The following is a 144179-nucleotide window of genomic DNA, read 5'->3' as shown; positions in this document are numbered from 1 at the left end:
GCTTATCCATTTGCATGTTGGCCTGAGCCTCCCTTGCTCGTAGCAAGGTCAGTTGCATCTTGTCCTCAGTCTGAACAACTTGAGAGAGCAACTCAACTGGAGCTGTCTCGCTGACAGACTTAACAATGGGAGAGTTTCTTCTGCCTCTTTCTCCTCATTGCTATCCTCTGCAAGAACACACTTTTCCACCCGAGTCATCTGAGCTGACACCTTCTCCGTCTTTGGATTAGGTTTCGACAGCTTTTTAGATCCCTGATTATTTTCATCTAGCAAGGTTTCTTCTTCCCTAACTTCTTTCACCAGCTCAATGTAGGTAAGCACCACACTTGCATTCTGTTAAGTAACAGTCTCCGTACCATCCGGTGATTAGATCCAGCACCCTGCAGAATTTGTTCCAAATGGCCTTTGCATCACGGGGCTCAATCCCATTCTTCAGAATGATCTGGTTGAGAATCTTATCCACTCTGGTAATGTAATCGGAAAGTCTCACCTTTACATTGATAGGTGTGCTTGAATTTGTACATCAGATTTGGGAGCTTTTTCACTCTGCCATATACCGCATGCAGAGCTTCAATGTAATCTCTAGCCATGCAGTCTTGTTTGCCCATCTGCAGACTGAAGGACAATTCATCTGCTGCTCTTCTGAGACTTTTACTTAGCCTCTGTCTTTTTACTACCTCTGGGACACTCCACTCTTCCACCCCTTGTATGGCTTAATTCATCCAACTTTCTAAATTCTTCCTATCCAGCAGGGGTTGGACTCTTCTTTGAGAAGAACCGAAGCTTCCTGTATCCTTGATGGACCCAACCTGTGTTATTCTTCACCAAACTCTCAACCAGCTTCCTCATGTCTGTATAGAAGGTGGCAGACTGGCTGCAGGTACAGTTTATTAGCTTCCACAGACGCTGGGCTTATTGAACAGACCTGTGAATGATCCTCCTCTAGGTCCCCAACCGGCACCAACGGTATTACTTGAGCCTCAACCCCTTCTGCCAAACTCACAACGTCCTTCTGAAAACAAGCTGATATAGCCACAGTCCACTCCAACAAGGCATAGGTGCAATTTAGACTGAACTTGGTTTTCGTATCAAGGGGATAGACTCCTTGCTCTGGAACTGCTTTGCTTAACAGCTAACATACTTCCCTTTCGGTCCATTCACTTCCAGATTTTTTACACCACTGTACACAACTTGCTCTTAACCCCAAGCAGCTGCAGCGACTGAGCTCATTCATTCTTTATCTCTTGGCTCATCGCACTGCTTTCTGGGGCCAACCATGAGGAGTATAGCGGATGAGCTAACACCCCCCCCCCCCCCCCCCCGTGTGGGCTGCTGGAAGATGACTGACCCCAAATGTTGCCCTGACCTTGCAAGCCTCCTGACACCCTGGATTCAGACATTTTTCAAAGTGATAATGCAATTACACAAACACCAGCCTGTAGCAAAGTAAAACAGTATTTTACTTAAGAGGGATAGACTCCTTGCTCTGGTACTGCTTTGCTTAACAGCAAACACACTTCCCTTTCGGTCCATTCACTTCCAGATTTTTACACCACTGTACACAACTTGCTCCTAACCCCAAGCAGCTGCAGCGACTGAGCCCATTCATTCTTTATCTCTTGGCTCATCGCACTGCTTTCTGGGGCCAACCATGAGGAGTATAGCGGATGAGCTAGACACCCCCCCCCCCCCCCCCCCCCCCCCGTGTGGGCTGCTGGAAGATGACTGACCCCAAATGTTGCCCTGACCTTGCAAGCCTCCTGACACCCTGGATTCAGACATTTTTCAAAGTGATAATGCAATTACACAGACACCAGCCTGTAGCAGAGTAAAACAGTATTTTACTTAAGATTCTTGAAGCACATAAGAACAAGAATAACTTTCAATGTTAAACTCTTACTCTTGGTAAATATGCAAAGGGTATGCAATGCAAAGAAAATCACAATAAGTCAAACAGCAGTAACCAGTAGGTCCTAAAAGAACCTATGACCCAGGCCCAGGTATAAAAGGGAAGAGAATGACCTTTTAAGTCAAACTGCTTCTTTCAGATTCTGATGCCATAGGTTGCCAAACTGCGGCACATTTATAAAAGAACAAGTTAAAAGAAGTGCAATACCTTATCTAAATAGAGTTCCCCTTAAAGTGTGCAGATATTATGCGCTACTGAGTCTGTTAAATGGGGGGAGAAGAGTGGAGGAGTCCTTGTGATATAGATGTTCAGTGTCTTCAGCTAGCTCAACAAGGGCCCAGAAGGATTGCTGTGCAATGGCCACCAGCAAAAGAAAATAGCATGTGCAAAGGCTTTTTTTTTTTTTTTTTTGAGGCTTTAGCCCCGGTTCACACTATAGCGATGACAGACATTGCATGTGATTGAAAGCGCACTGTTCTGAAAAATCACATGTGATGTCTATGCGATGCAAATTCGGCCATACAGATTGTATGGCTGAATTTGCATCTGATTCGGAAAGAACACGCATAGGACCTTTTTTGGGGTCCGGAGCAAAATCGGATTGCATGGTGGTTCACACCAATGCGATCCGATTCATGTCCGAACTGACAGTTCGCACTGTGATATGCGAAGTGATCTGGGGCTGTCCAAACTTTGTATTGACACCCCCAGTGATTTGCATATGGCAGTGTGAACTGACTGCGATTTGAATGCGATGCGGGAACCTGGAGTGGATTTGCAGGGTTCCCGCATTGCATATATGTGAACCGAGCCTCAATGTAAAAAAGATGGAATAAAGGTGTATGCTAGGGATGGGCCGAACAACCCCCTGTTCGGTTCACAGCAGAGCTCTCGAAACAGGGGAAATGTTCTAACCCGAACAGCGAACCCCATTGAAGTCTAAGTGAGTCGAACAGAAAAAAAAAATCAAAACTGCCCATTTTGAAGGCTTGTATGCAAGTAATTGGCCATAAAAGGGGTGTGGTTTTTTTTTCAGGAGCAGTGATTTTAATTCTACTTAAAGTGCAACAAAAACAAAAAAAAATAAAAAATTCCTTTAAATATAGTTCCGGGGGGGGGGGGGGGATGTCCCCATAATATGTCTGTAAAGTGGCGCAGCTGTAGCATGCATAAAACATTCTACAGCAAAAATTACATTTTTAAAGAAAAGGAAAGAAAAGTAAAATCCCATTTAAAATGATTCATGGTTACAATTGCCAACACCCGGCTAAAAAGAAAATAAAGGAAAAAACGGCATAGGCCCCTCCACAGTTTATGCCAGATTCCTTGGGTCTGGTATGGATTTAAAAAAAAAAAAAAAAAAGGCATGCCTCCCCCCCAAATCCATATCAGACCCTTATCTGTGCATGCAGCCTGGCAGGTCAGGAAAGGGGGGGAAGCCATATGCCCTCAACATTGGAGGGGGGGGGAAGCTTTGGGGCGGCTTCCCCAATGCACTTTGTCCCAATGTTGATGGGGACAAGGGCCTCTTCCCGACAACCCTGGGCTGTGGTTGTCTGGGTCTTGAAGCCCCCTTTAACGAGGCAGCCCCCAGATCATGGCTCCCCCATGTGAATGGGTGTCAGGTACATAGTACCCCTACTCATTCACCATACAGTTTTTGACAAATCCTTTGTTAAAAAATAAAAATAGTATCCCTCGATGTAAATCCATTGTCAATCACAACGACCTAAAGAAATAGAAAAAAAATAAAAACGCTCTAGCCTCCTGGGAGGCCTCCTGCCATATTCCCACTCCGTGCTTTGACATTCCTTTAATAGGCAAGGGGCGGGGCCACCTGGTTACGTCACCCAGTGCCCCACTCCCTTCTGACGGCATGTGATGCTAGAAGGGGGGCGGGGCAACCGGTGACATAACCAGGTGGCCTCGCCCCTTTCCCATATAAGAAATGTCAAAGCACAGAGTGGCATATCGCGGGAGGTCTCCCAGGAGGCGAGAGCATTTTTATTTTTTTTCTATTTTTTAGGTCGACAGGGGGCGTGATTGACGATGGATTTACATCAAGGGACGCTATTTTTTTTAATAATGGATTTGTCAAAAACTGTATGGTGTGGTTAGTACCCCTACCCATTCACCAAAAAAGTGTACAAAAGTAATGTGTACACGATACCCATTCAGGTGGGGGGTGAGATTCCAGATTCCGATAAACCCACAGACCCTGACAACCACAGCCCAGGGTTGTCAGAAAGAGGCCTTTGCCCCCATCAACATGGTGACAAAGTGCATTGTGGCAGCTTCCCCAAAGCCCCCCCCCCATGTTTTTGGGCATGTGGCCCGTTATGGTTCAGAAAGGGGTGCCGAGGCGCCTGTCCCCCCCCCCCCCTTTCCTGACCTGCCAGGCTGCATGCCCAGATAGGGGTCTAATATGGATTTTGGGGGGAGGGGGGGCCTGCTAAATTTTTTTTTTTTTTTTTTTTTTTTTGGGCATGGGTTTCCCCTTAAACCCATACGAGACCCGAAGGGCCTGGTATGGACTGGGGGGGGGGGGACCCTATGCTGTTTTTGCTGGCATTTTTTTTTTTTTTTTTTTTTTTTTTAAATTCAGCTGTCAGTGGGGTACCCATTGACTGCTAAAGACTTAACGCTTGTTAAGGGGACCCCAGCTGACTTCCCTGCCCCACTCCTTAACAACCAGCTTACACTGCACCCTGATTGGGCAAAGCGTTGCCCAATCAGGGCGCAGAATTCTCAGTGTATTGCAGGGTGTTTGTCGGGGTGAACACCCTGTGAATTTGAGTTTTCAGCGAACAGCTAAACAGGTAAATGTTCGGCTCGAACCGTTCGCCCATCCCTAGTGTCTGCATGCAGTGTCTTTGTGGGGTGTACACAGGGTGGTCTTCTGCCTGCTCACCAGTCCTGATGATATCAAGGCTCAAGGGAATAGGATTTCCCGGAACAGGCTCCTGAAGTATCTGCATCCAGTGAAGGGTACTTGGTCGTGCACCCAGTGACGCTGGGATTCTGCTGTAATTGTTCTGGTGATGATGAGAGTGACCCGCGACAGTCACTCGGCCGACAGGGAGCTGGCAATGATGGATCTGCTCGCTCACTCGCTGGAGACTCTCTATGCTGTCTAGGCCGTGGTGCCTACCCTCAGCTGAAGGCCCTTGTCCCAAGAGAAAGACTCCTCCAGAGACCAGGCTATTTATGTCTTCACCCACCATTCTTGTCTCTCTCCCAGCTGGCTGAAAGTTGTAGTCTGCAGCACTCTGGCTCCAATGCAAATCCTGGCTCCTCAGACCATATATCTCAGGACCCCTTGCTCTCAGCTGTGGTTTCTGCTTGCTCTGCATTCAGGAGATGATGACACAGTGTCCAGGCTGAGCACTAGAGGGGGAACTGGCTCACTGCAGCTGACACATGTAACTGCATCCAGTTCTCAGAATACAATATTGTTTGGGATGTTAGTACTTTTTGGTCTTCATTATTGGAGTGACACAAATAGGGGATCTCTATGAAAGAGGGGATTTGCTTTCCCACTCAGCCTAAACATACAAGACACCTGTCAAGGAAAAGTGCAATATAACTTGTGGCACTGAAGAAGTACATTCATTCATACAACTATTGCAGCACTGCAGAAGTACAACTTATGGCAATGCAGGAATGCAATTAATAGACAATTGTGGCAATACAGGAGTGCAACTACCAGGCACCTGTAGCAATGGAAGAGCGCATCTACCGGCCACAAGCAGCAATGAAAGAGTACATCAAATGGACACTTGGAGTATGGTTATAAATGATGAAAGAAATTTATGAATGTCCTATATACATTGCACTTGAAACAGTTCCATTTATCCTTTAGATGTTTGGGTCTGAAGAGAAATCTAATGTAGAACCACCACTGGTGGGTCCTTTATGTCAGTGAATATGACAAGGGTGGGGAGAGGTGTTAAGAGAAGTATGGGATTGTTTTTTTTTTCTTTTTTTAAATCATACTTACCTTAGCTGGATGCAGCATTGGTCCAATTCTACATGCAGCTTTAACACTGAGAACTGAGCAATCAAACACCATCGATTGCTTGGTTCTCACAGCTCTGTGAGCAGAGAGCCGGTGACTGTTTCTGCTCTGTCCTCCCCCGCTTGCTTGAGCGCTGGGCTGTGGAGGGGGGCGGGAACGGCTCAGGTTCTCAGCAGCTCACTTAAAGGCTGACCCGGGTGGCAGTTGAGGCATGTGGGTGGGTTCCAACCATATGATCACGATCTTTTCTAAGCCTGGACCGGCTCTGTGATATCAGCTGACAGCAGGCTTCAGCCCGCTGTCTGCTGAAAATGGGTCAGAGGAGTGCAGAACGAACTGCATTCCTGTGATCCATAGGAGAAGTACAGCCAAACGAGCTCCGCCGGATCCGCGCTCCCACTGTGATTAGACACAGCGGGAGGCAGACCACGGGGGAGCAGGCTCGATCGCCGCTGGCCTCTCGCAATCTTCGGCAATACTGACAGGAGAGCCATTTGGAATGTTAACAATGCAAGACGGCTCACCTGTCAGAGGCAGGGAAAGATTGTGTTCTTCAGCTAAGCTGAATTACAGATCTCTCTCTGCCTCTGTTCACTCAACTTCCCCCCCATCCCCCACAGTTAGAAAGCACATATAGGGAACACATTTAATCCCTTCCCTGCTAGTGTCATTTATACAGTAACAGTGCATATTGTTTAGCACTGGTCACTGTAATAATGTCACTGGTCCCCAAAAAGTGTCACTTAGTGTCGGATTTGTCCGCCGCAATGTAGCAGTCACGATATAAATCGCTGATCACCACCATTTCTAATAAAGAAAATAAAAACTCCATAAATCTGTCCCGTAGTTTGTAAATGCTTTTTGGGATTTTTTTTACCAAAAATATGTAGCAAAATACAAATTGGCCTAAACTGATAAAAAAATAAGATTTTAAAATGTTTTTTTTTTTTTTTTTTTTACAGTATTGGGAATGTTTTATAGCAGAAAGTAGAAAATATTGGTGTTTTTTCAAAATTGACGCTTTTTTTCTTTATAGCGCGAAAATGAAAAAAAACACAGAGGTGATCAAATACCACCAAAAGAAAGCTCCATTTGTGGGAAAAAAGGACATCAATTGTATTTGTGTACGGTGTTGCACAACCGCGCAATTGCCAGTTAAAGCAACGCAGTGCCGAATCGCAAAAAATGGCTTGTTCATTAAGGGGGTAAAACCTTCCGGGGGGTTAGGTGGTTAATCAAATAAGGCATTGCATTCAGAGAATGCAAATCAATGTCATCCAACCTGCGCAGCCAATCTCTGGTATTCTCAATGCATCTTGCTGGCTTCAGTATGGCACCTAAAAGCAAGTGAAGATCACTGAAGTAGCAATGTCTAGCTTCCAGGGGGGGATTAGACAGAAATGGTCCAAGCTGCATCAATGTAACTTTGTATAACATGCTGGTGAATTAGGGGGGTAAAACCTTCCGAGGCTGAAGTGGTTAAACAGAATCTTCATAGTTACATAGGTTGAAAAAAAAGTCCATCTGGCTCAACCAATAAAAAACAAAAAAAAAAAACACAACCATACAATCCCATATACACAATCCTATATCCGCAGTTGATCCAGAGGAAGGCAAAAAACCCCAGCAAAGCATGACCCAATTTGTTACAGCGGGGGAAAAAATTCCTTCCTGATCCCCTGAGAGGCAATTGGATATTCCCTGGATCAACTTATAAATATTAGTACCCAGTTAGATTATGTACACCTAGGAAAGAATGCAGGCCTTTTTTAAAGAAATCTACGGAGCTGGCCAGAACCACCTCTGGAGTCTACAATCTTTAGATCAGGAGTTCCCAAACTGTGGGTCGGGACCTGCATTTGAGTGGGTGGCGCTGAGCCGGAAATCACGTGAGAGCGGGCCCGCGCAAATTACAGAGAGCCAGAGCAGTCAAATCCCGATGGATTCAGGACCCCGCCCACGCAGTTTACGGAGGCTGGTCTACGGAGGAGGATACTTGCATCAGTAAGTACGTATGTGGGCTGTTATGTAGGATATGTTCATGGGGTGCAGAGCCAGCTCCTCGGTCCTGCTGGCAGCAGCGGTGGTGACTAGACTGGCGGCTGGATTCTCTCAGCTATAGCGGGCAGAGACGGCAGCCTCGGTGTCATAGGAGGACCAGGTGGCCCGGCGGTGTCAGGAGTTCATGGCAGCTTTTGAGACCCCAGTAGAGGATCTGAAGGAGAAGAGCCAGGACACCAAGACCAGCATAGAGCTCCTCATCATGGAGATTCTGGGTGAGGTGTGCTGGGTCCTGGGAAGGGCAAACAGGGGCTTAATCTTCACTGTGGACCGCTGGGAGAGGAAGGAGGGGGAGTGCCATATAGCCTGCTGATCACTGTCCTGGGATGGTTGATTTCTGTCCTCTGCCTGCCTTATACTGTCTATGAGGGTGCTGATTACTTACAACTCCGCTTATATGCCACAGGTTTCTGACCCCTCACTTAGAACATCTGTCAAGTGTATTCAATAATAAATAGAAAAGTAGTAAATTGATATTTCTCTTACGTCCTCCGACAGTCGCCGCCTCTTCATATTCGTCACATATGGGGTATTAGACTTTGCTCCGAAGGAGTAGCTAGGCAACAGAATATGTTAACAATAAAGCTTTAACATATCCCACCCTCAAGGGGTGGTCCCCTCAGTCAATACCCTCCTACTTCCTGCAACCATATCTCAGTTTTAATGTCTAGCTTGTCAGGAGTGGCTGGCTCTCTCTGTGCTGGGACTTTTTGTCCCAGACTCTTTCTTCTTTTTAATATTTTGTTTGAGTTTTTTCTCTACCTTTACTTAGCTGTTATTTTTGTCAGCATTAGTTAGTTCTTCGGACGAAGAGGATCATGCGGACTGGGTCTCGGGCTGATCCCCCTGATCGCAGGTCGTGGGTCAGTGGCTTCCCAGTCTGCCATCGAGCGTTCAGCCAGGTAACGCTCCTGGCACAGTGAACGACCCATCCCTGTTCGGTGCAGGGATGATTGGTGAGGTGGCTACCTCACCGGACGCTGTGCGGTTTCTTAACCGCCATTGTGTGCGTCTTGAATTGCGACTCTCCCTGCCTCATGTGCAGCGGCTTGTTCGCCTGTGCGGGTTCCCCACGCCATGTGAGGTAAGTGTATCTATGTGGGGACCTGTCTGTCTGGGGGGGGTCTCAGTCTGGGACTGTGTAACCTGCCTTTAATCACACTGCTTGTCTCCCTATCTCTCGGCTGCATGCTGTGGGCTGCAGGGGGGGGGGGGAGCTGTATGACACTGAGTATGTCAGGCTGGGCAGTGTGAGGAGCTGTGTGCTGTGGGGCATGTTTTTAATGGCATGTTGGGGCATATACAGCGATCGCTGCGGCGATCTAACATGTATCCATATAATGGGTTAATATTGTGTGTGATTTTATGCACTGTGGAGCGGCGATTTCGGCGCCAAACGACGCCATTTTACCGGCGCCCGCTCCGGCCGCATGGTTTACATGCACGGCGGCCATTTTCTTGTAGCCTCCATAGGCTTACATAGAGCGCCCTGGCAGCATCACTTCCTCTCTCCTGGAAGCACCGATCGAGGCAGCAGCAGCAGCGGAGTCTCCTCAGGTTTTATCCTTCTATTCCTGTGTTCCATTGCCTGTATTCAGTCTGTATATTCCCTGTGGGGGTCTCATTGTGCCTGAGTGTGGTGCGGTGGGCTGCGCTTGCCGCGCTTGCTGTAAGGGGGCAGTTAACCCTTGGTTGTCTGGCATACAGGGGCAATGGATTCTCAGGAGGGCAAGTTTCCCACAGTATTGGTGGAAAGCCAGGGGACCGCTGTTTCCCCCCCAGGGGGGGATTTAGCCACTATTGTGGCTGGCCTTGCTGCACAGGTGCAAATGCTGGTGGCTGCTCAATCTACTAAACGGCCCAGAGTTGCTCTGTCCTCTGATTCTGAGGGTGAAGGTGATGGGGCTGTTCTGGCGGGGACCTCCCTATCGGGGTCCCGCTCCTCTCTTGATCTAGTGGGGTCTGAGGTAGAGGCTGAAGTTGAGGGGGTTGATAATTCTCCCCCTGGCTCGCCTGAAGAGCTTGCAATCATGGATGAGTTGATTGCTTCCATTAAGCAGACGCTACGTTTGCAGGACGAGGTGTGTCCCCCAGCTGCCTTGGCGGCTTATGGGACGCAGAGAAAACGCAGGACGCCGCAGGTTTTTCCCTGCAATGCTGATTTTCAGCGCGCTGTTAAGGACCAATGGCGCGATTTGCGCAAGCCTTTTGCGGTGCCAAGTAAATTTAAGCTGCGTTATCCTTTCTCGCCTGCCACTGATGAACGGTGGTGTGTGCCTCCGCCGGTGGATCATGCTATTGCGGTTTTGAACAAAGCCACTGCGATCCCTGCAGAGGGATCCCCTGTTTTCCGTGATGCCACGGATAGGAGACTGGAGTCTCTTGCCCGTCATACTTATTCTGTTACGGGTTCTATGCTTAAGGCTCTGTTTGCTTCTCTCATGGCGGCCCAGGCGATCGCAAGTTGGACGCAGATGCTTAGGCGCGTCCTAGTGGCCGATTCGGCCTCGGCGGCGACCCTGGATATGGTGGATCAGATCCACCAGGGTGTCATGTATCTGTGTGATGCGGACCTGGACCTGATTCCGTTGGCCGCGCGTGTGCACAGCGTGGCGGTGTTGTCTCGCCGCCTGGTTTGGTTGAAATGTTGGTCGGTGGACCAATCTTCACGTAAAACCTTAGCCAATCTGCCTTATGATGGGTCTCGCCTTTTTGGGGAGTCCCTGGATGTGTTGATTAAGGGGATTACCGGGGGTAAGAGCACTCTCTTGCCCCATTTCCCCAAGGCTAAGGGGGCTTCTGGGAAGAAGCATGCTCAGTTTCGGCCCCCTCAGGGGTCCTTTCGTGCCTTTCGGCCGCACTACAAGGGCAAACCGTTCAAGGGCCAAGGCTCTCAGAAGAAGCCCTGGTCTGGGAAACAGAAGTCCGGTCAATCCGGACCTGCGGCCCATAACAGTTCGGCCTGAAGGGGCGCCCTCACCCAGTTTTGGGGTGGGGGGACGCTTGCTCGGTTTTCTTCAGCCCTGGTTGGCCCGTGTGAGGGACAGATGGGTTCTGGAAATCGTTCGATCTGGTTACAAGATCGAGTTTCTCTCTCGGCCGGAGAGCAGATTTTTTCCCTCAAATCTTCAACTGTCTCCAGAGCGCCTGCGGGATCTGCACCTGGCGGTGCGGGACCTGAGGGCTCAGGGAGTGGTGGTTCCGGTGCCTCATCGGGACAGATTTCGGGGGTTTTATTCCAATCTGTTCACCGTGCCCAGAAAGGAGGGCAAGGTTCGTCCGATTCTGGACTTGAAAGCTCTGAACCGCTCTGTGCGAGTTCGCAAGTTCCGCATGGAATCCCTGCGCTCGGTGGTGGCTGCCCTGGTTCCGGGGGAATTCATGGCCTCCATCGATTTGAAGGATGCGTACCTTCACATCCCCATATTCGAGGGTCATCAGAAGTACCTTCGATTTGCCATTGCGGAGGATCACTACCAGTTTGTGGCGTTGCCCTTTGGGCTCGCCTCGGCTCCGCGGGTCTTCACCAAGGTGCTTGCACCGGTTCTGGCATTATTGAGAGCCCAGGGCATTTCTGTCCTGGGGTATCTGGACGACATTCTGGTTCGGTCTGCGACCAGACAGGGTCTGGAGAAGGACCTGTCTGTCACAATGCAAACTCTGCAGGAGTTCGGTTGGACGATAAATGTTCCAAAGTCGACACTGAGTCCGTCGGTTCGTCTCCCCTATCTGGGAATGATACTGGACTCGGTGCAGGCGAAGGTCTTCCTGCCGGAAGACAAACTCAGGACTCTTCAGGAGGAAGTCAGGTCCCTCAGGGACGTTCCACACTCGTCTCTGCGGACGGGTATGAGATGTCTGGGATTGATGGTCTCGGCCTTCGAGGCGATTCCTTTCGCGCAGTTTCACACGCGGGGTCTCCAAGCGGAGATCCTGTCCAGGTGGGACGGGCGACCTCAATCTCTGGATCTTCAGATCTCGTTGAGTCATCGCACCAGGGAAAACCTTCTGTGGTGGCTCCAGTCCCCGTTGGTGTCCGGGGGCAAGTCTTTTCGTCCGATCTCGTGGACGATAATCACCACGGATGCCAGCCTGTCGGGCTGGGGTGGTGTTCTGGGCGTTCTGTCCGCCCAGGGGACCTGGTCGGAGGGGGAGTCTTCCCTTCCGATCAACATTCTGGAATTGCGTGCGATAAGGCTCTGTCTTCATCGCTGGACGGACCGGCTGCAGGGCTGCCCGGTTCGGGTGCAGACGGACAATGCCACGGCGGTGGCCTACATCAACCACCAAGGGGGCACCAGGAGTGCCCGAGCGGCTCGAGAAGTGGCCGACATTCTGTCTTGGGCCGAGACTCATGTCCCGGCGATAACGGCGGTTCACATTCCGGGAGTGGAGAACTGGCAGGCGGACTATCTGAGTCGCCAGACCCTGGATCAGGGGGAATGGTCTCTCCACCCGGCTGTCTTCCAGATGTTGTGCGCGAAGTGGGGTCTTCCAGATGTGGACCTGTTCACGTCTCGTCTCAACTACAAGGTGAAGAGGTTCGTGGCAAGGACGCGCGACCCTCGGGCAGACGCGTCGGACGCGTTAGTGGCCCCGTGGCATCAGTACAGGCTGATGTACGCGTTTCCACCGATTCAGTTGCTGTCCAGGTTCCTTCGCAGGTTGCACTCGGAACGCAGCACGGTGATTCTTGTGGCACCGGACTGGCCTCGCCGGTCCTGGTACGCAGACCTCGTGAATCTGGCGGTCGACGCTCCTTGGCGTCTGCCTCTTCGAGACGATCTACTGTCTCAAGGACCGATTTACCATCCTGCTTTACAGTCGCTGGCTTTGACGGCCTGGCTGTTGAGACCGAGGTCCTGAAGGAGAAGGGTCTCTCTCCAGAGGTCGTTCATACTTTGATCAACGCGAGGAAGTCTTCCTCGGGGAAGGTTTATTACCGTACTTGGAAGGCCTATTTTGCCTGGTGTGAGTCCAGGGGGTTTTCACCCCGCACGTACTCGGTTTCCCGTGTGCTGTCTTTCCTTCAGACGGGTGTCGATCAGCGTTTGGCGCTGGCTACGATTAAGGGTCAGGTGTCGGCGCTGGCCGTTCTATTTCAACGTCCCGTGGCTTCCAACTCCTTGGTTGGCACTTTTATTCAGGGTGTGCGGCATCTGGTTCCTCCTAGGAGGGATCCTTTGCCCCCTTGGGACTTGAATCTAGTTCTGTCTGTGTTACAACGTGCTCCTTTTGAACAGATCAGGGAGATCTCGTTGTCTATGTTGTCCAAAAAGGTCGCCTTTTTGGTGGCGATCACTTCGGCTCGCAGAGTGTCGGAACTGGCGGCTTTGTCCTGCAAGTCTCCGTACCTGGTTGTTCATTTGGATAAGGTGGTCTTGCGACCTAATCCTTCTTTTCTGCCGAAACGAGTTTCGGAATTCCATCTTAACGAGGATATTGTTTTGCCTTCGTTGTGCACGAAGCCTAAACATCCAAAGGAGGTGAGATTGCACTCTCTGGATGTTGTTCGGGCGATAAGGGTTTACCTTAAATCGACTGAGTCTTTTCGTAAGACTGACTCCTTGTTTGTTCTTCCAGAGGGTCCTCGGAAGGGCATGGCGGCTTCCGCCTCTACCATTGCCAAATGGATCAGGCAGACCATTGAACAGGCCTATGCCTTGCAGGGGAAGGTTCCCCCTGTGCCTGTGAAGGCGCACTCTACTAGATCACTGAGTACGTCTTGGGCCTGCCGTCATGGGGCTTCTGTAGCCCAGGTGTGTAAGGCGGCGACTTGGTCGACCGTACACACTTTCACAAAATTCTACAAAGTAGATGTTCAGGCATCGGCGGATGCTTCCTTTGGCCGCAAGGTTCTTAGTGCGGCTGTTCCATAGGGTCCCTTATTGGGGACTCCTGGCTGTTGGGATAGCTTTTTTGTATCCCCTGGTTTTTTTGTCTTTTCCTGGGTTGTTGCTCCTGTTGAGCACTTATTTTTGCTGTTGCCCAGCTGGTTTCCTTCCTTTGGTAAGGTTCCTTTCTTTGATGTGGAGACTGCGTTGCCTTTCGGCGCGGATGCGTTTCCCACCCCTCATGTTTGCACTGCTTTGGGACGTCCCCATATGTGACGAATATGAAGAGGCGGCGACTGTCGGAGGACGTAAGAGAAAACGGAATTTTTGTAAAATCTTACCTGTAAAATTCCTTTCTCTGAGTCCTCCGACAGTCGCCGCCCCCGCCCCTCTTTTGGGGTTTGAATGTATACTCTACTGCTATTCCACTAAAACTGAGATATGGTTGCAGGAAGTAGGAGGGTATTGACTGAGGGGACCACCCCTTGAGGGTGGGATATGTTAAAGCTTTATTGTTAACATATTCTGTTGCCTAGCTACTCCTTCGGAGCAAAGTCTAATACCCCATATGTGACGAATATGAAGAGGCGGCGACTGTCGGAGGACTCAGAGAAAGGAATTTTACAGGTAAGATTTTACAAAAATTCCGTTTTTTTAATTTAACATCCCCCTCCCTTTAAAATATGCATTACAGGCATACCCCACTTTTAAGTACACAATGGGACCAGAGCATGTATGTAAAACGAAAATGTACTTAAAATGAAGCAATACCATTTTTCATTTCTCAATGCATGGAAATACACTAACTCCATAGGAAATCTTGGTCAGCTTGACATGGCACTGCTCCCAAACCTTAAGTGATAAGGACACCAAGCTTGGGGAGCATGTTAAGGGGATCCAGGTCTATGACATGGTAGAATACCTAGGCAAGCTGGCTGGATATGCTATAGTCCTGGGTCCCCTCTCGGGGCTCCCTAAGTTTGGTATCCCTGTCACTTATGGTTTGGGAGCAGTGCCATGTCAAGCTGACCAAGATTTCCCATAGACACCAATGTTAAAAACCGGGAGCAGTGCCATGCCAAGCTGACCAGGCTGTGTCCGTACTCGCGAGTGTACGTAAAGTGAGTGTACTTAAAACGGGGTATGCCTTTATTATTATTATTGGCATTTATATAGCGCCAACAAATTCTGTAGCGCTTTACAATATTCAATTACAAGCAAGTGGGTACCGAAAAATAACTGTATTCAGAAGTGGGTCTGGGCCCGAAAAAGTTTGGGAAGCCCTGCACTAGATATTTGTGGCAGTGGAAGAGTAAAAATCTATTTTTAGACACTGGTATTAGTGAAAGGGGCTGCATGGAGGCTTGTAGAGGTGAAGGGGCTACTCAGCATCTTTAGACCTTCCTAGCAGCGAAAGGGTTAAATGGAACTTCAAAAACTTTGTGGCAGTGAAAGGGTCACAGAGACTTTCGAGACCGCCCCCAGGGGAATGTAACTTTGTTTCACTTTCGTTTCCAGGAAAAATAAACTGCGTAGAAGTGGGAGGAGTAGGAACAACGCCTTCTAAAAGGCATCAGGTCAGAAGTCTGTCCTCGTTCTGTACTGGGAGCTGTCCAGAGCGGTGAGTACCAGTCTCACATAGGTAGTGCACTGTAACAGGTGTACAGTCCGTGTTTAGTAATGTTGCTTTGGTATGATGACAGCTAGGACATATTATTTATTGGGACAGTGGAGAGAGCAACGATGATTTGCAAAGTGCGGTAGCAATTAACCACTTTACCACCGGAGGATTTTGCTGTCTTACGTCCAGGCCACTTTTTGCGATTCGGCGCTGTGTGACTTTAACTGACAATTGCGCGGTCGTGCGACGCTGTACCTAAACGAATTTGACGTCCTTTTTTTCCCACAAACAGAGCTTTCTTTTGGTGGTATTTGATCACCTGTGCGATATTTACTTTTTGCGCTATAAACAAAAAAAGAGCGTTTATTTTGAAAAAATAACAATATTTTTAACATTTTTTTATATGAAATTCCCCCCCAAAAAAATGTAAAAATCAAAATTTTTTTTAAATTTTTGGCCAATTTGTTTTCTGCTACCTATGTTTGGTAAAAAAAATCACAATAAGCGTATTTTGATTGGTTTGCGCAAAAGTTATCGCGTTTACTAACTAAGGGAAAGATTTCTGTCATTTTTGGTGTTTTTTTTTAACGCGTAATGGCGGCGATCTGCGATTTTTTTTTTTTATGCGGGACTGCGACATTGCGGCGGACAGATCAGACCCTTGACTGACATTTTTGACACTTTTGGGGGTACCAGTGACATTTCTACAGTAATCAGTGCTATAAATATTCACTGTTACTGTAAAAATGACACTGGCAGGGAAGGGGTTAATTTTATTGGAGAGGCAGGGGTTAATGTATGCCTGATGCTTACTGACGTGTGTGGGAAGAGGTTACTGAGTGACACACGGACAGATCGGATGTTCAGCTATGCTGAACACTGCAATCTGTCACTCCTTGTCACTTAGGAGATCCGCCCGCTCTGTTTACACAAGCGGACGGATCTCCAAACTCTATTTCCCGACGATCGGGGAAGAGCAGCAGCGATCGCCGCCACTCCTCCCCTGGCCCGATTCCCGCTGTGACTGAAAACAGCGGGAGCGCTCCTCCGGCGGCGCGCGAGCGCCGCCTACAGGGGGTGGAGTCCAGCGACGTAGGTCTACGTCGCTGGACGGAATCGGGCCACTTTGCCGCAGTACGGTCAACATGACCGGTCGGCAAGTGGTTAAAGTAGTAGTATACTCCGCTTTTTAACTTTTACCTACAGGTAAGCCTATAATGAGGCCTATGATATGGCTTACCTGTAGGTAAAATTGATATCTTCTAAACCTGCACGGTTTAGGAGATATTCACCTTGAATGCAGCCGCGGACGCCAGCGGCGCATGCGCTCTGAAGGTCCGGCAGACCTTCAGAGCTCCTTGCCGGAAAGTGAACTCCCGGGCGAATGCGCAGGAGTGACGTCATTGTGGCTCCGGCCACTCACAGCGCCGGAGCCGCCGAACCCGGAAGAGATGCCAAGGGAACATGTCAGCTCCCTTAGCGGTGTCCGGGCGACCGTGTTGGGGCTTTGTTCTAAGGTAGATATCTCATAATGTGCTAGTATGCTATGCATACTAGCACATTATGCCATTGTCTTGCAGGGTTTTTTTTTTTTTTGTACTCAGGGGATACTACCGCTTTAATCACATTTCTCTTCTTTTCAGTCCAGAGCAGTAACAACTATTAAAGTGTTACTAAACCCACAACAGTAAAATCAGTCTGTATATGCAGTAAAGCATGCTTGTTATACTCACTGTATCTGCTGATAGAACAGAGCCTAGGGCTGCACATGCTCAGTTTTGTGTGTATTGCTAGAGTTGTTTTTTCCTTGGGAGAGTGCATGTGATCAGCACAGGGCCAATCAGCACTGTCCAGACAGAGGGTCAGGGGTCCTGCATCCTGATAGGACAGTCAGAGAAGAATGAAAACTCCTCCTACCCGCTTTAACCAGATACTGATAGAAGTCACAAGACTGCTATATACAGCTGATGAGAGTTTTTAGCAGTTTATATTTACTAAAACTATTGCTTTTCGATGTTGTGTGTACTGTAGGAGACCGAATATAGTGACTGCAGGCTCCTGGGTTTAGTAACACTTCAAAGATTTTGTTTTTCTGATTGGCTGCTAAGGATTGCCCCACCTGAGGCTCTTTTGCCCACTACTTAGTGGGCCAGAATATAGTGAAGGAAAAAAGTATTTGATCCCCCGCTGATTTTGTACATTTGCCCACTAACAAAGAAATAATCAGTCTAAAATTTTAATGATAGGTTTATTTTTACAGTGAGCGACAGAATAACAGCAAAAAAATCTAGAAAAACGCATTTTAAAAAAGTTATAAATTGCATTTAAAATTTTAAACATAAAATGCAAACAAAATTTTCATTTTAATGAGTGAAATAAGTATTTGACCCCTTCACAAAACAGGACTTAGTACTTGGTGGCAAAACTCTTGTTGGCAATCACAGAGGGCAGACGTTTCTTGTAGTTGGCCACCAGGTTTTCACACCTCTCAGAAGGGATTTTGTCCCTCTCCTCTTTGCAGATCCTTTCCAAGTCATTTAGTCTTCGGTGCTGACGTTTGGTAATTCAAACCTTCAGCTCTCTCCAAATATTTTCTCCACATGTCTTGAGACTAGGCCACTCCAGGACCTTAATGTGCTTTTTCTTGAGCCACTCTTTTGTTGCCTTGGCCATGTGTTTTAGGTCATTGTCATGCTGGAATACCCATCCACAACCCATTTCCATTGCCCTGGGTGAGGGAAGGAGGTTCTCACCCAAGATTTTACGGTACATGGCCCAGTCCATCGTCCCTGTCCATCGTCCCTTTGATGTGGTGAAGTTGTCATAACCCCTTAGGAGAAAAACACCCCCAAAGCATAATGTTTCCACCTCCATGTTTGATGGTGGGGATGGTGTTCTTGGGGTCATAGGCAGCATTCCTCTTCCTCCAAACACAGCGAGTTGATGCCAAAGAGCTCGGTTTTGGTCTCATCTGACCACAACACTTTCACCCATTTCTCCTGTGAGTCATTCAGATGTTCATTAGCAAACTTCAGACGGGCCTGTACATGTGCTCTCAGCAGGGGGACCTTGTGGGTGCTGCAGGATTTCAGTCCTTCATGGCGTAGTGAGTTACCAATTGTTTTCTTGGTGACTATGGTCCCAGGTGCCTTGAGATCATTGACAAGATTCTCCCGTATAGTTCTGGGCTGATTGCTCACCGTTCTCATGATCATTGAAACTCCACCAGGTGAAATTTGCATGGAGCCCCAGGCTGAGGGAGATTGACAGTTATTTTGTGTTTCTTCCATTTGCCAATAATCGCACCAACTGTTGTCACCCTCTTATCAAGCTGCTTGTCGATGGTCTTGTAGCCAATTCCAGCCTTGTGTAGGTCTACAATCTTGTCCCTGACATCCTTGGACAGCTCTTTGGTATTGACCCTGGTGGAGAGGTTAAAATCTGATTGATTGATTGATTGATTGATTGATTGATTGATTGCTTCCGTGGATGGGTGTATTTTATACAGGTAACAAACTGAGATTAGGAGCACTCCTTTTAAGAGAGTGCTCCTAATCTCAGCTCTGTACCTGTATAGAAGACACCTGGGAGCCAGAAATCTTGCTGACTGATAGGGGATCAAAAACTTATTTCACTTATTAAAATGCAAATCAATTTAACCTTTTTTGAAATGCGTTTTTCTGAAAATTTTAGTTGTTGTTCAGTCTCTCACTGTTAAAAATAAACCTACCAAATTTTAGACTGATCATTTCTTTGTCAGTGGGCAAATGCACAAAATCATCAGGGGATCAAATACTTTTTTCCCTCCCTGTAAGTGTATATGGTTAATTCCAGTCAAATTTCCTGTTTTTCTTTGCTCTTCAAGGTCCCATGGGGTGATCTCCCTAAAAAGGACACAGACAGCAATCAAATCTTAACAGAGGTTCCAACCCTTCCCAACACTATCCATAATTTTAAGTGGTATTAACATATCATTTTTTTTTTTTTTTTACCTAACCCAGGTATAAATAATATAACTCACATATTTTTTTTTTTTAATTTACCCTAATGGGGTGACACGGGTGTTCCGTGCATCCCTATGCGGGCAGTGTCAATGATGTCAATTGGGAAGCACTGGCTGCATTGACACAGTCTCTGCTACCAATTTGACATCTGTGCAGGTGCGGGTGCATGTGCCCTCACGCTGTGTGAATTCAGAGACATGCACCCAGAACCACACGGATGTCAATGCGGGAGCCACAGCTGTGTCTGCACAGCTGCTGCATCCCATTTGACATCACTGAAACTGCCTGCATGGGGATGCATGGAACACCTGTGCATTCCCATGTTGGTAAACACTTTCTACAGGCACATGCTTTAGTACGCCCCTTGTGTGAATGAGGCCTAAGTGTTTCACAATTATAAAAACTTTGCACATGCTAGTCCTCTGGAATATATTTGCTTGTACCTCTTTTACCATGCTCTAATTCCTCTCCAGGCTCAGATCATGATGTGTATTCCTCCTGAGATGTGGAGTTATGCTGAGAAGCTTTCCTCAGCCTCTCCTGTGTATTAGGCTGTGGGTTCCATCTTCGGCTGTGCAGAATGAAAGCTCAGCTTTTTAGACACTTTACTTACCACTGCCAGTGTGTGTCCCAGTAGTGTGATACACAGTATCTCACATAAGTGAGTACACCCCTCACATTTTTGTAAATATTTTATTATATCTTTTCATGTGACAACACTGAAGAAATGACACTTTGCTACAATGTAAAGTAGTGAGTGTACAGCTTGTATAACAGTGTAAATGTGCTGTCCCCTAAGTAAATAAAGTCAACACACAGCCATTAATGTCTAAATCGCTGGCAACAAAAATGAGTACACCCCTAAGTGAAAATGTCCAAATTGGGCCCAATTAGCCATTTTCCCTCCCCGTTGTCATGCAACTCCTTAGTGTTACAAGGTGTGAATGTGGAGCAGGTGTGTTAAATTTGGTGTTATCGCTCTCACTCTCTCATACTGGTCACTGGAAGTTCAACATGGCACCTCATGGCAAAAAAGGCTCTGAGGATCTGAAAAAAAAAATAATCGTTGCTCTACATAAAGATGGCCTAGGCTATAGTAAGATTGCCAAGACCCTAAAACTGAGCTGCAGCATGGTGGCCAAGACCATACATCGGTTTACCAGAACAGGCTTCATCATGGTCCACCAAAGGAGTTGAGTGCACGTGCTCAGCGTCATATGGGTTGTCTTTGGGAAATAGGCGTATGAGTGCTGTCAGCATTGCTGCAGAGGTTGAAGGGGTTGGGGGGGATCAGCCTGTCAGTGCTCAGACCATATGCCACACACTGCATCAAATTGGTCTGCATGGCTGTCGTCCCAGAAGGAAGCCTCTTCTAAAGATGATACACAAGAAAGCCTGCAAATAGTTTGCTAAACACAAGCAGACTAAGGACATGGATTACTGGAACCATGTCCTGTGATCTATTGAGATAAGATCAGATAAACTTATTTGGTTCAGATGGTGTCAAGCATGTGTGGCGGCAACCAGGTGAGGAGTACAAAGACAAGTGTGTCTTGCATACAGTCAAGCATGGTGGTAGGAGTGTCATGGTCTGGGGCTGCATGAGTGCTGCTGGCACTGGGGAGCTACAGTTCATTGAGGGAACCATGAATGCCAACATGTACTGTGACATACTGAAGCAGAGCATGATCCCCTCCCTTCGGAGACTGGGCCGCAGGGTAGCTAATGACCCCAAACACACCTCCAAGATGACCACTGCCTTGCCAAAGAAGCTGAGGGTAAAGGTGATGGACTGGCCAAGCATGTCTCTAGACCTAAACCCTATTAAGCATCAGTGGGATATCCTCAAACGGAAGGTGGAGGAGCACAAGGTCTCTGACATCCACCAGCTCTGTGATGTCATCATGGAGAAGTGAAGGAGGACTCCAGTGGCAACCTGTGTAGCTCTGGTGAACTCCATGCCCAAGAGGGTTAAGGCAATGCTGGAAAAAATGGTGGCCACACAAAATATTGACACTTTGGACCCAATTTGGACATTTTCACTTAGGGGTGTACTGACTGCACTGTAGTCCTCTTCCATTCCTCCATGATGACATCACGGAGCTGGTGAATGTTAGAGACCTTGCGCTCCTCTACCTTCCATTTGAGGATGCCCCACAGATGCTCAATAGGGTTTAGGTCTGCAGACATGCTTGGCCAGTCCATCGCCTTTACCCTCAGCTTCTTTAGCAAAGAAAGTGGTTGTCTTGGAGGTGTGTTTGAGGTCAATATCATGTTGGAATTCTGCCCTGCGGCCCAGTCTCTGAAGGGAGGGGATTATGCTCTGCTTCAGTATGTCACAGTACATGTTGGCATTCATGGTTCCCTCAATGAACTGTAATTCCCCAGTGGAATAAGGGAATAATAACCGCGCTAAAGGAACAAATAAATTGGGACAGCAGCAACTTCAAGTGTGACCACACCCTAATAAATATTATACATATAAGTCGCGCTAAATATATTAGATGGAGATGTGAAGTCCATAAAAGTCCAAAAATATAATTATTGATAAATTCCAGGACCAGGCTCCCTTGAGGGTATGTGCTTACCAGATGAAGGTAAGAGAAAGGCAGTCTCGCTGCGTGGAAACTTGTCACCTTGACAGTAGATCCAAGCTTCTATGATCGATCAACTCAGTGGACATAGGATCATGAAAAGCAAAAAAGTAACGCAATAGCGTAAAACCCAACAAACAAATTGTGACTATCACCACAGGTGTGGATAAATAAAGATTGTGATGTGAAATGACCTCCACCACAATAAATGAAATAAATAAGTCATGCAAAAATTAGGGAACTTAGGGTAAATAACCCTTACCAGAAAGGTTAAGGGTTGACGCCTTAAGTGATTAAATGTGTATCGGTTGGAGTAGCCTCTTACCAAACATAAAAATAATGACACAGTGAAGAAAACGTTGAAAAAAAGGTAATCGTGCTGAACCACCACCAGCTGAATTCGCCTCTTACCCTGGATAGGTATAGATTAGCCAAAGTGTACTAAACAAATCCAGTGTACCACTCAGGAGCCCGCAATATCACACCTGTGAGAGTTGCCTCTTACCACATATGAAGTTGTATCAAGCCTGTAGGGTAAACCAAGTGGCCAAAGGCCGACCCCAAATTGCATGTAATCCAAGCCTGTATGTATACGAGTAACCAGGGGATCCGACCAGAGGTGTAGGTAACTGGGTCTCAGAAGTTTCAGCAATATAGGATATCACCACCATAAGAAGAAAGAAAGGGCTCCCATAGCGTAAAACCATAAAAGCATTTTATTCCATAAAAGCATTTTATTCCATAAAAGCAAAAAAACTTACAAAAACCAGGAATGGGTGAGCAATGGAAGTTGCCGCCGGCCGGACGGCTCCGCTCGTCCGCACTCGTGGGTCGCAGTCAGATGACGTCAGTACGCCGTTGCCCTGACGACGTTTCGTCACAGATGACGTTTTCAAAGGTGCGGACGGCGTACTGACGCCATCTATTTATAAGAAGAGAAGACTGGATGCCCGGAAGTGAGTGAAGACCGTTCCGCCATCATTAAAGAGGTAATCAGAACTGTTACGATCATACATCCACCATCGGGCAAACACTTTAAGCTAAGCTGTTGTACGCAGCACAAGTAACACCCATAAGGTTGTCAACCCGTGCAAACAATACATTGGTGCAATACATATATAATAAATAATAATGTCAATCACCTAGAGGGGGCTGATAGCAACGCCATCTAGTGGATATTTGATATATTAGATATGAAAGGTCCATATATATGATCTTATTCACATAGACCCCATCAAGACAACAACAATATTAACCTATTGAATATAATCAAAGGTTGCTGATATATGAAATAAGGTTAATCCTGACAAACCGCTCTCAGTCATTGTGTATATTGGGTCAAGAACCGAAACCAACTCAAAAAAATTTTTTTTTTTTTTGCCCCACCCTACATCAATAAATGTCACATATACCAGTTATATATTGGTGTTGTCCTGTTACAATCTCAAATGAAATTTGAATAATGTACATAATTAAAATTTGTAAAATTATATAAAATACAATATTTGGTCAAGTAAACTTAATCCAAAATGCATGGGTGACATCATGCATCTCCATCAAAATAATGAAAAATATATTAGTATCAATGGAAAAAAGGGCTTATAAAAAATGGAAAAAAGGGCATATTTCAAGCCTTTATCCAGTGCCGTCCGGCCGGCGGCAACTTCCATTGCTCACCCATTCCTGGTTTTTGTAAGTTTTTTTGCTTTTATGGAATAAAATGCTTTTATGGTTTTACGCTATGGGAGCCCTTTCTTTCTTCTTATGGTGGTGATATCCTATATTGCTGAAACTTCTGAGACCCAGTTACCTACACCTCTGGTCGGATCCCCTGGTTACTCGTATACATACAGGCTTGGATTACATGCAATTTGGGGTCGGTCTTTGGCCACTTGGTTTACCCTACAGGCTTGATACAACTTCATATGTGGTAAGAGGCAACTCTCACAGGTGTGATATTGCGGGCTCCTGAGTGGTACACTGGATTTGTTTAGTACACTTTGGCTAATCTATACCTATCCAGGGTAAGAGGCGAATTCAGCTGGTGGTGGTTCAGCACGATTACCTTTTTTTCAACGTTTTCTTCACTGTGTCATTATTTTTATGTTTGGTAAGAGGCTACTCCAACCGATACACATTTAATCACTTAAGGCGTCAACCCTTAACCTTTCTGGTAAGGGCTATTTACCCTAAGTTCCCTAATTTTTTGCATGACTTATTTATTTCATTTATTGTGGTGGAGGTCATTTCACATCACAATCTTTATTTATCCACACCTGTGGTGATAGTCACAATTTGTTTGTTGGGTTTTACGCTATTGCGTTACTTTTTTGCTTTTCATGATCCTATGTCCACTGAGTTGATCGATCATAGAAGCTTGGATCTACTGTCAAGGTGACAAGTTTCCACGCAGCGAGACTGCCTTTCTCTTACCTTCATCTGGTAAGCACATACCCTCAAGGGAGCCTGGTCCTGGAATTTATCAATAATTATATTTTTGGACTTTTATGGACTTCACATCTCCATCTAATATATTTAGCGCGACTTATATGTGTAATTCCCCAGTGCCTGCAGCACACTTGTCTTTGTACTCTTCACCTGGTTGCTGCCACACACGCTTGACACCATTTGAACCAAATAAGTTTATCTTGGTCTCATCAGACCACTGGACATGGTTGCAGTAATCCATATCCTTAGTCTGATTGTCCTCAGCAAACTGTTTGCAGGCTTTCTTGTGCATCATCTTTAGGCTTCCTTCTGGGATGAAAGCCATGCAGAACAATTTGATGCAGTGTGTGGCATATGGTCTGAGCACTGACAGGCTGACCCCCCCACCCCTTCAACTTTTGTAGCAATGCTGGCAGTACTCATACGTCTATTTCCCAAAGACAACCTCTGGATATGATGCTGGGCACGTGCATTCAACTTCTTTGGTTGACTATGGCGAGGCCTGTTCTGAGTGGAACCTGTCCTGTTAAGCTGCTGTATGGTCTTGGCCACTGTGCTGCAGCTTCTTATAGCCTAGGCCATCTTTATGTAGAGCAACAATTATTTTTTTCAGATCCTCAGAGAGTTCTTTGCCATCAGGCGCCATGTTGAACTTCCAGTGACCAGTATGAGAGAGTGAGAGCGATAACACCAAATTTAACACACCTGCTCCCCATTCACACCTGAGACCTTGTAACACTAACGAGTCACATGACATCAGACCCAATTTGGAGATTTTCACTTGGGGGTGTACTCACTTTTGTTACCAGCAGTTTAGACATTAATGGCTGTGTGTTGAGTTATTTTGAGGGGACAGCAAATTTACTGTGTTATACAAGCTGTACACTCACTACTTTACATTGTAGCCAAGTGTCATTTCTTTAGTGTTGTTGTCACATGAAAAGATATAATTAAATATTTAGAAAAATGTGAGGGGTGTACTCACTTTTGTGAGATACAATGGCATCTGCAAATTTGTGGGATATACAGTAACAAGATATTCCCTTTACCTGTCAGTGGTCATAATGTTATGGCTGATCAGTGTATATGGCACATCTCCTCCTGCTCTTGAACAAGTTTTCAACTCATTATTAAATCATGCCCTGTCAAAATCATTCTGTTTCAATCTTCACACATTTTCTTTTTATCAGGTCTGCCTACTCCAAAATGAAAACTTGTGCGTCAGATGTAGCGGAAGGTAAGGTACTCAATGCGTCAGGGTTTTGCTTGGAAGGTCCTCTGTGCAGGATCCCAAGAACTAAAATGTAATGTCTTGGAGCTTGTCAGTCCCTAGTTATGGTGGCTTCATTAGTTTTACTTTAGTTTTACCTGGCAATTCTGCCAGTAACACACTTCCTGTCCTAGGGTGACAACACTCACTCACCGTACTACCCGAGTACCCAACCTGCTACATGAGGGCCACATACTCTCACCGGCCACTACATTAGGTACTAGGGCTGCAACTAACGATTAATTTGTCTGTCGACTAATCTATGGATCATTTTTACGATTAGTCGACTAATCTAATGATTATTTTTATTTTATTTTTTTTTTGCTTAATTGAGTGTTTTTTTGATTAGCTAATTAATCCTGTAATTAATACAGACCCCTCAGTAAGCCTCCTCCCAGTACAGACCCCACAGTAAGCCTTCCCACCTAGTACAGACCACTTAGTAAGCCCCCCTCCCAGTGCAGACCCCTCAGTAAGCCCTCCCACTTAGTAAGCCCCCCTCCCAGTACAGACCCCTCAGTAAGCCCTCCCACCTAGTACAGACCACTTAGTAAGCCCCCCTCCCAGTACAGATCCCTCAGTAAGCCCTCCCACCTAGTACAGACCACTTAGTAAGCCCCCCCTCCCAGTGCAGACCCCTCAGTAAGCCCTCCCACCTAGTACAGTCCACTTAGTAAGCCCCCCTCCCAGTACAGACCCCTCAGTAAGCCCTCCCACCTAGTACAGTCCACTTAGTAAGCCCCCCTCCCAGTGCAGACCCCTCAGTAAGCCCTCCCACCTAGTACAGTCCACTTAATAAGCCCCCCTCCCAGTACAGACCCCTCAGTAAGCCCTCCCACCTAGTACAGACCACTTAGTAAGCCCCCCTCCCAGTACAGACCCCTCAGTAAGCCCTCCCACCTAGTACAGACCACTTAGTAAGCCCCCCTCCCAGTACAGACCCCTCAGTAAGCCCTCCCACCTAGTACAGACCACTTAGTAAGCCCCCCTCCCAGTACAGACCCCTCAGTAAGCCCTCCCACCTAGTACAGACCACTTAGTAAGCCCCCCCCCCCAGTGCAGACCCCTCAGTAAGCCCTCCCACCTAGTATAGACCACTTAGTAAGCCCCCCCCCCAGTGCAGACCCCTCAGTAAGCCCTCCCACCTAGTACAGTCCACTTAGTAAGCCTCCCACCTAGTACAGACTACTTAGTAAGCCCCCCTCCCAGTACAGACCCCTCAGTAAGCCCTCCCACCTAGTACAGATCACTTAGTAAGCCCCCCTCCCAGTACAGACCCCTCAGTAAGCCCTCCCACCTAGTACAGATCACTTAGTAAGCCCCCTCTCCCAGTACAGACCCCTCAGTAAGCCCTCCCAGCTAGTACAGTCCACTTAGTAAGCCCCCCTCCCAGTACAGACCCCTCAGTAAGCCCTCCCACCTAGTACAGACCACTTAGTAAGCCCCCCCCCTCCCAGTGCAGACCCCTCAGTAAGCCCTCCCACCTAGTACAGTCCACTTAGTAAGCCCCCCTCCCAGTACAGACCCCTCAGTAAGCCCTCCCACCTAGTACAGACCACTTAGTAAGCCCCCCTCCCAGTACAGACTCCTCAGTAAGCCCTCCCACCTAGTACAGACCACTTAGTAAGCCCTCCTCCCAGTACAGACCCCTCAGTAAGCCCTCCCACCTAGTACAGACCACTTAGTAAGCCCCCCTCCCAGTACAGACTCCTCAGTAAGCCCTCCCACCTAGTACAGTCCACTTAGTAAGCCCCCCTCCCAGTACAGACCCCTCAGTAAGCCCTCCCACCTAGTACAGACCACTTAGTAAGCCCCCCTCCCAGTACAGATCCCTCAGTAAGCCCTCCCACCTAGTACAGACCACTTAGTAAGCCCCCCTCCCAGTACAGATCCCTCAGTAAGCCCTCCCACCTAGTACAGACCACTTAGTAAGCCCCCCTCCCAGTGCAGACCTCTCAGTAAGCCCTCCCACCTAGTACAGTCCACTTAGTAAGCCTCCCTCCCAGTACAGACCCCTCAGTAAGCCCTCCCACCTAGTATAGACCACTTAGTAAGCCCCCCTCCCAGTGCAGACCCCTCAGTAAGCCCTCCCACCTAGTACAGTCCACTTAGTAAGCCTCCCACCTAGTACAGACCACTTAGTAAGCCCCCCTCCCAGTACAGACCCCTCAGTAAGCCCTCCCACCTAGTACAGATCACTTAGTAAGCCCCCTCTCCCAGTGCAGACCCCTCAGTAAGCCCTCCCACCTAGTACAGTCCACTTAGTAAGCCCCCCTCCCAGTGCAGACCCCTCAGTAAGCCCTCCCACCTAGTACAGACCACTTAGTAAGCCCCCCCTCCCAGTACAGACCCCTCAGTAAGCCCTCCCACCTAGTACAGACCACTTAGTAAGCCCTCCCACCTAGTACAGACCACTTAGTAAGCCCCCTCTCCCAGTGCAGACCCCTCAGTAAGCCCTCCCACCTAGTACAGATCACTTAGTAAGCCCCCTCTCCCAGTGCAGACCCCTCAGTAAGCCCTCCCACCTAGTACAGTCCACTTAGTAAGCCCCCCTCCCAGTGCAGACCCCTCAGTAAGCCCTCCCACCTAGTACAGACCACTTAGTAAGCCCCCCCTCCCAGTACAGACCCCTCAGTAAGCCCTCCCACCTAGTACAGACCACTTAGTAAGCCCTCCCACCTAGTACAGACCACTTAGTAAGCCCCCCTCCCAGTACAGACCCCTCAGTAAGCCCTCCCACCTAGTATAGACCACTTAGTAAGCCCCCCTCCCAGTGCAGACCCCTCAGTAAGCCCTCCCACCTAGTATAGACCACTTAGTAAGCCCCCCCCCCCAGTGCAGACCCCTCAGTAAGCCCTCCCACCTAGTACAGATCACTTAGTAAGCCCCCTCTCCCAGTGCAGACCCCTCAGTAAGCCCTCCCACCTAGTACAGTCCACTTAGTAAGCCCCCCTCCCAGTGCAGACCCCTCAGTAAGCCCTCCCACCTAGTACAGACCACTTAGTAAGCCCCCCCTCCCAGTACAGACCCCTCAGTAAGCCCTCCCACCTAGTACAGACCACTTAGTAAGCCCTCCCACCTAGTACAGACCACTTAGTAAGCCCCCTCTCCCAGTGCAGACCCCTCAGTAAGCCCTCCCACCTAGTACAGATCACTTAGTAAGCCCCCTCTCCCAGTGCAGACCCCTCAGTAAGCCCTCCCACCTAGTACAGTCCACTTAGTAAGCCCCCCTCACATTGCAGACCCCTCAGTAAGCCCTCCCACCTAGTACAGACCACTTAGTAAGCCCCCCTCCCAGTACAGACCCCTCAGTAAGCCCTCCCACCTAGTACAGATCACTTAGTAAGCCCCCCTCCCAGTACAGACCCCTCAGTAAGCCCTCCCACCTAGTACAGATCACTTAGTAAGCCCCCTCTCCCAGTACAGACCCCTCAGTAAGCCCTCCCAGCTAGTACAGTCCACTTAGTAAGCCCCCCTCCCAGTACAGACCCCTCAGTAAGCCCTCCCACCTAGTACAGACCACTTAGTAAGCCCCCCCCCCCTCCCAGTGCAGACCCCTCAGTAAGCCCTCCCACCTAGTACAGTCCACTTAGTAAGCCCCCCTCCCAGTACAGACCCCTCAGTAAGCCCTCCCACCTAGTACAGACCACTTAGTAAGCCCCCCTCCCAGTACAGACTCCTCAGTAAGCCCTCCCACCTAGTACAGACCACTTAGTAAGCCCTCCCACCTAGTACAGACCACTTAGTAAGCCCCCCTCCCAGTACAGACTCCTCAGTAAGCCCTCCCACCTAGTACAGTCCACTTAGTAAGCCCCCCTCCCAGTACAGACCCCTCAGTAAGCCCTCCCACCTAGTACAGACCACTTAGTAAGCCCCCCTCCCAGTACAGATCCCTCAGTAAGCCCTCCCACCTAGTACAGACCACTTAGTAAGCCCCCCTCCCAGTGCAGCCTCTCAGTAAGCCCTCCCACCTAGTACAGTCCACTTAGTAAGCCTCCCTCCCAGTACAGACCCCTCAGTAAGCCCTCCCACCTAGTATAGACCACTTAGTAAGCCCCCCTCCCAGTGCAGACCCCTCAGTAAGCCCTCCCACCTAGTACAGTCCACTTAGTAAGCCTCCCACCTAGTACAGACCACTTAGTAAGCCCCCCTCCCAGTACAGACCCCTCAGTAAGCCCTCCCACCTAGTACAGACCACTTAGTAAGCCCCCCTCCCAGTACAGACTCCTCAGTAAGCCCTCCCACCTAGTACAGACCACTTAGTAAGCCCTCCCACCTAGTACAGACCACTTAGTAAGCCCCCCTCCCAGTACAGACTCCTCAGTAAGCCCTCCCACCTAGTACAGTCCACTTAGTAAGCCCCCCTCCCAGTACAGACCCCTCAGTAAGCCCTCCCACCTAGTACAGACCACTTAGTAAGCCCCCCTCCCAGTACAGATCCCTCAGTAAGCCCTCCCACCTAGTACAGACCACTTAGTAAGCCCCCCTCCCAGTGCAGCCTCTCAGTAAGCCCTCCCACCTAGTACAGTCCACTTAGTAAGCCTCCCTCCCAGTACAGACCCCTCAGTAAGCCCTCCCAGCTAGTACAGTCCACTTAGTAAGCCCCCCTCCCAGTACAGACCCCTCAGTAAGCCCTCCCACCTAGTACAGACCACTTAGTAAGCCCCCCCCCTCCCAGTGCAGACCCCTCAGTAAGCCCTCCCACCTAGTACAGTCCACTTAGTAAGCCCCCCTCCCAGTACAGACCCCTCAGTAAGCCCTCCCACCTAGTACAGACCACTTAGTAAGCCCCCCTCCCAGTACAGACTCCTCAGTAAGCCCTCCCACCTAGTACAGACCACTTAGTAAGCCCTCCCACCTAGTACAGACCACTTAGTAAGCCCCCCTCCCAGTACAGACTCCTCAGTAAGCCCTCCCACCTAGTACAGTCCACTTAGTAAGCCCCCCTCCCAGTACAGACCCCTCAGTAAGCCCTCCCACCTAGTACAGACCACTTAGTAAGCCCCCCTCCCAGTACAGATCCCTCAGTAAGCCCTCCCACCTAGTACAGACCACTTAGTAAGCCCCCCTCCCAGTGCAGCCTCTCAGTAAGCCCTCCCACCTAGTACAGTCCACTTAGTAAGCCTCCCTCCCAGTACAGACCCCTCAGTAAGCCCTCCCACCTAGTATAGACCACTTAGTAAGCCCCCCTCCCAGTGCAGACCCCTCAGTAAGCCCTCCCACCTAGTACAGTCCACTTAGTAAGCCTCCCACCTAGTACAGACCACTTAGTAAGCCCCCCTCCCAGTACAGACCCCTCAGTAAGCCCTCCCACCTAGTACAGATCACTTAGTAAGCCCCCTCTCCCAGTGCAGACCCCTCAGTAAGCCCTCCCACCTAGTACAGTCCACTTAGTAAGCCCCCCTCCCAGTGCAGACCCCTCAGTAAGCCCTCCCACCTAGTACAGACCACTTAGTAAGCCCCCCTTCCCAGTACAGACCCCTCAGTAAGCCCTCCCACCTAGTACAGACCACTTAGTAAGCCCTCCCACCTAGTACAGACCACTTAGTAAGCCCCCCTCCCAGTACAGACCCCTCAGTAAGCCCTCCCACCTAGTATAGACCACTTAGTAAGCCCCCCTCCCAGTGCAGACCCCTCAGTAAGCCCTCCCACCTAGTACAGTGCACTTAGTAAGCCTCCCACCTAGTACAGACCACTTAGTAAGCCCCCCTCCCAGTACAGACCCCTCAGTAAGCCCTCCCACCTAGTACAGATCACTTAGTAAGCCCCCTCTCCCAGTGCAGACCCCTCAGTAAGCCCTCCCACCTAGTACAATCCACTTAGTAAGCCCCCCTCCCAGTACAGACCCCTCAGTAAGCCCTCCCACCTAGTACAGACCACTTAGTAAGCCCCCCTCCCAGTACAGACCCCTCAGTAAGCCCTCCCACCTAGTACAGACCACTTAGTAAGCCCCCCTCCCAGTACAGACCCCTCAGTAAGCCCTCCCACCTAGTACAGTCCACTTAGTAAGCCCCCCTCCCAGTACAGACCCCTCAGTAAGCCCTCCCACCTAGTACAGACCACTTAGTAAGCCCCCCTCCCAGTACAGACTCCTCAGTAAGCCCTCCCAGCTAGTACAGACCACTTAGTAAGCCCTCCTCCCAGTACAGACCCCTCAGTAAGCCCTCCCACCTAGTACAGACCACTTAGTAAGCCCCCCTCCCAGTACAGACTCCTCAGTAAGCTCTCCCACCTAGTACAGTCCACTTAGTAAGCCCCCTCCCAGTACAGACCCCTCAGTAAGCCCTCCCACCTAGTACAGACCACTTAGTAAGCCCCCCTCCCAGTACAGATCCCTCAGTAAGCCCTCCCACCTAGTACAGACCACTTAGTAAGCCCCCCTCCCAGTGCAGACCCCTCAGTAAGCCCTCCCACCTAGTACAGTCCACTTAGTAAGCCTCCCTCCCAGTACAGACCCCTCAGTAAGCCCTCCCACCTAGTATAGACCACTTAGTAAGCCCCCCTCCCAGTGCAGACCCCTCAGTAAGCCCTCCGACCTAGTACAGTCCACTTAGTAAGCCCCCCTCCCAGTACAGACCCCTCAGTAAGCCCTCCCACCTAGTACAGACCACTTAGTAAGCCCCCCTCCCAGTACAGACCCCTCAGTAAGCCCTCCCACCTAGTACAGACCACTTAGTAAGCCCCCCTCCCAGTACAGACCCCTCAGTAAGCTGTGGCGGAGTATGGGGGTACTGGAGACGGTCAGCACTCACCTCTTGTCTCCGACGCGTCGTGGCAGCCCTATTAGGTACACCTTGCTAGTACTGGGATGAACCCCCTTTTGCCTTCAGAACTGCCTTAATGCTTCGTGGTATAGATCCAACAAGGTGTTGGAAACTTTCCTCAGAGATTTTGGTCAGTATTGACATGATAACATCACACAGTTGCTGCAGATTTGTCGGCTGCACATCCATGATGCTGATCTCCTCTTCCACCACATCTCAAAGGTGCTGTATTGGATTTAGATCTGGTGACTGTGGAGGTCATTGGGGTACTAAGGGGCCCAAAGTGTGCCAAGAAAATATCCCCCATATTACTACAGCACCACCATCAGCCTGAACCATTGATACAAGGCAGGATAGATCCATGCTTTCATGTTGTTAATGCCAAATTCCGACCCTACCATCTGAATGTCGCAGCTGAAATCGAGACTCATCAGACCAGGCAACGTTTTTTCCAATCTTCTATTGTCCAATTTTGGTGAGCCTGTGCGAATTGTAGCCTCAGTTTCCTGTCCTTAGCTGACCTGGTGTGGTCTGCTGCTGCTGTAACCCATCTGCTTCAGGTTCGATATGTTGTGTGTTCAGAAATGGTATTCTGCATGCCTTGGTTGTAACGAGAGGTTATTTGAGATACTGCTGCCTTTCTATCATCTGGAACCAGTCTGCCCATTCTCCTTTGACCTCCTACATTAACAAGGCATTTTCCTCCACACAACTGCTGCTCACTGGATGTTTTCTCTTTGTTTCCCAACCTTTATCTGTAAACCCTAGAGATGGTTGTGCATGAAATCCCAGGAGTTCAGAAGTTTTTGAAAGACCAGCCCATCTGACACCAACATCCATGCCACATTCAGAGTCACTTAAATCCCCCTTCTTCCCCATTCTGATGCTCAGTTTAATATTTAGCAAGTCGTCTTCACCATGTCTAGATGCCTACGTTTCTGCCATGTAATTGACCAATTAACAATTTGTTACCAAGCTATTAAACAGGTGTACCTAATTAAAGATGTGGGATTTACCAGCTAAATCGATTGGTTTATTTTTTCCTCATCTGGCCACCATGGTATCTTAACCACTTAAGCCCCGGAGGTTTTGGCTGCTCAAAGACCAGGGCCTATTTTGCGATTCGGCACTGCGTGACTTTAACGGACAATTGCGCGGTTGTGCGACACAGCTTTTCGGCCGGCGATCGGTACGTGTGTACGGCCTTTAATTTACACTGTTATACAAGCTGTACACGCACTACTTTTACATTGTAGCAAAGTGGCATTTCTTCAGTGTTGTCACATGAAAAGATAGAATAAAATATTTAATTTAATAAAAATGTGAGGGGTGTACTCACTTTTGTGAGATACTGTGTGTGTATGTGTGTGTGTATATATATATATATATATATATATATAATTTTGTTTATATACAGTGTGTATGTGTGTGTGTATATATATATATATATATATATATATATAGTGTACACAATAGATTTAACCACCTGGTACAGTACTTTAGTGTTGCTTTGTGTTAGTAACGTGTTTTGTGTATATCCTTTATAGAGAGTGACACAGACTCCTCTTCATCCTCTGCTTCGGCCCATTCCTCCCACACGTCATCTTCTAGATCTGGCGGTAAGTCCCATGACAAAACTGTTTCCATACATAACAAGGAAATGGCTCCAAAGACAGAGCCACTATTAGAAGGCACAGGAATCAGGTGTTACAATGTGAGATAAACCAATTTCTTTAACCACTTAAGCCCTGGAAGATTTTACCCCTTTCCTGACCAGGGGGTATTTTGCGATTCGGCACTGCGTGACTTTAACGGACAATTGCGCGGTCGTTCGACGCTGTACCTAAACAAATTTGACGTCCTTTTTTCCCCACAAATAAAGCTTTCTTTTGGTCATTTTTGTTGATTTTTGTCATTTTTGTTGTTTTTTTTTTTAACGAGTAATGGCGGCGATCTGCAATTTTTTCTTTTTTTTTTTTTTGCAGGACTGCGACATTGCGGCGGACAGATCGGACCCTTGACTGACATTTTTGACACTTTTGGGGGTATCAGTGACATTACCACAGTAATCAGTGCTATACATATGCACTGTTACTGTAAAAATGACACTGGCAGGGAAAGGGTTAACTTTATTGGAGAGGGAGGGGTTAAGTGTGTCCCTAGGGGTGTGCTTCTAACTGTGCAGGGATGTGGCTGTGTGTGTAATAGCACAGATCAACGGTCCTACATAGCAGGACCGTTAGATCAGTGCTTTTACACAGGGAAGAATGACAGGCGGCTTTGTTTACATTAGCCGCCTGCCTTTCTATCTTCACAGGGAACGATTGCGAGTGACCGGCGGACATCGGGTCCGCCGGTCACATGCATGGAGGTGTCCGTGAACGAGCCGAGGCGGGACCTCCGGTGGCGCGCGCTCGCCCGCTATTGGCTCCCAGGCTAGTGACCGGTGACGGTGCGTGACTGACGCACGCACCGACACCGCCCCCATTGCGACGTCAGCGGGGTCAGCAATCGGATGTCGTGGATGATTATTGGTCCAGGCTGGAGACTGGACCAATCACAGCCAGGATATCACAAAAGTGGGGGTGTCCTAGCGCTATGACCTGCGCCCAGGTTACGCCCCCAGAAGGCAGCCAATCGGCGCCTCTTCTGGGTCGTAAACCCCCCCCCCCCCCATAGCCACCACATAGGCCGGCGAACGCAATTTTTTTTTTCAAAACTTTGTTCTTTTTGTAATTTTTTTTTTCAGGGGAGGCGGCGCCCTGGCGCCCCCTATGCACAGGCCGCCACTGCTAGTGACGTACCCATACGTCACTTTGCCTGGCCGGGGCTGACCGCCGCAGTATATGTACTTGCGACGGTCGGCAACCGGTTAATCCCAGCTGTGTTGGGTAGGTCTATCAGAAAAAATATTCCGTTTATCTGAAAGGGTTGCAAAAAAATAAGTTTGAACTGGATGGGTTAGTTTCTTTATTCAACCTTACCAACTATGTAACCATTACATTTTTCCCAGAAGTATGAAAAGTTTTATGGTTTTCCAGTGTGTTTAACCATTTGGGTACCAGCTTGTTATACCCCTTCATTACCAGGTAAATGTTCAGTTTACAGCGCTATAATAGTTTGACAATTACTCCATCATGCAGCGCTGTACCTAAATGAGTTTTATACCATTGTTTTGAGACATATTGGGCTTTCTTTTGGTGGTATTTACCAGCTGCTGTGTTTTTATTGTTTTTACTATATAAAGAAAAAAATACCAAAAATGTTAAATAAAATATTTTTTCTCTATTGTTCATCGACAGACACAGCTCCATATCTTCTTAGACCATTGGATATGCTCCTCCAATAAGGAATAGGACATGAGGCAGGAAAAAGTTTACCAGCATATGGGGGCTGTCCCTGCAGGCATAACCCCACATGCTCTGCTACAGCAACCAGTTTGTTCCTGCCTAGTTTAGGAATAGGACCTAGTTCCCTGCTGGGACTTCAGTTTTAGCTATAATAGGGAAATTTGTTATTTTGTGATTTTTTTTTTTCACTAGTTAGAGTTCCTGGAGAACTACAAGCAACAGCCGGCTGTGGTTTTGGACTGGGTATTCTAGATCCTTATGGTCTCCCAGCCTGGCCAGCGAGCATGAGCAGGTTATAATCCAGAGCTATGCCTCGCCACGACAGAGCCCCAATGGATGGGGACAAGCCTACGAGTGGACAAGTCTCGCCGGGAAGCAATTGACCTGGAACGCCCTGAGTCGCAGCGTACCCCCTGGCTGCCAGCACCCCCATCCCGGATGGGAGGTGGTCTGTGCGGAGTGGCACCCACCTGGTATCATGGTATGGTGAGTAATACTGTCCACCCAATCCTCTGGTGGTCTCAGTTTGGATGTGGGCCCCCTCCCTGGAATAGTCGGACCCCCTGGGCTCCCTGGCCTCTGGGATACTAGGTCTACCCACTCCAAGTTTTTTCCCCTACCTATAGCAGGTCCTTCCTCAGGGGGGCAGGGGCGGGAAAATTGCGGCCGCGGCGGCTTTTTTCTTCGGGGGTGGCCTTGTCCTAGTGGGGTCCCTTTCTAGGGACCCTCTGATGCCTCTTGTCTGGAACCCCCCCCCCGATGGGTCTGGGAGACCGCATGACACGCTATGGGGCCGCCATTTTGCTGTACATTCATGCTTTCTATTCTCCCTTTAAAATACATGGGCAGCTGTTTTTTGTTAGTTCCCCATAGGAATGCATGGGGCGGCTATTTTCTTGTAGTCCACAATGCTGGACAGGCAAAAGGCGTGTAACATGAAAATCGATCTATGACAGGCAGTGCTTGTCATTTCCTGTGAAGAAAAGTTTTACTCTCCCTTTCACAAGAACATGCTGGCAGTCTCCTGAGCTGTCTGGTAATATTTTCTGGGGGCCCCTGTAGGTTTTACTCACCCACTCTATCAGCTTGTATTGGATTGGGACTAGGTATACCGCTAATTTAGCGGTGGGATCGCGATTTTGCGATTTTTAAAGTGACACTGCATTTTTTTCATATGAGTGTAATATGGAGTCCCAGGGTACTATTTCACCTACAGACCCCCTAGGAGTAGCTGCGGAACCTTCTGGGTCACAGTCCCTGTCTGTGCTTACTTGGAAAGCCTTGTGTCTAAGGTAGATTTTGTATGTAAAAGCGTTGCTAGCCGCAATCGCCCTCTGCCTTCGCCTCTCTTGGTAGTTTCCTCAGATTCTCTGGCAGACCTGGCCGCCGCAGACGCACCCCACCCTGAGGGGTCAGTGTCTTCGCATTCTGATGGTGAATAGGACCTGTGCTCACCCGCCGCCGCGCGGGAACGCGCATTGGTGGAAGCACTTATAGTTTCAGTGCGGGAAACTTTCAAATTGGCAGATGAATCTACAGCATCAGGTTCACTGTTGTCTTTTGGCTCCCGCAAATCCCAAAAAATTGGGCAAGGTGTTCCCTTGTCCGGGACTTTTTGACGATACTGCCAATGAACAATGGCGGCGCATCACCCAAATGCTAGTGGTGCCTAAGCACTTTAAACTCTATTATCCTTTTGCAGATGCAGTGTCCACTAGGTGAACCGTGCCACCTAAGGTGGATCACCCGGTTTCCAGGCTGAATACAGCGGTGCTGGAACTAATGGACCAGAGGGCTCAAGCCCTGGTGTTCATGTGTGATGCGTCCCTGGATGCGGCTCCCCTAGTGGCCAGAATGTCGACAGTGGGGATTGCGATTAGACGCATTGGTGTGGTTAAAAAGCTGGTCTGCGGACCAGGCTTCCAAAAAGGCTTTGACGGATCTTCCCTATTTGGGGGAGAGGTTGTTTGGATCCTCTCTGGACGAGTTGATCAAAGGCCTTATGGGGGGGAAGAGTACTCTTCTTCCTCAGTCCTCTAAGGGCAAGGCGCCACGTCATAGACGGGGGCCTTCCTTCACTGTTCATAAGCGGATTTTTCGTACCCCCAGGTCGCAAGAAAAAGGGAAGCCGTTCAGGTCTTCTGGGAATTTCAAGAAGCTATGGTCAGGTAAATCAAAGACTGGCCAGTCCAGATCTGCAGACAAATCCTCATCTGCATGAAGGGGCGCCCTCACCCGCTTCTGGGGTGGGGTGACCTCTGTGCTTCTTTCCGGGACCTTGGACTTCCTTGATTCAGGACAAATGGGTTCACAAACTGATCCGATCAGGGTACAAGATCGAATTCCGGTCTCATCTGTTGGACAGATTCTTCCTGTCCAACCCTTCGCCTCTCTCCAGACCGATTAAGGGATCTACGGGAGGTGGTACAGGATCTGCTGTCGCAAGGGGTGATTGTACCAGTTCCCTCTCAGGGTTTTATTTAAACCTGTTTACTGTGCCCAGAAAAGAGTGCAAAGTGCATCCAATTCTGGATCTCAAGGCTCTGAACCGCTTTGTGCAGGTACAGAGGTTTCACATGGAATCCATTCAAACAGTAGTGGCATCACTACACCAGGAAGACTTTTTGGCTTCCATAGATATCAAGGACACATATATACACATCTCTATCTACGCTGGACACTAGCGGTTTCGACGCTTTGCCATAGCAGAAGAACATTATCAATTTGTGGCGTTACCCTTTGGTCTCGCCTTCACTCCCAGGGTGTTTACCAAAGTACTGGCCCCGGTGTTGGCATTGTTGTGCCAACAGGGGATTATGGTGCTGGGGTATCTGGACAATCTCCTATTGAGAGCAGACTCTCATTCAGCCCTGATGGGCGATCTGACAATCGCTGTCGGCTCCCTGCAGGAATTCGGGTGGACCATCAATTTCAAGAAATCCGCCCTATACCTTCCTTGAGACTGGATTATCTGAGCCTGACTCTGGATTCAGCCTTGGCGAGGGTCTTTCTTCCCCCTGACAAACTGCAGAAGTTGCAGGGGTTGATCCAGTTGTTGTTGGTAAACAATCTGTCCTCTCTGCGAACTTGCATGCGGGCCTTGGGTCTGATGGTATCAACCTTCGAGGCGGTTCCGTTTGCTCAGTTCCATACCAGACCTTTGCAGAGAGATTCTGGTCAAATGGAGCAAGGATCCAAAGTCCTTGGACACTTTGATTCAGTTGAGCCACAACACAAGATCTGCTCTGTTATGGTGTCTTCACTCTCCAGCACTATGCCAGAGCAAGTCCTTCATCCCGTTGTTTGGACGGTGGTAACATCGAACGCCAGTCTGTCAGGCTGGGGTTGGGGTACTGGGGAAGTTCTGTGCCCAGGGAACCTGGACAGAAGAAGAGTCCAAACTACCAATAAATGTTTTGGAGCTCAGAGCAATAAAGCTTTGTCTGAGCCACTGGGCGACTCTTATGCAAGATTGTCTGGTTCGGATTCAATCGGACAATGCCACGGCTGTGGCTTACATCAATCACCAGGGGGACACCAAGAAATGGCTGTTCCAAAGGAGGTTTTCAAAGAATGGCAGAATCCTCTTTAAAAGTATGGTATCGGTATGTGGAAGTAAGCCAAACAACACAACATAGTGTAATACTGCTTACAATGAAATGTATTAAAAAAGGGAATCAAAAAAACTTACAAACATCCATGTAAAACAGCATGTAAATATAGGTATGCAAGATTGTCTGGTTCGGATTCAATCGGACAATGCCACGGCTGTGGCTTACATCAATCACCAGGGGGACACCAAGAGTGTTTTGGCGGCCAAGGAGGTGGCCAAAATTTTGGCCTGGGCTGAACAGTTTGTTCCAGCTCTCTCTGCTGTGCACAGCCCAGGTGTGGAGAGCTGGCAAGTGGATTACCTGAGTCGTCAGGTGTTGGATCACAGGGAGTGGTCCCTACCAGTGTTGGGAGTAACGAGTTACAAAGTAACGGATTACAGTAATAATATTGGTAACTACACTACTTTACTAGGCTATAGGAACGCGATTTCCTGCGTTACCCAAGCCGTGCGGTGTGTGCGTGGCGTGCATGGGTGCGTGTGCTGCTGGTTGCCATAGAGATCGACATCTCCCTATGCTCCTCTGAGCGCGAGGGATCGGGTGGGCGGCGCTGCTGCACATCGGCACCACGCCCTGCAAGGACCAGGAATCGCCGCTGACGAGGAGACTCCCCGATCATCCACGTACTTCACCACCCAGCAGAACCCTGCCTGCAGCTCACAGCATGCAGCGGAGAAGGAGAGAGGCTCCGCTGCCTCAGAAATTAACGGGTTTCTTCCACACAGTGCCAGCCGGGCTCCGCCAAAATGGTGGCCACTCCTAACTTCTAGTGATCCCCGCATGGCATGTACAGTACAGCCCCAGATTGTACACATCCATTTGTCACGAACACCATAATTATGGTCATACCTCACCACTGTTAAGGAGCCCAGCTAAATCTAAACCCTGAAGGGAAGACACAGAATTCTTAGCGAGGCATATTTCTTTGTGCAGAAGGGGATATTGTTCTTTCATATGGTTCAATATTTATACAATAAACTCTATGCAGAAAGAGTAAATGTTTGTCCATGTATCTTCTTCTACACGGTAAATTAAGAAAGAGGAAAGTAAAGTAATAGGTAGTGAAGTTACTTTTCAAATGAAGTAACTAGTAAAGTAATCTCATTACAATTTACAGTAGTAACTAATATCTAATTACATTTTTTGAGTAACTACCCCAACACTGGTCCCTACATCGGGAGGTGTTTCGTCCCCTGTGTGTCAGGTGGGGGACACCCAAGGTCGATCTGTTTGCTTCCTGCCTCAACAAGAATGTGCAGAGGTTCGTAGCCAGATCTTGAGATCTTCTGGCCGGCACAACAGACGCACTGGTGGCTCCTTTGGGTCGGTATCGGCTGATTTTTGCCTTTCCGCTGCTGAAACTTCTGCCGAGGCTTCTACACAGAATAAAGGTGGAAAGGATTCTGGTGGCTCCAAACTGGCCTCGCCGGTCTTGGTATGTAGCCCTAGTATGGTTGGTCCCTGATTCTCCTTGGAGACTTCCTCTTAGGGAAAATCTGCCGTCTCAAGGTATTATATTAATATCCTTCTTTACAGTCGCTGGCTTTAACGGCATGGCTGTTGAAAGCCAGGTGTTGAGGGATAGAGGTCTTTCTGACTCTGTGATTTCTACACTCTTGAAGGCTAGGAAGTCGACTTCCAGGAAGATTTATCATCATACGTGGAAATTGTACATTCCATGATGCAAATCACTGAAGGTGCACCCTCGTTTTGTTTTCGGTTGCTAGGGTTTTGGCCTTTCTGCAGAAAGGGGTTGAACAGCGGTTGACTTTGGGCACTATCAAAGGCCAAGTGTGGGCCTTGGTGATATATTTTCAACTCCCATTAGCTACGCATGCCTTGATTCTTACCTTCATTCAGGGAGTGCGCCATATGGCTCCACCGAGGCGGTCCCCGCTACCTCGTGGGACCTAAAGCTGATATTATCTGTTCTTCAAAAGCCTCCTTTTGAGAACATTCGAGAGATTCCTCTGCTTTCATTGTCTCAGAAGGTTGCCTTTTTGGTGTCTAACTGGTGTCTGATGTCTGTCTGGTGCCCGCAGGGTGTCTGAATTGGCAGTGTTTTCCTGCCGTTCACCTTATCTGGTGGTTCACGGGGATAAAGTGATACTCCGACCAAATCAATCTTTTCTGCCTAAAGTGGTTTCTGATTTTCATTTGAATGAAGATATCGTGCTGCCTTCACTCTGTCCCAAGCCTGCTAAGGAAATTGCCTTGCAATCTTTGGATGTGGTTCAAGCGATCAGGGTTTACCTGGCGGTTGCTGAGTCTTTCAGAAAGTCATGTGCTCATTTGTCCCTACTGAGGGACCTCGTAAGGGATTGGCTGCGTCTGCTGCAACCATTTCCAGATGGATCAGGCAGACGGTTGTTCAGGCCTATAAATATAATGAATCATTCTGCGCTAACTGACATGTAACCAAAGCTGCCAGCACATCAACCGACATAAAGTTGTCCAAACATTTGTACAATAAAGTGCAGCGCTACAATGACTAATACAGTCCAATGATGGTGTATCAAAAATAATAGAAACGTGAAAAAAAGTAAATGAATGATGGTGAGTCCCAAATGTTGAAAATTGAAGCAAAAATGTGAAACCATCAAAACTTGCACACGTGATCAAGTAGGAGAGAATTCCCACACCAACAAAGTGAATATTGAATGCGCTCACCAGAGGATATGGACCCAAGTACCATATAGCAAATGGGTCAATAAAGCTTGAAATTATCCATGGATCTCCCAAGAAATGGCTGTTCCAAAGGAGGTTTTCAAAGAATGGCAGAATCCTCTTTAAAAGTATGGTATCGGTATGTGGAAGTAAGCCAAACAACACAACATAGTGTAATACTGCTTACAATGAAATGTATTAAAAAAGGGAATCAAAAAAACTTACAAACATCCATGTAAAACAGCATGTAAATATAGGAATGATGGTGGGTGACAGATAACGTAGTACTGACGCGTTTCGTCATATATGGCTTCCTCAAAGGTTATTGCCAAGTTGTTCAGGCCTATTTGCTGAAGGATCAGGTTCCTCCTTTCCCATTGAAGGCTACTAGAGCGCTGAGTGCCTCTTGGGCTTTTTGTCATCAGGCATCAGTGATGCAAGTTTGCAAAGCGGCAAGTTTGCAAATCGGCAACTTGTTCGTCTGTGCATACGTTCACGAAATTCTACAAAGTTGATGTGTTGGCATCTTCGGATGCCTCCTTTGGCTGCAAGGTTTTGCAGGCTGCTATTTAAATGGAATATTTTTTGTTCTCTTTGAGGGTGTATGTTTTTGCTAGGTGAGCTCCATACTACCTGGTTTGCTATGTTTAGCCTTTGGGGAGTTACGTTCTTTTTTGCGTTGTCTTCCCACCGCTCATGAAAATACTGCTTTGGGACATCCCAATGGTCTAAGAAAATATGGAGCTGTGTCTGTCGATGAACGATAGAGAAAACTGGATTTTTGTGCTTACCGTAAAATCCTTTTCTCTGAAGTTCATTGGCAGATGCAGCACCCGCCCCTCTGCTTCTGGGTGTGTGTTTTTTTTTTTTTTTGTCTTCTCAACACTGCTTGCAATGACACTGACTGCTGTAGCAAAGTGTGTGGGGTATGCCTGCAGGGACAGCCCACATAGGTGTGCTAAAGCTTTTTCCTGGCTAGTGTCCTATTCCTGATTGGAGGAGCATAACCAATGGTCTAAAAAGATATGAAGCTGCGTTTGTTGATGAACTTCAGAGAAAAGGATTTTACAGTAGGTACAAAAATCCAGTTTTTCCCCTTCTATGGAAATTATTATTATTTTTTTTTTTTTTACACATTATGATTGCTTATATCAGTTAATTTCAATGGTATAAGCAGCCATTTTTACTGAGTGAAACTGATTCATTCACAGTTTACTGTGGTTAGCTGTGATTGGCCACAGCTAATCACATGGTACAGATGGGCTGTGAGTGACCCTGTCTGTACCATGTGATCCATGTGACCAATCACAGCTAGCAACACAATTGTACACAATATATGGCATGAATCAAAGCCATTTATTGTTTATAATTGTCATGTGATCTGTGGTTATTTGGTCACAGCGATCACATGGTACCAGCAGCGGGTTGGTACACTGATCAGTCATCCAGTGAACACAGTAAGCGACAGATTGCGCTGGAGCACGGCGTGTTTTCTAGGAGGACTTCATATCACATCCACCGTGAATGACGAATGTCCCGCCCAGTCATCAGCTGACAATAGGCTGGGTGGAAAGTGATTTAAAAAAAAAGGCAGAAATAGCAGCTCATATTTATCTCCTCAAACATTCCCTTGAAGTAAGAGGTCTGTGTACACATACTCTGCACATGCCTAAATTATTTTTGTCTTTTGAGAAATATAACTTGTTTCCTTTTTTGGTTTAGCATCTCAGGGCAATAACAAAAGGAGAACTGTATCTGTCAAAAGGAAAAAAATTGCAAGTTATTCTGATGATTCAGACTCTGCATCTGAGGGAAACTCTCAACACGGAACAAGAAAGAAAACTCTCCGCAAGTGTGCTACCAGGGCAGCCAATAAGATAAAGTGTATGACTGACGTGGAAGAGAGTGCCTCCACTTCAGATAGTGACTGTAGCGTAAGCAAAAACATCCGAACCCTGCCACCCCGTACAGCTGCGGCAAGGGCCAAGAAACTGCTCTTAGATGGCAGTGAGGAAGAGACTGGAAGTGAGAGCGATCAAGAGCGCAGAAGGAGAAGAGCCTCTAAGACCCCACCAAGGACTTGTTCAAAGTTTCGTAGGTGCGTTGTGGAATCTGCTGCATCCCCAGAAAGTGTTGTAACAGCATTAAAACCAACCCATAACACTCTCAGCCATAGACTGCTCCAGGACTGTAGGGTAGTCCTGAGCAATGTTGGTTTAGCTGGGGCTAATTCATACTTACGTAGTCCCTGTCTAGAAAGACCATTGCCCCAGACTGCACGTCAACCAAGAAGCCATGACAGTGATCCTGATTCAGCATTGGAAACTATGGTAGCATCTCCTACTGATAGAAAAACAAATGTAGTAAGCGACTCCGAGGACGCCTCCAATTCAGGAAGTGAATATAACAACTGTAAGTTTTCCAGCCATCATGCCAATGGCAAACAAAATAGGGATGAGAGCTCAGACTCTCAATGCCCTCACCTGGCCACCAATTCTCGTAGGCGCGTTGTGGAATCTGACTCAAACTCCTCTTCATCCCCAGAAAGTGGTGTGACAGTATTAAAGGGAGCCCAGAACACTTTCAGCCACAGACAGCCACAGGAATGTAGGGTAGTCCTGACCGATTGTTTAGCTAGGGCTAATGCATACTTACGGAGTCCCTGTCTAGAAAGACCATTGCCCCGGTCTGCACATCAACCAAGAAGCTCTGACAGTGATTTTGATTCAGCATTTGAAACTTTGCTCAGCAAAATACGAAAGAGTGACGCATCCTCATTAGCATCTGCTCCTGCTAGAAAAACAAAACTTTTAAGTAACTCTAGGGACACCTCCAATTCAGCAACTGAATATAGCAACTGTAGGTTTTCCAGCCATCATGTCAATGGTGGCAAACAAAGTAGGGATGAGAGCTTGGACTCTGCATGCCCTCGTCTGGCCACCAATTCTCGTAGGTGTGTTGTGGAATCTGACTCGAACTCCTCTTCATCCCCAGAAAGTGTTGTGACAGTATTAAAGGGAGCCCAGAACACTCTCCACCATAGACAGCCACAGGAATGTAGGGTAGTCCTGACCGATTGTTTAGCTAGGGCTAATGCATACTTATGGAGTCCCTGTCTAGACAGACCATTGCCCCGGACTGCACATCAGCCAAGAAGCTCTGACAGTGATTCTGATTCAGCATTTGAAACTTTGGTCAGCAAAATACGAAAGAGTCACGCATCCTCATTAGCATCTTCTGCTAGAAAAACAAAACTTTTAAGTGACTCTAGGGACACCTCCAATTCAGGAACTGAATATAACTGTAAGTTTTCCAGCCATCATGTCAATGGTGGCAAACAAAGTAGGGATGAGAGCTTGGACTCTGCATGCCCTCGTCTGGCCACTAATTCTCGTAGGTGCGTTGTGGAATCTGACTCAAACTCCTCTTCATCCCCAGAAAGTGTTGTGACAGTATTAAAGGGAGCCCAGAACACTCTCCACCACAGACAGCCACAGGAATGTAGGGTAGTCCTGACCGATTGTTTAGCTGGGGCTAATGGATACTTACGGAGTCCCTGTCTAGACAGACCATTGCCCCGGACTGCACATCAACCAAGAAGCTCTGACAGTGATTCTGATTCAGCATTTGAAACTTTGGTCAGCAAAATGCAAAAGACAGACGCATCCTCATTAGCATCTTTTCCTGCTAGAAAAGCAAAACTAATAAGTGACTCAGTGGACACCTCCAATTTAGGAGGTGAATATAACAATTGTAAGTTCTCCAGCTCTAAAGAGAGATCACTGTCTAAAAAGAACAGAGTCCAATTCTTTGATTCAGTGTCCTTTCTCTCAGACAACACAAGCGTCGTCAAACACAGAATGAACAAGAGGAATTCTTTAGTGAGACAGAGAGATCAAAAGAGAAAGCGGGCAAAGAGCAGCTGCGATGACCATTGGGAGGTTTGGGACACTGGAAGCAAAAAGTTAACTCATCGCTCTAAGATCCGTACACGGAACCAAGGCAAAAAGACTGTGCATTATGATGATGCCGAGAAACACAGCTTAGAGTGACAAACTGTAATGGCAGGCAGAGTAGAACTACCTCTGTGAGGAGACTGACCCCCAGAGAAAGGGCCAGGCAGTTCTTACGATAACCAACAAAGCAAAAAAACGTACTGACTTTTCTAAATGTTGAAATTCAGGGAATATACTTCTATTTTTCTACAGATAGAGAAATTATGAATGTGACTACAAACTGTACATGTTTGACTTGTTATAATAAAGCATTATCAGCACAAATGCCAACATGTGCCTTGAGATGGGGCAGGGGTCATCTGGTTGCGCTAACTAATGGTATTTTCCGAGGTTTCATAACCCACAAACTTGTTTTTTGCAGTGAGAGTCCATTACTTAGACTCTCATTTCGTTGATAGACTTATCAGCCATTGAACAGCCATTTGCACAGTTTAAGTTTACAAGTGTTTTTTGGGCTTTGTTTTGTATTTTATTATATTTATTTATTTTTAAAAATCAGGCGCAGAATACACAAATAGTTTAGCTCCATTTTTCCTTAAGAGTCGGTTCACACTAAGGTGACACGACTCCTTACTACTTCGGAGGCGACTTGTGCATTACCACGACTTTGTAGCGACTTGCAGGGACTTCACATAATGGAAGTCTATGCAAGTCGCTCCAAGGTCACCCCAAAGTAGTACAGGACCCTTTTTCTAAGTCGGAGCGACTTGTGTCGCTCCTATTAGAACGGGTCCTGTCGCGGTCAATGTGGACCGGCTCTAAATCTTAAAGATAACCTGTCTTCCCAAAATACAATTCAGTGCCATTCATTTATTTCTAGTCTCAGAAAGTTAAATCTTTTTTTCTGGAATTATTATTTATTTATTAGTGCATGTTTCTCCCCTCCAGGATACAATCTGTCATAACTAGAGTATTATGTTAACGTACCATGTTATGGTAAAGACCAACATAACAAATTAAGGATAGCTGAGGATAGTGTGCCATACCAATAATAGGGGGGAGCATGAGAAACTGGGGATAGACGAGAAGAGTGTACTATACGATATTTTATTTAAGGGCACCATAACAAATTGAGGATAGATAAGGAGAAGAGTGTATGCTCTGCTGTTTCTTCCACTTTGTCTTGTTTAAAGCTGAACTCCAGGAAACCTCAAAATTCTCCTATGAAAGTGTTCATTTAGTCTAGAGTTTGTCAAAATAAATTTCTCTTTGGTTCATTGAAGACACAGCTCCAGAATCTTCTTGACCAGTGGGTTATGCTGCCCCCTACAGGAGTAGGACACTTGGCAGGAAGAAGCTTTACCATGCCTATGGGGCAGTCCCAGGGGGTATACCCCCACTTCCTGCTATAGGCACTCTTATAGCTGGGATCTCTTTGCTGGGATCTCTTGTCCTAGCATTTTTTCTTTTTTAAACTGATTTTCTCTATCATAAAAAACGGAATAGAATGTCAACAGCATAAATTGCATAATATTTCCAGTAGCGCAAGGATGGTGGTAACCTCTCACCATTAGTACATATGTATAAATATAGATAATAGTGATCGCTCATAAAACAATGAGCGATGTTTTATGAGCGATCACTATTATCTATATTTATACATATGTACTAATGGTGAGAGGTTACCACCATCCTTGCGCTACTGGAAATATTATGCAATTTATGCTGTTGACATTCTATTCCGTTTTTTATGTTATTTATTTAAGTAGCAGCACTTTACATTTATATTTGTATTACCATCCTCATTTAGCGCTTGGGGTTGCTTGCTTGGGTGCCGCGTTTTTGTAAGCATAATTTTTTATGATTTTCTCTATCGTCCACCGACAGACGTGGCTTGCTGCTTAAGCCCCAGGCCTATTTTTGAAACATTTTGTTTACAAGTTAAAATCAGTATTTTTTGCTAGAAAATTACTTAGAACCCCCAAACATTATATATATTTTTTTAGCAAAGACTCTGGCGGATAAAATGGCTGTCATTGCAAGATTTTTTGCACAGTATTTGCACAGCATTCTTTTTTTTGGGAAAAAATAAGAAAAATCATATTTCACTGCATTTAAAAAAAACTAAACAGTAAATTTAGCCCATTTTTTTGTATATTGTGAAAGATGATGTCCCGCCAAGTAAATAGATACCCAACATATTACGGTTTAAAATTGCGCACACCGTGGAATGGCGACAAACTACGGTCAATAGAAATCTCCATAGGCGACAATTTAAACATTTTTAACGGTTACCAGTTTAGAGTTAGAGTGTAGCTCTTTTTTTTTTTTTAATTATTGTTCACGCTCTTGAGATCGCAGCGATACCTCACATGTGTGGTTTGAACATCGATTTAATTCGAGGCTCGACTTCCATATACGTTTTCTTTTGAGCCCGATCTAACGGCGACGGGGGCGGCTAACATTTTTTTTTCCTATTTATTTTATTTTATTTTTTTACTTTAACACACAGGTTTTTAAAAAAAAAAATAAAAATCTGATCACTTTTATTGCTGTCGCAAGCAATGTAAACATTCCTTGTGACAGCAATATGCAGTGACAGGTACTCTTTATGGAGGGATCGAGGGTCTAAAAGACCCCAGAGCTCTCCACTTCACTTCCATGTATTCAAAACGCAGAAAATGGCATTTTTGAATACACTCACTTTTTGAATCTGCCGCCTTTAGCAGCAGAGTAACACGGACGTGACGTCATGGACGCCGCCTCCGGGTGACGTCATCGGAGACCCGATCAAAGCCGCATCCGGCTTGGATCAGGACTCCATCCAGCCGGAAAGGTGGGATGGGAGACCCGGGCAGAGCCGCGGCGGGAGGGGGGGGAAACTTCCCCTCCCACTCGTCGGGGTAGCGATCGAGCGGCTCCCGAGCCTCATCGGTCGTTACCACCGGAAAGCCGACCGCCGGCTCTAAACAACGGTACTGGGATGATGCCTCTGGCTAGAGGCATCATCCCGGTATAACCACGCAAAGTCAGCCGACGTACAGATACGTCACTTTGCGGTAAGTGGTTAAGCTTTGACAATAAAACCTGGAAGCTGATTGGTTTTAGTTTTAGTAAATTAACCCCTTGAAGACTTTCTCGACTGCATCTCAAGCTATAAACACCTCAGCCAATGGATGCTAGTAAGGTCTCTTTGTGGACAACCTACAGCACTGGCTGAATATTCTGGTTTTTATGATAGAGGTAACACACTGCCAATATCCCTACAATGTACAGTGCCTTGCGAAAGTATTCGGCCCCCTTGAATTTTGCGACCTTTTGCCACATTTCAGGCTTCAAACATAAAGATATAAAACTGTAATTTTTTGTGAAGAATCAAAAAGTGGGACACAATCATGAAGTGGAACGAAATTTATTGGATATTTCAAACTTTTTTAACAAATAAAAAACTGAAAAATTGGGCGTGCAAAATTATTCAGCCTCCTTAAGTTAATACTTTGTAGCGCCACCTTTTGCTGCGATTACAGCTGTAAATCGCTTGGGGTATGTCTCTATCAGTTTTGCACATCGAGAGACTGAAATTTTTGCCCATTCCTCCTTGCAAAGCAGCTCGAGCTCAGTGAGGTTGGATGGAGAGCGTTTGTGAACAGCAGTTTTCAGTTCTTTCCACAGATTCTCGATTGGATTCAGGTCTGGACTTTGACTTGGCCGTTCTAACACCTGGATATGTTTATTTGTGAATCATTCCATTGTAGATTTTGCTTTATGTTTTGGATCATTGTCTTGTTGGAAGACAAATCTCCATCCCAGTCTCAGGTCTTTTGCAGACTCCATCAGGTTTTCTTCCAGAATGGTCCTGTATTTGGCTCCATCCATCTTCCCATCAATTTTAACCATCTTCCCTGTCCCTGCTGAAGAAAAGCAGGCCCAAGCCATGATGCTGCCACCACCATGTTTGACAGTGGGGATGGTGTGTTCAGGGTGATGAGCTGTGTTGCTTTTACGCCAAAAATAATGTTTTGCATTGTTGCCAAAAAGTTCGATTTTGGTTTCATCTGACCAGAGCACCTTCTTCCACATGTTTGGTGTGTCTCCCAGGTGGCTTGTGGCAAACTTTAAACAACACTTTTTATGGATATCTTTAAGAAATGGCTTTCTTCTTGCCACTCTTCCATAAAGGCCAGATTTGTGCAGTATACGACTGATTGTTGTCCTATGGACAGAGTCTCCCACCTCAGCTGTAGATCTCTGCAGTTCTTTCAGAGTGATCATGGGCCTCTTGGCTGCATCTCTGATCAGTCTTCTCCTTGTATGAGCTGAAAGTTTAGAGGGATGGCCAGGTCTTCGGAGATTTGCAGTGGTCTGTTACTCCTTCCATTTCAATATTATCGCTTGCACAGTGCTCCTTGGGATATGTAAAGCTTGGGAAATCTTTTTGTATCCAAATCCGGCTTTAAACTTCTCCACAACAGTATCTCGGACCTGCCTGGTGTGTTCCTTGTTCTTCATGATGCTCTCTGCGCTTTAAACGGACCTCTGAGACTATCACAGTGCAGGTGCATTTATACGGAGACTTGATTACACACAGATGGATTCTATTTATCATCATTAGTTATTTAGGTCAACATTGGATCATTCAGAGATCCTCACTGAACTTCTGGAGAGAGTTTTTCTGCACTGAAAGTAAAGGGGCTGAATAATTTTGCACGCCCAATTTTTCAGTTTTTTATTTGTTAACAAAGTTTGAAATATCCAATAAATTTCGTTCCACTTCATGATTGTGTCCCACTTGTTGTTGATTCTTCACAAAAAATTACAGTTTTATATCTTTATGTTTTGAAGCCTGAAATGTGGCAAAAGGTCGCAAAGTTCAAGGGGGCCGAATACTTTCGCAAAGCACTGTAACATTTATCAAAGAGATGGATTGTGGGACAACCATCAATAGTATTGCTACGTAATGAAATATTTCAACGTTTTTCTTTTTTATATCTTCCGATACTTTCAACAAAATACATTTGTGTTCATTAAACCAACAGCAATTTGTGTTGGGTAATACATTTCTATCACACATGACAACAACCTTTATTTTGGGAACTTCATGCCATTTTTAGATTTGCCTCCACAGATTTGTTAAAAAAAAAAAGAAAGTTCTGATTACTTCTTAAGCCTAGTCAAAACCTAACTAACGCTAAACCTGCTTTTTGCCACTTTCTAAGACTATTCTATCTAAGCCTGTAAAGCAAAAATCACTGTACTTACCTTTTCTACACCCGATCTGGTTTAGTCTCCAGTGACGGAAGCTGCGTGCAGGAGAGGACCAACAATGGCTGTGAAATGAATGGGAAGTGACGTCACGCATCCCTTGCAGGGAAAGTGCAAGGTTCCCCACTTTCCTTATGAAAGCTCACATGACTTGTTCAGTTGTTGCCCGTTGAGCTTTTCAGCATCAGATGTCTGTATCTCAGATTTGCTAGGTTGCCACCTGGTCCTCAGTTTGCAAGTTTGTGAAGTTTGAATTCTGGCCTCTGTCAACAACACCAGCCTCAGTGATAAGGCCTCTCTCTGAATTTGGTACTTGATTTTCCTTTTGTTTTTGGAAATGTTGGCATTGTTGCTGTGTTTCTCACTCCTCTGTTATATTGTCTAAAGAAGACCTTTAGGAAAAAGTTTGTTTTTCGTTTTGGATGGAGTAAGGGTGGGTTAGAGCCCCTGTTAGATTTTGTTTTGCCGCCTTAATTCCCATTGAGATTTCCCTTCACTTCCTGTCCCATAGCCAAACAGGAAGTTAGAGGAAAGCCCTGCAAATTAAGGGTATTCCTTGGGGACCCCAAGATCACCAGAACTAGTGTGCCCATTGGAAGGTTTTGCCTCTATTACTTTTCTGAGGACAACCCAATATTTGTGATTTTTCGAAAGATTTCACTTTCAATGATAACGGTAAACAGGACAAATAGAGAGGGTGAATCTCCCTAACAGGGTCACAGACAGCAATAAAAACTGCTAAGCTTTCCAATCCATCTCCACTTTATCCAAAACTAAAAAAAAAATGTTTTGCCTTTAGTTATACTACAATGATAGCCCAGGCTGTACAATTAAAGTGGACGTTCAGCAGAAAACTTTTGAATGCTAAATCTACTCTCAGCCACATTCTAAAACAAATCTATCTAACCCTGTACAGAAAAAAATCGCTGTACTTACCTGTTCTGTAGCCGCTCCTGTCTGGTCTCCAGTGACTGATGCTGTGTGCAGGAGAGGACCAACAATGGCTGGGAAGTGACGTCACCCATAGACTTACTGAGGGGCTTCTGTTGTCGGCTGCCTCTCCTGCACACGCCCTCACACTGAAGCCGCTTCTGACAGTTGATCCTGGGACCAGACCAGAGCGGCTGCAGTGCAGACTGCAGACCAGAGTGACAGCTAAGTATAGCAATTAGTGTTGAGCGAACACGGACTGTATTATTCGTGTTCGTACCGAATAATTGGATTTTTTGTACCCGAACACGGACACGGACACTTTACTGTATGTTCGGGTAAAAATCCGTGTTCGGTCGTTTTATTTCCGGGTTTTGCATGCTTTGGCGCTCTTTTCATGGCGGGCTTTCAACAGCCAATCAACAATCGTTTAACTGGTGTGCCTTAAGCCATCCCAGCCATGCCTGCAAATGTCTCAGTAGCTGTGATTGGCCGTCTGAAGCATGTGACCAAGTCTTTATAAGTTCGAGGCAGCCGCAGCGGCGTCATTATGCTGCTTAGATTCAGGGACAGAGCACACATCAACGTGCTGGCTGCTGATTAGGGAAAGATAGGCAGGAAAAAACCATTTGTGTCCGGATAGAATTGAGGGACAGGTCGGAGTGTTTAGGCAGGGCGAGTTGTAGGCATTTTAGGGATAGAGTCTGCTGAATTATATAGGGTCAGTGTCTTCTACAAACTACAATCGATATTGCTGTGTGGGGGGTGGGGTCTGCACTCAATCCTGATCTACGATCTCTTCTCAATCCTGTTAGGGACAGAGTCTGCTGAATTTTAGGGAAACTGTGTTCTACAAACTACAATCGATATTGCTGTGTGGTGTGGGATTGGAGATAGGCAGGTGTCAGTGATCCACATCCATTTTTCTGTGTGTGAGCTGCAGTGAACACAATCTTTTTGGGCTGCAGTGAACACAATCTTTTTGGGCTGCAGTGAACACAATCTTTTTGGGCTGCAGTGAACACAATCTTTTTGGGGTGCAGTGAACAAAATCTTTTTGGGGTGCAGTGAACACAATCCTTTTTGGTGTGCAGTGAACACAATCTTTGTGGGGTGCAGTGAACAAAATCCTTTGTGGGGTGCAGTGAACACAATCTTTTTGGGGTGCAGTGAACAAAATCCTTTTTGGGGTGCAGTGAACAACATCCTTTTTGGGGTGCAGTGAACACAATCTTTTTGGGGTGCAGTGAACAAAATCCTTTGTGGGGTGCAGTGAACACAATCTTTTTGGGGTGCAGTGAACACAATCTTTTTGGGGTGGAGTGAACAACATCCTTTTTGGGGTGCAGTGAACAAAATCCTTTTTGGGGTGCAGTGAACAAAATCATTTTTGGGGTGCAGTGAACACAATCTTTTTGGGGTGCAGTGAACACAATCTTTGTGGGGTGCAGTGAACACAATCTTTTTGGGGTGGAGTGAACAACATCCTTTTTGGGGTGCAGTGAACAACATCCTTTTTGGGGTGCAGTGAACACAATCTTTTTGGGGTGCAGTGAACACAATCTTTGTGGGGTACAGTGAACAGAATCTTTGTGGGGTGCAGTGAACACAATCTTTGGGGGGTACAGTGAACACAATCTTTGTGAGGTGCAGTGAACTCAATCTTTGTGGGGTACAGTGAACACAATCTCATACTGAAGGTTTGAGGGTGCTGCCTGTTCCATACTCCCCCTACTCCTCATCTAGCCTTTTAGGGGTACAAACAATAGTAATTGGGGCCTAGTGTGGTTGTGTACGTGTGATATACATACACTTTTTTGGGATCATATTTTCTATTCCGCTATTTAATCAAAAACCTTTGGGGATCAGTTAAATTGGGGGATAGTCTGTGTTGGCACGTGTGAGAGAGATCCACCTTTCCAAGTTGTTGGGGTTCATCTCATACTTCTGAAGGTTTGAGGGTGCTGCCTGTTCCATACTCCCCCTACTCCTAGCCTTTTAGGGGTACAAACAATAGTAATTGGGGCCTAGTGTGGTTGTGTACGTGTGATATACATACACTTTTTTGGGATCATATTTTCTATTCCGCTATTTAATCAAAAACCTTTGGGGATCAGTTAAATTGGGGGATAGTCTGTGTTGGTACGTGTGAGAGAGATCCACCTTTCCAAGTTGTTGGGGTTCATCTCATACTTCTGAAGGTTTGAGGGTGCTGCCTGTTCCATACTCCCCCTACTCCTAGCCTTTTAGGGGTACAAACAATAGTAATTGGGGCCTAGTGTGGTTGTGTACGTGTGATATACATACACTTTTTTGGGATCATATTTTCTATTCCGCTATTTAATCAAAAACCTTTGGGGATCAGTTAAATTGGGGGATAGTCTGTGTTGGTACGTGTGAGAGAGATCCACCTTTCCAAGTTGTTGGGGTTCATCTCATACTTCTGAAGGTTTGAGGGTGCTGCCTGTTCCATACTCCCCCTACTCCTAGCCTTTTAGGGGTACAAACAATAGTAATTGGGGCCTAGTGTGGTTGTGTACGTGTGATATACATACACTTTTTTGGGATCATATTTTCTATTCCGCTATTTAATCAAAAACCTTTGGGGATCAGTTAAATTGGGGGATAGTCTGTGTTGGTACGTGTGAGAGAGATCCACCTTTCCAAGTTGTTGGGGTTCATCTCATACTTCTGAAGGTTTGAGGGTGCTGCCTGTTCCATACTCCCCCTACTCCTAGCCTTTTAGGGGTACAAACAATAGTAATTGGGGCCTAGTGTGGTTGTGTACGTGTGATATACATACACTTTTTTGGGATCATATTTTCTATTCCGCTATTTAATCAAAAACCTTTGGGGATCAGTTAAATTGGGGGATAGTCTGTGTTGGTACGTGTGAGAGAGATCCACCTTTCCAAGTTGTTGAGGTTCATCTCATACTTCTGAAGGTTTGAGGGTGCTGCCTGTTCCATACTCCCCCTACTCCTAGCCTTTTAGGGGTACAAACAATAGTAATTGGGGCCTAGTGTGGTTGTGTACGTGTGATATACATACACTTTTTTGGGATCATATTTTCTATTCCGCTATTTAATCAAAAACCTTTGGGGATCAGTTAAATTGGGGGATAGTCTGTGTTGGTACGTGTGAGAGAGATCCACCTTTCCAAGTTGTTGAGGTTCATCTCATACTTCTGAAGGTTTGAGGGTGCTGCCTGTTCCATACTCCCCCTACTCCTAGCCTTTTAGGGGTACAAACAATAGTAATTGGGGCCTAGTGTGGTTGTGTACGTGTGATATACATACACTTTTTTGGGATCATATTTTCTATTCCGCTATTTAATCAAAAACCTTTGGGGATCAGTTAAATTGGGGGATAGTCTGTGTTGGTACGTGTGAGAGAGATCCACCTTTCCAAGTTGTTGGGGTTCATCTCATACTTCTGAAGGTTTGAGGGTGCTGCCTGTTCCATACTCCCCCTACTCCTAGCCTTTTAGGGGTACAAACAATAGTAATTGGGGCCTAGTGTGGTTGTGTACGTGTGATATACATACACTTTTTTGGGATCATATTTTCTATTCCGCTATTTAATCAAAAACCTTTGGGGATCAGTTAAATTGGGGGATAGTCTGTGTTGGTACGTGTGAGAGAGATCCACCTTTCCAAGTTGTTGAGGTTCATCTCATACTTCTGAAGGTTTGAGGGTGCTGCCTGTTCCATACTCCCCCTACTCCTAGCCTTTTAGGGGTACAAACAATAGTAATTGGGGCCTAGTGTGGTTGTGTACGTGTGATATACATACACTTTTTTGGGATCATATTTTCTATTCCGCTATTTAATCAAAAACCTTTGGGGATCAGTTAAATTGGGGGATAGTCTGTGTTGGTACGTGTGAGAGAGATCCACCTTTCCAAGTTGTTGGGGTTCATCTCATACTTCTGAAGGTTTGAGGGTGCTGCCTGTTCCATACTCCCCCTACTCCTAGCCTTTTAGGGGTACAAACAATAGTAATTGGGGCCTAGTGTGGTTGTGTACGTGTGATATACATACACTTTTTTGGGATCATATTTTCTATTCCGCTATTTAATCAAAAACCTTTGGGGATCAGTTAAATTGGGGGATAGTCTGTGTTGGTACGTGTGAGAGAGATCCACCTTTCCAAGTTGTTGAGGTTCATCTCATACTTCTGAAGGTTTGAGGGTGCTGCCTGTTCCATACTCCCCCTACTCCTAGCCTTTTAGGGGTACAAACAATAGTAATTGGGGCCTAGTGTGGTTGTGTACGTGTGATATACATACACTTTTTTGGGATCATATTTTCTATTCCGCTATTTAATCAAAAACCTTTGGGGATCAGTTAAATTGGGGGATAGTCTGTGTTGGTACGTGTGAGAGAGATCCACCTTTCCAAGTTGTTGGGGTTCATCTCATACTTCTGAAGGTTTGAGGGTGCTGCCTGTTCCATACCCCCCCTACTCCTCATCTAGCCTTTTAGGGGTACAAACAATAGTAATTGGGGCCTAGTGTGGTTGTGTACGTGCGAGATACATACACTTTTTTTGATCATATTTCCTATTCCGCTATTCAATAAAAACCTTTGAGGATCAATTGAATTGCGGGATAGTCTGTGTCGGTACGTGTGAGAGAGATCCACCTTTCCAAGTTGTTGGGGTTCATCTCATACTTCTGAAGGTTTGAGGGTGCTGCCTGTTCCATACCCCCCCTACTCCTCATCTAGCCTTTTAGGGGTACAAACAATAGTAATTGGGGCCTAGTGTGGTTGTGTACGTGCGAGATACATACACTTTTTTTGATCATATTTCCTATTCCGCTATTCAATAAAAACCTTTGAGGATCAATTGAATTGCGGGATAGTCTGTGTCGGTACGTGTGAGAGAGATCCACCTTTCCAAGTTGTTGGGGTTCATCTCATACTTCTGAAGGTTTGAGGGTGCTGCCTGTTCCATACCCCCCCTACTCCTCATCTAGCCTTTTAGGGGTACAAACAATAGTAATTGGGGCCTAGTGTGGTTGTGTACGTGCGAGATACATACACTTTTTTTGATCATATTTCCTATTCCGCTATTCAATAAAAACCTTTGAGGATCAATTGAATTGCGGGATAGTCTGTGTCGGTACGTGTGAGAGAGATCCACCTTTCCAAGTTGTTGGGGTTCATCTCATACTTCTGAAGGTTTGAGGGTGCTGCCTGTTCCATACCCCCCCTACTCCTCATCTAGCCTTTTAGGGGTACAAACAATAGTAATTGGGGCCTAGTGTGGTTGTGTACGTGCGAGATACATACACTTTTTTTGATCATATTTCCTATTCCGCTATTCAATAAAAACCTTTGAGGATCAATTGAATTGCGGGATAGTCTGTGTCGGTACGTGTGAGAGAGATCCACCTTTCCAAGTTGTTGGGGTTCATCTCATACTTCTGAAGGTTTGAGGGTGCTGCCTGTTCCATACTCCCCCTACTCCTCATCTAGCCTTTTAGGGGTACAAACAATAGTAATTGGGGCCTAGTGTGGTTGTGTACGTGTGATATACATACACTTTTTTTGGATCATATTTTCTATTCCGCTATTCAATAAAAACCTTTCTAGGGCAAGATCTTAAATTACAGAAATATGAGGAGACCGTCAAATAAGGGCCGTGGCCTGGGTCGTGGTGCTGCTGGTAGAGCTCCTGTTGCAAGGAGAGGACATGGTCGATCTGTGCCAGCTACACGCACAAGTGAAACACCTTCCTCAAGTGTGAGTAGGCGACAGAACCTGCATCAGTATTTGGTAGGGCATCAAACGCCCCTAGAAGTGATGAGGCCAGAACAAGTTGAGGCGATAGTAGATTGGTTTGCTGCTGACAGTGCCTCCAGTTCCTTCACATTGTCTCCCACCCAGTCTACTGCAGAAAGGTCAGAGTTGGCACCTGCAGCCAATGTCCAACCGTCTTTCACCTCACCCCCTTGCAAATCAGGCCAGCAGTCTGAGCCCCAAGCCATACAGCAGTCTCTTATTCTTTTTGAGGACTCTGTCAGCAGGGTTTCCCAGGGCCATCCACCTAGCCCTGCCCCAGAAGTGGAAGAGATTGAGTGCAGCGATGCCCAACCACTTATTTCTCAAGATGAGTACATGCAAGGATCATCGCAGCACGTCTCCGATGATGACGAAACGCAGGTGCCAACTGCTGCGGCGTTCAGCATTGTGGAGACCGACAAGGAGGGCAGGGGTGAAGACTGGGTGGAAGATGATGTGGAGGACGATGAGGTCCTCGACCCCACATGGAATGAACGTCATGCAGGTGAACTGAGTAGTTTGGAGGAAGAGGCGGTGGTCGCACAGAGCCACCAGCACAGCAGAAGAGGGAGCAGGGTGCAGAAGCGGAGCGGCCGTGCCCTAGACACTACGCCCGCTACTGCCCAACGCAGCAAGGGAACGAGCGCACCAAAGTCAGCTCAAAGGAGTTCTCTAGCGTGGAAGTTCTTTAGAAAATGTGCTGATGACAGGACACGAGTGGTTTGCACCCTGTGCAATCAGAGCTTGAAGCGAGGCATGAACCTTCTCAACCTGAGCACAACCTGCATGATCAGGCATCTAAGTGCAAAGCACGAGCTGCAGTGGAGTACACACCTTCAAAACCAAGAAACGTCTCTGGCTCATCCTGCTTCCTCTTCTGCTGCAGTCTCGGCCGCTCCAGCCACATCTGTAGTGATACCGGCACCTGCCACCCCGCAAACAGACGATCTGTCAGCAACACCACCACCTGGGTCACCAACAACCATCTCCACAATGTCCCGTGGAAGCGTTCAGCTTTCCATCTCCCAAACACTTGAGAGGAAGAGGAAGTACCCCCCTACCCACCCGCGATCCCTGGCCCTGAATGCCAGCATTTCAAAATTATTGGCCTTTGAAATGCTGTCATTCCGTCTGGTGGAGACGCACAGTTTTAAAAACCTTATGTCGGTGGCTGTCCCACAGTACGTCGTGCCCAGCCGCCACTACTTTTCCAGGCAAGCCATCCCTTCCCTGCACAACCAAGTGGGGGAAAAAATCAGGTGTGCACTGCGCAACGCCATCTGTGCCAAGGTCCACCTAACTACGGATACGTGGACCAGTAAGCACGGTCAGGGGCGTTATATCTCCCTAACGGCACACTGGGTAAATGCAGTGGCGGATGGGCCTGAGGCGGATAGCAATTTGGCGCATGTCCTTCCACCACCGAGGATTGCAGGGCGCTTCAGTTTGCCTCCTGTTCCTAACTCCTCCTACTCCGCTTCCTCATCCTCTACCGCCTCCTCATCCGGACAGCGTAACACCTTCACCACCAACTTCAGCACGGCCAGGGGTAAACGACAGCAGGCAGTTTTACAACTTGCCTGTTTGGGGGACAAACCACACACCGCGCAGGAGTTGTGGAGGAGCATGGAACAGCAGACAAATGAGTGGTTGCTGCCAGCGAGCCTCAAGCCCGGCCTGGTGGTGTGCGATAACGGGCGAAATCTCATAGCAGCTCTGGGCCTAGCCGGTTTGACGCACATCCCTTGCCTGGCGCATGTGCTGAATTTGGTGGTGCAGAGGTTCCTTAAAAACTACCCCGATATGTCAGAGCTGCTGCAGAAAGTGCGGGCCGTTTGTGCGCACTTTCGGCGTTCTCACCCTGCTGCTGCTCGCCTGGCAGCGCTGCAGCGTAACTTCGGCCTTCCCGCTCACCGCCTCATATGTGACGTGCCCACAAGGTGGAACTCCACCTTGCACATGCTGGAAAGACTGTGCGAGCAGCAGCAGGCCATAGTGGAGTTTCAGCTGCAGCACGCACGCGTGAGTCGCTCTGCGGAACAGCACCACTTCACCACCAATAACTGGGCCTCCATGCGAGACCTGTGTGCCTTGTTGCGCTGTTTTGAGTACTCCACCAACATGGCCAGTGGCAATGACGCCGTTCTCAGCTTAACTATCCCACTTCTATGCCTCCTTGAAAAAACAATTCGGGCGATGATGGAAGAGGATGTGGCACAGGATGAGGAGGAGGAGGAGGATGAAGAGGTAACATTTCCAAGGCTTTCAGGGCAGTCATTCGCAAGGGGCTCCGAGGGTGGGTTCCTGCACACGCAAACGCCAGGGACGCAATTGTCCAGCAGGGGCACAGTTCTGGAGGATGAGGAGGATGAGGAGGAGGAGGAGGAGCTGGAGGAGGAGATGGAACCATGTTCACAGCAGGGTGGCACCCAGGCCAGCTCATGGCCATCACTGGTGCGTGGCTGGGGGGATACAGAGGACATGGACCATACACCTCCCACAGAGGACAGCCTTTCGTTGCCTCTGGGCAGCCTGGCACACATGAGCGATTACATGCTGCAGTGTCTCCACAACGACCGCCGAGTTGCCCACATTCTAACTTGTGCTGATTACTGGGTGGCCACGCTGCTGGATCCCCGTTACAAGGACAACGTACCGTCCTTAATTCACTCACTGGAGCGCGATCGCAAGATGCGCGAGTACAAGCGCACGCTGGTAGACGCCATGCTGCTGGCATTCCCATCTGACAGCGGGGCCACAGTGGAAGCACAAGGCAGAGGAGGAGGAGGAGGAGGTCGCCAACGCAACCAGGGCACCGCCAGCACCTCAGAAGGCAGGGTTAGCATGGCCGAAATGTGGAAAAGCTTTGTCAGCACGCCACAACAAACAGCAGCACCAGCAGCTCAGATGGAACGTCTTAGCAGGAGGCAGCATTTTACCAACATGGTGGAGCAGTATGTGTGCACACGCCTACATGTAGTGAATGACGGGTCTGCCCCCTTCAACTTCTGGGTCTCCAAATTGGGCACATGGCCTGAGCTTGCCCTTTACGCCTTGGAGGTGCTGGCGTGCCCTGCAGCCAGTGTATTATCTGAACGGGTATTTAGCACGGCTGGGGGCGTTATAACAGACAAGCGCAGCCGCCTGTCCAGAGACAATGTGGACAAGCTCACGTTCATTAAAATGAACCAGGCATGGATCCCACGGGACTTTTCCGTACCTTGTGCAGAATAGCAATGGATACCGACCTTACCCACCCATTGTTCCATTTTTGCTCTTTCTCACTCTTTTGGGGTGTACCCTCATTTAAAATTTGTGAAAAGAAGCAGTGTTGGCTACCTCGTCCTCCTCCTCAGGGCCAGATTAATGTAGGGGCTATTGGAGCTGCAGCTCCAGGCCCCTACCTTTTATATAGGCCCCGGGTTGGCCATATTCACTGTTACCGCTCTTCTGTCACTTGTAAACACAGAAGTCTGGCTTCTATGCTCGCTTCCCCAGGCAGCACCCTCAGAACCTCCCCACACAGCGTGAAGGCCGGACAAGGAGGGACAGTTGGCGATGCATGGATGTGTTTATGGGCTTCAGAGACAGCATCCCATGTTGAATTAGGCATGCATGGCTGCACCCTTCCTCCTCTGGGTGCATGGCAAGGCACGGCCCTAAGGCCCTTCAAAATCCTCAGCACCAAGCCCATGATGCTGTTAATCCGGCCCTGGTCCTCCTCCACCGCCGCTTCCACCTACACCGCCCATAGGTGTGCGCAGCCTATTGCATTAAGGTGTGCACCCCAAAGTTGAAATACACATGCATGTGTTTGCCAGCAGGGAGAGTAATGTATCGGGGCCATGTACCTGTAGGCAAGGAGAAATAGAGCAGAGCAGGTCCCAGGGAGATCTTTCCCATCTCCTCACTGGCAATGCTATGTGCCCTAGGTGATTAGGGTGTGCCCAGGCACACCCAGCACACCCTGTGCGCACGCCTATGTCACCGCCACATCCACCACCACCTCAACCTCCCTCCTACTCCATATGGGCCTCGTCCTTCAGAGATGAAGAAGAACATTGTTTTATTTTTCTGTTTTTTTTTGTTGTTTTAAGTTATTTCCCTATCCACATTTGTTTGCAGAGCACTTGCCATGCTCTTAATTACGTTTTGCTGCCATTTGCAGCACTCTAGCCCTTTCCTTTGGTGTTTTAGAGCCATTTTAGTGCCTTAAAGTTCGGGTCCCCATTGACTTCAATGGGGTTCGGTGTCCGGGAAAAGTTCGGTAAAAGTCCGGGACACGGACCCGGACTTTTTTTTAAAGTTCGGCCGAACCCGTCGAACACGGACATCTAGGTGTCCGCTCAACCCTAATAGCAATTTCTTCTTTACTGGGCTAGATAGATTAGGTTTAGAATGTGGCTGCAAGTAGGTTTTGGCTCAACTTAACTTTAACCACTTCTGGACCGAGCCCGTTTCTGACACATGTTGTTCACAAGTTAAAATCTGTGTTTTTAGCTAGAAAATTACTTAGAAGTACCCCCAAACATTATATATACAGTATCTCACAAAAGTGAGTACACCCCTCACATTTTTGTAAATATTTTATTATACCTTTTCATTTGACAACACTGAAGAAATGACACTTTGCTACAATGTAAAGTAGTGAGTGTACAGCTTGTATAACAGTGTTAATTTGCTGTCCCCTCAAAATAACTCAACACACAGCCATTAATGTCTAAACTGCTGGCAACAAAAGTGAGTACACCCCTAAGTGAGAATGTCCAAATTGGGCCCAAAGTGTCAATATTTTGTGTAATCAACATTATTTTCCAGCACGGCCTTAACCCTCTTGGGCGTGGAGTTCACAGGTTGACACTGAAGTCCTCTTCCATGACATTACAGAGCTGGTGGATGTTAGCTTCTCCACCTCCTGTTTGAAGATGCCCCACAGATGCTCAGTACGTTTTAGGTGTGAAGACATGCTTGGCCAGTCCATCACCTTTACCCCCAGCTTCTTTAGCAAGGCAATGGTCGTCTTGGAGGTGTGTTTGGGTTGTTATCCTGTTGGAATACTGCCCTGCCGCCCGGTCTCTAAAAGGAGGGGGATCATTTTCTGCTTCAGTATGTTACAGTACATGTTGGCATTCATGGTTCCCTCAATGAACTGTAGCTCCCCAGTGCCGGCAGCACTCATGCAGCCCCAAACCATAACACTCCTACCACCATGCTTGACTGTAAGCAAGACACACTTGTCTTTGTACTCCTCACCTGGTTGCCTCCACACATGCTTGACACCATCTGACCCCAAATACGTTTATCTTGGTCTCGTCAGACCACAGGACATGGATCCAGTAATCCACGTCCTTAAGCCCCGTACACACGTACCGATTGTCGGCCGTAAATATTCGGCCGACAACCGATCGGCCGATTGTAGGCTTGTTAGTATGATGCCTCTGACAGCGCATTTTCGGCCGAACAGAATCTGTCGTGCAAGCATTAAAATTTTTGTTGGCCAACACCAGAACGGCCGATTGTTTGCCAGTCAGTACAGAATTCGGCCGACAATCAGCAGATTTGCAAGACTGGGCATGCTCAGAAAAGAAAAAACACAGGGAAAGTTAACCATCACATGACATCACTTCTGCAGTCGGCGGACAAAATTCGTGTGCAGTCTTTTGTACTTTTCAGCGGACAGGACAGCCCTGGACAAAAGACGGCCGATCGGTCGGCCGACGATCGGTACGTGTGTACGAGGCATTAGTCTGCTTGTCTTTAGCAGCTGTTTGTGGGCTTTCTTGTGCACCATCTTTAGAAGAGGCTTCCTTCTGGGACGACAGCCATGCAGACCAATTTGAGTTTCAAATTTCAAATTTTAGTGTGCGGTGTATGGTCCGAGCAATGACAGGCTGACCCCCCCCACCCCTTCAACCTCTGCAGCAATGCTGGCAGCACTCATTCGTCTATTTCCCAAAGACAACCTCTGGATTTGACGCTGAGCACCTGCACTCAACTTCTTTGGTCAACCATGTTCTGTTAAACCGCTGTATGGTCTTGGCCATGTTGAACTTCCAGTGACCAGTATAAGAGAGTGAAAGCGATAACACCAAATTTAACACACCTACTCCGCATTCACACCTGAGACCTTGTAACACTAACGAGTCACATGACACCGGGGAGGGAAAATGGCTAATTGGGCCCAATTTGGACATTTTCACTTAGGGGTGTACTCGCTTTTGTTGCCAGTGGTTTAGACATTAATGGCTGTGTGTTGAGTTATTTTGAGGGGACAGCAAATTTACACTGTTATACAAGCTGTACACTCACTACTTTACATTGTAGCAAAGTGTCATTTCTTCAGTAAATAATATAATAGTGTTGCGCAAATATAAATCTGTGAAAATATGTATTAAAAATAAAATAAAATATAAAATATGGAAAAAGGTGTATATAAATATGAACTAACGAGTATAAAATTGATGTGTAAAAATATATGACAATATAGCATTAATAAAATACAGTGCTAAAAGACAAAAAAGTGCAAAGCTTAATAAATATTGCAACAAGTCCCAGTGAATAAATTATATATCAATCCATGCAATTTATAAAATAAAATGATGATAAATTATCCAAAAAAGTATTTTGTGATGATCAGTGCAAAGTGGTAAAAAATCTTCTATAGATGCTCCAGCCATCTGGATGTGGCTGGTGTTTCCCAAACAAAGTGAGTGACCAGCGTGTCACAGCTCAATCTTATCCGTGCACCCCCTTGTGAGTGGGTGCTCACCTTAAAACTGATTCAGTTAGGCTCAAATGCAGGGGGACTTATGGATGACACTTCCTGGTGGTTCCATCCCAATATCACAGATCAAGTCAGCACATCTCAACCCAACAGCCAACTACATGACCACTGCTTCGTTTCAGGTGCTGGCCTGGTTTGAGGAAGGTGAAGAGACAGTCACAGCCTTTATAAAACCCTTTGTCATCCTCCTGATCTTGATCGCTAACGCAGTTGTAGGAGTCTGGCAGGTAAGTACACCTTCAGTGCTGTCATTTCTCCAGTACTCTGGGCGGTGACACCTCTGTCTGAGGGCGGGGACAACACGGAGCCCGCCAAACCTTTCCTCAAAACCGTATGCGTTTTCTTTTGTCTGCAAGCGCTTTTTTAATGTTAGCACACTTTAAAAAAAAGTAAATGTACGCAATGTACGTCTTCCATGCACGATGGTAGGTCTTCCTAGAGGTAGATTTCCTAGCTTTCAACAGTGTAGAAATCACTGACTCAGATAAACCCCTATCCTTCAGCACCTGGCATACAACAGCCAAGCCGTGAAAGCCAGTGACTGTAAAGCAGGACGGAAGATCAGTCCTTGGGACCGCAGATCCTCACTGAGAGGAAGCTGCCAAGGAACGTCGGCGACCAGCTGCACCAGATTGGCGTATCAAGCCCGACGAGGCCAGGGAGGGAAAAGGAGGAGCTCCCACAGCCGAAATCATTGCCTAGATGGCCGCTGCTCTGTTAGCATGCCAGACCAATGAAAAATGGCCACCGGACTACACAAACATGGCCGCCGGCCATTAAAACACATAGGCTATGGCAAAATGGGCCCTGCGCGAGGCTCCCAGAGAGATCCCTGGAGCCCTGACAGCCAGCAAGGAGAGGGGGTATCGGGCACAGGACCCCAGTAGCAGCCAGTGCCCCCCCCTAGCTGAGAAGCCCAGCCGCTGGTGGCAGGTCCCCCCGCACCTCCCCCATCGGTACAATGCAGCACACCAGCCACTGCCACTATCCCAACCCACCACACCACCCCAGGAAGGGGGGATGGGGGGTTACCACATGAACCGCAAGGACCACCAACAAACAGGTCCGACCCTCCCAGGGAGGGGCCCGCATCCTCCCCAAAACCCTCCAGGGGAAGAGGGGGGGTAGCTACTCCCAATACCAGGAACCAGGCAGGCACCGCTCCAGACAGAACCTCCTCACCAGTGAAATGGGGGGCTGTCGGCCAGGAGGAATGCTGCGGCTCAGGCCAAGACCCGGTCATATGCAACCTTGCGAGGTCTTTAAAAAACTGAAGGCCTATAACAGAAAGGGGGATGTATACCACCTAGGACTAGGACTGCCCATAGGCGTAGCCAAGTCTTTTTTTTTTTTTTTGCCTAGTGTCCTACTCCTGTGGGGAGCACTTTAACCCTTTAGTTCTGAATAATGGAGAGCTGTGTCCGTCAATGAACGCAAGCAATGCATTAAGGTAAAATACAGTTTCAGTTTCCCTGAGCCCCCTCTTCCCCTGTGTAAAGAGGAAGAGAGGGGAGAAGAGATCAGCATTTGAGCAGCAGCAGGAGTCATTGGCTCCTTCTGCTGTCAATCAAATGCAGTGAAAAGTAAGGGGGGGGGCGGCCCTAAGTCCCGCTGTGTAAGTCTATAGAATGCGGCTCCAGTAACACACAATAGCTAACAGCTTGCTATGGGGACACACAAGCAAGAGGAGGAGCCAAGATCCCTGCTGGGGACCCGAGAAGAGGAGGATCCAGGCTTCTCTGTACAATACCACTGCACAGAGCAGGCAAGTATAACATGCTTGTTGTTTTAACCACTTCAGCCCCGGAAGGTTTTCCCCCCCTTCATGACCAGGCCATTTTTTGTGATACAGCACTGCATTATTTTAACTGACAATTAGGCGGCCGTGCGACACTGTACCTAAATAAAATGTATGTCCCTTTTCCCCCCATAAATAGAGCTTTCTTTTGGTGGTATTTATCCACCTCTGCAGTTTTTATTTTTTGTGCTACAAACAAAAAAAGGCCAACTATTTTGGGGAAAAAAAATATTTTTTTACTTTCTGCTATAAAACATATCCAATAGAAAAATGTAAAAAATCTAATTTCTTCATCAATTTAGGCCAATATGTGCTAACTTTGGTAAAATCCCAATAGGCGTTGTTTGGTTTGCGCAAAACTTATAGCATATACAAACTATGGGTGATTTTTATGGATGTTTTTACTAGTAATGGCGGCTATCAGCGATTTGTAGCGGTACTGCAACATTGCAGCGGAAAAACCTGACACTAAGGGGACCAGTGACACCAATATAGTGATCAGTGTTAACAAATAATAGTTACTGTACTAATAACCTTGCCTTCTGGGTGATCTATGTACGTTGCAAGGATTATAACAATCTTTGTTGCAGATTCCTACCTTTTGTTATTCCTAGGAAATCCCTGTTTGTTCCTCTGTGCTGAGTCTAATGGGAGTGGTTTCATAATTATCAATCAGCTGTGCACCAGCAGAGCACTAATGAGGAAATCTGCTGAGCCGGCATCCCTTTACACGTGTTCCTATTGGGAAAATCACACCAAAAATGAGGAAATGTTTCTTTGGCAGCGTTATGTATACATCCTTGTAGCGGAGAAGTAGTTTAATCTACAGGGTCTCCGCTGGTAGAAAGGAAAACAGGTAATAATTCAAATAGGCAGGTACAGCATGCAACAATCCAGGTAGTGTTATACCATCCTTCCCTCCCAAGAACTAGACGCCACATAAGCTGGGAGTCAACTAGCATAGATCGTTTATTGAAAACACAAGAGATCTACACTCTGCGAAAACCCCTCCCTCTTTGAGCCATCCCCCACACAAACACACATCCCATAATAGCTTACAAGGCAGACAGGAACAATAGGACAATGGAATGCAGGTATTCACAATAACAAACCCCACCCCACTAGCATGGGTCTATGAAACATTTCTACCATTTTGTACCCATCTGCAATACATCCCCACACATCTCCTGAGGGACACTGCTCACAAATATGATAGTCCTAAGTGAAAGAGTTCTCACTCTCTCAACACAAACCACACTCTGTGTCCATTCCGCTACAATCCTGTGTACAGAAAACCTCCAGGTAGCCATATTGCATTTTTCAGAAAACTAGATTGAATAGTAAAGGTAATTTTTAATAACATTCAATTACAATATGACTTGTGTTGCAATTGTATACGCTATATTAATTTTTCTTTATTTTCTATTTTTTCACCCTTTAACCTCTTCCTGCCCACGCTATAGCTGAAAGACGGCTACAGCATGAGCCTAAATTGCCGGGAGGGCATCCATGTATGTCCTCCCGTGCATGAGCTGTCTGCGTGCCCCCTGTGGGGCGTGCTTGGCTCGCTCTTTGATCAGCGAGGCCATGAGACTCGGCTGATCATAGATCGGAGTAAGGGGCCAATTCCAGCCCCTTACCACATGATCAGCTGTTAGCCAATGACAGCTGATCATGTGATGTAAACAGAGCTGGCAATCTGCTTTTTTTGTTTTCCCCTCATGCTGACAGCCGATCACCGGCTTCTGTCAGAGCGACATCGGTCCTGAAGAGAGAGAGCTGCTGCCGCCTCATCTGTGCCCACTAGTGCCACCTACCAGTGCAAATCAGTGCTCACCAGTACCACCTATCAATGCCTATCAGTGCTGTTTATCAGTGTCACCTACCAGTGCCTCTAATTGCCCATCAGTGCTTCCTATTAGTGCCCTTCAGTGCCACCTATCAGAGCCCACCACTGCCGCCTCATCAGCGCACATCAATGAAGGAGAAAAATTACCTGTTTGCACTATGAAAAATGTTTTTTTTTTTTTTCCAAAATCAGTGGTGATTAAGCCCCGGTTCACACTTGTGCGAGTGCGGGGTTCGCATGTAATGTCGGAGCGCACTGCTCCTTCATTACATGCGATCAGCTGTGCGGTGCAAGTTTAGCCATACACTTTGTATGGCTAAATTCGCACCGCAGCCGCAGCAAACACGCACAGGGACCCTTTTTGGAAGCCGCATCAGGATCGGATCGCACAGCGGTTCACACTTGTGCGATCCGATCCTGTGCGAACTGCACGATCGCACTGCGATATGCGATCAAACTGGGGGTGTCGTTAAGATTACATTGACACCCCCAGCGTATCGCATATGGCAGTGTGAACTGCCGGGGGTGCGTGTGCGATGCGGGAACAGGCTGCGGATTCGCAGCCTTCCCGCATCGCATAAGTGTGAACCGGGGCTAAATATCACCAAAAGAAGGCTTTATTTGTGTGAAAAAAAAAAAATGATAAAAATTTCATATGGGTACAGCGTTTCATGACATGTGCAATTGTCATTCAAAGTGTGACAGCGCTGAAAGCTTGGCCTGGGCAGGAAGGGAGTAAAAGTGCCCGGTATTAAAGTGGTTAGGCAATAAAACCTGGAAGCTGATTGTATTATGCATATTTTGCACTCTCCAATGTTAGTAAATAACCGTATTGCAATATTAAAAAAATAGAGGAGGCCAGCCACTTTATTTCTGGTGTATGAGGACAATATTATTCCTGTTGTGTACATCCTCCTGTGTATCAGGCATTCCGTGTGAACACTCTTACACCCCACCCCCCCCCCCCTCGTGTCATCCCATCATCACATCCCCCGCTATGAGAGAAGTCAGATGATATAATGTTACCATTCCTCGCTTTATCGCAATGCAGAGTTCTATCCCCGCCCCTGTTCTATCAGAATACTGCTGCCCATCAGAAAACGCAACGGAAGGGACATTGCGAAAGAAATTGTTTACTATGCATGCGCTATGCGTTCCAACATGGCCACTATGCGTTCCAACAGGTTTCCCAATCTGACAGAACACGAAGGCGGCAGCGGACATCTTCTTACACCTAAGCAAGTCTTTAAAGTGGAGTTCCGCTCCCCCTCCCCCCCCGTCCAAAAATTAAAAGTCAGCAACTACACATACTGTACACATACTGTAGCCGCTGACTTTTAATATTACGACACTTACCTGTCCTGGAGTCCAGGGATGTCGGCACCGCAGCTGATGTTTCCATTGGCTGTCAGGTGCTGCCGCCGCCATTGCCGATAAGGGTACCCGGCAGTGAAGCCTTGCGGCTTCACGGGCAGGTCCCTACTGTGCAAGCACGAAGCGCGCATTCGGATTGGCTAGGCGGCAGAGGGAAGGAGGAGGGTGCCAAACTTTGCTGCCGCGCCGTTTCCAGGAAGTGGGGAAGGGCACCTGTTAAAAACAGATACCCGTTCCTCCCCTCCCCCCTGAAAGGTGCCAAATTTGGCATCGGAGGTGGGGAGGAAGCAAATGAGCGGAAGTTCCACATTTGGGTTGAACTCTGCTTTAATTTCACACTTAGTTTAGCAGGTAACTCACCTTATATGATATAAGAAAGTAGTCTATTCTAGACTACCTATAGCGCTTGCTAAAATTAATAACTTAATACTTGTACTATTGCCAGTATGCTTTTTACCCATGACTTGGGAATAAAATTTGTATTTTAAAAATACTACACTATCTGGAGCATTTTTGTTTTCCTTCCTATTTGGACTGAGGTTAGAGGAGAGAGAGGGGGAGCCCGCCATCCTATCTACCTGAAGTGAGCCACGAGGAGACCCTTATTATAGCCTGGAGGCTATCTATGCCTGGTTGGTCTTGATGCCATAAGGCATACATGACCCACATCTTTTGGTAAGTGATTCACTCTTAAAGCGGAGTTCCGGGCACAGAATCATTTTTTCAATGAACATACCCCCGGGACAGTCAGGGCTAGTACATTCCACAATGGATAGCCTCTGATCTGTCCCGGTTCGCACTTACCTGCAAGAAGAAATACTCACTTTTAAAATTTCTTCTCCAGCGTTGCCATCTCTGTTGTGGGCAGCTGAAGCCAGCGCGATCCTCTTCTGTGTCCTCTTCCGCGTCGTCTTCTCCCAGAATGCACCTTCACCGGCCCCTCTCGTCACTTCCGGTGCGGCGCCGCATTCCTCCACAGCTTCTGGGCATGCCCAGAAGCTGTTTAGCAGGGAATGCGGCGTCGCACCGGAAGTGACGAGCGGGGCCGGTGCCGTCGCATTGATTCCTGGGAGCGATGACGTTCAGCTCCCAGGAATCATTGCAAACCGGAAGTGACGGCGCGGGCGGCCGCCGAGGGAGGAAGTGGAAAATAGGTGAGTATATTCTATCTACAATTACAAGGTAAGTAAAAAAAAAATAACCCTAACTATCCAATTCCTTTTCAGGTGAAGAAGAGCAAGCGGATGGACACAAAATCGATTAGGTCGATTTTGTGCCCGGAACTCCGCTTTAACATTTATCACGGTGGAAAAGGAACAAAAGCTGCACTGATATCACAGAGCGAACTGAAAATCTACACGTTGAGCACCTGCACTTATTTTTGTGAACAAGCATCATTTGCACAAGAGACTCACTATTTATTTGAATTTTTAAAATGTTTTATTTGAAATCTTCACTACAGTCACTTGTTATGGACTTCTATTTATGAATCATTATTTATGCATATCACCATTTATATATATTTTATATTAATAGAGGAGTATTTATTTAACCACTTAAGCCCCAGCCCTATTTCGGACACTTTTTGTTCACAAGTTAAAACCAGTATTTTTTCCTAGAAAACTACTTAGAACCCCCAAACATTATATATATTTTTTTAGCAAAGACTCTGGAGAATAAAATGTCGGTCATTGCAATATTTTTTGTCACGCGGTATTTGCCCAGCGGTCTTTAAAACGCAATTTTTTTGGAAAAATTGTGAAAAAATCACATTTCACTGCATTTAAAAAATACTAAACCGTAAAGTTAGCCTTTTTTTTTTGTATATTGTGAAAGATGATGTCACGCCGAGTAAATAGATACCCAACATGTTACGGTTTAAAATTGCGCCCCCCGTGGGATGGCGACAAACTACGGTCAATAGAGATCTCAATCGGCGACGATTTAAATTTATTTAACGGTTACCAGTTTAGAGTTAGAGTGTAGCTCTTTTTTTTTTAATTATTGCCCACGCTCTGGCGATCGCGGCGATACCTCACATGTGTGGTTTGAACAGCGATTTCATTTGCGGCTCGACTTCCGTATACGTTTTTTTTTGTGCGCGAGCTAACAGTGACGGGGGCTGCTAAATTTTTTTTTTCCTATTTATTTTATTTTTTTTTAATTACAGGTTTTTAAAAAAAAAATAAAAATCTGATCACTTTTATTGCTGTCACAAGCAATGTAAACATCCCTTGTGACAATATGTAGTAACAGGTACTCTTTATGGAGGGATCGAGGGTCTAAAAGACGCTAGACTCCTCCATTACACTTCCATGTATGCAAAACGCCGAAAACTGCGTTTGTGCATACAGCCGTTTTTTTAATTTGCCGCCTTTTGCAGCACAGTAACCCGGAAGTGACGTCATGGACGCCGCCTCCGTGTTACGTCATCGGAGACCCGATCGAAGCCGTTTCCGGCATTGATCGGGACTCTATCCAGCTGGCGGACGTGCCGGCTGGGTGCTCAGGGCTCCCGGTGGGACGGGAGCCCCGAGCAAAGTCACGGAAGGCAGCGGCAACGTCCCCTCCAGCTCACCCGGGTAACGATCGAGCGCCCCCCGAGCCGCATCGGTCGTTATGGACGGAAAGCCGACCGTTGACACTAAACCACGGTACCTGGATGGTGTCTCTAGCTAGAGGCATCATCCCGGTATAACCCCGCAAAGTCTGCCGACGTATCCCTACGTCACTTTGCGGTAAGTGGTTAATATTGACTTATTTATACCAATTTTTCTACTTATAATATTTTCTCAACTTATTGATAACTTTATTAAGATATTAATTTTAGCAAGCGCTATAGGTATAGAATAGACTACTTTCTAATATCCTGTTTACATATTCTCTATAGCAGCTGCTTCAAACGCACATCTATTTATTTATTTCATTTATTTACACTATTTATTGATTTATCCACATATTTATTCTAACACACCAGGCGCGGGGCATATACTCTAGTATATTCCTTACATATAACTCACCTTATATACTAAAATAGCCTATTTCACCATGACCAGGTAAAATATTGTATTTCACTATATAATCAGTTTGTTGCTGAGCAGTGCAGGGTGTACCAAGATGGCCGTTCTGCCGGTGTTCTAAAATTTTCTCGGACCCGTGAAAAAATCGGACCTCGTCACTTCCGGTGATAGGAGTCTCAAGTGCGCATGCGCATAAGACATTATCTTGGTTTGGTAAACTTATAACACATAGCGGGCAGTTGAATGAGAGGAGGCGGGGCTGAGGTGGGACGGAAGACACCGCCGCGTCATCTGCAGAGCTGAATAGAGGAGGCGGGACGGAGGTGCGGCCGTGTAGTAAATGCAGGGCTTTAGCGACTCCTTGTTTTATTATCTTTAGTAATTATCGTATTATTTATCCTTCGGATTTCATTACATTTACTATTTATATAATATAAAATAAGAAATACTAAATGTAATGAAATCCTAAGGATAAATAATACGATAATTGCTAAAGATAATAAAACATAAGGAGTCGCTAAAGTCCTGCATATATATTACACGGCCGCACCTCTGTCCCGCCTCCTCCGCCAGCTCTGCATATGTGTCCTCCGTCCTCCCTCGCACCTCAGCCCCGCCTTCTCTCAATCAGCTGTCCGCTCTCTGTTATAATTTTGCCAAACCTCGAAAAATGTCTTCTGCGCATGCGCACGGACGACTCCCATCCGCTGTTTTGTGATGCTCTATCACCGGAAGTGACGAGGTCCGATTTTTTCACGGGCCCGACAAAATTTTACAACACCGGCAGGCTTGTCGCTGTATATACTATAATACTAATAATACCATATTAAAAAAAAATTTAATACTGCATTTCATTACATAAGGAGAGTTTACTGCTAAAATAAGTGTGAAATTGAGGACTTGTCTGGGTTGTAAGAAGATGGCTGACGCCTTCATGTTCTTTAAGATTAGGAAACCTATCGGAACGCAGAGCGGCCATATTGAAACGCATGGCGCAAGCGCACTAAGCATTTTTTTTGGGCTCAGAACGTCACTTCCGTTACATTTCCTGATGAGTAGCGGTGTCCTGTCAGAATAGCGCTTCCCATCAGAAAATGTAACGGAAGTGACGTTCTGAGCAAAAATTGCTTACTGCGTATGCGCCATGCGTTCCAATAGGTTATCTAATGTGACAGAACACGAAGCAGCGGCGGACATCTTCCTACACCCATGCAAGTCTGCAAGCACTTCCATTTCACACTTATTTTAGCAGTAAACTCTCTGTATATACTTCATCACAGTATCACAGTATTACATTTGTATTATTATTGTATTATAGTAAATATGGCGAGTAACCTGCAGGTAGAAGGTGGCGACGGCCATCTTGGTACACCCCTCACTGCTCAGTGATAAACTGACTATATCGTGAAATAGACTATATCACCCGCTCGCAGTGAAATACTATATTTCAGTATATAAGGTGAGTTAACTGCTAAAAATAAGAGTGAGATTGAAGAGTTTCCTGGGTGTAAGAAGATGTCTGCTGCCGCCTTCATGTTCTTTCAAATTAGGAAATCTGTTGAAACGCAAGGCGGTCATGTTGGAACGCATAGAGCATGCGCAGTAAGCAATTGTGTTCGTTACGTCACTTCCGTTGCATTTTCTGACGGGTAGCGGTATTCTGACAGGACACCTCCTTTGGTAATCGGAGCTTCTCGGGGAAGGAAGAGAGCTGTAACGCGCATGCTCTGATTGGTTGGACGTATATAGGCGGGCATTTTGAATTGCATAGTGCGCAGCTTCCTCTGGGCATGTTCTTTTCCGTCATGACAGCAGACAAATGGAGATGTTATGGGTCAGGCTGCTGCTGATCCCGTGTGTAATGTCAGCCAGCAGTGAGTATTGTCCTGTGCCATGGACTGTGTATGAGGAAGGAAGTCACGTCTGCACCGGCCGACTCAATATTGCATCCGTGTGTGCGGTGTACGGGGGGGGGGGGGGGGGGGGCGAGGATGTCACCCCCCTCTAATTACTTCCGTTGTACGACTGTCTGCTATACCGGGGGGGAGGGCGGAGCTATGAGGTCACAGCCTGGCCCCGCCCCAACCCTGCTCGCTGTAACACAATTACTGCTGCTGTGGAAGTTCCCCCCCCCCCCCCCCCACTACTTGGTGCACTCCGACTCTTCCCCCCCCCTAGTCTCTGGACTAGTGGGCGGGGTCATGGTTAGATGGTTAATTTACCTTAGCCACGCCCACTGGACTAGGGGAATGGGGGGAAAGCTGGAGCGTACCAAGAAGTGTAGGGGGGGGGGGCAGAGGTGAGCAGTGCAAAGGAACACCTACTACTGACCTCTGTATTCTGTCACTTTTACTTTGCAGTTAGGCAAAGTTCAGGGGTCGGTGGCGAGTGGCGCGGAGTTCAGGGGTCGGTGGCGCGGAGTTCAGGGGTCGGTGGCGAGTGGCGCAGAGTTCAGGGGTCGGTGGCGAGTGGCGCAGAGTTCAGGGGTCGGTGGCGAGTGGCGCAGAGTTCAGGGGTCGGTGGCGAGTGGCGCAGAGTTCAGGGTCGGTGGCGAGTGGCGCAGAGTTCAGGGTCGGTGGCGAGTGGCGCAGAGTTCAGGGGTCGGTGGCGAGTGGCGCAGAGTTCAGGGTCGGTGGCGAGTGGCGCGGAGTTCAGGGGTCGGTGGCGCTGAGTTCAGGGGTCGGTGGCGAGTGGCGCTGAGTTCAGGGGTCGGTGACGCGGAGTCCAGGGGTCAGTGACGCGGAGTCCAGGGGTCGGTGGCGAGGGATGCGGAGTCCAGGGGTCAGTGACGCGGAGTCCAGGGGTCAGTGACGCGGTGGCGAGTGGCGCGGAGTTCAGGGGTCGGTGGCGCAGAGTTCAGGGGTCGGTGGCGAGTGGCGCAGAGTTCAGGGGTCGGTGGCGAGTGGCACGGAGTTCAGGGGTCGGTGGCGAGGGACGCGGAGTCCAGGGGTCGGTGGCGAGGGACGCGGAGTCCAGGGGTCAGTGACGGCGGAGTTCAGGGGTCGGTGGCGAGGGACGCGGAGTCCAGGGGTCAGTGACGCGGAGTCCAGGGGTCAGTGACGCGGAGTCCAGGGGTCGGTGGCGAGGGACGCCGGAGTCCAGGGGTCAGTGACGCGGAGTTCAGGGGTCGGTGGTGAGGGACGCGGATTTCAGGGGCGAGGGACGCGCAGTCCAGGGGTCGTTGGCGAGGGACGCGCAGTCCAGGGGTCGGTGGCGAGGGACGAGGAGTTCAGGGGTCGGTGGTGAGGGACGCGCAGTCCAGGGGTCGGTGGCGAGGGACGCGGAGTTCAGGGGTCGGTGGTGAGGGACGCGCAGTCCAGGGGTCGGTGGCGAGGGACATGGAGTTCAGGGGTCGGTGGTGAGTGAGATAAAAACCAAAACAGAGGAAGAAAAAACTCACCAAAAGATAGCTGATCAGGGCATATGTTCCAATCAACCTTTGGATGGCGCTCCCAACGGAGTGAATCATCTTTCAGCTCAAAACAGCGCACCCCCAATAGACACCAACAGATAGCATTCCAAACTATCCTTGCAGGTATGGATCACAACCAGCTGAACTCCTTGTACTCATACACAACCACCAAAGAAAAGGGGAGTCCCATGGACACGTATACTCCATGTTCAGTATATTGATGGACTATTATTAGCACAGCTGAATGCTGGACTGTTTCATTAACAGCATTGCTATTATTTAAATGTCAATGAGCGCTGCCTTTTGTTGAGTATTCATTGAATAACAACCTTTTATGTGTATTACAGTTTATTTTTATAAGTGGCTGCTCTTCAGTTAGTTTGTTTTAGATTCTTCCTGGCGCAGGGTTGAGAGTTTTTTTTTTTAGGTTCCCTATAAGAATTTCCCTATTTGTAATAATATTGTCAAACCTTTTTTATTGATTTTAAAAAAAAATCATGTAATATGATACATCCATATTTGGATTCAGAGCTATGGCAAGTGGACGTTTCAAGCTAAAATGTTCATTGCTCACTGGATGAGTTTTCTTAGGCTAGCATCCCTACTATCTTGAGCGTCAATGGACCTCTACACCTCAGCCTGGAGAGGCACCACCAAGTACTTATGGCCTTATTGAAGGTCCTTATCTCTGCAGACATGTAGCTGGAAGAAGGGCCTGCAGGAGCCTAAGCATTGTCCTGCAATCCACTGATTATGGTTGCCATGCTTTGTAGGTGCCAATGCAAAAAAAAATAAAAAAAAAAAATATTAGAGCCCATCTCTGGGGAAAGTAAAAATTCTCCTTTTGTAGAGGGGCTGCCCAAAGTTTAAATGCTTGTTTACATCTAGTACAAGGGCTATGGGCCCTTTATCGGTCTTAGGCCCCTTTCACACAGGCGGACCGTTCAGATCCGCCTGTCCATTTTTTTTGGTGGATCTGAACGGTCCCCCCATGCATCTCTATGGGGGATCGGATGTCAGAGGAGACATGTCCGCTGACATCCGATCCGTCAAATCTGGACGGATGGAAACCCTATTTTCCATCCGTCCAGCGGATCGAAAGAGAACGGACCGACGGTCCGTTCCCATCCGATTTCCCCCATAGAGATGCATAGGGAACTGACAGCTGTGTCTCTGCACACAGCGCGGAGAACAGCTGTCATCCTCCTGCTGCTCAGCGGGGGATCGGCAGCTCGAGAAAAACGGACTCCGTCAGATAGTGTGAAAGGGGCCTTAATGATTCCAGAGGCATCCAACTTCCATAGCATAGGGGAGAGGAAACTCAAAGTATGAATGACTAGGTAGGAAAAGAGCTTTTCCCTGAGTCTAAAATGTAAATGAGTATTTATCCCTTGCAGTGTGGGGGCAGCCCTACTGCAAGGGATGTTTTTTTACTTTCCCTAGTGTCCCCTTTAATTTTTTTTTTTTTTTTTTTACAAAAAGTGGAATAGGCCATTTAAGAGAGACTAGACTATTCCTTGTGAGCTGGTTAGTCATACAATCAGGTTCTGACCTTTTTTCTGTTTATTTATTTTTTTTCTTGACTTTTAGTCTGCGATTCACTCCTGCAACCAGCATCCGATACTAATCCGGTAAGATGTATGAAGACGGAGCCAGCCATACTTGGTGGAAATGCTACTCTTACTTGTACCCTCTCGCAACCAAGGGAAGTTTTTCAGGTGACGTGGTGTAAGAGAAAAGGCAATGAATCCAAAGTCTGCGCAACTTCCAGCAAAGAATATGGGGAACGCGTATATGCCGAGTTTTCAGCGTTTACTTCCATCGTCCCGTTGGATCCAGGCAAATATTTAAACAAATCAACCATTGTGATTTCGAAGCTGGAGAAGGAAGATGAAGCTTGTTATGCCTGTTACTTTAACATCAAGTTAGATGGTGCTGTTCATGGTGTAATTTGCCTTACAGATATTGGTAGGTTGGATGTGGAACTGCTCATGTCTCAACATTTTAGATTAGGTCCAAGCAATTCCCAGTTGTTAGGTCACCATTGACACTGAAAAACCATCTAGGGCAATGGGGTCATTGAGCTCTATTGCCCTCTTTTTCCTGCTGATCTTTCCACTACCTGCTCTGTCAACACTTCATCCCTTTTCACAGGGCAGCCATCAGAAAATTTGGGTCCCCTTACACAGCTTTAGGCCTGGCCCCCTCCGGGCCTGACCACCAACATTCCACAGGGCCCGCCCTCTGGCCGTCCCACCGTGTCCTTCCATGCACCCGCTTCTATTTTAACACTCTTACAACTTAATAAATGAAAATGAATCCAATCCAGCAAAGAGACATCCCAATCCAACAAAGAGACAGCGCAATCCAGCAAAGAGACATCAATTTAGCATTGGCTTACTCTGCAGCCACCATGCTTTAGCAATTGCTAGTTACCACAGCTGCAACTACTTGGTCTCCTTGGTTGGGGCCTGGGCAGCTGGGCCCCTCGGACTGCCTGGGCCCCTTACATGTGTATGGGCTGTCCCCCCCCCCCCCCCCCCCCCCCTTGATGGCTGCTCTGCCTTTTCACAACGTTACTACTTTTCAATCACTAGTGTCAGCCTGCACCTCCCCCATAGACTTTCTCTTTCTGCTGCACAGTCTGCTCCTGCTCTGGAAAGGAGTGCCGGTGTTCTGTGGAATAGTGCAGATCATTAGATAATGCCTCCGACAATCTGTGCATGTGCAGTACTGACGTCACTCTGGCAATCAGCTGGCGTGACGTCAACTCTGCGAATGCGCAGGTCGTCCATGACATTAACTGACATTCAGCAAATGCAGTAATCGACAGAACGCCGGAGGCAGTCCAATATGTCCTGCATGGTGGCTCCTCCCGCAGCCTTCCTCTCATGTACCCCACTCGGTCACACCCTGGCTTTGGGCTCAGCTTCTTGGAGGAGGATTAGTCTGTGGCTGCCAGTCATGTGCCACTTCTGGGAGGGATGAGGGAGGCTGGGCAGGTGGCTCAGTGAGGAGATTACAGCACACATGTTAACATGCCGGTGTTCTGTCGATTACTGCATTTGCTGATTGTTGGATAATACCTCCGACCATCTGCGCATGCACAGAGTTGACGTCATGCCAGCTGATTCCCAGAGTGACGTCAACACTGCGCATGCGCAGATCGCCAGAGGCATTACCGTCGGAGCACTTTTTGCAGGTAAAAAAAAAGTGCATTTATTGTTCTTTTTGGAGTTTGTAAAGCATTTCACCAGCAATCAGCAGATAATGGTGCCATGCAGGTCTCCTACACACCTGTCAGTGTTTCTATGTACAAGTACATCCGCTTGCTGACAGGGAGACTCCATGAACTATCACGGTGCTCCACAGCGCCATGGTAGTTCAATGAGAACTTCAAGCCGACAGCCGCTAAGGATGTCAGGACTTGTAGCTCATACACAGAGCTGTGTGACTGAATGATGCGGCTAAGTGGGCGGAGCCCTGCACCGCCGCACTGATTTAAAAAAAACTGACAGCTAGTACAGGGAATTTCTAAAAATGGGTGTAACATCATGTTCCCAAAGGTACACTTATCATTTAAAGGGGTTGTCAAGGCAGTGCACGCATTCACTGCCAGCCACCCTGCTAGTATAACCTATAGTATATGCTGCATGCCGTTTGTAAAAAACATCTTTTAAATACCTTATTTATTCTCCCCGATCAGCAGTCACGTGACCACCTGTCGCTCTCTCCCTCCAATGTATACACTAGAGAGGGAGGGGCCAAGATCTCCCCCTGACGTCTCCTGGGTGGTCACGTGACCTCCCTCTGTAGTGTATACAGCGGAGGAAGAGAGTGACAGGCAGTCACGTGACCTCCCTCTGTAGTGTATACAGCGGAGAAAGTGAGCGACAGCGATCATGTGCCTGCTGATCGGAGAGAATAAATAAGGTATGTAGAAGAAAAACGGCATGCAGTGTATATTACAGGTTATACTAGCCAAGGGACTGGCAGTGATTGTGAGCAGTAATGTTTGCATTGCTCGGAACATGGCTACGAGGGGAGGGGCGGCTCATACACAGAGTTGATAGGCAGGGGGGGAGAGGAGAGACTGGAGAGCTGCGGATGACGGAGGAATGTAAACTGACCACGGAATATGGGCTCAGTAGCCATGATTAACCGTGGTCTGTTTACAGAGGGGAGGGCAGAAACTGGCAGGATCAACTAGGTTTTTTTATGTGATATAGGGGGCCACATTACACAGCACAAGCACTGTGCTGTTATTCATGCGTTTAGGCAACAGGATTTTTTTTTTTTATGGGTAAGAAATGCTTTAAGAGAACCAGTTGGGATTGCAGTACCAGATTTTATCTGTAGATGGCAGCATAGAGCAACCTATTTAGGCTCATTTCACTTGGATGATCTAATCCATCCTTTTTCAACACATAAGAACCCTTGAAATAACTTTTCAGTCTCAGGGAACCCCTGCTAAAAATTACTACATCTACAAATCCTGTTACTGTGATGGTCAGTGGGAAGAATGCTTCTTACACATGGCTAAAACGATCAATGGTGTCAGAGGGAACTTATCTGAAAGGCAGAAATTGCTCGTTGCTCAAGGAACCCCTAGAAACCTCCTGGAAAACCCTGGTTAAAAAACCCTGATCTAATCTATTTTCACTATAGGTGTATCAAATGAATTTACATGTTCAGCCCCCGGGACGAACATCGGCATCATCATGAATCCACCAGAGATTAAAACACGAAAATCTGAGCGTGATAATAAAGGAAAATTGCTGCTTAAGGGAAGATATCATGACTCAAACATCAATCCCACTTGTATTTTTCTACAGGAACCAGGAGGTATGTAATTCTGAACTCTAGGCAAACATCTAAATGCATATACAAAGTATGAGTAAGGATGGTCAAATTTTTAAAGCATAAGCTCACCTTTGTAAAAAAAATAAATGCACATCTTTTTGCAGGTAACAAAATGTGCAATTTATTATTATTTTTTCACTAGGAGCCTGCAAAGCATTGCACCCACAATCAGCAGATTTCGGGTGCTATGCAGGGCTCTTTCAGACTGTCTGTGCAAGCTATTTGCTTATACCTCACACTGGCAGGGAGAATCAATGAACTACAGTATCTAGAGCAGTGGTCCTTAACTCCGGTCCTCAGGGCCCACTAACTCTTTCTCTCTTTCTCTTCTCTTTTCTCTTCTCTTCTCTTTTTTTTTTTTTTTTTTTCTCTTCTCTTTTTTTTTTTCTCTTTTCTCTTCTCCTCTTTCATCCTTTAGTGGAGCCAAAAAGACTGTTTTTGTACTGCAAGGTCTTCCTTTCCTTATGGAACCTCAGGGTCGCATCTCCCCCACTGACCACCCCCATCCATGGAGGTGGCAGGTCCCTTGGAACCCCAGGTTCCCACGGCGGTCCTGCAGTCCTAGTGTCCCATTTGGAAGAGGAGTGTGGGCAAAGGCTCAGGAGTAAGAGTCCCCCGCCTTCCCTCTGCTCAGTCTGTCTCCTCTGATCCTGAGCCTGATGCTGCCTTAGACGTGGCCCATCCAGGGGGGCTTAATATCACACCCCCAGATCACTCTGATAGGGAGGATGATTCCTCCGTGGTCGCAGCAGCGAATGAAAAGCCGCGGGTGGACTCGCTTATTACTGCAGTGCGTGAGACTTTAAAAATGGAGGATGCGGCTGATGTAGCCACAGACATGGCTGTGTCTTTGGTACCTCGCACTCCAAAAGTGTTTCCTTTATGTGCCTTATTTTGACAGGTTTTCCTGTAAGGAATGGGAACAACAAAAATTACCGTTTGTGGTCCTCAAGCGTTTTGCTGTAAGTTACTTTTTTGAGAAGTCACTCTTAAAGAAGTGGGACTAGTCCGCCAGTGGTGGACCCTCCTGTTTCCAGGTTAAATAAAGCAATCCTGATCCCAGTAGAGGAATCCCCGTCCTTTAAGGACCCGGCTGACACAAAAGCGGAGGCTGTGGCATGCAGCATGTTTATTATGGCTGGTTCGTCATTTGGGCCAGTCTTTGCCTCAGCCCTAGTGTCTCAGACCCTAACAGCCTAACTGAATGGGCTAAGCTTTTGCACCAGGGCCTGGGGGGGGGGGGGGGTGAGCAGGTCCCCACTGCTTATGTTGATTTAGTGGACCAGTCGGTCCATGGGCTGCAGTTTATTTGTGATGCAGCTTTGGATACAGCTCCTGTGCTGTCCAAACTTTGTTGCAACGGTGGTGATTAGGCACGTGGCTTAAGAATTTTTTCAGCAGACCAAGCCTCTAAGAAAGCGCTCATTGATCTGCCCTTCCAAGGCGATTGCCTGTTTGGGGCTACTCTGGATGACATCATTAAGGGTATCACGGGGGGGGGGGGGGGGGGGATCCTTCCTTTCACAATCCAGGAAAGGGAAGGAACCTAGTCGCAGATGGGGGCCCTCCTCAGCCCATAGAACATTCTTTTGTGCTTCTGGGACGGAGAATCATGGAATTGGATCTTTCTCTTTCGTTCATTGATGGACACAGTGTTATATCTTCATTTGACGGATGGGTTATGCTGCGCTTCCTAGGAGTAGGACACTAGGCGGAAAAGGGTTAACAGAGCTTTAACTTTGCCCATGGGGCTGTCCCAGGTGGTATACTCTCACTTCTTGCTCTAGGATCACAGTTTTTTTTCTGCCTAGTCAGGAGTAAGGACCTAGCTCCCTGCTGGAATGTCTGGTCCTGGCATTTTTTTTTTTCTCAATTTTAAACATTTTTTTTCACTTTTTGTTATTTTCCTAGTTCATTTGTTCCTGTGAGAACTACAATCAACTGCCGGACTGGGGGACGCACTGGATATTCTAGATCCTGACGGTCACCCAGGTCTGACCAGCGAGCGCGTGCAGACCTCAGCTCCATGCTAGGTCGGCCGCGACATGATCCCTTTCGAGAGACTGGCTTGCGATTGGGACACGCACGGACGCACACAACCTGGTCATGGCCGGAGTCGCAGCATTCCTCGGGCCCGCAGCACCCCCCCCCCCCAATTCTCCCTCCCCTGGAGGGCGTCCAGGGGTGGTTTAATTGGGTGTGGTGGATGGCAATCGGCTAGCCACCGTGTACCTGTGCGGACCGGGAGTGCTGTGACTGTGGAAAGGGGGGTCCTGGGCAAGCTCTCACAGGGTCTTTTGCGGTTTGCTTCTCGCGCTCGAAAGTGCCGCCATTTTCTAATATGTGCGACCATTTTCCCGGAGACCAGCGGTGGACTGGGCATGCACGGCGGCCATTTTATTGTAGCCACATTGTGTAATAGGCGGCTGGCGGCCTCCGTTGGCAGCACGGATGTTCTTCTGTTCAGAGCGGCATGCTGCAAGAGATTGGCGCCTCTTCTCCTTGCTCCTTGTGCTGCGGAGACACGGTGTGGTGGTGAGTCCTAGGGCAGTATCTCCCTACCTGGTTGGACTGTTTGCAGTTTTCTGGGACCTCTAGTCCCAGCGTTGCTGGGTTTTTATTTTTACAGCTACTATTAAAACTTTTACTGTGTTTCCATTGCGTCACCAGGGTGTCATGGAGCCAGCCACACATGTCTCTCAAAGGGGGGATCCTTGGGGGCCCACTCTGCTATGATGGCGGTCCTACAAATGCCCCCCCCCATTTAAATGGAGAGGAGGATCTGTCTGGAGCAGTGCCCACCTGGTATGGTGAGTAGCCGTCCCCCCCCCCCCCCCCTCTACCCCTGAAGGGTTTTGGGTGGATGGGAGTCCCTCCTTGGGACGGTCGGACCCCAGGGTTCCCCTCCTTCCTGCAGGCACCCCTTTCTTATCAAGTTTCTCATCCTATTCCCCCCACCCCCTCCACCTCCAGTTGGGATGTGTGTGTGTGTGTTTTTTTTTTTTCTTTTTTTTTTTATGCGTGGTCTGGCCACCTACCTGGGGTGGGGGCAAGGCGCTAATGTCGATGGGGGCCGGGGGGTGTACTGCCGGCAGCCTGACGATCGATTGTGGGGGGGAGGGTAGATGTACCTGGTGGGGGCTCCTGCCAGGATCTGTCCAGAGGCCTGGTCCCCCCCATTATGGGTCCTGGTATGCCTCGTGGTGACGCGGGGGGGCCACCATTTTGTTGGGGCCTGTGTGTTTCTATACACGGCCATGTTTGTGTAGTCTGGCAGCCATTTTCTTCTGGTTAACCATTGCAAATAGAGGTGGCCATGACAGTGAAGCCCTGTGGGCGGTGATTTGGCGGTGGGAGCCCCTCCTTATCCCCTGATGCTGACTGCTGAATCATTTTTACTTCCTGATCGCCTCATGTGTAGTGCAGAATTTCCTGGTGCTAGCAGGTGCCTGTGTCGGTGGGTGGTGAGTCTGGTGTGGTCCTCTCCCTCTCTGCTTAGGATCACTCTGTGCCTTGTGCTTGGAGACCAGGGGGTGCTGCCAGCGCAATGGGGGGTTCTCCCTTAGCAGCGTGTTACACTTTTGTGGGGTACCCCTGGTGACTCGCAAAGTCCTTGGAGCACATTTCCCACCTGATCCCCTCTCTGAGGCTGCGGGGCCCTCCGGGTCCCAACCACCCATCCATGCACTGACGGCAGTCCTGGAGTCCCTTGTGTCCCGGGTGGAGGCGGCTTGCGGTCTACGGGCTAGCAAAAAGCACCTTCCCCTGCCTTACCTTTTTCAGTTCCTGAATCTGATTCGGCACCCGCGGACCTGGGTCACCCTGTTGGGTCTGCGACCACGCACCTGGGACCCTCTAAAAATGAGGATCTTTCCATTAAAGTAGATCGTCTGTTTGGAGCTACCCTATATGACATCATTAAAAGTCTCACAGAGGTGGGAAGAGTACCTTTCTTGTACAGGCTACTAGGGTAAGGAACCTCGTCGTAGATGTGGACCTTCTTTCTTGGCTCATAAGGAGTTTTTTTCGTCCCTCAAGGTCAACTGACAGGGCTTGAAGACTTTCAGGGCCTCCTCTGGCGGCTCCAAACAAACCTGGTCTGGCAAGCCAAGAGCGGGCTTCTCCAGTCCCGCAGACAAGATTCCTTCAGCATGAAGGCGCGTCCTAATCCGTATCGGGGGTGGGGGGACGTCTTTGCTGGTTTCCGGACCCGTGGACTTCCCTGGTGCAAGACAAGTGTGTCCACAAAGTTATTCAGTCTGGTTACAGCATCGAGTTTCGTTCTTGCCCCTCGACAGGGTTTTTTCCTTCCAACCTGCACCTGCCTGCAGACTGGTTACAGGGTCTGTTTGGGGCGGTACAAGACCTGTTCCTTCAAAGAGTGATCGTCTTGTTTCTGACTTCGGAACGTTTTCAGGGATTTTACTCAAACCTGTTCACAGTCCTCGGAAGGAAGGCAAAGTGAGTCCAATCCTGGACCTCAAGGTGCTAAACTGCTTTTGTGCGGGTACAGAAGTTCAGAATGGAGTCCATTCGAATGGTGGTGGCATCCCTGCATCAGGGGGATTTTCTTGCCTCTATCGATATCAAGGATGCCTACCTTCTCATTCCAATATGTGCCAGTCACCAGCATTTTTTCCGCTTTGCTGTGGGAGAGGAGCATTATCAGTTTGTGGCATTACCCTTTGGTCTCGCCTCTGCTCCTTGGGTCTTCACAAAAGTGTTTGCTCCGGTGCTAGCTTTGCTACGCCAACGGGGGATCGCGGTACTGGGCTACTTGGATGATCTCCTTCTGTGAGCGGAGTCTCTATCTGCTCTGGCGGAGAACCTGGAGATCACAATACGAACTCTGCGGGTGTTCAGCTGGAATCAGAATTTTCAGAAGTCTGTCCTGGTTCTGTCCAGAAAGCTGAACTATTTGGGCCTTAACCACTTCCATACCGAGTCATGTAAAATGACGTCGGCAAAGTGGTTGTCTAGATCCGGGCCGCCGTCATATGACGTCGCCCGGATCTCCCCTCTACTGCGCGCCCCCAGCGGCGCGCAGCGGCGCGATCTGGGATGAGGCTCGTCCCTCGGACATAGCCCATCCCTGATCAAGGTAAACAGCCAATAGAAATTGGCTGTTTACCACGTGATCGGCTGTGTCAATCACAGCCGATCACATGAGCGGCTCCAGCACGAGCCGCTCGTTCTCTCTGCAATGCGCGCCCCCTGGGGCGCGCAGAGCAGCGATCGGGGACGAGGCTCGTCCCTCGGACAGAGTTGATCCCCGATCTAGGTAAAGAGCCAATGAAATTGGCTCTTTACCACGTGACCGGCTGTGTCCAATCACAGCCGGTCACAAATGTCAGAGAACACGGTAACTAGCTGTCACCGTGTTCTCCTCCTCACACACTGATCCTGTGTGAGGAGGAGATTGTGGTAACAGCTAGTTACCAACTACAGTGCACCCTAAACACACTGATTGCCCCCCCCCCAATAAAGAGCATCTGTCACTAGCCTATTAAAGTACCCGAGTACCTGTCACCAGCCCATCAGGCCATCAGGTACTCAGATGACAGGTACTTGGGTACTCTGACGGGCTGGTGACAGGTATTCGGGTACTCTGATGTCAGGTACTCTGATGACGGATACTCTGATGACAGGTACTCGGGTACTCTGATGACGGGTACTCGGGTACTCTGATGACGGGTACTCGGGTACTTTGAGTACCTGTCAACGGAGTACCCGTCATCAGAGTACCCGAGTACCTTCCACCTGCTCATCAGAGTACCTGACGCCTGAAGTACCCGAGTACTTGCCGCCTGCTCATCAGTACCCATCACTACTCATCAGTACTCATCAGTACCTATCACGTATCAGTACTGATCATCAGTACCCATCAGTACAGTATCACCTATCAGTACTACTCATCAGTACCTATCACCTGCCTGTCACTTGCCTATCAGAGTACCCGAGTACCTGCCACCTGCTCATCAGTACCAGAGTACCTGTCACCTGCCCAACAAAGTACCCGAGTACCTGTCACCCTTCATACAGCCACCATGTCCAAGTCCAAAAAGGTTTATAAACGTCCTCCGTTTAAACCTAAATACCGGTGTTATGGCAGCAGATAGCTGCCATAACCCTGGTATTTTTTTAAATGGTGGACGGTTGGCTTTCCGATAAGGGTGGTCCCAGCGGCGGATTCGCCGTGGGATCACCCTTCCGGGATGGCGGAAGAGGCGCCCCCTCCCGCCGCGTTCCGGTCCTTTTCCCCGCTTACCGGACCCGCCGGCAGAGGGGAAAACGATCCGGTCCCGGATCCTTACAGACAGGATGTCGAGTGAGGGCAAGCTTGCCCTCACTTGACTCTATGGTCTTGGAGGACCGGAGCTACGGAAAATGTTGTTGCCTAGCAACCGGTTTAAAGGTCCGTTTTTTTTTTTTTTTTTTTTTTTCTATCTTTTAGTGTGCTTGTGAGATCTGAGGACTTTTTGACCCCAGATCTCACAAAAAAGAGGTCCTGTCGTGCCTATTTCTATTACGAGGAATATTTACATTTCTTTTAATAGAAATAAAAATGATCAATTTTTTTTTTTTTTTTAAACAGTGTAAAAATAAAAAATAGTAAATAAAATAAATAGTAAAAAAAAAAATTAAAGCGCCCTGTCCCCGTTAGCTCGCGCGCAGAAGCGAACGCATACAGAAACCCCGCCCACATATGTAAACAGTGTTCAAACCACACATGTGAGGTATCGCCGCGATCGTTAGAGCAAGGGGAATAATTTGAGCCCTAGACCTCCTCTGTAACTCAAAGATGGCAACCTGTAGAAATTTTTAAATTGTCGCCTATGGGGATTTTTAAGTACCAAAGTTTGTCGCCATTCCGTGAGCGTGCGCAATTTTGAAACATGACATGTTGGGTATCTATTTACTCGGCGTAACATTATCTTTCACATTATGGAAAAAAATTGGGCTAACTTTACTGGTTTCTTATTTTTTAATTAAAAAAAGTGAATTTTTTCCAAAAAAATTGCGTTTGGAAGACCGCTGCGCAAATACGGTGTGATAAAAAATATTGCAATAATCTCCATTTTATTCTCTAGGGTCTCTGCTAAAAAAAAATATATAATGTTTGGGGGTTCTAAGCAGTTTTCCAGCAAAACAACTGATTTTAGCTTGTAAACACCAAATGTCAAAAATAGGCCTAGGCAAGTGGCTAGGATGCATGATGGTGCGCCTTGGATGTTGGGCCCCTCTATATGGCTAGGCTGTGAAAAAGTCTCACACATGTGGTATTACCATACTCAGGAGGAGTGGCAGAATGTATTTTGGGGTGTCATTTTTGCTGTGTACATGCTATGTGTTAGGAATATCCTATAAATTGACAACTTTGTGTAAAAAAAAAAAAAAAAAAAAAAGTTTTCATTTTTTTCCCACATTTTCCAAAAACCTGTGGAAAAAAATATGTTCAAACGACCCATAATGCCTCATAGAATATACGTTGGAGTGTTTGCTTTCCAAAATGGGGTCATTTTGTGGACTTTTCCATTGTATTGGTGCTCTAGGGCCTTGAAAAGTGTGATAGGTAGTAAGAAAGTTTTATGTGTATTTATGCTCCTAGAACGCCTGAATGTGCTTCTTGGACGTGGAGTCTCTTTTTGTGGCCAGGCTGTGTAAAAGTCTCACACATGTGGTATTGCCATACTCGGAAGGAGTAGCAGAATGTATTTTTGGGTGTAATTTTTGCTGTGTACATGCTATGTGTTAGAAATAGCTTATAAATTGACAACTTTGTGGGAAAAAAAAGAAAAAAAAAAATTTTTCTTAATTTTCCCAAGAATTGTGGGAAAAAATTACAACTTCAAAAAACTCACCATGCCTCTTACTAAATACCTTGGACTGTCTACTTTACAAAAAGGGGTAATTTGGTTGGTATTTGTACTGTCCTGACATTTCAGGGCCTCAAGAAAGGAGATGGGCCATCAGTACATCTGGTGTAATCAATTTTCAGTAATTGGTACCATAGCTTCTAGACTCAATAACTTTCACACAGATGAAATAATATACACTAATTTGGGTTAATTTTACCAGAGACATGTAGCAGTATACATTTTGGCCCAAATGTATGAAGAAAAATTAATTTTTTGCAAAATTTTATAATTGAAACTAAAAAAGTGTTTTTTTTTTTCAAAATTTTTGCTCTTTTTTTGCATATTTCACGAAAAAAAAAACCCCAGTTGTGATCAAATACCACCAAAAGAAAGCTCTATTTGTGTGAAAAAAAATGATAAAAATTTTGTTTGGTTACAGTGTAGCATGACTGAGCAATTGTCATTCAAAGTGTGAGAGTGCTGAAAGCTGAAAATTGGTCTGGGCAGGAAGGGTGTCTAACTGCTCTGTATGGAAGCGGTTAAGCCCCGTACACACATACCGATCGTTGGCCGACCGATCGGCTGTCTTTTGTCCAGGGCTGTCGGTGTCTGTTGAAAAGTGCAAAAGACTGCACACGAATTTTGTCGGCCAACAACAGCCGAGTGCAGAAGTGATGTCATGTGATGGTTAACTTTCCCTGTGTTTTTTCTTTTCTGAGCATGCCCAGTCTTGCAAATCTGCTGTCTGTCGGCCGAATTCTGTACTGACTGGCGAACAATCGGCCGTTCTGGTGTCGGCATACAAAAATTTTAAAGCCTGCACAACAGATTCTGTTTGGCCGAAAATGCGCTGTCGGAAGCATCCTACTAACAAGCCTACAATCGGCCGATCGGTCGTTGGCCGAATCTTTACGGCCGACAATCGGTACGTGTGTACGGGCCTTTTCTCTGGACTCGGGATGTAGCCAGAGTGCTCCTTCCTCTGGACAAACTCCAGAAATTTGCAGGCTGCAATTCACCTCCTGCTGTCCAACAAATGGTTATCCCTCTGGACTTGCATGCGGGTGCTGGGCCTGATGGTATCTACCTTTTGAGGCGGTTCCATTTGCGCAGTTCCTTACGAGGTCCCTGCAAAAGGAGATATTGACCAAATGGGACAATACTCAGCAGTCTCTGAACAATTAGATCCGACTGAGTCGGGGGAATAAAGGAGTCCCTTATGCGATTATTATTATTATACAGGATTTATATAGCGCCAACAGTTTGCGCAGCGCTTTACAATGTGAGGGAAGACCATACAGTTAAAGTACAATTCAAAACAAAACAGGAGGAACTAGAGGGCCCTGCTCATTAGAGCTTACAGTCTAGAAGGGAGGGTCAAGTGAAACAAAAGGCAATAACTTTGGGGGGATGGGCTGATGGAGAAAATGGAGGTATATTTGTTAAGTGTGGGTAGGATAGGCTTCTCTGAAAAGGAGGGTTTTCAGAGATCGCCTAAAAGCTAATAGAGTAGGAGATAATCGGACAGATAAGGGTAAGGAGTTCCATAGGATTGTAGAGGCTCTGGAAAAGTCCTGGAGGCGAGCATGGGAGGAGGTGACGAGGGAGTTAGAGAGCAGGAGGTTTTGAGAGGAACGAAGTGAGCGATTAGGTTGGTATTTTGAGACTAGGCTAGTGATGTAGCTAGGGGCTAAGCTGTGGATTGCTTTGTAAGATGTTGTAAGTATTTTGAATTTAATTCGTTGGGTGAGCGGAAGCCAGTGGAGGGCTTGACAGAGAGGAGCAGTGGACACTGAGCGATTGATAAAGTGGATGAGTCTGGCGGGAGCATTCATGATGGATTGAAGGGGAGATAGCCTGTGTAGAGGTATGCCAGGTATAGCCTGTGTAGAGGTATGATGGCTTAGCTCTCCAGCGCTTGGGCTGGGAAAATTCTTCCTCCCCTTGTATTGGACAGTGGTCACCACGGGTGTCAGCCTGTCTGGCTGGGGAAGCGTCCTCAGCAAGCATTCTGCTCAGGGGATCTGGACGTTGGAAGAGTCCAGACTACCGATCAATATCCTGGAACTATCTGAGTGATCAGACGGTGTCTGGATCATTGGACGGCTCATCTTCAGGGATGCCCTTTACGAATTCAATCGGACAATGCTACGGCCGTGGCTTTTATGTCCATCACCAAGGGGCACAAGAAGTGCCCTGGCGGCTCTGGAGGTAGCCGCATTCTAAGGTTAGCAGAACGGTTCGTTCCGGCTCTCTCTGCCGTGCACATTCCCGGGATGGAAAATTGGCAGGCAGATTACCTCAGTCGGCAGGCGATAGACCAAGGGGAGCGGTCCCTTCATCCGCTGTCTCTATGGTGGGGCACCCCCGAGGTGGATTTGTTGGCATCTCCGCTCAACAGAAAGGTGTAGAGGTAAGTGGCTCGTTCAAGGGAACCTCTGGCAGACGCCACAGATGCACTGGTGGCCCCGTGGGGTCAGTGTAGTCTGATTTACTCCTTCCCTCCTCTTAAGCTTCTGCCAAGACTTCTACGCAGGATCGAGGCAGAAGGGGTTCCAGTTATCTTAGTGACTCCGTACTGGCCTCGCTGGGCTTGGTACGCCGATCTGGTGTGGCTGGTCGCCGATATTCCTTGGAAGCTTCCTCTCATGGAGGATCTGCTGTCCCAAGGACCGATCATCCATCCTGCTTTACAGTCGCTGGCTTTGATGGCTTGGCTGTTGAACGTCAGGTGCTAAGGGATAGAGGTTTATCTGAGTCGGTGATCCCTACACTGTTAAAAGCTAGAAAATCTACTTCTAGGAAGATCTACCATCGTACGGGGAAGACTTAACATTGTGTGGTGGGATTCTCATGGGGTTCATCCTCACTGCTTCTCAGTGGCTCGCTTCTTAGCCTTCCTTCCTGGTGCACACTTTTTACAAAGTTTTATAAAGTGGATTAGTTGGCATCTGCAGAAATTGGCCTTGAGTACCATCAAGGGCAAGGCATCGGCCTTGCCTGTCTTTTTTCCAAGGAACTTTGCCCACCCACTCCCCAGTGCGTACTTTTCTTCAGGGTTTCCAACATTTGGTTCCTCCAGTGCAGGCTCCGTTGCGGCCTTGGGATCTTAATTTGGTGTTTTCAGCTCTACAGAAGCCTCCCTTTGAAAATATCTGGGAGATTCTCCTGCTTCGCTGTCCCAGAAGGTGGCCTTTTTGGTGGCTATCACCTCTGTGCCCAGGATGTTGGAACTGGCAGCGTTATCCTGTCTTTCACCTTATCTGGTGATTCACAAAGATAAGGTGGTGCTTCGCCCCTGTCCGCCATTTCTTCCTAAGGTGACTTTCATTTGAATGAAGATATTGTGTTGCCTTCCCTGTGTCCCAGGCCTAAACATCCCAAGGAAACTGCCTTGCATGCCTTGGATGTGGTCTGGGCATTTGGGGTGTAACTTGGCAGCTACGGAGTTTTCAGGAAGTCAGACTATTTGTCCAGACGGATGGACCTTGCAAAGGGTTGTCCGCTTCCTCTGTGACCATTTTCAGATGAATCAGACAGATGGTGATTCAGACCTATTCCATCAAGGGTCAGATTCCTCCTTTCCCTGTCAAGGCGCACTCAACTAGAGCGCTTGGTGCCTCCTGGGCCTTCCATCATCAAGTGTCAGTGACGCAGGTTTGCAAGGCGGCCACCTGGTGCACACTTTTTACAAAGTTTTATAAAGTGGATTAGTTGGCATCTGCAGATGCTTTCCTTTGGCCGCAAGGTTTTGCAGGCTGCTGTTTAAGAGGACCTGATCCTCTTTGAGGGTGTATTGTTTTTTTCAGGTGAGCTCCAGTTGTTTTGGTTGAGCCCCTGTTGCCTGGTTGGCTAATGTTTATCCTTGGGAATTTCAAGAATGACAGGAGCTGTGTCCGTCAATGAACGAAAGAGAAAATGGGATTTGTGACTTACTGTAAAATCAATTTCTCTGATGTTCATTGACAGACACAGCACCCACTCCTCTGTGGAGTTATAATTCTCCTGACACTGGAGAAATCAAATTTCTTCATAAATTTAGGCTAATATGTGTTCTGCTACATATTTATTTTTTTAGTAAAAAAAAAAAAATCCCAATAAGCGTATATTGATTTTTGTGCAAAAGTTATAGCGTCTACAAACTATGGGATATATTTATGGAATATTTTTTTTATTTTTTACTAAGAATGGCGGTGATCAGCATTTTTTTTTTTTTTTTTTTTTCGGACACTAACACTCTAGATGCTTTTGTGTTTTTTTTTTTTTTTTTTTTTTTTTTTTTTTTGCGGCGGACAGATCGGACCATTGACTGACATTTTTGACACTTTTGGGGGGACCAGTGACATTACTACAGTAATCAGTGCTATAAATATGCACTGTTACTGTAATAATGACACTGGCAGGGAGGGGGTTAACTTTTATTGGTGATCAAGGGGTTAATGTATGCCTGGTGCTTACTAACGTGTGTGGGGGGAGGGGACTATGTGACATAGGCACAGATCGCAGGTTCAGCTATGCTGAACCCTGGAATCTGACCCTGCCTGTCACTTAGGAGATCCGCCCGCTTTTGTTCTCCACACTCGATCCCCGACGATCGGGGAAGAGCAGCGGTGATCACCGCCTCTCTTCCCCTGGCCTGATTCCCGCTGTGACTGAAAACAGCGGTAGCGAGCCTCCGGTAGCGCGCGCGCCGCCGAGAGAGCGGAATGTCTGGGGACGTGGGTCTATGTCGCCAGACGATAACGAGCCACTGTGCCGCAGTAGCAGCACAGTGAGCAGTGCTAAAGTGGTTAATCTGCAAATACCATGATGCTGCTCATGTGATCAGTTATGACACCAGTTATTTGATGGATTGACAGTTTGGTTGGGAGTACACGAAAATGTGACAGTCAGCAATCCCAGCATGTCAGGAATGTAACTTTTTTTTGAAACCGTTAAATTGATGGGTTTTGGTTCCGCTTTAAACAGATGTTGATTGATTGCCATGCACATTTGCTCCAGATTCTTCTTTCTCCATTTTTGATAAATTCCCCTTCCTGAGTTACTTTGCCCAATTCCTGTATCGGCTACCTTATCACAGGACAGATGTCATTAAGCTGATTTTGCTTTCCAATTAAGATTTAAGTGACTGGAGGTGACATTTTAACCACTTCCTGCCCGTGGGATGTCATGTGACTTTCTGGACTGTGAGTGGAGATATCAGTAGCTACAGGCATCACCCAGATATTTTTTTCAGGCGGCAGTTCCTTACATTGTAAAAACCATCATAGCGGTGCGATTGGGGAGCCGGAGAATGAATCTCTCGCCGGCGGCAGTTTACCAGATGGTCCCCGGCCATCTCTATGACTCTCAGAGGCAGGAATCGATGTCATGACATCACTTCTGGCACTGGCAGAGCTAAACGCTGCCCTTTGGTTTTTTTTTTTTTTCTTTTTTTGCTCGAAAGCCTGAGATCAAAATGTGTTGTGTTTTTTTTCCCTCAGGCTTTTTACCATAGAGGAGAAGAGGACCTGTCGCGCCCTATTCCTATTACAAGCGATGTTTACATTCCTTGTAATAGGAATAAAAGTGATACAAAGAAATAAAGAAAGAAATAAAGGGAAGGTGTAAAAATGAAACCATAAAAAAACAAATGTTACAGCACCCCCATCCCCTCATGCTCGCACGCAAACGTATACGTAGGTCGCACCCGCATATGGAAACGGCAATTAAACCACACATGTGAGGTATCGTCGCACATGTTGGCGCAAGAGCAATTATTCTAGCACAATACCTCTTCTGTATCCCCTAAACTGGTAACCTGTAAAACATTTTAAAGTGTAGACTATGGAGATTTTTAGGTACCAATGTTTGGCCCCATTCCACAAGTGTGCGCAATTTTAAAGTGACATGTTAGGTATCTATTTACTTGGCGTAACATCATCTCTCACATTTATGCAAATAAATTGGGGTAAATATTGTGTTTTTGTTTTTAATTCATGAAAGTGTTTATTTTCCAAAAAACATTGCGTTTGAAAAATTGCTGTGCAAATACCGTGTAGCATACAAATTGCAGGACCGCCATTTTATTCCCTAGAGTCTTAAAATATATATAATGTGTGGGGGTTCTAAATGATTTTTTTACGTGTAGGAGATTTATGCCAGAACTGGCCCGGTATGGAAGTGGTTAATCTGCAGCCAGATGATTTGCATAATTTGATTCTGTCATGAGGATATTATAAAGCATCAACATAACTGCTAGGGAACTAGCATTCTGAAAGTAGAGGTTGGTAGCGAGAGGTCCCTTTTTTACTTTTAATTTTCTCATAATTCCAGTAGGGTGATAAATTGGTGCTATGTGAAGGCCACTCAAGTTATTCCACAGGAAACTCCTCAAACCTCCTTTATGGAGCTGGTTTTGTGCACATGGGCACAGTTCAACTGGAACACAAAAGGTCCTTTCTAAAACCATTACCACAAGGTTGGAAGAGCAGTCATCTAAGGCCACTTTCACACGAGCTTCAGCTTGAATAATAGCAGTGTGAACAGCAAGCTTTTATGAAACTTGCAGTAAGCTTTTGCAATACTTTGGCCAAATTCGAGCACCTTTCTCCAAGCCTTTAACATTTCCAAACGGGAGCTAAAGGGCACTTTAAACACTGATCCTAATGGAAGTGCTGATTGCCACTTTAAACAAGCTGCTAGCAGGTTTCAGCAGATTTTTAACATGCTTCAAGTAGTGCTAAAGCCTGTTAGCAGCTTGTTTAGAGTGGCAATCAGCACACCCATTAAGATCTGTGTTTAACATTTACAAACTGGGGCTGAATGGTACTCTACAAGCTTTAACAAAGCTTGCTGAAGCCAAAAAATACTGTAAAGAGATGCCCAAGGTGACGGCACAAGGTTAGGGTGAGAGAGCGAGTGTGGGGTAGGCGCTCCTCTCCAATATGTAAATCCTTCAGGTCTATAAGTATGCACCTCTGTGCTATGTGATACCAATATATAAATCCCTGATGACGTCACATTTGACGAAACGTGCGTAGGGCAGGACATAGCGTTGTTGCATCACTTCCACATCTGTTGGTTTGAGAACTGTGAATCGCACGGATCCGGATATCCGCAGTGCACGGCGGTACCGGATAGAGGATTTCATAACTCTAAGTGGATATTTTAATTTGCAATAAAAAACTTGATATACTACACCAAGGGAGCCTTTCTTGTCTTTCCATGGTGGAACCGTAATAAGCACAGCACCCAGGATAAGGAGAGGAGACCTACATACCGGATAAATACCAGGCTATATACCCCTGTTGGGGTGAGGAGCTCCGGTGAGTACATTCACATAGGGGGAGAGCGTGTGCGTGTGTACCCACCAGAGCACTAAGGAGGAAGAAGGCACAAGTCACTTAGCACTTTTATATCCATCTGGTAACTCAGCATTTCTGCATTGATTCCTCCTTTCAAACACTGGAAAATATTGGGACACTATACGGATTTTGCAGTTTTTGGATAAAAATAATTTTTTTATGTTGGACTTTTCAGTATTTCTGTTAATATCACATTCGTTACAATTTGCACTTTTTTGCACATTGGCATTGCACTTTAATAGCACCATTAGTATATTTATTTATCTACTGTAGTTAGCACAGCTATTCCTTCTAAGCTGCAGCACACACTCCCTCTAGTGGCAGCAGGGAAACTCTGTTATACACTGGTTCACCATTGTTTCATATTAGAATTCATTCTTTAATATTTTATTTTATAAATATGCAGGATACTGTATGACAAAAGTTTGTATTTATGAATTTATAGTTTTATGCCATTTCATCACCTAAGATTACACGTGATTTATTTATATACTGGTATCACATAGCACAGAGGTGCATACTTGTACACCTGAAGGATTTACATATTGGTGAGGAGCGCCTACCCCACACTCTCTTTTTCACTTATTGGATTTCCCTTAGGAAATATAGGGCAGGCTGCATACTCAAAATATATTATTTTCCACACATAATTTTTCCACATATAATTTCCAGTGCGCGGGATAATACTTTAAAAAGAAACAAGGTTCGGGTATCTGATGCATTTCGCCTGTGTGGCTTCCTCTGAACCTTGTGCCATCACCTTGGGCATCTCCCTTGTGCACCTGTGTGAGGCTGGGTAAGGTAGGGTGTAATTAAGAGGTCTACATTTTTATGTCATGTCTTTACTGTACTATTGTTGTATGGTATTTTACTATTATTGTTATCAATAAAATATATTTTTTATATATAAATTTGTCTGTAGTGTCTCTCTGAGTGGGTTGTCTAGCACCGGTATAGCCCCTTGGTCTCTTTACAGTATTTTTTGGCTATACGTTTTTGGGGTGATGGTGCAGGACCCGATGGATTGGACGTATATCTTTTGCAAAGCTTGCTGAAAGCTCTGCAAATGCTTGAAGTCCCCTTTCACACTTGTGCGACTTGTCATGCGATTTGGGACTGCAAAATCGCATGACAAGTCGTTCTTCATGATTTCCAGTGAGCCCCATTCATATCTGTGCGACTTGAAGTCGCACCAACTTCAAAGTAGTCCCCGCACTACTTTTGGCATGATTTTGATGCGTTTTGAGTAAAACACATTATAAGCCCAGTCAAACTCGCATCAAAATCGAGACAAAAAGTCATGTCAAAATCGCGCGACTTTGAAGTCGCACAAGTGTGAAAGGGGCCTAAAGCTTGCTGTTCACTCTAGAAGTTGAAGACCGTGTGAACCAGGTGTTAAATGTCTTTGTATGTTGTAGCATTAAAGTAGAACTATAGACTAAACCAGAACTAGTGTCCCTATTGGAAGATTTCCCCTCTATTACACTTCTGGAGACAACCCTATGGCCCCTTTCACACATATGGGCAGTTTGTCCGTTTTTCAATCCATCCGTTGACGGATGAAATACGGACATCAATGCATTCCTATCGAAAAACGGATGACAACCGATCATCAGTTTTCATCGGCTTCCGTCAATATCCGTTTTTTTTTTTAAACGGATGAAAGCCCTATTTTTCTTCCGTTCAAAAACTCTGATTGGATGAAAAACGGATGTACACGGACAAGCGGTCTGTTTTTTCGTCGGTTTTTGCATTGGTAGTGGATGTAAAAAAAAAACGGACGAATACAGTCAGTGCCTTGCGAAAAGTATTCGGCCCCCTTGAACTTTGCGATGTTTTGCCACATTTCAGGCTTCAAACATAAAGATATAAAACTGTAATTTTTTGTGAAGAATCGACAACAAGTGGGACACAATCATGAAGTGGAACGAAATTTATTGGATATTTCAAACTTTTTTAACAAATAAAAAACTGAAAAATTGGGCGTGCAAAATTATTCAGCCCCCTTAAGTTAATACTTTGTAGCGCCACCTTGTGCTGCGATTACAGCTGTAAGTCCCTTGGGGTATGTCTATATCAGTTTTGCACATCGAGAGACTGAAATGTTTGCCCATTCCTCCTTGCAAAACAGCTCGAGCTCAGTGAGGTTGGATGGAGAGCGTTTGTGAACAGCAGTTTTTAGTTCTTTCCACAGATTCTCGATTGGATTCAGGTCTGGACTTTGACTTGGCCATTCTAACACCTGGATATGTTTATTTGTGGATCATTGTCTTGTTGGAAGACAAATCTCCGTCCCAGTCTCAGGTCTTTTGCAGACTCCATCAGGTTTTCTTCCAGAATGGTCCTGTATTTGGCTCCATCCATCTTCCCATCAATTTTAACCATCTTCCCTGTCCCTGCTGAAGAAAAGCAGGCCCAAACCATGATGCTGCCACCACCATGTTTGACAGTGGGGATGGTGTGTTCAGGGTGATGAGCTGTGTTGCTTTGACGCCAAACATAACGTTTTGCATTGTTGCCAAAAAGTTTGATTTTGGTTTCATCTGACCAGAGCACCTTCTTCCACATGTTTGGTGTCTCCCAGGTGGCTTGTGGCAAACTTTAAACTACACTTTTTATGGATATCTTTAAGAAATGGCTTTCTTCTTGCCACTCTTCCATAAAGGCCAGATTTGTGCAGTATACGACTGATTGTTGTCCTATGGACAGAGTCTCCCACCTCAGCTGAAGATCTCTGCAGTTCATCCAGAGTGATCATGGGCCTCTTGGCTGCATCTCTGATCAGTCTTCTCCTTGTATGAGCTGAAAGTTTAGAGGGACGGCCAGGTCTTCGTAGATTTGCAGTGGTCTGATACTCCTTCCATTTCAATATTATCGCTTTCACAGTGCTCCTTGGGATGTTTAAAGCTTGGGAAATCTTTTTGTATCCAAATCCGGCTTTAAACTTCTCCACAACAGTATCTCGGACCTCCCTGGCGTGTTCCTTGTTCTTCATGTTGCTCTCTGCGCTTTAAACGGACCTCTGAGACTATCACAGTGCAGGTGCATTTATACGGAGACTTGATTACACACAGGTGGATTCTATTTATCATCATTAGTCATTTAGGTCAATATTGGATCATTCAGAGATCCTCACTGAACTTCTGGAGAGAGTTTGCTGCACTGAAAGTAAAGGGGCTGAGTAATTTTGCACGCCCAATTTTTCAGTTTTTTATTTAACAAAGTTTGAAATATCCAATACATTTTGTTCCACTTCATGATTGTGTCCCACTTGTTGTTGATTCTTCACAAAAAATTACAGTTTTATATCTTTATGTTTGAAGCCTGAAATGTGGCAAAAGGTCGCAAAGTTCGAGGGGGCCGAATACTTTCGCAAGGCACTGTACTTCATCCATTTTGACGTGACTGAACTGATGAAATGAACGGTCCGTATGTGTGCAAGGGGCCAAATTCTGTGATTTTTTTTTTTTTTTTTTTTTTTTTTTTTTTTTTTTCTACTTTCAATGATCATGGTAAACAGCATTAATATAGAGGGTGAATCTCCCTAATGGAGACACAATCAGCAATAAAACCTGACAAGTGTTCTAATTCCTCTCCACTCTATCCAAAATGTAAAAAAAAGTTTTGCCTCTAGTTATACTTTGGAAGCACCTGAATTCAGTATCTTCGAGGGGTGTCATATCCTTTGCCTATAGTGGTGTGATGGTCAGGTGTCAGCAAAATATGGCTACATGGTGTATATTTTAAATAAATACATTTAAAAAAATTGGGTAAATGGGAGGGGGGGGGGGGAGAAGAAATCTCCGTCAATGATAAAAGATAACAGACCATTGTTGCTGGAATTTTTAGCCTTCCTCTGGCTCAGCTGTGGTTATAGGATTGTGTATAGGTTGTGTTTTCTTGTTTGTTTTTTTTATTGGTTGAGCCAGATGGACTTTTTTCAACCTGACTAACTATGTAACTATTGTTGGTCTTGTTTTCAGGAAAAGATGAAGGACCAAATAAAATGGTAGATTTTCAATGTAATGCAACTGGAACAGGAATATCCGAAATTAACTGGACCAAAACAGGAAATGCTGTTGGAGAAAATAAATCTACAGATGGCAATGTTACCACCATTACAAGTTCTCTTCACATCCTGCGATCCTCACTGTCCCCTAACCTAAGCGTATCTTGCAACATAGCTCATGCCACAGAAGGTAGGTCTACTTTCCTACTATCACTGCATGGTCTATGAAAGCAAGTCTCTCATTTTGTTGCAAAAACAGGAAGCAATGGAAGCAGAGACAACCCCCCATTGAAAGGGGCCTGTCGTCTGAAGTCAGCTCAGTATGAAGGCCCCCGGGATATGGTCTCTCCCCTACACTGTAGCGGTGTACAGGTCTCATCTGTACCCAGTGACAATCATGCCCCGGGCCTGGCTCACCCCCTTCTCCTTCACCCCCTTCTACCAGTCTCTGGTGGTTTGAAGGCAGGTTGTGCTGTCTGGCTAGCGTCCCAGCGGGCCATGGACTGGCACTGGTCTGTGACCCCGGGAGTTGGGGACCTCTGAATTAAAGGATAAGTAAGACCAAAGAAAATAAATGTAATGTATTACAGCTTACAGTCCTTGAATTTGGTGGCTGCATTAGTTTTCTCTTTTTATTTTTGTCTAGTTAACATTTTCAGCAAATGTTGATCCTGCCTGAAATGCTGTGTCCTTGTCACTTCCTGTGAGCTGCTCAGAAGAATTTCTTCCTTCCTAGCTATCTTCTGTAAACTACCAGTTGTCTCTAATAATAATGGAGGTGAAGCGATACAGACATGTTTATAGGTCCATATCAGGAGAGACCCTAGGGTGAGATCCATGTCCTCCAAAGATACAATGTAGGAGTGATATAGCCACTCGCGGACAGGAAATGCTATTTCCAGGATTACTGGGTGAAAATAAAGCAAAGGAAGCCTGAAAAAAATGAATGCAGCCACCACCCAAGGACTACCAAGCTGCAATTTAGTTGGGTTTCTGTCTAGTTACACTTTAATAAAGATGAGCAGAGTTCTCTGTGTTTTATTTGCTATGGCAGGTTTATTGTTTCTATGTGGGAATGTCTGTTATTGGGTTTCTACAGGGTCAAATCCAGCCCTGGGAGGCAATAGCTCTCTGTAGGGGGTCGACTGATATCATCATTTTTTTACAGCTGATATGGATTTTAGGCTGATTGCTGATAACCGGTCCCAATATTCTGTACATTAAAGTTTTGAAAAAACACAATTTCTACACAAATCTGGTAAACTAATCATGTTAGTGTTTAATAAATCTTTAAACATTAAGGGCTTGTTCTTCACACCCTACCTTAATGCTGTGGGTGGCTGGCTGGCACAGTGCACCCTGCTGGGAAAGGGTGGGTGGCTGGCACCCTGCTGTGGCTGGCTGGCACCCTGGCCCTACTATGGCTGGCTGGTGTGTCCTCTCTGGTCCAGTTCCGGCATTCCGCGCACTGTTTGCCGATGCGAAGGAGGCGGTGGCATTTGCCCTATCCGGGTAGAAGAAGCCAGGACTCAGAAGGTTTGCAGGCCCAGTGCGTGGAGGCGCATGGAGCAACATACGTAATAATGTCACGTGTGCGTGCCTCCGTGCACTTAGCTTGCAGTCCAAACTTTCCAAGTCCTGGTTTCTTCTACCTGGGCCAGTAATGACAGTAGTGGTCTGTGCTGGGCCCCGGGCCCCAAAAATGATGATCACCGCAGCAGGGGGAGATCTGACCAATATCAGTAAGTTTCTGGTGCCATTTTTTATTATTATTTTTTGAAAATTCCTGAATACTTAAAGGCTCTCAATCCCAAAGTGGTCAGGCGAGCAGGTGGAAAATTGAGAAGGATGGAAGAAGACCTGAGAGTATGGGAAGATCTGTTGATATGCAAGAGTTCAGAAAGGTACGAAGGAACGAGGTTATGAATGACCTTAAAGTGATATTAAAGCCTTGTTTTTTTTTTTGGTTTAAATAAGCATGTTACACTTAACTGCTCTATGCAGTTGGTTTTTGCACAGAGCAGCCTTGATCCTCCTTTTCTCAGGGTCCCACAAGGACGCTCCTGCTAGGTGCCCCCAGAGCAAGCATCTTGCTCTGGGGGCACCTAAGTAGGCGCGCTCCCGACCCGCAGCTCTGTGTCCATTTACACACGGAACTGTGGCTTGGCCTCGCCCCCTCCGTCTCTTGATTGGCTCACTGGCTGTGATTGACAGCAGTGGGAGCCAATGGGCTCCGGTAGCTATTGGTGGGAACTGCTGCACACAGAAGCTTTTTACCTTCATGCACAGAATGCATTAAGGTAAAATACCTTGTGCCTTTACAACCACTTTAAAGATAAGTAACCAAAGCTTGAAATCAATGCGATATTTGACTGGAAGCCAGTGATGGTGCTGAAGGACAGGAGTGATGTGATTAAAGGAAGGGGTTCTGGTTAAGATCTTTGTAGCAGAGTTCTAAACCAGTTGTAATTTATGGAGGGGCCTAAAGAAGAAATACAACCAAAGCTCATTTGGATGGACATTTCCTATGGATCACAGGAGTGCAGTTCCTTTTGCACTCCTGTGACCCATTTTCAGCAGAGAGTGGGCTGAAGTCCGCTCTCTATTGACCTCACAAAGTCAGTCCAGGCTCTGCGTCATTACAGCCATGGAGTCGTGATCCACCTAGATCCCTGTACCGACACCCGGCTCAGCCTCTCAGTGAGCCATTGAGAGCCTGGGCCGGCCGCTCCACCACCTCCACAACCCAGCACGCCATTGAGCAAGGAGGGGGCAGAGCAGAGAGCAGTGACTGACAGTCACCAGCTCTGCTCACGGAGCTTTGAGAAACGAGCGATCGGCAGTGTTTGATCACTCAGTTCTCAATGTTAGAGCTGGCGGGGGACGGATCCATTATCGGACCGATGATGCATCCACCTAGGTAAGTATGAAATTAAAAAAAAAAAAAAAGCTATACTTTTTTTTTTTAAGAGGAAGACCAAAAAGAAGGGAATTGCAGTAATCAATGTGGGAAGTGACCAGATTGTGAACAAGAAGGGCAGTGCTGTTGGGTATGAGGAATTAATCTTGTGTAAATGGAAATATGCTGACCGAGTAACATTACTGAAGTGGGCTTGGATACTGTCAAGGATGACACCCAAACTCTACCTGTGGAGACTGGTGTTATCAATATTAACTAAAACCTGTAAAGGTGGATTGGGTGCCAAACAGGAGAACCCTCGGTTTTATCACGGCTTAATTTGAGAAAGTTGGAAGAGATCCAGGATTTATTCTCCTGTAAACAGTCAATAAGGGATTTAGGTGGAAGGGTGGTAGTAGGTTTAAAGGTCCGGTAGAGCTGGGTGTTATCCGCATTGTAATGGAAGTGGATGTTAAATTTACAAAATATGAAACCAAGAGGAAGAAAATAGATTATGAACAGAAGGTGCCCTAGGACAGAACCCTGGGGCACACCAGTAGATAGGAGAGATGGTTGAGATTTGAAGGATTTGAGTTGAATTAATTGAGTATGGCCAGAAAGATTCGATTGTTTCAGACAGCGGGCTGAAGCTGGCTGACGTCATAGAGCCTGTGCAGGCTCCAGAAGGACCGCAACCATTATTATTATTATTATTATACAGGGTTCATGAAGTGCCAACAGTTTACACATCGCTTTACAATATAAAAGGGAGAAAATACAATAAAATACAAGAGAATGCATTAAGATAAAAAAAAAAAAACCTGCCTTTTACAGCTCCTTTAATCCTTAGGGGAAAGAAGCATAAAATGGGACCAAGGAGGGGAGACCAGAGGAAGATCGGGTGGGCACCCTAGGGTCGGTAGTACGAACAAACTTTAGGTATGCGGGCGTGTCTACCTAAGGCTTCATTCACACATGCAGCTAGGGGGCAGTAAAATCATTCAGCTGAGCCACAGTTTTACTGGCAGTTCATACATAAGTAGACAACATACAAGCAGCAAGAGGGATTGCAATGGAGGGAGCAGGTAGTCGGCCAACCCTGAAGTGTTAAATCTCCAGTGGATTGAGAAACCAATGCCATGTTGTGACCGCACGAAAAAGGAAGACCAACGTGGTGGTGCAGATTACTTCTTGTTTCTGAAAACAGAAACTGAAAAATGGGAGTTAAAGATGCTCATGTACCACAACAGAGCAATTGTGTGCTTTACTGGTATTGCTTTCAGATCAGTAGATTCATGTCTGCATGTTGGGGGTATGTCCATAGTAAGCATTTGGGTCATAAGACGTTCCCATACATTTGCCACAGATCCTTCTGATAATGCACTTCTCTGACTACAGAACTGGGGGTGAACCCCTTGCTTTGCTGACACAGGGGGAAGCAACAGGTCCACCGGGGAGATAGAAGCCTAAAACAATACTAAGCTACTTTTCTAGTGGCTGATACTTACCATAGGCTCAATTTACAAAGCTTTAAAGTCTAAGACCACCTTTGGGACCCTTTAGGGTGTATCATGAAACGTAATTGCATTCCCGAACCTCGCACCCTCAAACAGTCCTTCTTGCTTCTCCTCGAAATGTGCTGTCAATTTTTCTTTTTCTTTTTTTTTTTTTTTAAAAAGATGCTTTTATTGAACTTTTTGTGAAAAAACAAAGTAAAGACGTGGCAAATGGTGGTATACATAGTGACTGGTCAGACAAATCTCGTAACAATGCAGAAATTACACTCAATTTTTATGTTTTCCGTGTCTGTGCATGGCTCCACCCACACAGTTGCATCATCAGGGATCAGATCCCTGTGAATGGAGATACTACATGTCTTATCTTCCACAATAGACATCCTCCAGTAATCACGCCGCTTGTGCGCCCCCTGCGGCACATGGCCTGCGCGCTTTGTGATTTTCCAGTCCTTCGGACTCAGCTGAACACAGAACAGGGTAAAGGGCCAATCACAGCTGCCTTTTACCACGTGATCAGCCAATGACAGCTGTTTACGAAAGTTAACAGAAGCCGGTTATCTTTTTTTTTCCCCTTACGATTAGCGTGAGGAGACTAGAAGAAAGCCCAATCTGTGCCCACCAATGCCACTAATATGTGTCAACCAGTGCCACCTATCAGTGTCCACTAGTGCCACATTATCAGGGCCACATTATCAGTGTCCCCTATCAGTGCAGTCTCATCAGTGTCCACCAGGGCTGCCTCATCAGTGCCACTTTTCAGTGCAGCCTCATCAGTGCACATAGTGAAGAAGAAAAATTAACTGTTTGCAAAACTTTATAACCGACCTATGAAAATTTTTTTTTTTTTTTTTTTTTCAAACTTTTTGGTCTTTTTTTTGTTTCTTTAGCAGGAAAAAAAAAAACCAGTGGTGATTAAATACCACTAAACTAAAGCTCTATTTGTGTGAAAAAAAAAGATAATTTTGTTTGGGTACAGCGTTGTGTGACCACGCAGTTGTCATTCAAATTGCAACAGCGCTGAAAGCTGAAAATTGGTCTGGGCAGGAAGGGGGTGAAAGTGCCCAGTAAGCAAGTGGTTAATCATTGATTACTTAACACCCCTATAACAAAAGGTCCTTACCTCTGTGCAGACCAGGGGCTGGTATGTAAACAATGCAGGGGCGATCGACTGATTTGCAGTTGCAATACTTATCAGTCTTTAATGTAAAAATATAATGCACATTTTTTTTTTTTTTTTATTAATGTGGATGAATTTAATGACGTTAGTAAAAGGTGTACTGCGCCTTCAGAAAAGGACAATGGTTTTTATCTTGGCCATGGCACAGTAATTGTCCATTCTCATTAGAGCAGGATCACACGATGTGCTGCGGTCTGGGCATAGCATGATTGTATGTGCAATTTACTGACAGTTTAAGGCGCTCTTAATTATTTTTATTAGGCCATGCATTTTAATAAAAGCCTGAAGTCCTGCATGCTGCATCTTTGATGCACCTTCAGAAAACACTTGGTCTAATAGAAGTTAAAGGGAGTGCGCCTAAAACTGCAGGTTAACTGCACAAACAATCATGCTATGCCCAAAAAAAAAAAAATGATTTTTTTTTTTAGGATATTGATCCTGGTGTGGTTGTCTTTGATTTGATCCTTTTTTCCCATATTCTTTCTCCAGGGGACCCAGACAATATGACAGTAGAGGCTTCTAGAAAATGGATTTGGGCACTGCTTGCTGTAGTACTAATAGCTGCAGCAGTAGCAGCAGCGGCATTTTACATTTGGAAGAAGCATAAAAGGTAAGTAAAATGGGTACTAATAGCCATAGTCCCAGTAAAGGTGCTGAAAAGACACTAGATAAGGAGTAAAGACACTGGAGTTAGATTGTATATATGGACCAGCCAGCAAAAGTAATAATAGAGGATTAAAAGCACTCACAAGAAACATGAAAAGTTATAGCTCATCTGTAGTTGTTGTCTAAGAATGTAGGTCCTCCTGAGCCCATCCTGTGGGACTGCTGTCATCCGTTCCAATTGCTGGGGCAGGGCGATGGTGACGTCACTTCCGCCATGCATTCCACGTTGGTCAGCATGGCATCCAGGGGCTTCTCCAGGTTCCTGAAGCAGCCATCGCCTTGCCCCAGCAATTGGAACGGATGATAACGGTCCTGCAGGACGGGCTCAGGAGGACCTACAGACAACAACTACAGATGAGCTATAACATTTCATGTTTCTTGTGAGTGCTTTTAATCCTTTATTAACCACTTGACGACCGCCTGCCTTAGATATTCTGCGGCAGGCTGGCCCGGCTGCGCGAACCGCCATACCTGTACGGCGATTCGTGGGAGTGCTCCTGGGGGCGCACGCGCCTGCCCCATTAGGAAGCGGGGAGGCTGATCCACGGAACCGGTGGCAGCGATTGCCGTCGGCCACCTGCGATCGCTCCCCGCTGAGAGAGAATGACGGTCTGCTGTTGTAAACACAGCAGACCGTAGTTCTCTCTGGAATGAACACAGAGAGCCTGTGATCCTCCTATTTAGGATCACAGGTCTCTATGTTGATTCCAGAAATACATTCCCCATACAGTTAGAAAACACTCCCCTAGGCTCACGCTTAACCATTTGATCACCCCTGGGTTAACTCCTTCCCTGCCAGTGTCATTAAAAGTGCATATTTTTAGCACTGATTACTGTAGTAATGTCACTGCCCCCCCCCCCCCCCCCAAAAAGTAAACAAATGTCAGTTAGGGGTCCGATCTGTTCGCCACAATGTTGCAGTCCCGCTAAGAATTGCAGATCGCTGCCATTACTAGTAAAAAATAAAATAAGAATGACATCTTTCCCCTAGTTTGTAGACGCGATCATTTTTGTGCAAATCAATCAAAGTATGCTTCTTGGGATTTTTTTTTTACCAAAAATATGTAGCAGAATACAAATTGGCCTAATGGCCTAAAAGGATGACAAAATTAGATTTTTACATTTTTGTTTTTGTTTTTATTTTTTTGGGGAATGTTTTTAATAGCTGAAAGATATATATATATATATATATATATAGATAGATAGATAGATAGATATATAGATATAGATATATATATATATATATATATATATATATATATATATATATATATATATATCATTTTTATTTTGTTTTTCCAAAATTGTAGCTCTTTTTTTGTTTATAGCGCAAAAAATAAAAATCGCACAGGTGATCAAATACCACCAAAAGAAAGCTCTATTTGTGGAAAAAGGACATCAATTTTATTCGGGTACTGCGTTGCACAACCGTGCAATTATCAGTTAAAGTAAAAGTTCGGCAAGCTGCTTGCTGTGGGTGCACTCAACAGGAGGGAGGGGCCAGGAGTGACGAAGAGGGACCCGAGAAGGGGATCCAGGCTGCTCTGTGTAAAACCACTTGACGGAGCAGGTAAGTATCACATTGTTGTTTATTTTGAACTAAAAAAAAACCGAGACTAGTATGGTGACGTGAACAAAGCTCTCCAATCAGTAGGGTTCACACTTCCTGCTGATTGCACAGCTCCAGGTATGACCCTGTGGGGTGCAGTATGACTGCTGCTGTCACATCTTTTGGCAGCCTGCCATCTGGAACTGGGCATTTTATGCTACCGCAGGCAACAATTTATTTGTTCAATGTATTTTATACGAGGCTTTATTCGTCTTCAGTGACCCTACTTTAGTTGCATTAGTTTTAAACATACGTAATTTGTTTTTGTTTTTTCTCCTTTTGCAGGTCCTCTCAAAACGGCGAAGATAAAACGAGCAAAGATGAAAGCCAGCTGGAAAATGCAGAAGAAACTCCAATCAAACGTTTAAGTGAAAAAACAGATGTGAGTTAGTGGCCATTGACCAGAAATCTGTTAGGGGGGAAATGTGGGACCATCACAATGTAGTATACATTTTATACATTTCATTTACTGGCTGTTTTCTTGAACTGCATTCCTGGTAGTTGGACAATAAACAGACAGTAACCTGGGGTTAATTTACTAAAACTGGGGAGAGCAAAACTGGTGCAACTGTGTATAGCAGGTTTTATTGTCAAAGCTTAACCACTTAAGCCCCGGAAGATTTTACCCCCATTCCGACCAGGGGGTATTTTGCGATTCGGCACTGCGTGACTTTAACGGAGAATTGCGCGGTCGTGCGACGCTGTACCTAAACGAATTTGGTTTCCTTTTTTTCCCACAAACAGAGCTTTCTTTTGGCGGTATTTGATCACCTGTGCGATTTTTTGATCACGCGCTATAAACAAAAAAAGAGCGTCCATTTTGCAAAAATAGCAATATTTTTCCCTTTTTTTTTTATATGAAATTCCCCCCAAAAAAAATGTAAAAAATCAAAATTTTTTAAAATTTTCAGCCAATTTGTTTTATCCTACCTATGTTTGGTAAAAAAAATCGCAAAAAGCGTATTTTGATTGGTTTGCGCAAAAGTTATTGCGTTTACTAACTAAGGGAAAGATTTTTGTCATTTTTGTTGTTTTTTTTTTTAACGCGTAATGGCGGCGATCTGCGATTTTTTTTTTTGCGGTACTGCGACATTGCGGCGGACAGATCGGACCCTTGACTGACATTTTTGACACTTTTGGGGTTACCAGTGACATTTCTACAGTAATCAGTGCTATACATATGCACTGTTACTGTAAAAATACACTGGTAGTGAAGGGGTTAACTTTATTTGAGAGGGAGGGGCTGTGTGTGTCCCTAGGGGCGTGATTCTAACTGTGATTGGCTGGGGCTTCAGCTGTATGCAGAGTGATCAACGGATCTACATAGTAGATCCAGATGATCAGCTCTCATACAGCGAGGAGAATGACAGGCAGCTTGTTTACACAAGCTGCCTGACTTTCTCCCTCTCCCCCGCCGATCGCAGAGTGGCCGGCGGACATCGGGTCCGCCGGTCACACGCGCGGGGGGGTCCGTGACCACTCGGGAGCGGGAGCGCGCCTCCGGGGGCGCGCGCTCGCTCCCTAGACCCTCACAAGCTAGTGACGTAGCCCTACGTCACTTTGCCTGTGAGGGGCTGACCGCCGACGTAGATAGTCGTGCGGCGGTCGGCAAGTGGTTAATTGAACAAGCTAAAATTACAATCTGATTGGTTACCATGCACAGCTGCACCAGATTTTGCAGTTTTAGTAAATCGGCCCCCGTCACTTTTTCAAGGATAAATAATTTAGGCCCCTTTCACACGGATGTTCCCATCGGGTCCATCTGACGTTTTTTTCAGGCAGACCCAATCAGAACCTCTGTTCTTCTCTATGGAGTGGCGGGTGTAAACGGACATGTGTCTGTGTAACACCCACCTACATCCAATAGGATCCATCAAAAACAGACGTTCCCCCTTCCACCTATTGGATTGGATGCAGAGTGGGAACAGGGTGGGTGCATTAGATCAGCACAGGGCCAATCAGCACTGTCCACACAGAGGGTCAGGGGTCCTACATCCTGAGAGGACCGTCAGGAGAATGAAAACTCCTCTTACAAGCTTTAACCAGACACTGACAAAAGTCACAATACTGCTCTAGCCAAAAGAAAGCTCTATTTGCGAGGAAAAAAGGACATCAATTTTATTTGGGTACAGCATCGCACGACCGCGCAATCGTCAGTTAAAATAACGCAGTGCCGTATCGCAAAAAAATGGCCTAGTTATTAAGGGGTAAAACCTTTCCGGTCCTTAAGTGGTTAATGTAAAGGGGCACTGTAATATAAAAGGGGGCTGGGATGTGAAGGCGAACTGAGGACACTGATATAAAGGGGGGACTGTGCTGTAAAGGGGGGCTGAGGATAGACTCTGTGAATAGATCATCCCCCCCCCCCCCCCCCCCGGGCCGTGGGAAAATTAGCTGCCATGGTGCCAAAAAGGTTGGGTGCTCTAGACTGTCTAAGACCTGTCCCCAGTGCTAGTACACAAACGGTGTACCTCTCCCATCTCAGGCCTCTGGCTTGGGGCACCTCTGACCCCCAACTGAGACCCTGTCCTCCCAGCTTTTTTCTCTCAGACTTGGGCCTCTGGTTTGGGGCACCTTTGAACCCCGGATGATACCCTGTCTCCTGGCTCCTTTCTCTTAGATTTTGGCCTCTGGTTTGGGACACCTCTGACCCCTGGATGAGACCCTGGCTCCTTTCTCTTAGATTCGGGCCTCTGGTTTGGGGCACCTCTGACCCCTGGGTGAGTCCCTGTCTCCTGGCTCCTTTCTCTTAGATTTGGACCTCTGGTTTGGGGCACCTCTGACCCCTGGATGAGACCCTGGCTCCTTTTTTTTGGATTCGGGCCTCTTGTTTGGGGCACCTCTGACCCCTGGGTGATACCCTGTCTCCTGGCTCCTTTCTCTTAGATTTGGGGCACCTCTGACCCCTGGGTGAGGCCAGCTTTTTGGCCTGTCCCGTCCTGGACAGCCTGGTGCAGACGTACACCTCTTATCTCCCTTACAAACACTGACCTCTCATCCTGATACTGCTAAAGGAACAGCACACACCTGTTCCATCATTGGGCCTGTTTCCTCTCCAACCTGCCCCAGACTGCCTTATCACACAGTGGCATTGCCTCATCCTGCAACAACGCTTACAGAATTGTGTATATATGAAAGGATTGCCATGTGAGCACATGCTATAGAATCAAGAAAAGTAATACCTCAGTAAGGCGATTCATATAGTACATAAGCAAACTAAAAGGTAGAAATGTGATGATGTAAGCCAATAATTTCAATGTAAATGTCTTCTATATGTTTCTTTTAGGAAACCCCTGAAAAAGATTTTGGTGGGAAGAGAACTGAAAATGATGACCTGCTGAACCATGCAAATGGCTACTCTCCAAGGAAACTGCAGTTCGAATGAAAGAATTGGCAGTGAAATGACCGGTATGCTCTTGAATTACATCCAGGTGCAATGCTGATTGCATAGTTGTCAATATATCTATAAGTTGAACAATTGTCCGGATGCTTTCCTGTGATGAAGGTGGCACCTGCTGTGGCAGCTTCTGTGCTACCCCCTGACCGGGATGCATGATGGTGTATTTATATAAATTAGCAGAGCTTTTTGTGTTTTGAAACTCCATGCACATTTATTCCGTGTGAATTCCAGCAAAATCGAATGATGTTGAGCTATTTTCTCTTCAGGTCAGATGTTCTTTATTCATAAGAATAGCATGAATAAAGAAAATACTGCATTATGTGCACTAGATAGAGCTGATGGTCATATGAAAGATGTATTTCTTTCCTATGAAATTTTGTAAAGCTTTTCACATTATAGCTACTGGATGGAGCTGATGATCCGAGGAAAGATTTATTAGGAAGTATGTATTTGATATAACCACTGGCTGACCAGGCCTTTCTCTGACATTTGTTGCCCAATCAGAAAATCAGTATTTTTTGCTAGACAATTACTTAGAACCCTCAAAAATTAATTTTATATATATATATATGTGTGTGTAATATATTTTTTAGCAGAGACCCTAGAGCATAAATCGTGGTTGTTGAATTTGTTTGTCACGTGGTTTTTGCACAGTGGTTTTTTTAAACGCAATTTTTTTGGGAAAAAATACACTTTAATAAAAAAAAAAAAAAAAAACCTAATATATACCCCTTGTTTTTGTATAACATAAAAGAGGATGTTACGCCGAGTCAATAGATACCCAACATGTTATGCTTTAAAATTGTGCATGCTCGTGAATGGTGGCAAATTACAGTACTTAAGAATCTCCATAGGCGACACTTTAAAGTGATTGTAAGTTCTCATTGTTTTTCTTATGAAAATAACAGACATGTTATACTCACCTCTGTGCAGTTGGTTTTGCACAGGGAAGCCCGGATCCTCCTCTTCTCGGCTCCCTCTTCTGTGATCCTGGCCCCTCCCTCCTGTTGAGTGCCCCCACAGCAAACAGCTTGCTATGGGGGCACCTGAGCCAAGTCCCCACTCCCTGTGTCCATTCAGACACGGAGCCCCGACCCGGCCCGCCCCTTTCTCCCCTGATTGGCTATCTGACTTTGACAGCAGCAGCAGCCAATGGTGCCGCTGCTGTGTCTCAGCCAATCAGGAGGGAGAATCTCGGATGGCTGAGACACTCATGGACATCCTTGGACAGAGAGGGACCTCCGATAAGTGTAAGGGGGGGCTGCTGAACACAAAGGCTTTTTATCCTAATGCATAGAATGCTTTAAGATAAAAAAAACCTTCTGCCTTTACAACTCCTTTACAAATTTCTACAGGTTTTCCGTTTAAAGTTACAAAGAAGGTCTAGTGCTAGAATTATTGCTCTCGCTCAGACGTGCACAGTGATACCTCACATGTGTGGTGCAAACACTGTTTACATATGTGGGCGTGACCTACAAATGCGTTCAGTACTGTGCACGAGCATGTGGCGCTTTTTAAGATTTTTTTTTTATTTATATACTGTCCTTTTAAAAAAAAAAAAAAAATGTTTTTGATCACTTTTTGATCACTTTTATTGCTATCGTAAGGAATGTAAACATCCTGTGTGATCATACAGCATGACAGGTCCTCTTTATGGAGAGATCTGGGATCTAAAAGACTCCAAAATCTACCCTTAAGGCCCCTTTCACACTTATGCAACCTAAAAGTCACACAATTTTACAGTGCTTTTGTTGCCCCGATTTTGGCATAATTTTGACTGGACTTGAAGCAATGCCTATGTCTTTGGACCTCAAAACGCATTCAAATCGTCCCAAAGTAGTGCAGGGAGCACTTTGAAGTCGTTGGGACTTGAAGTCATACAGATATGAACGGTACTCATTGGAAATCATGGAATACGACTTGTCATGCGACTTTGCAGTCCAAAATCGCAGGACAAGTTGCACAAGTGTGAAAGGGGCCTAAAAGAAAACAAAAAAAACATGGCCTGAGAACCGGTAGTGATGTCAACATCACTCCGGTTCTCCAAGGGCATAGAGCGGAGTGGTGGCCATCGAGCTATCGCTTATTTCTATGGAAAAATCCCTGAAGATGCCGGATGGTTCCCAGAGCTGACAATCAGTAATGTTAGCCCGGGAAACACCAGAATACAGCGCGTGGGGGGGGGGGGGGGGTTGCTCTCCTGCTGCTTCTAAAAGTGATCTCTCAGAGAATCTGCTGCTGGGATAATGTTTTGGGGAAGCCTACCGCCTTAAAAAAAAAAAGATACCGTGGGGGGGGGGGGGGGTTATGGCATCTAGCTGCACCTATAATCCTGGTATTTAACGTCAAACGAATGACGTATGTTTACAGTAAGGCAGGCGGCAAGTGGCTAGTAATCATCTGGTGTGGAACAAGTTTACAAATGAGGAAAGTCAGTGCAAACAGGATTCCAGGTTTGTGTGTTGAAGCCATTTGCTCTGCATGATGGCCAGACAACAAGCATTTTTACGAAGAAGAGGTCGACCTTTCTCAGGACAGGCTTCCTTTTTAGCTAAAATAGTTGCTTGAGCAAAAGTAAGCAATAGGGTCCTTTCACACCTGTCGTTCCGCCGGCGGAGTCCGTTCTGCTCAGCGGGGATTGATCCACCGATCCCCCGCTGAGCAGGCGGATGACAGTTCCGTCTCCGCTCTGTTTGCGGAGACGCAGCTGTCAGATCCCCGCTGTTCTCTATGGGGGAATCAGATGAGAATGGACCGCCCATCCGTTCTCATCCGATCCTCGAGACGGATGGAAAATAGGGTTTACATTTGTCCGGATTGGACCGGATGGCAGCGGGTGTCAGCGGAGAGGTCTCCACTGACATCCGCTGCCCCATAGGGCTGCATGGAGCATCTAATCAGGTCCGCCTGAAAAACTGACAGGCGGATCTGATGGGACCGTATGTGTGAAAGGGGCCTTAAGGAGAATTTAGTTATTTTATTTCCATTGCTTACTTTGTCATGACTGTTTTGTCACCTGTAGTAGACATTTAGCTGTTGCAAGCCTCATCTTCATTTTCAAGATTTCAAGAAAAAAAAAAAGCTTTGCTGGTTTCCTCAAAAGAAACCTCACTGAAATTCCAGAATCTCAAGGCTAAAGCTATAGTTTAATGTACCATATCTTTATGGTATATGTCTGTCATCCTGTTGCAAGGTGTCAAAATAGCCAGCGTACCCTGTCCAGTATTTGTAGGCGTTTAGTCACATGCAGGGCTAGATTTTTTACACTAGGGCAGTGTTTCTCAACTTCGGTCCTCAGGGCACCCTAACAGGCCAGGTTTGCTGCTCAGTGATTGCAGTATTCTAGTCTGCATCTTCCCAAGGTAATACTTAAAATCTGGCCTGTTAGTGTGTCCTGAGGACCGGCGTTGAGAAACACTGCACTAGGGCACTGTGGCCATAAGGGGCAGCATTTTACCACCCTGGTCTCATAATCCCACACCCTGCTGCTGTTTATAGGCTCATAAAGCCTTATATCTGCTGGCCGGGCATACAGAAAAGTAGCATTCCAAGGAAGCACACTATACTTATTGTGAACATCAAGGACTTATTCACACCTAGTCCTCATAGGGGGAGATTTACTAAAATGGGTGCGCACAGAATTTGGTGCAGCTGTGCATAGTAACCAATCGGCTTCCAGGTTTTAGCCCCCGTTCACGAATTGAAAGGTCAAATTGTAGCCGGTTTCTGGCAACGGCACTGTCTAAATCAGTACGGCGCCTATTTTGCCAAAGTAGTTCCTGCACTACTTTTGGCAACTTCAGGGGTGAATTCAATAAATATCTGTTCATGAACCCGCTTAGATGTCTTTGAAATCACCCCCGAACTCGCAATCTCGCATGATTTCAAACCTGCCTCCAATGTGAATACTAGGGCTTATTGTCAAAGCTAATTGAACAAGCTGAAGTTAGAAGCTTAACGGTTACAGTGCACAGCTGCACCAGATTTTGTGTACACCGTTTAGTAAATCTTCTCCTTAGTGTCATCTGGTTAAGGTTCAGACCTACTTCTTTAACCACCTCATTAGCGTGCTATAGCTGAGAGACTGCTACAACGAGGCTCTCTAGTTCTGGGATGGCGTCCATGGATGTCCTCCCAGAACCACGCCTCTGGTGTACACTCTGTGACTGCTGTGTCCTTAGGACACAGCTTATAACAGTGGTAAAGGGCCCAATCATAGTGGCCCTTTACCATGTGATAAGCTGTGCCCAATCGAAGCTGATCCCATGTAAATAAACTCTGGTTTGTGGCACCTCTGACGCCCAGGTGAGGCGCTGTCTCCTGGCACCTTTCTCCCAGACTCAGGCCTTTGGTTTGGGGAACTTCTGACCCCCCCCCCCCTCCCCCAGTGAGACCCTGTCTTCCGGCTCCTTTCTCTCAGACTCTGGCCTCTGGTTTGGGGCACCTCTGACCCCTCGATGAGACCCTGTGGCCGTAAGGGGGCGCCATTTTACCACCCTGGCTCCACTATCCCACACTCTGCTGCTGTTTATAGGCTCATAGAGCCTAATATCGGCTGGCCAGGCATACAGAAAAGTAGCATTTCAAGGAAGCACACTATACTTATTGTGGACGTTAAGGACTTATTCACACCTAGTGCCTAGTCCTCATAGGGGGAGATTTACTAAAGCGGGAGCACACAGAATTTGGTGCAGCTGTGCATAGTAACCAATTGGCTTCCAGGCTTTAACCCACTGTTCACATCAGGGCGATTGGACATGTCAAATCACATGCCAAATCGCAGCCAACTTTGCAGCACCGCACTGATTTCCAAAAGTAGTTCATGCACTACTTTTGGTGACTTCAGGGGTGATTTCAATAGATATCTGTTCATGAACCCCCACAGATGTTTTTCAAATCGCCCCCAAACTCACAATGAAATGCAGGTTTTAAATCGTGCGAGTTCACATGAACTCGCACAATTTCAAACCCACCTACAATGTGAATAAGTCAAAAGCCTGTCGAGGCCTAATTGAACAGGCTGAAGTTAGAAGCTTAACGGGTTCAGTACACAGCTGCACCAGATTCTGTGTGCACCCGTTTTTGTACATCTCCCCCTTAGTGTCATCCGGTTAGGATTCAGACCTACTTCTTTAACCACCTCATCACAGCACTATACCCAAAACATGGCTACAGCATGGCTCTCTAGTTCTGGGATGGTGTCCATGGATGTCCTCCCAGAACCACACCCCTGGTGTGCACTTTGTGACCGCTGTGTCCTTAGGACTCTGCTGATCACAGCGGTAAAGGGCCAAGCACAGCGGTCCTTTACCAGGTGATCAGCTGTGTCCAATTGCAGCTGATCACATGTAAACAGACTTGCTGGTTAAGAGCCCTTTCACACAGGCTGTCCAATCAGGTCCGCCTTTCAGTTTTTCTGGTGTCGAGCACAGCCAGTGAGTCAATCAGGAGACGGAGGGGGCAGGGCCGAGCCATGACTCCATGTGTGAATGGACACACAGAGCCGCGATTCGGGAGCGTGCCTGGGGGCAGGAGGGAGGAGCCAGGAGCAAGGCATGGGGACCTGAGAAGAGGGGGATCCGGGCTGCTTTGTGAAAAACCATTAGGCCCCTTTCACACTTGTGCTACTTGTCCTGCAACGTGGGACTTCAAAGTCGCCTGACAAGTCATACCCCATGATTTCCAATGAGTACCATTCATATCTGTGCGACCTCAAAGTAGTCCCTGCACTACATTTGGTCTGATTTTGATGCGACCTGAGGTCAATAGACCTCAAGATTACACAGGCATTGCCTGCCATTGCCTTTGACACGACTTGCCAGGCAAGATGCGTCAAAGTCGCACGACTTTCAGGTCGTACAGGTGTTAAAGGGGCCTTACACAGAGCAGATAAGTATAACATGTTTGTTATTAAAAAAAAAAACAAGACTTTATTATCGCTTTAACCACTTCAGCCCCGGAAGGTTTTGTCCCTTTAATGACCAGGCCCTTTTTTGCGATTCGGGACTGCGTTACTTTAACTGACAATTGCACGGTCGTGTGACGCTGTACCCTAATAAAATTAATGCTCTTTTTCCCCACAAATAGAGCTTTCTCTTGGTGGTATTTGATTACCTGTGCGATTTTATTTTTTACGCTATAAACAAAAAAAGAGCGACAATTCTGAAAAAAAAACAATATTTTTCATATTCTGCTATCTAACAGTCCCAATAAAAAAAAATGTAAAAATCTAATTTTTTCATCCATTTTAGGGCCAATTCTGCTACATATTTTTGGTAAAGAAAATCGCAATAAGCGTTTGTGCAAAGGTTATCGTGTCTACAAACTAGGGGAAAGATTTGTAATTTTTATTTATTTATTTTTTTTTTGTTTTACTAGCCATGGCGGCGATCTGCGATTTTTAGCGGGACTGTGACATTGCAGTGGACAGATAGGACCCTTAACTGACATTTTTGACACTTTTGGGGGGACCAGTGACATTACTACAGTAATCAGTGCTAAAAATATACACTGTTACTGTAATAATGTCACTGGCAGGGAAGAGGTTAACCCAGGGGCGATCAAAGGGTTAAGTGTGAGCCTAGGCAGTGTTTTCTAACTGTAGGGGGGAGAGACTTGTGGAATGACCATAGAGACCTGTAATCCTAAATAGGAGGATCACAGGCGCTCTTAAGCCCCGTACACACGTACCGATCGTCGGCGAACGATCGGCCGTCTTTTGTCCCCGGGCTGTCGGTGTCTGTTGAAAAGTGCAAAGACAGCACAAGAATTTTGTCCGCCGACTGCAGAAGTGATGTCATGTAATGGGTAACTTTCCCTGTGTTTTTTCTTTTCTGAGCATGCCCAGTCTTTCAAATCTGCGGTCTGTCGGCCTAATTCTGTACTGACTGGCAAACAATCGGCCGCTCTGGTGTCGGCATACAAAAATTTTAATGCTTGCATGACAGATTCTTGTCGGCAGAATGTGCGCTGACAGCTGTCGGAGGCATCATATTAACAAGCGTACAATCGGCAGATCGTTCGTCGGCCGACGCTTGTCTGCCGACGATCGGTACGTGTGTACGGGCCTTTAGATCATTCCAGAGAGAACAACGGTCTGCTGTGTTTACAACAGCAGACCGTCGTTCTCTCTCCATGGGGCGCGATTGCAGGTGCCCGGCGCAATCGCTGCCACCGGCCCAGTGGATTGGCTTCCCCGCTGCCAGGAGCGCTCCTGTGAACCACCGTACAGGTACGGCGGTTTTCGCAGCCAAGCCAGCCTGCCGTAGTATATTTGCGGCAGGTAGTCGGCAACTGGTTAAGAACGCTGCGGCCCCTCTCCTTCACAACCTCTGATTGCCTGCTTTTTTTTTTTTTTCTTTATTTTATTTGACATAAGCTGTCAGTGGGGGAATCTTTTGTCAGCTAAAAGAACTGAGCCTGAAAGTTTTGGTTTCAGGTATTCGGAGCATTTGCACCAGTACCAATACAATAATTTCATGTGGGTTCAGTGTTGCATGACTGCGCAATTGTCATTCAAAGTGTGAGAGCCCTGAAAGCTGGAAATTGGCCTGGGCAGGTAGGGGGTGAAAGTGCCCAGTAAGCAAATGGTTAATAGGTGATGTTCAGGACATAATTGTTTTTAAAATATATTTTTTTGTTTTGTTTTTAGGTTGTATAATTTGCTGCTGCATAGATATCTGCAATAGCAAAAAAAAAAAGTTTACGACTGAGGGAGAGTTACATGAAGGCATTGGACGGACAACACGCTGCCACATGATGGACAACTACTGCTGCTAACCAACTGCCAGCTGAGCATAGATCACTCTTTACTGAGCTGTAGCGTGACATTCAGCTCCATGTGCCACTTCCTTCTCTGTTCTCCTCCTCTGGGTACTTCTTCCCCTTTCTTGGAAATACTTCCCAGTAATACAATGCCTTGCTACCTGGAACTCTCCTTCTCCACTGCCATCCTCAGTATACTTCAGTTACCCTTCCTTTTCACTTCCTCTTTGCTCTACTCTTTTGGTACCATGCTCTGCAGCCATTCTGTGTGCGTTTTTGTATGTATACATATATATGTGTGTTTGTTCTTATAGATGTTTTTTATATGTAGTTGTATGTGATTGCCATACTCTTAACTAGGAATAGACCGATTATTGGCAAGGCCGATATGCACTTTCCCCGATATATTGGTATCGGCCCCAGGACTGGCCGATATTGCCAATATTTTTGTGACGTCATTCTGCCTTCTTAGGCCGCCTCCCTCGCCTTGGACAGCCTCGTCTGGAGTCGGGACTAGTCTCGCTGGAGTGTATCACAGCCATACACCCACCCACCCACAGCAGCCTGATGCCAGCCACCCACATCCACAGGCACTGTACCAGCCAGCCACAGGCCCTGTACCAGCGAGCCAGCCAGCCACCCACAGGCCTTGTACCTGCCAGCCAGCCACCCACCCACCACAGGGTGCCAGCCAGCCACCCACCCACCACAGGGTGCCAGACATCCAGCCACCCACAGACAGGGTGCCAGATAGCCAGCCAGCCACCCACAGACAGGGTGCCAGACAGCCAGCCGCCCACAGGCCCTGTGCCAGCCAGCCGCCCACCACAGGCCCTGTGCCAGCCAGCCGCCCACTACAGGGTGCCAGCCACCCACCCACTACAGGGTGCCAGCCACCCACCCACTACAGGGTGCCAGCCAGCCACCCACCCACCACAGGGTGCCAGACATCCAGCCACCCACAGACAGGGTGCCAGATAGCCAGCCAGCCACCCACAGACAGGGTGCCAGACAGCCAGCCCCCCACAGGCCCTGTGCCAGCCAGCCGCCCCCCACAGGCCCTGTGCCAGCCAGCCGCCCACCACAGGCCCTGTGCCAGCCAGCCGCCCACCACAGGGTGCCAGCCAGCCACCCACCCACTACAGGGTGCCAGCCACCCACCCACTACAGGGTGCCAGCTAGCCACCCACCCACCAAAGGGTGCCAGCAAGCCAGCCATTAAGCATTAAACAAAAATTAACATGTTCAGTACCAGATTTGTGTCAAAAATTGTCTTTATTTTTCAAAACTTCAAATGTACAAAATATCGTCCGATACCGATACGTTGTGACCAAAATATCGGTATCGGCCCTGAAAAAATGATATCGGTCTATCCCTGCTTTTAACCATACTATAGGGTTGACAGTCAGAGGTAAAAAAAAAAAATAAAAGCTCTCCATAATACTAGCACCTGTAAGCTTGTTATAGTGCTATTGAACAGAAGTCAATCAGATCAACACCTGTTCCCTTCACAGGGGCCATACATGGATCGAGTTATTTTGAGGGGGCAGCATATTTACACTGTTATACAAGCTGTACACTCGCTACTTTACATTGTAGCAAAGTGTCATTTCTTCAGTGTTGTCACATGAAAAGATATAATAAAATATTTACAAAAATGTGAGGGGTGTACTTACTTTTGTGAGCTACTGAAAATAGAAATCACAAAGTGAGTGTCACCTTAAAGCAAAAACAGTAATAATACAATGCAATATAACACCACTGCTATAACCGTGTCCATGAATACAGAGTGCTGTGCATTTAAACCAGTATTAAATGCACTGGTATAACATTACAGATAAAGTCCAGATGTTGAAGAGTAAATCTATTGATACTGTGCAGACAAGAAAAATACCTTCAATGACCCTCCACCTTCACATTTATGCGCTCACCTCCACCTATGACCATAACTGGTCACCATGCTCCTTCCCCTTTAAGGGGTATATAGATCCTCTGGTGGATGGTTATATCCTTATTGGCTTCAGTATATCCTAGGTAATCCGAAGCAGTAGTGCTCATAGAGGAATGAAGAAAACTAACATAGTGCTGAATCATTTACAAAACTTTAATAAAAAATATCTAAAAATATAAAACTCAAATTTTTTGTGCACTGAATCTGGTGCAATCAGACTGCATACATAGCACATATAGGGTGTTCAGCCCCCTTAAGAATCGCTTGGATGTTTGTGGCCACAAACCAACACAGAGGGTAAGCGCTTCCTGGATAAGCGCGCTGACGTCACCAGGCCCCGCCCTGACGCGTTTTGTCACATGTCACGTAACTTTTTCAGCTCAAACATCCAAGGGGGCTGCACACCCTATATGTGCCATGTATGCGGTTTGAATGCACTAGATTCAGTGCACAAAAAAATGTGCATTTTATATTTTTAGATAATTTTTATTAAAGTTTTTCCACACATACAAAGAAACCAAATCCGTTCAGAAATTAAGTCGTGTGCAATAAAATTGAATGGCAAAGGGAAAAAGTATTGAACACCTGAAGAAAGGGAGGTGCAAAAAGGCACAGAAAGCGAAGACACCAGCTAATATCTATCAGTAATTAGAAAGCAGTCCTGCCCCTTGTCAGTGCAAATTAATATCAGCTGGTTCATTCTTAACTGATGGCCTATAAAAAGGTGTCTCATTACCAAGGTGTCACACAAGAAACATCTCATGATAGGTAAAAGCTGTCTCAAGACCTTCGCAACCTTATTGTTGGAAAACGTAATGATGACATTGGTTACAGAAGGATTAAACTTCTGAATGTTTCAGTGAGCGCTGTTGGGGTCATAATCTGGAAGTGGAAAGAACATAATTTCAACATAAACCGGCCACGACCAGGCACTCCTCGCAAGATTTCTGACAGAGGAGTGAAAAGAATGATCAGAAGAGTTGTTCAAGAGTCAAGGACCACTTGTGAAGAGTTTCAGAAGGACCTGGAATTAGCAGGTACAATTGTTTTAAAGAAAACCAGTAAAGCACGCAACCTTCATGGCCTGTATGCACCCTCACCACGCAAGACTCCATTGCTGAAGAAAAAGCTTGTTAAAGCTCGTTTAATGTTTGCTGCACAACATTTAGACAAGCCTGTGAAATACTGGGAGAATTTAGTCTGGTCAGATGAGAAAACAATTTAACTCTTTGGATGCCATAATACACACCATGTTTGGAGGTTAAATGGCACGGCACATCACCACAGAAACACCCCCATACCAACGGTGAAGGTTGGAGGTGGGAAAATCATGGTGTGGAGCTGTTTTTTAGCATACGGTACTGGCAAACTTCATTGAAGGAAGAATGATTGGTAAAATGTACCAAGATATTTATGATAAAAATCTGCTGCCATCTACCAGGATGATGAAGATGGAACGAGGGTGGACAGTTCAGTAAGACAATAATCCCAAACACAAAGCCAAGGAAACTCTCAACTGTTGTCAAAGAAAGAAAATAAAGCTGCTAGAATCGCCCAGCAAACTACCTGACTTGAATCCAATAGAAAATCTATGGAAAGATCTAATAATCAGAGTTCACAGAAGAGGCCCACGGAACCTTCAAGATTTGAAGACTGTGTGGAAGAATGAGCCAAAATCACACCCGAGCAATGCATGCGACTACTTCCTCCATACAGGAGGCGTCTTGAAGCTGTCATTACCAACAAAGGATTTTGTATGAAGTATTAAATACATTTAAGTTAGCTTGTTTAATACTTTTTCCCTGTGTCATTCCATTTTATTACACATTTCATTTCTGAACTTATTTGTTTTGGTTTCTTTGCATGTATGGATTGCATGGCTTGTTACTGACCTGTAGTGAACATTTCATATCAATAGCACCTTTAGAAATATATTTACCTAGAAAAATGGTGACGTTCAATACTTATTTTACCCGCTGTTTAAATATATTTATATTTTATTACATTCACATTAATCCCTTTCCTCAAGAAGCCTACAGTCTAAAGTCCCTAACTCACTTTCATACATACACATATTAGGGCCAATTAGCCTACCAGCATGTCTTTGGAGTGTGGGAAAAACTGGATATACTGCTAACGGGCAGCACAGTCAGGCTGGGCGATGTACTGGTTCATTGTCAGGCACGTGGGCAGTGGTGCGATCCTGTGACGGCCGTGTCCACGGCGCTTGGTACCCAGTCTCTGCAAGCAGCTGGGGAATCATGTGATTACTCTGAATGGTCATAGCAATCCCATGATTACAATGTAAACAATAGTAATGAATGGTTTGCATTCATAACTGCTTGCTTAGTGTTGTGAAGCTATGATTGGCCCACAGCTATCACATGGTAGCTGGCACCCTTTACAATGTGATTAGCTGTAGCCAATCGCAGCATGTCGTCAAAAAGCGCTAATTACCCCAAAAAAAAAAACATTCCCTTTTGAGTGACAATTGCGTGGTCATGCAACACTGTACCTAAACCAAATTTCTCTTACGTCCTCCGACAGTCGCCGCCATCTTTATATTCGTCACAATGGGTATTAGACTTTGCTCCGTAGGAGTAGCTAGGCAACAGAATATGTCAATATTAAAGCTTTTAACATATCCTTACCCCAGGGGGTGGTCCCCTCAGTCTATACCCTCCTGCTTCCTGTTTCCTACTTCAGTTTCAATGTCTAGCTTGTCAGGAGTAGCTGGATGTCTCTATGCTGGGGCATTTTGTCTCAGCCTTTCTCTATTCTTTTTTGATTTTTGTTTGAGTTTTTTCTCTCTCTTTACTTAGCTGTTATTTTTGTCAGCGTTAGTTCTTCTGATGAAGAGGATTCGTGCGGGCTGGGTCTCGGACTGATCCCCCTGTTAGCAGGTTGTGGGTCAGTGGCTTCCCAGCCTGCCGTCGAGCGTTCAGCCAGGTAACGCTCCTGGCACAATGAACGACCCATCCCTGTTCGGTGCAGGGATGATTGGTGAGGTGGCTACCTCACTGGACGCTGTGCGGTTTCTCAACCCCATTTTTGCTGCGTCCTGGATGCGACTCTCCCTGTCACATGTGCAGTGGCTTGTTCGCCTGTGCGGGTTCCCCACGCCATCTAGGAGGTAAGTGTATCTATGTGGGGACCTGTCTGTCTGGGGGGTGTCAGTCTGGGACTGTGTAACCCTGCCTGTGTTCACATTGTTCAGTTCCCTATCTCTCTGGCTGCATGCTGTGAGCTGCAAGGAGGGGGGGGGATGTGCTGCACTATCTGTGTCAGACTGTGATTGTGTGAAAGGCTGTGTGCTGTGGGGCATGTTTATATCATGTTTGGGGCACATTACAGCGACCGCTGCGGCGGTCCGCCATGTTTTAATATAATGTGGTGTGTTTTCTCCACTTCACTGAGGTGGAGGAGCGGCGTTTTCGGCGCCATTTTGGCAGCGCTCACTCCGGCCGCATGGTCTCACTGCGGGCGGCCATTTTCTTGTAGCCTTCCATAGGCTTTCATAGAGCGCCCTGTGTTGCATCCCCTGGGCGCACCGATCGAGGCAGCAGCAGCGGTGGTCTTTACAGGTTTTTACCTCCCTATCCCTATTTCCTTGCCTGAGTTGAGTTTTTTCTCCCTGTGGGGGTCAAAATTGTGCTAGTGTGTGTGTGCGGTGGGCAGCGCTTGCCGCGCTTGTTTAAGGGGCTGTTAACCCTTTATACTCCGGCATAGTATTGGGGCAATGGATTCTCAGGAAAGCAAATTTCCTACCACTTGGTGGGTGACAAAGGGACTGCTGTTTCCCCCCCAGGGGGGGTTTTGGCTGCGGTTGTGGCTAACATTGCTGCTCAGGTGCAAAATGCTTGTGGCTGCTCGATCCACAAAACGGCCCAGAGTTTTTCAATCTCCTCTGATTCGGAGGGTGATGGTGCTGGGGCTGCTATAGCTGGGGTCTCCTTATCGGGGTCCCGTTCCTCCCTGGATCTTGTGGGGTCCGAGGTGGAGGCTAAGGTAGAAGGGGTGGATAATTCTCCCCCTGGCTCGCCTGAAGAGCTTGCACTCATGGATGAATTAATTGCTTTTATCAAGCAGACACTGCGTTTACAGGATGAACCATGTCCTCCTGCTGCCCTGACAGCTTATGGGATGCAGAAAAGACGCAAGACATCGCAGGTCTTTCCTTGCACTGATGATTTTCAGCGCGCTGTTAAGGAACAATGGCGCAATATACGCGAGCCCTTTGCTGTACCAAGTAGGTTCAGGCTGCGGTATCCTTTCACGCCCGCTACCGATGAGCGGTGGTGTGTGCCACCTCCGGTGGATCACGCGGTGGCGGTTTTGAATAAGTCCACTGCGATTCCTGCAGAGGACACCCCGGTGTTCCGGGATGTTACAGACAGGAGGCTGGAGTCTCTTGCCCGTCATACTTACTCTATTACGGGTTCTATGCTAAAGGCTCTATTTGCTTCGCTTATGACAGCCCAGGCTGTCGCGATTTGGACGCAGGTACTCAGGCGCGTCCTGGTGGCTGATTCAGCCTCACCGGCGACATTGGATATGGTGGATCAAATCCATCAGGGTGTCATGTATTTGTGTGATGCGGACTTGGATATAGTACCGTTGGCTGCACGTGTACACGGTGTGGCGGTGTTGTCTCGCCGCCTGGTTTGGTTGCAGTGTTGGTCTGTGGACCAATCTTCGCGCAAGACCTTAGCCAATCTGCCCTATGATGGATCTCGCCTTTTTGGAGAATCCATGGATACATTGATGAAGGGGATCACGGGTGGTAAGAGCACGCTCTTGCCCCAATCCCGCAAGGCTAAGGTTGCTCATGGTAAGAAGCATGTTTCTTTTAGGCCCTCTCGGGGGTCCTTTCGGGCGCACTATAAGGGCAAGCCGTTCAAAGGTCAAGGCTCCCAAAAGAAGCCGTGGTCAGGTTAACAGAAGTCCAGCCAGTCCGGACCCGCTGCCCATAACAATGTGGCCTGCAGGGGCGCCCTCACCCAGTTCTGGGGTGGGGGGGACGCTTGCTCGGTTTTTCTTCAACCCTGGTTGGCCCGTGTTCGGGACAGGTGGGTTCAGGAATTCGTTCGTTCTGGCTACGAGATCGAGTTTTCTCTCTCGGCCGGAGAGCAGATTTTTTCCCTCAGGTGGTTCCGGTGCCTCATCGGGACGGATTTCGGGGGTTTCTCTTCCACTCTGTTCACTGTGCCCAGGAAGGAGGGCAGGGTACGTCCAATTCTGGACTTACAGGCTCTGAACCGCTTTGTGCGGGTTCACGAGTTCCGCATGGAATCCCTGCGGTCGGTGGTGGCTGCCCTGGTTCCGGGGGAATTCATGGCTTCCATCGACTTGAAGGATACGTGCCTTCACATCCCGTTTTTCGAGGGTCACCAGAGGTGCCTTCGATTCGCCATTGCGGAGGATCACTACCAATTCGTGGCGTTTTTTTCGCCAAGGTGCTTGCACCGGTTTCTGGCTTTGTTGAGAGCCCAGGGCATCTCTGTCCTGGGGTATCTGGTCGATATTCTGGCTCGGTCTGCGACCAGCCAGGGTCTGGAGGAGGACCTGTCCGTCACGATGCTGACTCTACAGGAGTTTGGTTGGACGATAAATTTTCCAAAAGTCGACGCTGTGTCCGTCGATTCGTCTTCCCTACCTGGGAATGATTCTGGACTCGGTCCAGGCGAAGATCTTCCTCACGGATTACAAACTCAGGACTCTTCAGGAAGAAGTCAGGTCCCTCAGGGACGTTCCGTGCTCGTCACTCCGGACGCGCATGAGATGTCTGGGATTGATGGTCTCGGCTTTCGAGGCGATTCCCTTCGCCCAGTTTCACACGCGGGGTCTCCAAGCGGAGATCCTGTCCAGGTGGGACAGGCGACCGCAATCTCTGGATCTCCAGATTTCGTTGGGCCATCGCACCAGAAGGGATCTTCTGTGGTGGCTCCAGTCCCCGGCGGTGTCGGGGGGCAAGTTTTTTTTCGTCCTCTCTCATGGACGGTGGTCACCACGGATGCCAGCCTGTCGGGCTGGGGTGGTGTTCTGGGCGTTCTGTCCGCCCAGGGAACTTGGTCGGAGGAGGTCTCCTCCCTTCTGATCAACATTCTGGAATTGCGTGCGATGAATCTCTGCCTTCAACTTTGGCCGGACGGGCTGCAGGGCTGTCCAGTTCAGGTGCAGACGGACAATGCCGCGGCGGTGGCTTACGTCAATCGCAAAGGGGGCACCAAGAGATCCCGAGCGGCTCGGGAAGTGGCCGACATTCTGTCTTGGGCCGAGACGCCCGTCCCGGCGATATCGGCGGTTCACTTTCAGGGGGTGGGGAACTGGCAGGCGGATTATCTGAAGCCGCCAGTCCCTGGACCAGGGGGAATGGTCCTTCCACCCGGATGTCTTCCAGATGTGGTGCGCGAAGTGGGGTCTTCCGGTGGTAGACCTGTTCGCGTCTCGTCTGAACAGCAAGGTGAAAAGGTTCGTGGCAAGGCCGCGCGATCCTCGGGCAGACGCGTCAGGCGCGTTGGTAGCTCTGTGGCATCAGTACCGACTGATTTATGCGTTTTCGCCGTTTCACTGGCTGTCCAGGTTCCTTCGCAGGTTGAACTCGGAACCTGAACACAGTGATTCTTGTGGCACCGGACTGGCCTCGCCGGTCCTGGTACGCAGACCTCGTGCGTTTGGCGGTCGACGCCCCGTGGCGTCTGCCTCTTCGAGAAGATCTCCGGCCTCAAGGGCTGATATTCCATCCTGCCTTACAGTCGCTGGCTTTGACGGCCTGGCTGTTGAAACTGAGGTCCTGCGGGATAGGGGTCTCTCCCCTGAGGTCATTCACACTTTGATCGACGCGAGGAAATTTTCCTCGGGGAAGGTCTATTACCGTACTTGGAACGCCTATTTTGCCTGGTGTGAGTCCAGGGGGTTTTCACCTCGCCCGTACTCGGTGTCTAGGGAGTTGTCCTTCCTTCGAAGGGTGTTGCCAGCGTTCAGCGCTGGCTACGATCAAGGGTCAGGTGTCTGCGATGGCCGTTCTCTTTCAACGTCCTATGGCATCTAACTCCTTGGTTGGCACTTTTGTTCAGGGGCATCTGGTCCCTCCTAGGAGGGTGCCTCTGCCTCCTTGGGACTGGAATCTTGTTCTGTCCGTGTTACAACATGGTCCTTTTGAACGGATCAGGTAGATCTCGTTGTCTATGTTATCCAAGAAGGTCACCTTTTTTTGGTGGCGATCACTTCGACTCGCAGAGTGTCGGAGCTGGCAGCTTGTCCTGCAAATGTCCGTATCTGGTCACTCACTGGGTTAAGGTGGTCTTGCGACCTAACCCTTCTTTTTTTCCCGAAGAGGGTTTCGGAATTTCACCTCAATGAGGACATTGTCTTGCCTTCGCCTTGCGCGAAGTCTCAACATCTGATGGAGGTGGAGTTGCACTCTTTGGATGTTGTTCGGGCGATTAGGATCTACCTAAAATCGTCTGATTCTTTTCGCAAGTCGGATTCTTGTTTGTCCTTCCGGGGGTCCTCGGAAGGGCGTGGCGGCGTCGGCTTCTGCCGTCGCCAATTGGTTCAGACAGGCCATTGCTCAGGCCTATGCTTTGCAGGGAAAAGTTTCCCCTATGCCTGTGAAGGCGCACTCTACCAGATCTCTGAGTATGTCTTGGGCCTGTCGTCATGGGGCTTCTGTGGCCCGGGTGTGTAGGGCGGCGACTTGGTCGACCGTGCACACCTTCACTCTATTCTACGGAGTGGATGTTCAAGCATCGGCAGATGCTTCCTTTGGCCGCAAGGTTCCTAGTGCGGCGGTTCCTTAGGGTCCCTTGTTTTGGACCTTTGGGCTGTTTGGGATTTCTTTTATCCCTGGGTTATTTGTTTTTTTTTCCTGGGTTATTGCTCCTGTTGAGCAAGTTTTTTCTCATGTTGCCCAGCTGGTTTCCTTCCTTTGGTAAGGTTACTTTCTTTGATGTGGAGACTGCGTTGCCTTTAGGCGCGGCTGTGTTTCCCACCCCTCATGTTTGCACTGCTTTGGGACGTCCCCATTGTGAAGAATATAAAGATGGCGGCGACTGTCGGCGGACGTAAGAGAAAACGGAATTTTTGTAAAATCTTACCTGTAAAATTCCTTTCTCTGAGTCCTCCGACAGTCGCCGCCCCGCCCCTCTTTTGGGGTTTAGGTACTCTACTGCTATTCCACTGAAACTGAAGTAGGAAACAGGAAGCAGGAGGGTATAGACTGAGGGGACCACCCCCTGGGGTGGGGATATGTTAAAAGCTTTAATATTGACATATTCTGTTGCCTAGCTACTCCTACGGAGCAAAGTCTAATACCCATTGTGACGAATATGAAGATGGCGGCGACTGTCGGAGGACTCAGAGAAAGGAATTTTACAGGTAAGATTTTACAAAAATTCAGTTTTATGTCATTTTCCCCCCACAAATAGAGCTTTCTTTTGGTGGTATTTGATCACCGCAAGGTTTTTTCTTTTTTGCTAAACAAATAAAAAAAAGAACGAAAATTTGGAGAAAAAAAAAAGTTTTTTTGTTTGTTTGTTATACAATTTTGTAAATACGTTTTTTCCTGCACTGATGAGACTGCACTGACAGGCACTGATGGGGTGGCACTGATAGGCACTGATATGTGGCACTGAAAGGTAGCACTGATATGCAGCATTGGTGGGCACTGATAGGCAGCACTGCTGGGCACTGATAGGTGGCACTGATAGGCGGCACTGGTGGGCACTGATAGGTGGCACTGATGGGCAATGATGGGCGGCACTGGTGGGCAATAATGGGCACTGGTGGGCGGCACTGATAGATGGCAATGATGGGCACTGGTGGGCAGCACTGATGGGGAGGGCACTGGCAGGCAGCACTGATGGGGAGGGCAATGGGGGGGCTCCATAAGCCCTGATTGCCATCCCTGGTGGCCATAGTGGGCATCCCTGGGGTCATGGATGGGCATCCCTGGGGTCATCGGTGGGCATCCCTGGGGGTTCTAGTGGCACCCCCCAGAGGGTCTGCACTGGTAATCAATGATCTGATTACCAGCGCCGCCCCCCCCCCCCATCAGGGGAGACGCCGATCGGCGCTCCTTTACTCGTGCCTGTCAGGCACTTACTGAGGAAAGCCGATCAACGGCTCTTCCTGTTTACTATGTGACCAGCCGTGATTGGACACAGCTGGTCACATGGTAAAGAGCCTACATCAGTAGGCTCTTTACCGAGATCGGAGATGCGGAGAGTCAGACTGACACCTCGCATCACCGGGGGGGGCGCAGAGCGCATTATCCTGCCGCCGTCCTATGACGTCCGGTCAGGATAATGCAACCACTTTCCCGACGTCAAACGCCTATAGGGCGGGCGGGAAGTGGTTAATCACCACTGGGTTTTTTTTTTTTTGTATAAATGAAAAAAGACCAAAAACATTTGAAAATTAAAAATACTTTTTTTCTTAGCTTCTAAAATAACATTTTGGAAATAGTAATTTTTCAACTTCACGGATGAGGCTGCACTGACGGGCACTGATGAGGTGATACTGATAGGGAGGCACTAATATGCAGCACTAAAGGGCAGCACTTTTTTTTTCTCTGTACTGTATGTGAACCCTGTATTTGAATATATTGCCTCTTAGAAGGAACCTGTTATGACCTAAAACACAGAGCATGCCTTCGCTGCCCACCTTCTGAATATCCTAGTGTCCTGGCTGTATTTGGCTTCAATACTTTCTAATCCATGGGGCAAAGTATACAGCCAATTGGGTCCTAGTGAAGTGAGAATTCCTGGTCTACAAATTGTGCTGACAGTGACAAGAAACTAACATTTTTAAAACGAGAGGGAATCACTGGTGTCCCACATACTGTATGTTTTTCTTATGGCAGGTACCTTGCATTTATGGTTGGGAACCACATTCCAGTTACAGTTGTGTGCACTACCCTGTCTTTATACCGGCATTGTCATTCTGTGTACTGTTTTTCTTTGACCATCTAAGAATTAAAGATTGCATATTTTCCACTTTATCTGTTTCCTGGATGTAAACATAAATACAATGTCTATTCAGTTTGGTCCTCAGCCTGGTTCTTATTATATTGCTATATTGGTGTAGCCTCCCTCTTCTAGTTAAGCTGCTAGACTACTTTTTGTTTTTTTAGTTTCCCTGCAGTCAGTGGAGCAGTGATCCTATTATTTTTGTCTGGTCAGGGTTTCCTAGCTGGGGGGGTTTGAGTTCTCCCACCTGCCTCCGGAAGAAGTTTCCAAAATAGTCAAATTTCCAGTATGACTATTTTATATAACCCCAGCCATTCCCTGGAAAGAGGCATCCAGAAGGTGGCCGGGGAGGTGAGACATGTCTGGGTGGCCTTACCAGCGTGGTCTGGGTGGCCTTACCAGCGTGTTCTTCCTCTGCCAGGAGGGTTCAAGTTTTCTAGGACTACTGCCCCTGGGAGCAGCTTTACTGCATCAAGGATTACAGTCTGGGCCTCAGAAGGAGTTAGGCTGAGGGCTTGGAGAAGAATGCAAAGAGGATATTTGTTACAGTCTGGACCTTAGAAGCTGGGCTGAGGGCCTGAGGAAGACTGGTATAGGATCAGTGCTGAACATCCTGTCTGATCTCCTGGTGGAAGCAGAGTGGTGTACAGCTTCTGGGACAATGTGAGTAGGATCCAGTTTGGGACTTTCCAGATTGTCCTCCGGTTGATTGCTCATAGCGTGTGAAGTATACTGATCCATGAACCCCTCTCCTGTTCAAGTTATTCAGCAATACATTCTAAAAAGACTTCCCCCCCCCCCCTAGACTGAACCTGTATTGTTGGTGTGCATGGGACTGTGCTTGTGACTAGCAGCCTCTGTACTAGCAAGGGAGACCTGGGCATATTCTCAGCAGCCTAACAGGAATAGTTTTAGACAAGGTAATGCCAACTAGAAAGCACAACTGCATTAAATAATTGGAAACCATTTTTCAAGGATGTTCTGGGCAGTTTTATAGTGTCAGGAGTCCTTTCTCTCCAGCTCCAGGGGATGGGGGGGGGGGGGGCTGATCCATACTAAGGGAACCAAAGGGCATTCACATAATGTTTGTAGAGTGCTGTCCAGTACAGTAATCCTCTGAGTAATGATGCATTCCCCCCCACAGCAGCTCCATGACACCCATAGCTCAGAAGAGGTGGATGTGGATTGATTGATGCTGGCTGTCATTCAGCTCAGAAAAAAGAGGACATCTGGTGGTAGAAATGAAATACTGTAAGAGACCACCCTGATTGATGCTGCTTTTTTTTCTTATTAGACTATCATCATTTAAAAAAAAATATTTTTAGCTGAAATTCTGCTTAAAGGTGAGAAACGGGTATGAGAGACCCACAGGGAAGGACTGTGTAATAAATATCAGCTCTCCATAGAGTATCTGTTTCTGTCCACTGATCCTATTGGTGCCTGATGTGTGTGGATCGCTGGTTGGTTCTAAAGGATATTTAATAGTATCCCCTATCCTTCAAAGGAGCTTATCTATATTGAAGGATTGATGTATGTTGACCTTGTTCTGGTTCTAGGCTGGTTCCTCTCTGATTGCGACAAAAAGAGTGTCCAGCAGATAATAGGCTCTGCAGTGGGTATTGAGAAGTGCCTAGAAAAAAAGTTCATATCATTTAGATTTATTTTTGAAACATTAATTTGTTGAGTTCATGAAATACAGCCAATGTGTTTTGGAAGAAAGGCCTTCCTGTTAGGCAGGCTATACACAGTTCTAATGCAGGAACCGGACGAGATTTAAACCATGTGGGCAGGCTGAATGTACCAAGTTGATCAATCAGCTTGGGTACAACCAGCATGTGGCTGCTAAAGCTGCTAGCAATAATTTTATCCCGACAGGCGTGGCTTCCCCCGCCCAACCTTGGCCTTTTCCATGAAACACACTGGGGTTGATTTACTAAAGGCAAATAGACTGTGCAATTTTGCAAGTGCAGTTGCACTCAATTTCTACAGAGCTTAAGTACAGTGCATCTGGAAAGTATTCACAGCACTTTGCTTTTTCCACATTTTGTTATGTTACAGCCTTATCGAGGGGGGGGGGGGGGTTGCCTATGTCCCTGGTGGCAGGGTACCTTTGGGTTGCTGGTTCCTGTTGTGGATCCTTAAAGATTTAATAGTGTCGGTCCCTGGCCGCATGGGCGCCATCATCTTAAGTGTGGGCAATGTGGAGTTTTCCCCATTGACTTGCATTGGGCAGCCATTTTCCCTGAGCTTCCTATTCACTTCTATGGGCATCCATGTTTATGTAGCCTTCTGGGCTGCTCTTTGCAGTGTGACATTACATTCAGGAGAGATCACTTCCTGTGCTCTGTTTCCTGCTGCTGGCCAAGGTCATTTCCTGTCTTTCTCCATGCTGTGGGAACGTTCAGGAGGTCTCTTCTCTGAGGTGGTACAGTACTAGGGTCCTTGCGGACATATCCCCACACACTCTGCCTGTATAGCTTAAAGAGGGACTTCGCAGACCGATGCGATCGGTGGTGGGAACCGTAATCAACACTCTTAAAGCGACAGTACTCCCTTTTTTTGTAACTTGCCAAATGGAGTCCCAGACTAAACTCACCCTTTAGACCCTCTCTGTGTGACTCCCGGACACTCCGGATCGCAGTCGCTGGCTGCGATTTAGCAGCTCTGGGATGCCTGGCGACAAAAGTTGATTTAGTCATGAAAAAGGTTGATAGCCGAAAACGGCCGCTGCCTTTCCCATCTTTGGGAGCGTCCTCTGATTCAGAGGCTGAGGAGGGTGCCCCGGATGCTCCCCTACCTGAAGGGTCGCTGTCCTCGCAGTCAGATGGTGAAGAGGACCTGTCCTCTTCGGCTGCATCACAGGAACGCGCTTTAGTGGAAGCCCTATTCTTTAAGTACGGGAAACTTTACAATTGGCTGATGAGCCCACACAGGCAGGGACATAGGTGGCTTTTGGCTCCCAAGTATATATGTACTATTTATACTTATATTATAATTTTTGATTTCTCTTACCTCCTCTGACAGTCGCCGCTCGATGGTATTAGCCTTCACTAATGGGTAATGGCGCACTCTGCAGGAGCAGGCTAGGCAGATAATTAATTATCATGTTAATACAAAAAAATTTTGTACCTCAGCACGCCACTAGGGGGCCATCCCACAGCCATTACCAGGAACCCAATCTGATATTACTCCAGTTTCATTCTGGTTCAGGAGCAGAGCTTTAGGTCTTTCTCTGCTGAGACCTAGCGTCTTGGCTTTCTTATATATTTTTTTTTTCTGGATTTCAGTGTTTTCTCTCTACACACTATCTTCTCACTATCACTAGTTAGTCAGGGATTCCTTTCCTGGAGGACTACAAATGTCTGCAGAGCTGGGCCTCAGACTGGGTATCATAGATCCTTATGGAGTCCCAGCCTGCCAACGAGCATCGCAGGTTACTGGTACGCCCAGGCCTTGCAACGACAGTGCCCCACCATATGGGGACGAGCCGGTGAAGCTGCGCTTCGCAGAGGATGTCTCAACCCGGATCGCCCGCGTGTTGCCAGCATCTCTCCTTGGCTGACGGCACCCCCACTTAGGGTGGGAGGTCTCCCGTTTTTGAGCGGTGCCCGCTAATGGACTGGTGAGTACTGTACCCCCTTGTCCCTAGGGACGTTTGGGGGGCTTTGGGCCCACTCCTAGGGGATAGCAGGGCTGGCGGTCTCTGTAGGATCTCCCTTCTGGCCGGGTTGTGGTTTTCCCTCCCCTCCCTGCCCCCCGCTGGGGGCGCTGCATGGGAATGCTGTGGGGGTCTCCCTGGGGTCCCTGCTAATAGCCAGAAATGTGTTTGGTGCATTTATTTTGCAGCCGTTTGGAGCGGCCGCCACTTTAGTGGTTTGCAGATTCCTAGCTCTGTGTAACACAGAAGTCATGTGAGATTTCTGCTCAGCATCCTGTTCGGGCGCCATCTTGGATGTGGGCAACATGCCTAGTAAGGGCAGCGGCCATTTTCCCTGTGACTTTTGTCATTGACTTTCAATAGACACCTTTTCTCTGGGCTTGAGGGCTGGCCTCTAGCGAGGTCACTTCCTCCTCCCCCATTTTTTCATCCTGTGTGAAAAATGTGCTGACAGGCTGGGGATTTTTGCTTATATCTCGGCCATTATTTGACCAAATCGAATTCTTTTTTTGCTAGGGTGTTTTCTCAAGGGGCTCTTTCAGTTGGTGCAGATCGGGAACTGCCGACTTAAAGGGCCAGCGTCCCTTTTTTCATTTAAGGCAAAAATGGTCTCCCATGATAATCCCCCGCAGACCTGGTGGGGACTTCGGGGTCCACCTGAATCCTCTCCACTGGCACCCATATCCGCTGCTCTGGCGACTTTGGCGTCCCAGGCAAATCTGCGGATGTCGGCACGCTCCTCCATAAACGGCCTGTGCCCTCCCAGTCTGACTCTGAGCCCGAATTGGTTGCCATGGACGATGGTCCCCCTGAGGGGTCCCGATCCTCCAAGTTGAGGGAGAGGAGGAGGGGGAATCTTCCTCCTCGGTAGCGCAAGAACGCGCTACGATGAATGCTCTTGAGTGGTCATAACAGAAACTCTCTATCTTGAGGAGCCAGCTCAGTCAAGTGAGCAGTCTGTTTTGCTCGGGTTCCGCAGACCCCAGACTGTCGGGTCAGTCATTTTTCCTGCCCGGTGGATTTTCCAGAAATTGTGAATGGCCAGTGGCGGCGCATTTAGCGCATGTTGGTGGTGCCTTTTCCACCCGCTCTCCATTTTCAGAGGCGGTGGACGAACGTTGGTCGGTGTCCCCAAGCAGGGGATCACACTGTCTAGGCTGAATAAGTCCACCTTACTTGCTGGTAGGGGATTCCCAGTATTCAGGCATTCGGCTGATAGGTGTGTGGAAGCGCTTGCCTGCCACATCTATCTAGTGGCGGGTTCCCTGTTGCAACCTGTGTCTTGCCGCAGTGATGGCCTCTCTGGCGCGCATGACATGGTGCAAGGGGCTTCGCAGCAGGATCAGCTCGTCCACACTGCGAGCTTCCTGGGCGACGCGGATTTGGAAGTGGCTCCGTTGGTCGCCCGGTTGTCGGCGGTGGGGATTGCGATCCACCGCATTACCTGGTTAAAGTGATGGTCGGTTGACCACGCGTCCTAAAAGACGGTGTCTGAGGTCCCCTATGAGGGGGGTCGTCTTTTTGGTGTAACTCTAGATGAGTTGATTGCAGGGTTCACGGGAGGTAAGAGTACTCGTCTGCCCCAGGTCACCAAGGGAGAGCTCCCTTATACACGGAGGGGGCCCCCCTTCCAGACTCAACATAATTGCCTTCGTGCCTTTGGGACGCAGGAGAAGGGTAAACCCCTCCGCCTTCTCAGGGGCCACAAGGAGCCGCGGTCGGGTAAGCAAAACGCCGGTCAGTCTGGTTCGGCGGCCCAGTCCACCTCTTCCTAAAAGGGAAGCCCTCCTAGTCGTCGGGTGGGGGGACGTCTGCTTTCTTTTCAGGATCCCTGGTTGTCCGGCATTCAGGACAGGTGGGTTCACAAACCAATTCGTTCAGAGAGATCGATTTGATCTCGCCCCGCAGACTGGTTCCTCCCGTCCATTCTTCAGCTGCCCCCTGATCGTCTCTGAGATCTCGTTGGGGCTGTGCACTGTTTGCTTGCACACACATTGCACCCGTTCTTTCGGAAAAAGTTTTCGGGGTTTTGACTTCAACCTGTTCAGGGTGCCCAGGAAAGAGGGCACGGTGTGTCCGATTCTGGAGTAGCCCCTAAACCGCTTTGTGCGGAACGTTCAAGATGGGATCCATCCGGTCGAAGATGGCCTCGTTGAGGCCTGGGAAATTGCGGCATCCATCGCCTTGCAGGATGCATATCTCCACATCCCTATTTTCGAGGGTCATCAGAGCTGCTTCCGCTTCGCGGTGACTGGGGAGCATTAACAGTTTGTGGCATTGCCTTTCGGTTTTGCTTCGGCTCCCAGGGTTTCCACCAAAGTGTTGGCTCCGGTCTAGTTTTGCTGCGTTTACGGGGCATTGCAGTCATTGGTTGCCTGGACGACCTCTTGTAAGGTCGAACTCATGTGTAACCTTGGCAAAAGATCTGGCTGTGAAGGTTCAGACACTTCAGGAGTTTGGGTGGGCCGTCCATTTCAGAAGTCGGCACTGACTCCCTCTACTCTACAGAAATCGGGACTTTGCGGGAGGAGATTGGAGCTCTCAGGAACGACGATCTCTCCTCTTTGCGGACCTGCATGCGGGTTCTGGGACGGCTGGTCTCGGCCTTCGAAGCAGTTCTGTTTGCTCAATTTCACACCAGGCCTCTGTAAGTGGAGATCCTGGACAGGTGGGACAGGACACCTCAGGCCTTGGAAAGGAGTATTTCCTTGAGTCATCCGGGTTGGATCTTCTGTGGTGGCGCTGGCCGCTGTCCTTGACACGGGGTCGGTCCTTCAGATCTCTATTATGGACGGTTGTCACCACGGATGCCAGCCTGTCGGGCTGGGGAGGAGTCCCCAGGGGACGTGGTCGGCGGGGGAGACTTCGCTACCGATCAGCGTCTTGGAGCTCCGAGCACTCCAGCTTTGTTCCGGTGGTCACCTCAGCTTCAGGGGTGTCCGGTGCGAGTACAGATGGACAATGCCACGGCTGTGGCTTATATCAATCACCAAGGGGGCACGTGGAGTGCCCGGGCTGCCATGGCAGTGGCCGAGATTCTGTCCTGGGCCGGATCGCAGGTTCCTGCATTCTCGGCCGTTCTCATTCCGGGTATGGAACTCTGGCAGGCGGACTATCTACGTCACCAGACTTTGGACCGAGGGGAATTGTCTCTACATCCGGAGTTGTGCGGAGGTGGTCCCTACATCGAGGTGTGCGCCCGGTAGGGGACCCCAGGCGTGGATTTGTTTTGCGTCCCGTCTCCACAAAGTGGTGGTAAGGTTTGTGGCCAGGGTTCGCGATCCTCTGGCAGACGCGTTGGTGGTGCCTTGGCACCGCTATCGGCTACTGTATGCCTTTCCTCCGATTCCACTGTTATCCAGGTTCCTCCGCAGGTTGGCGTCGGAACGGATGTCAGTCATTCTGGTGGCCCTGGACGGGCCTCGACAGTCCTGGTCAGATGGTCGTAGAATCTCGATGGCGGCTTCCGCTGCAAGACGATCTGTCTCAAGGACCGATCTTCCATTCTGCTTTACAGTTGCTGGCTTTGTCGGCATGGCTGTTAAAAGCCAGGTCCTAAGGGATAGAGGTCTTCCTCTGGCGGTCGTCCTTACCTTGTAAGGGGCTCGCAAAGCCACTTCAAGGAAGTTTTTTTCACAGCACCTGGAAAGCATATTTCGCTTGGTGCGAAGTGCACAATTTTTACCCTCGTTCCTTCTCGGTGGCGAAGGTCTTGGCCTTCCTGCAGAAGGGCATGGATCAGCATCTGGTGCTGACTAAGGCCAGGGTCCGTTGTCGGCATTGGCCGTCTTGTTTCAACAACCTTTGACGTCTCTTACTTTGGTCCGCACCTTCATTCAAGTGGTGCGACCTTTGGCTCACCCCGAGGGGAGCTCTTTTGCTTCCAGGGGACCTGAATTTGGTTTTTGTCAGTGTTACAATAAACATCTCTTCGAGAACATCAGAGGGATATCTCTGTCTGTGTTGTTACAGAAAGTTGCTTTTCTGGTGGCCATCACGTCAGCTCGCAGAGTGTCTGAATTGGCGGCCTTGTCCTGCCGCTCTCCTTATCTAGTGCTTCATAGAGATAAGGTGGTTCTGCGACCGAGTCAATCTTTTCTTCCCACGGTGGTTTCTTCCTTCCACCTCAATGTGGATGTCGCGTTGCCTTCACTGTGCGCACGGCCCAAGCATCCTAAGAAGTTTGCTTTGCTTTCTCTGGATGTGGTACGGGCGGTCAAGGTTTACCTGTCCACCACGGAGTAGATTCGGCAGTCTGATTCTCTATTTGTTCTTCCTGAGGGACCTCGGAAGGGATCTGCCGCCTGCGCGGCGACCTTTTCTAAATGGATCAGACAGGCGATTGTTCAGGCCTATTCCGTCAAGGGTCAGGTTCCTCCTTTCCCGGTAAAGGCTCATTCTACTTGAGCCGTTAGTGCCTCTTGGGTTTTTTCGCTATCAGGCGTCTGTGGCTCAGGTGTGCAAGACGGCGACATGGTCGTCAGTGCACACTTTCACAAAGTTTTACAAACTTGACGTTTTGGCATCTTCGGATGCTTCTTTTGACTGCGAAGTTTTGAGTGCGGCAGTTGTTTGAGGGGACATTGTTTTTAATGTCTTTTCTTTAATGTTTTTCTTGGTTTGTTCCAGTTTTTTACTGTGGGCTCAGGTTGTTACTAGCCCGGTTATTTACGTTACCTTCTTATCTGGTTGCGTTGCTTTCCCACCCCTCATACCTGCACTGCTTTTGGGACGTCCCATTAGTGAAGGCTAATACCATCGGGCGGCGACTGTCAGAGGACGTAAGAGAAAATAGAATTTTTGTAAGAACTTGCGTAAATTATTTTCTCTGAGTTCTCTGACAGTCGCCGCCCCCACCCCTTTGGTTTTTTTTTAATCTGGGGGTTGTTGCCTTCCAGGACTGCTTGCTACGAAACTGAAGTAATATCAGATTGGGTTCCTGGTAATGGCTGTGGGATGGCCCCCTAGTGGCGTGCTGAGGTACAAAAGTTTTTTTTTTTTGTATTAACCTGATAATTAATTATCTGCCTAGCCTGCTCCTGCAGAGTGCGCCATTACCCATTAGTGAAGGCTAATACCATCGGCCGCTACTGTCAGAGAACTCAGAGAAAATAATTTTACGGTAAGTTCTTCCAAAAATTCTATTTTTGTGTTTCAAACTTTATCATACCCGAGATGTTATAAAGAAGAACGCACAGTAAAAAAAAAAAATCATATGTAAATAGTTGGTTTGGGCTGCTCGTCCTTAAGAATTACATGCAAAATAATGGTACCGCTTTCAGCACCTAAAATCGGAAACAATCATACCGCCAGGGAGGTTAAGGGCCCGGAAGTCGACATCTAGGAGGATCTATCATCGTACGTGGAAATCGTACATCTCATGGTGTGAATCGCTGCAGCTGCACCCTCGCTTGTTCTGTATAGCTAGGGTTTTTGCTTTTTTGCAGAAAGGGGTTGAGCAGCACTTGGTGTTGGGCACTATCAAGGGTCAGGTGTCGGCCTTGGCCATCTACTTCCAACATCCATTGGCTACTAATGCCTTGATTTGCACTTGTATTCAGGGGGTGGGTCATCTGGCTCCTCCGAGGAGATCCCTGTTACCTCCGTCCGGCTGCAGCACCCATAGGCTCTCCTGGAGGAGAGGAGGCGTGTCGCGCCGTCACTCATGTCATCCATTCGTCCGTGCTGCAGCCGGACGTGGGACACCCATAGGCTCTTTTTTGTACACGCTAGGAACAAGATTTTCCATGTAAGTACATTTGCCTATGTTTACATAATAAACCGGGGGTAATACACGATTGTCTGCCCTCTTTGTATTCATTACATGCAACTTGCGGAGGCAATAAGAAGATCCAATATTACCTGGTCCGTGGGAATCAGACCACCTACTCAGCTGCCTGTCGCGTTCTGGCCGGGGGAGAGTACACTTTCAATGCCCCATTCATCTTACATCTGGTAAGAGGCTCCTTAGTGTGTTTCACGCGCAGGGTGAATGTGCATGATTTCTGCATTGAGTGGCTTTTGGATTGCTTATGATATTTGTATATCTGGTAAGAAGAACAGCCTGCTGGTGGTGGGGAATCTTTCTCACGTGGATGTCACATTGTTTGGGACGTAGTTCCAGCACCTTTTTATTATCACAACGGTTTCACGAGAAACACATATCAATGGTTATCACAGTGTGGATATAATTTGATGGACATTTGCTTTTTGGACTTTAACACATAAGATTTGTCACCTTTTGTATTGTGTTTCATCATATTTATTGAGTGGATTCATTGTAATCTCATTTACACGTTTAGCGCACCAATTATTTTTAACATATGTAAAACTTTGTACTAACGTACTGCCTAGACGACTAATGCAGGTGGCAGCATAACTACACAGCTCATGAAGATGAGGCTGCGTCTGTCAATGGACATCAGAGAAAAAGATTTTACGGTAAGATCTTACAACAATCGTATTTCTTTTACAAAGATCTGTGGAATTAATCGGCGCTGATTTCAAAAAACGCTGAAATAAATATCTAGGTGTCCTAAAACTGCATGTTCATACGTGTATGAACACATATAATATAAATGACCAAAGTGCAAGTGGCAATAAATAACTGAAGAATCAATAAATAAGTGATCTCACAAAGGGATTCCACAAAGTTGAGTAAAAGTGATTGTGAGTCAGAGTGCCACTCTTATATGAATAAATAAATAATAGATATATCAAATAAATACGCGAGGTGAAATAATATGCAAATTCTCAATAATCATCACATAAAATACCAAATCATAATCAAATTGTCCACTAAAATCATATATAAAGTCTTTGTGCAATATTCTGTGCAGAAAAAAGGGGGGTGTGGATCCTTCTCCTTGAGCATAAATACCAAATATAGACTGTGATTGGTGATAATAATCCAAAAAAATATATTCTGTGATTGTGGTATTAATATCCAGAATAGTGATCATGCAGGGTGAGCAGGGACTCCAGAAAGAAACCTATAGGTGCAATGGCCGCTCACCTCACATTACACCAATATTGGCGTTTTTTATTTATAACCCCTGGGATATCACAGGATGGTAGGTTCCTCTTTTTCTCCTTCTCTCCTTTAGGGTGGGGGTTAATGCTTGGGGGGTCCCTCGATATCCTTTCCTTTTAGATAGGCTACTCGATATCATACAAATCCCCACGATTATTCTCATAGGTATCAGAAAGATATAAAATAGACTTCCAAGGTGAAGTATGTAAATACTTTATTTGCCAAAGAAACAAGAATAAAACTCACATTTGTTGAAGAGAATCGTGCACTTGCCACAAATAGCGGTGTAAACTGCGGGGACTTCCGGTTTGGGCTGTCACTGACCCTTGAAAAAGTCACGTGATCTGGGACGCAACGCGTCGGAAGGAACTTGGTGACGTCACTTCCAGTATTATCCAGTATTTTTGTGAAAATACAGAATTGGCTGCTTTTTTCCCCCCTTCTACCTGTTTATATATTATATATATAAATTTTTTCTCTGCTTAGTTACCGATCTTCTGGCAGCGCACAGGCGTTCTCTTTTTTGGCGTATTTCTTTTACGTCTTCAGACAGTCGCACCCCCTCATACAGCCTTCACGAGTGGGTAATGGCGCCCTCTGCAGGAGCAAGCTAGGCAGTTTCAAATGTTAATAAAAAACTTTCTACACTTAAGCACACCTCCAGTGGGCCATTCCTCAGCCATTATCCTGATCCAGTTACCACTGTCCTTCAGTTTTATGCTGCCTAGCGTCAGGAGTAGGCTAGGTTTCCCTGCTGGGACCTAGTGTCTTTTTCTTTTTCTTTTTTCTTTAAAAAGTGTTTTTTTTTTTCTTTGACAATAGCTTTTTTATTTCACTCACTATCGCTAGTTAGTCAGAGAATTCCTGGAGGACTACAAGTGACAGCAGTACTGGGCCTCGCACTGGATAATATAGATCCTTATGGAGTCCCAGCCTGCCAACAAGCGTTACAGGTCCTTGGTGCGCCCTGGCCTTGCCACGACAGTGCCCCTTGAGCTGGGGACGAGCCTGCAGAGTCTCTTCGCTGGGATGTCTCAACTCTGGAATGCCCGAAAGTCGCTAGCATCCTTCCTGGCTGACGGCACCCCTGCTCAGGGTGGGAGGTGTTCCGTATCAGAGCGGTGCCCGCATTCGCACGGCTGGTGAGTGCTACTACCCCTGGGCCCCTTCTGGGGGCTATTGTCTGTGGGGGTGTTCCGTGGGCCCACTCTTGGGGGATGGCAGTACTTTGTGGCTCCTGTGGTATCCCTTTCCTGGCCGTGTGGTGCGGCCCCCTTACTCCCTGCCCCTGTTGGGGGCTTCCTACATCCCAGGGGTGCTCTCTGGGGTTCCCTGTGGGGGCCAGCATGTGTATTTTTTGCCCTAGTTGGCGCCGCTCGCACGGCCGCCATTTTGGGTGTGGGCAGGCTGTATGGGCCTCCTCTTGTGGGCAGCAGCCATTTTAGCTCATTCTGGCGCCAGTTTGGGCCCCATCTTGGATGAGGACGACCGCCTAGTAAGGGCGACGGCCATTTTCCCAGTGCTTCCTCTGATTGAATCTTTGTCAGGCACCATTTTTTTGTGGCTTCGGGCAGGCATAGGCCTCTAGTGAGTGAGGTCACTTCCTCCTCCCTCTCACTGCAGCAGCGTGGATGTGGCAAGTACACTTTGTCCCTGTGGGGGTATTGTAACAATTTTTTTTGGACTTTTTCCTGAAAACTCTGTTTCTACTGGTACCTGTAGCTGTTTCTAAGGGTCTCCACTAGTGGTGCAGTTTTGCGGTGGGGGTCCGCGGGAACCGCCAATTTAATGGCCAGCGCTCCAAAAAATTTTAATTGCAAAAATGGAGTCCCAGGATAGCAAATTCCCCACAGACCTGGTTGATGCTTCGGGGACCCCTGAATCCTCCTCCATGGCCTCATTATCTGCTGCTCTTGCGATTTTGGCATCCAAGGTGGATCTGCTGATGTCTGAACGCACTTCTCAAAAACGGCCTATGCCCTCCCAGTCCTCTGACTCAGAGCCTGATTTGGTTGCCACGGACAACGTCCCCCGGAGGGGTCCCTATCCTCACTTTCCGAGGGGGAGGTGGAGGAATCTTCCTCCACGGTGGTGTGGGAACGCGCGACAATGGAAGCTCTTATTAGTTC

The 144179-nt window shown here is 47.2% G+C and overlaps 2 protein-coding genes across 2 annotated transcripts; both read left to right on the top strand.

Moving 5' to 3' along the window:
- Positions 1-34045: 34045 nt before the first annotated feature.
- Positions 34046-46206, top strand: LOC309547945 (uncharacterized protein; the record flags this gene model as incomplete). The annotated part of the gene is made up of 4 exons (XM_082247942.1): positions 34046-34142; positions 43877-44252; positions 44658-45938; positions 46059-46206. Coding segments are annotated over 4 exons (1902 nt in total), but the record flags the coding sequence as incomplete, so codon positions are not given.
- Positions 46207-74714: 28508 nt separating this feature from the next.
- LOC309547944 (uncharacterized protein) lies at positions 74715-119414 on the top strand. The gene is made up of 8 exons (XM_082247941.1): positions 74715-74790; positions 77919-78296; positions 80997-81173; positions 100380-100595; positions 106488-106608; positions 108559-108655; positions 111560-111681; positions 119325-119414. The coding sequence occupies exons 1-7, from the start codon at positions 74736-74738 to the stop codon at positions 111656-111658; spliced, it is 1143 nt and encodes a 380-aa protein (XP_082104067.1). The 5' UTR covers positions 74715-74735; the 3' UTR covers positions 111659-111681; positions 119325-119414.
- The last annotated feature ends 24765 nt before the right edge of the window (positions 119415-144179 follow it).

The sequence above is a fragment of the Pelophylax lessonae genome (assembly GCF_965119305.1).
Source record: "Pelophylax lessonae genome assembly, chromosome: 2".
NCBI classification, from domain to species: Eukaryota; Metazoa; Chordata; class Amphibia; order Anura; family Ranidae; genus Pelophylax; species Pelophylax lessonae.
The sequence above is the reverse complement of the archived record's forward strand: the minus strand, read 5'-3'. Positions and strand labels throughout refer to the sequence as shown.

Excerpts from the sequence above, each read along its gene's own strand:
- LOC309547944 (XM_082247941.1), top strand. The coding sequence starts at position 74,736 with ATGGAGATGTTATGGGTCAGGCTGCTGCTGATCCCGTGTGTAATGTCA. Across the intron at positions 78,297-80,996 it reads AATTTGCCTTACAGATATTG|GTGTATCAAATGAATTTACA; the intron begins GTAGGTTGGATG and ends TTTTCACTATAG. Across the intron at positions 108,656-111,559 it reads GTTTAAGTGAAAAAACAGAT|GAAACCCCTGAAAAAGATTT; the intron begins GTGAGTTAGTGG and ends TGTTTCTTTTAG.